Here is a 109,666-nt window from a genome sequence, read left to right as displayed (position 1 = left end):
TCTGTATTTTTTCAAAAAAATTGAAATGGTCGTGGAGCAGTGGTTGATAATTCGAGACATATCAACTGTACATGGCCTAATTTACCAAGGACTCCCTTAGTTTCATATAAGTAGGCTACTAGTAAAATACCCTACGATGCGGGAGCAGTAAAGAAAAAAAAGCAAAAACATGATTGTTTTTGCCATAATTATTGCTTGAGGTTGATCAAATGATGGAAAAGTTATAAAATTTTTGGATAATTTTATAACTATCAAAAAACTTAGATTTTTTCAAAAAATCGGGCATGGTGGTTGCTGTGGGCAACCTGAGTCGATGATGGAGCCCTGATTTCTTAACAAAAGAAAGAAAGAAATGGAAGAAAGAAAATTAGAAAGGATTATATATTTTCTTCCTCAATCTTTAAGTAGTAAAATTCGATCAATGCGTCTAAAAATGACTCCTCGTGCCTGTTGTTGTTGGGAGAAAAATCCACGCACAAACATAATAAAACACCCTAACCAAGAAGTGATCAAATAATTGGATAGAGAAGCTTATTTGTTGTAATAAATGAATTACGAAATAAGTACACAATGGTAAAGAATTTAGAGAAGTCAAACATAAATGAAAGTAGACTTTTTAAGCGAAGGGAAAAACAGAAAATCCAAATTGAATCTTATGATCTTTGCTGCCATAATCTCTTCCAGTCAATCCATATCAACGTGATAAATAGACTAAACAATAAAACAAAACGATTTAACCTTAGGAAGACGAGCTTTCTCACTGTTCTGTGGAAAAGAACAATGCCAAACAAAAATACTGCTCCTCATAGGTAGGAAGAGGGGAGAGGATCGAAAAGGTTAAGAAGAGGAGAAAGACTTTAATTTGTTAAGACGCAACGTTCTTCCCTATTTACAGCAAAACATATTTTTAATGGCAACGAATCGTGTTGCTAAGAAATCCGAGATCAAATACACCAGAGTTTGGTGGGGAATGAATACCTACCCATAGGTCGAATAGACTGCTTGAGATGCTCGACTTTTCTTGATATTTAGAACAAATCGCCGGTACCTGCCATTTGTTTTCTCCGTCGCCGGCTCTTTTTTTCTAAGCCACGCAACAAACCATCCCATTCTGCCTTCTTGACGTGGCATCCTTGAAAACAAATTTCAATTGAAAACAAATTACTAAAAAGAGTTCAATTAGTTTGAAATTATAAAATTATTATATTTAATAAAATTTGTAGTTCTTCGTGACACGGCATACTTGATTTTTCTATAAAAAAATTATAATTTTTGAGGTGGTCGAGCTTCCTCTCTCTTATCCATTTAATAGGCGCAGAAATGTGAGGCTTTTCTTGCTTTGTTTTAGTTTGGCCAAGCAAAGAGTCAATTTGCTTCCTCTTTGGACCAATCAAATAGCCAAAGTGGGCTATGTTGGTTTGAGCCCAGTTCAACTTGGGCAATCAACCAAACAAAGCAGATATTAAGGTTTCATATATGATTTAGCAACTTATAAGAATCATTCAATACAAGTGAGCCTTTAATCCGTGTTTTTCAAAGATGTCAATTCAAAATAAGTAATAAAAATATAATAATTACTCATGTAAAAGATACTTAATATCTAATTATTTGTTAATCTGCTATTTTGTATTAGTTTGGATACAATTAACATTTTACATTAAGTTCTTCTACATAGTCATACTTGTGTTCTATATATAACTAGTACTATTTTTTGTGCATATTTAAACTTGCTTTGTTGATTCGTCTCAAAACAAAATTTTGTATACTCACAAATAACATCCAATAATGAAGCATAAAAATACAAAATCAAAAACTAACATAAAATTTTAACGTGTACAAGTTTAATGTAAAATATGATTAAATTGATAACCAATAATGAGGTAAATAGTTACTATCATTTACGGCTCCGCTGCTTGCTTCGTTACTCCGTCTTTAGTGGCAGCCATGGCTTGGTGCGATACACGACCGTCAGGTGATTTACCATGTGGAGGCTTGGCGCTGAGCGAGTTTCGCGAGCGTAACTGACGGCTTAACAGGGTAAAAGGGCTTAGTTTTTATCTCACTCTTTTAAGTGATATTACAAAGTTACACGCATCATTGTATTTGTAGCGGGTTAGAATATATGGGAGTAAAAATATCATGTGTCTCATTTTTGTTCATTTGTGTAAAGAAAACTTAAACAGGCCAACTTAAAAGGCAATGAATAAAAGAATATATATATATAAAAAAAGAATATAAAAAAGTGGGCTTTCCTCCGGTTTTTCCCACTCTTCCCCGCTTTCCAGATCTCTCTTTTTCCTCCGATGAGTACCCAACTAGAGAGAGAAAAGGGGGAGATGAAGGAAAACCCTAGCTAAACCTCGCATCCGAGGCTCAGATTCCGGCGGTATCCCGACGAATCCACCGCCAATCGCGGAGCGATCTCCGAGAAAAGCAGACATTTTCTCCGGCTGCGGCGGGCGCTCCGATCTGGACCGTCCGTGGCGGCCCGCCCCAACCCTCGCGGGAAATCGAGCTCTCCTGCGCGGCGGCGGGTGGAGAGGGCCGATCGCGACCGTGCCCGGCGATCGGAAGGAAAATTTTGGTTATTCCAGGCCAGGGGATTGATCGATTGATCGATCGGGATAAAGATGTATAAGAATCAGTTGCAGGAGCTGGCGCAGCGGAGCTGCTTCAATCTGCCGTCGTACACTTGCATAAGGGAGGGGCCGGACCATGCTCCGAGGTTCAAGGCCACCGTCAACTTTAACGGCGAGGTCTTTGAGAGCCCGAGCTTCTGCACGACGTTGAGGCAGGCGGAGCACTCCGCGGCCGAGGTCGCCCTCCACGCCCTCGCCAACCGGGGCCCCTCCCACTCCCTCGCCGCCCGGATCCTGGTATGTTCCTCGTCAACATCAAAATCTAGGTTCTCTTCATTTCTAAGTAAAAAAGGAAACGGAAAGATCGCTTTTTTTTTTCTTCTTTTTTCTTTCCCCTCCTAGGATTGGAATCGGCTCCGCGTGACACAAAAGTTGTAGAAAACGAGCAATGCATTCAGAAATAAACATATAATATTTGGGGGGAAAAATATTTTTCCTTTTTTCCTCCCGATTCTTTGTAATAACTCTTTAAGTCAAGTTGAAGAAGAGATTTTCTTCCCCAATTTTATGTCATAAAAATAGATATGGGTTGAACAACTGACGCGTCCTTTCTTCTCTTAGAATCCCAATCAGCCGGGTTTTTTTTTTGTTGGTTGGTAAAGTTTAGCCAGCCGCTTCTGTTGAGAAATTTCTTTCCCCAATTCTTTCCCTCTTCCAGTAGAAAGTTTTAGCTTTTACGGAAATTCTTGTTTTTGCTTAAACTTTTTTTTTTTCATGTGATATGAACTGAGATGGAATGAAGGACTCCTGTGTCGCTTACTTCGTCATTTCTTTTCCCTCCCTTCTGTTTAGCAAAAGAACGGTACTTTTTCTAAAGCAAATAAATTGCTCGAAGAAAAAGGGCTTCGCGAATCACGAGTTGACTCGTTCTTTTAGTGAGGGGTAACGTCTGCCGAACGGCGACGGAGAAAGAGGTTGGTTTTTAAATTTTCGAAGGTTTCCTTGCCTTTTTTTGTTTTTCCGAATTTCCTTTTTTTTTTGTTTTGTCCCTCTCGATTTTTATTTATCTGTCGGAGCCGTCGTTTTGTGTTCCACGTTCTCTCTCGCGCGCGTGGTTTTCCGTTAGGGTAGCGCTTGCGCGTCGTTAAGGTCCGTGAGCGTCGTTATCCACTGAAGCCACGAATTAGTTAAGAAAGAGAGAGTTTCTTCTTTTTTATTTTAACGGCACCAAATTTTAGAGGAAAGTGCGTGGCATTTTCGTGATTAATGCAACAAGGAGGGCATTTTCGTCACGAAGGACGGAGCCCGCCAGGCCTTTGGGGCCTGGGGGAGTCGTGCTATGATTACATTGCATGGTCGTCGACCCCCATAATAGCTTCTAGTTAAATTATTTATAAATCGCAATCCATCTCCTAATCTATGTAATAAACGAATAATTAAGTACTTTGGAGTTTAATTTATTGGCGAACGTCTTTGGGGGCATCGCCTAACTTTTTGTTCGCAGTCCAAGCACGTTCCGGTGTTCTGCATGAGCTGATCAGCTTAATGCGTGACCTCAGTAGTAGGACAACTGACATTAAAAAAAAAAAAATCCAGTCAAATCCATGAATATTTTGACTTGGTTGGGGGCTGACCTGTGGATGAAGATGGTGGGAGCACGGAGCGGGTGACTTTGAAATTTGGGAGACACACCTAACCGCACTATTGAGTCACGGTAGTGCGGCCCAAGCCGCCCAACGACTACTTAGTGGCAGATTGTCTCCAGAAACATTTTTATTTTATGGGTGAATTAGACTTTTGTATTTTTGTAGATCAGCTTCATTGTTGCTGATTTATTCGTTATTGTTTATTTATCAGCAAATTTGAAAATCCATCGTCAGGTTGGTTGGCTTTGTCCCTCTCATTCAGAATTTATCAGTCAGGATGATTAAACAAACACTAGTTGGAAGCAGGGGCGTATGGATGATAAGCAATTGATTTGTAATTGGGGCCCATACCAGATGTTGAGAGTAGAAAGTGATGACCTTAGAAGCAAGGATCACTGCATAATGGTGGTTCGACTCCTTCCTGCAACGCCCTTTTGAACTAGTTGCACCATGGGTTCTGTCGTCCAGCTGAATTACTAGGAGTGGCTTCTTGCTCCTAAGCACGACCCATCACTCAGGACCCAACATAGGATGGGTGCACCATACACATTACATATAGTTCCTCTTTAAGGGGATTGATAGAACAATCTTACTTCTCTCGTTATTCTAGCACACAAATAGCGTGTAGATGAGTAAGACTACATGATCTTTGTTAAGGCAACTATATGGTCTTTGTTTCAAACTGTTTGTGTTTTGGTGAACCTGTAATGGAAATAATTGTTTTATTCTGTCTAAGTGGATGTGCTAGCTTCTGGCCCAGTATAAAAATGAAGATAGATTACAAGGTTATGTCACATGCTACTTGATGACCTGAGTTTGTCCAGCTCTTTGATCAGTTGATGTTTGACCCAACAAGCAAAACTCTATTAAGGGCAATTGGATGCTACTTTTTGCAAGGAAATGCAAAATTAGCACTGGCTATTCTGAAACATCATTAGTCATCAGCCAACCATGCATATTCATCACTGATCCACGGAATGAACTTGCATCAAGAGTTATTCTTTTTGGCTTTTAAGGTCCTAAGCTCTATGTGCATATGCATCTTTTTACCTTTTCAAGTTTTCATATACATAAAAGGAGAAATATATTTCTTTATAATATCTTATAATGGTTACCCGATTGACCAAAAAATGTGCATAACATGATCCGTTCCAATATGCTATAGCTGAATTCTGAAGAAGTCTTTTTGCAAACCATGTCTAGAGTGTCTCCATATTTCTACTGTACATGGGTTTTGTGTTGGGTTTGCATTGCAGAAAGTTGCTTACATTAGTACACTGTTATCAACTCTTAATGCTTAAGTTCTTAGCCTGGATAGCTTCACTTTGATGCCTCTCTTGAGCAGGATGAGACGGGGGTTTACAAGAACCTTCTACAGGAAATTGCTCAAAGAGTTGGAGCTCCACTGCCATCATACACAACCGTGCGCTCCGGCCTTGGACACCTACCTGTCTTCACGTGCACAGTGGAGCTTGCTGGGATCATATTCACAGGGGAGCCAGCTAAGAACAAGAAGCAGGCAGAGAAGAATGCTGCTATGGCAGCATGGTCTTCACTAAAACAATGTGAGTCTCATGCTTATACAGTTATACTAGCTTTTACATATTATCTCTTATATTACAAGCTAATATGTAGCAGTAATTGAGGTTCACTGCTTTAACTGACCACCATGTTATGTTTATCCCTGTTTGAAAACTTTTTTCCTACTGATTCTGATGATCGTTTTATGTTTAGTCCCTAGATTGCCACATACTTAAGCACGGCTGTGTAAAAAACCAGATATAACTGTGTACAGAAACAGGTCTACTTGTTTTCAGAGCACTGGCCTAGCAGCGCACAGGGACTAAATGCAGAATGCTTACTCTGTATGGGCTAAACATCAAACGGTCATCAAAGAAAGTATCAGATGTTAAGATTCTCTAAGGTTTCTTGTCTATGGATATGTCCTGAAAGCATGCACAAGCATAGCTGTAGATAAGCTAGTTTCTCGTGTAGAGTGCATTCAGAAAACTGAAAGTTACACCAAACTAGGAAATACATAGGTAAACATGATGGACGAATGTGGGAAGAACTTGATGGCCAACTGGAATCAGCTTCTATCCTGAAGGGAAATATATGTATATATAAACGTGCATATGTGCTTACATAGGTGTTTGTGTACATATACATACATACATAAATAGATATATATTATCTTTATATGTGTGTATATGTCCATTATATGTATTTGAATAATAATCAGCATTTGCTAGTTAAACAAAATTTTCTAGTACTTGGACACATACACATACAGAACTTTTTTTTTTTGTCTTTTTTTTTGGGGGAGAATGAAGGCCCTGAACTAAATTGAAATAGGATTTTTTTTTTCCTGAAGCCTTGGTGCAAATTTTTTCACAGGTTTTAGGTGTCCAATTTGGTGCCTGAGGGGTGCACTTACTGTAGAACCATGATATAATCCTTTTTGAATAGTGATCCTTTTAGCCATGATTTTTGATTTTGAAATGGTAAGTCTTTTGTTGCTAGAATATATTATATATTGGTTTCAGTGGCATGCCCATGGTTTAAAAACTCGTTGATGTAATTAAGGTCAACAGTCACATCATCTTATTGAAGTATGATATAAGATTTCTCGTCCATTTTGGTGATAGAGGGAAATATTTAGTCACCTAGTCGCCCTTTGCCATCATAAATTGGCTTCAGAAAGCATATTGGGGAATGTTCCCTAGGAAATGTGTCGATAATGTACTTCTGTAGCTAGAGCACTTGTATCTGTAACTTGTTCTGAAGTTAGATTCTGTTCAGTGCTTATAATATCATCTTCTGGTATGCTAGTGGCAAAGCAATCAGCAAGCTCATCAAGCGAACCTGAGAACAACGACGAGCAGGAGCAGATCATAATTGCCCGGGCTCTCTTGAACTATCGCCTGAAGGAAAAGATGGCAATGGCCAACAACCCCAATGCGACACCATTCCCAAAGAAGTTTCCTATACAGCCAGATAGAAAGCCATCATTTCAGCCTTCTCCATCCACCGGGTCGAAGATCTTACCTCTGATCCGACCGAAATCTTCTCCAAGAATCCGCCCAACCTCCCCAGCAACGACTGATGGTGGTCCTCCATCTCCCTTCCTGCAACCAGAAAACCGCAGCACCCGGCCTCAGAAGTTCCCTGCAGCTGGAGCAGCTCCATATGTACCAGTTCGGCACTATAGAATGCCTTGCCATGGCATGGCGCCTCCGGTAACAATAAGGACGGCGGTGCCGGTCTTTTCAGCTCCGCCCCTTCCACCACCACCAGCACACCCACCACGAGCAGATCATCGGCATCAGCTTCCTCCACTTATGGGCCCACCGATTCGTATGGCTTCACCTGTTCGTGTCAGACCGGCCGTGCCAGCCTTTGCTGCTCCACCCCCAGCCCCAGCTAAAACTCCAGCGGTCCCAGTTCAGGTAAAGGAACCCCCAGCCCCAGCTAATACTCCAGCGATCTCAGTTCAGGTAAAGCAACCTCCGGCTCCAGCTAGTACTCCGGTTATCACAGTTCAGGCAAAGGAACCACCACCAGTTATGGCAGCCTCCCCTCCAGCTAAACCTCCAGTGGAGAAAGAGGAAAATGTTGATGGTGGTGCTGCGAAGGATCTGGAAGAGTCTACCGTGATAGAGCGCTTGAAGCAGCTCGAGATCTGACGGTGCTGAAACGCTGAGTCCTGAGAAAGTTGGATCTCTGTCATGCATTTGGTTCTGTCTTGCATCTTGTTTAATTTTGTTTTCCTGTGATGCTGGTAGGATTTTGAAAAGGCTACATTGTAATAGAATCTTAGCTTTATAGAAGCAAAATTTCAGCAGTCGGCCGTTCAGCTTATTTGAAGGTCGCATCAGTTTTTAGATTTCAAGCTTCAAAGCCGTCAATTTTAGCAAATGACGAGTTAAGTTTGCTCTTCGCTACTATGGGAACATCCTGTATAGTTGCTTCATCTCAATAAACAGCTAGCAGTTGAAATCAGTATAACTCTTTGTGACCTTTCTCTTTATCATTTTATTCCGAGAGCTGAGCCTCCATCTCGTCGCGAAAAAGCAGCGCTCCCGTTTCAACCCCTGAATGGCAAGTCCCCAGCTCCACGAGCACCGGGTCGGCCTCCTGCCTTGGGGCCTAGGTGGGTTCCGGGCAGGCAGATATATTTATGTACATAGACGTACGTTAGCAGTAAAAAAATCAAGCAAATTCATATTTTATATGCTTGCTGTTACGTAAAGTTATTTTGTTAGACTTTCCTTTTTCTTGGATAGGAGGGCCTTTTAGTTACTACATATGGGCTCGTGGGCTCCCCGTGCGTTCACGAGCATGAAGACAAATCCCGAGGCTTACACGATATTCAATTCATAGCTGGAAAGTAAGAAAGGCACAAAATTAGTAAGTTAGAATTGATTAAGTGGTGTAGTTTAATGGTCTAAAAATAATTAGGCTTAGAAAAAGTCAAAAACTGAAGCCATTTATCGAGCACAAGAGTCCAGATCCGAGTCCTGCTTTCCACAGTGACTCTGATAAGCACAGATGATTGCTGCAGTTGAAAGCGTTGCTTTTCGTTCCTAGATATGGCAACCACACTAATATCGAGAAACTGGCAATAATAGGAAGGTCATATCCACTAGTTTTTCCGGTTCGTACGAATAATAGGACTGTTGAACAGCACCAACAGCACTTGATACATTTAAAACCGTACGAACAATTTCACATCAACGGAGGGGGAATACACCAAGACTACTCAACTCTCTTTAAGATATGACGACCGAATCACATACTTCATGAGAAGAATGAGAAGTTCCCTCGTGTTAACAGCAAGTGTGCCCATCATACGGACGGCCAAAGGTCCTGAACATAATGAGAACAGGACAGCCGGATTACTCAAAAATTGAGCACATTCTGGATCTAATAGAGCATCACTGCTTTCATTTTATTCAATGACAAGCAAGACATTTCCATTACTCATCCTTCAGTACAGAGCCCATCCGCAAAATGGCTCAGGCAAAAGAACCTGTTCTAATTTAAATAAAAATAGCATTAACATGGATCTTTATACTTACAAAACTGGATCTGCCGCTCCAAACGCAGAATAGATAACATTGCTTAAATAAAAGACCAGTTCATAAAACAGAAAGCCAGACAGTGGACGTTGCTGTCTTCACCAGGGACTTTCCAGGCAATAGCTTGCTCATAGGAAACATGGCGGCCCATCCCAGACAAGCAAACACCAGCCGGTAGGTAAGCATAACCCTGAAATATTATATTATTTCTTTTCAAAAAAGTGAGGCTGGCATTTTTACAGATGGAACCCCTCACATAAGGACTTTATTGGCCACTCAGAATAAGGAGATGATATGATAGAAAATGATTTAAAACATTAACCAGAGACTGGCGAAGCAAGAAAGTGGCAATATAATCGTTCAGGGATTTGACTGGCGGAAATACCAACAAGCTTGGGTGGTCTCAACCTTGGGCAAGGGAGAGGGATTTGAATCCACTAAGAATCAGCCCTCAATATCGGATATAAGGTTAAAAGGTGGGGATTAGCCCATACGAAAGGAGTCACTAAGGGGCGAGCAATAGGTTTAGTGTAGTTGTCAAATCCAATCCAACTTGTACTGAGAGAGAGCGAGAGAGAGAGAGAGAGAAAAAGAAAAGGTTTCAGGTAAAAAAAAAATAGTCCCGCTGGGTACCAATCTCTCCAAGCAAAAGCTAAAAGCATTTGGATCTGGCAATCATGCCACATCCTGGTACATTCAACTCTAGTCATCTTAAAATTGCTCGACAAAACTGAACAACTTGATCACAACCAATGATCAGATATACCATAATGGGACCAATGGCATTCATATTGCCTCCATAATACCACCACCTACGAACACGTCAAACTATCAACAGCCAAGCCTGCCCATCAGGACTGCCTCGGCTATAGACAGCAACTCTAGAGTCACGAAGACCCCATAAAAGACCTCTCAACCTGCAGGCTAACAAACATCAGTCCATTTCCAATTTTCCTGCCATACCAGTTGGCATCCTCAACTCTCATACAAAAGAAAAATGCCGCCAAAGCTGTCACAGCTTAAGTACTCAGCCCTTGTCAAACGGATTCTAGCAGGAGTATTAAACTAAACTCATAATGATGAGTCCCTCTCATAACATTTTCTGTTTGTCTTCCAAGTGTATCACAGTAAATTTTCATTTTCCATCTTTGAACACAACAGTGAATATCAGAACTCTCCACTCATTACGTTCCACTGCATATTGAGATCACATCACTAAAACTCTCCACTCATAGCTCCTCTTCTGACCTGTTACAACAGACAGGCCACTAGCATCATTCTCACCCCCAAACTGCTTCCTCCATCACATTATTAGGACCACAACAGCCCACTAAATCCTTCTTATACTCTAATCTTACCAATGATCATGACCTTAAAACTCGACTGTATCAACAGACCTGACATTTTTGAATCTTCTAAGACAGCTCCATTGAGTCCTTTTTTGGCATTTGATTCCTCATCCTGACCACCTCTCACGACACAGCTTTTCATTTCTGGATCATATCTTGGAACTTGCAATTTTAAATTTCAAAGAATTACTGAGGGAAACCTAAAACTCTACTGGGCTACGTCTCCATTTTTCCCCTTTTGTGAATATAGACATCACATAACTTCCAACTAAGGTGTGAAATATTAACATGCATGTGAGATATACTGGTTTTTCCACGAATACATAGGATCCTATATCAAAACTTATTAATGAAATTGGAAAAAGAATGAGCCTTAAAGACCTGCTCACTACTTAAATTGAACCCCAGTGGAACCAGTTTAGAGTGATCACTGATAGGCAGATAGTGCATGAGAATGACAAGTTGAAGACATGCATACCTGTTCCATCAACTTTGCAAACTCGGAGCATAGAGCTTTCCGCCCAGATTCATCAAAAATCTTATCGAGACTGATGTCTTGCAGGGCAACCAGTGTTGTTTCTAACATATCAAGCCCTGCCTGGTTCGCAAAGGTGAAAATTGGTTGCATCTGTAAAATAAAGTCATCAATTCAGAATCTCAAAACATGTCCAGGAAAGCAGTGTTTACAATCTGTTAAGAAACCATCCAAGGCAGAAATATGCTAGCTCCCTTTGGCTCTGCTCTGGTGTGTTATACCAAGATCATGTTGCACACCAATTAAACAGATCATTTATCAAAATTGTTGATTACTCACTATGAAAAATATAATAGAACAACCTATACAACATTTACTTCCTGGAGGGTGTTTGGATGCCCTGACATGCTAACCTTGAACAGAATGCTAGAACATCATATCCAAAAATGCACTTTGTATATAGACGATGGTAGTCTGTAGCTTATCCGAGAATATGTTTGGCAGTTCTTGCACAAACTATAAGCCCATAGCCTTGATGCCCAGATTTACAAATTTTCATCTATGAGATTGGATACCCAATGTTATCCTCATAATATGCCAGAAAATTCCCTCTTGTGCTACAAATATAACATGCCAAAATCCAATCATAAATTGGCCTCACTGGCTATGAAGAGTGCTTTCAGTACTTCACTCAGAGTGGAATGTCCAATATTAACCTTGCATGTATTATCTTCTTTTTATTTTTTCCTTCTGAGGGAAAGAAGTAGGCATAGCCCAAGACCCCCCAAAAAATAAATACAGGATTAAAAAATTAGTTAATAAATGAAGTACAAAACAGCAGTTACTCCAACTAACTACAGAAAAAACAAGGACTCAAAATCATATACGGTGATCAATTTACGAAAGGGACTCTTTGGTATCCTAATCCAATGAAGACATATGGAATCTCCAATCTGCAGCATTCTGTTTTCCTATTATTGACCATACCTAGAACTGCAGTATTATCATTCCAGAATTAAAACCGAAGCCTCAACATGCCATCCATGTGTAGCATAACAGACCCAAATAGCCCCCTGATTTCTAGCCGCATGTCAGCAGTTAATGTCTTCAACAGAATCATAGGATAAACAAAATATCGGCACAATAAACCTAAGCATTTTATTTTTTGCCACACTAAGGAATTTCACTCCTCACCATACCTTGAAAGAGCAGCACAAAATGGCATCTTGATGATGCCACAGCATTTTCAGCAAGGATTCTCCAGTTTCACCATCATACCTCAGCAACTCCATCCCCAAGTAGTAACTACAAACATTGAAGATAAATTTAACTAGTCAATAAGATCGCAGAATAAATTCCACTGTAAGATGCAAGAGACTGGCATGGCATCTCTTTGTTGTTCTTAATGTCTTACAATATGTTATAGAGTGGCACATAGAGTCTTTTATATCAACATGGTGCTCCCATACATATTGTAGAACATGGATGAGAAAATTCCAAATCATGAAATCTACAAATCATTCATGATCTAAATTAAAAGAGTCTCTTTTCTTTTTGAGTAAAAGGATAATTAAAGGAGAGTCAGATGAACTTGCCTGTAGCTCTGACAAATCCACCGAGCAACGGTGACAGCTTCTGGAGAACCTGGTAGTAGCCTCTGCCCCACATGCAAACCAGGTCGGGAAGGAGATAATGCCAAGGAGACCCTTTGTACTGATGAGACAATGCTTCGAACATACTGCCTGGCCATTGCAGCAACACTGTCTTGAAGGTTCACTTCATAGGGAAATTGAAAGGCAATTGTCAACACTGATCGCAAGTTGTGATCAATTGTGGGCGTGTCACCAGCACAGCGATTTGTGGCAGAGCCTACTTCAAGGCTAGATGCTAGATCTAATGTACGACTAGAAGACAAACCTTCCTGCATTTACAGGGAATATATGATGTCGGTGTGGAGAAAATGTTGAACCAGTTTTCTTCAGATCCTAAGTGCCACAGTATATGAACTGTAGAATTACTCTTGCAAACACAAACAAATTAAGAGGACACTACAAAGAAAGAATCTAGGATAAAAAGCTGAAAATTGAGTAGCTATGTTCAAGCTATGATTTGATTCAGGCTAGTCATGCACTTTAGCTCCAAAGTTATGAAAGACAATTTCAGCTACTTAGGGCCCATTTGGTGTACTGCAGGTTCAGATGCAGGACGGGCCAGGGCATTTCATTGAAGGCCCACAACTGGCCCACAGCTTGCAGGTTAAACTGCAAGCCTCTTGCAGGTCAGGCTTGATTTGCACATCCATTAGCATGGCATAAAGGCTAGAAGCTGGTGAACTGATTGGAAATACATTTATCTTAAATATTTGGGGTAAGGCTTCATGGTTGTCGTAAATCTGTAATCAGTACACACTCTCAGCAATAGATGAATGGACAAGTAAATGAGAAAAGGAGTACAAATCTGATATGTATGCTCAACTGATTTCGTATCCAATGGTATCACACGGAAACCAGAAGGTAAAAGTGGAGCATCATCTGGGAAAAGTTCATCAATCAGTGCAAAAACAAGTTGAAAGCAAGCTCCCACAGCATTTTCATCGATTCCACTACAAAGCTGCAAATACAAACAACCAAAGAATTATTAAATTGTCAGTCTGGATATTAAGCTAGTAAAACTTCCACAGGTTAAATAATTATCATGCCAATACAGCTTTAAAGATTGATTCTAACAGCAATAGATCAGGAGCGGATACATCATTTCATAGCGGTGCAACCAATAAAAAATAGACGTAATAGCTTACAATCTGGAGAAGTTATAAACCACTATAAACCCCTGTAGTGTTTAGGATGTTCTGCTTTTAAAATGGTCAGTGCATGATTAGGTAACTAAATTAGTTTTAATATAATATGCTTCAACACTTCTGGTTCAGCTTTAAGGCGTTACAATATGTTTTGGTAAGTGGGTTTAACAAAGTTGCATTGTTATTTCTTGTTCCCAATATTTAAGTATTATCATCATAAAATTGGTTCACAAAGAGAGGGACAAGCTGACAGGCATGAATTCGGCAGGATCAGTGATGTTTCCATGCATCGGTTGTCCAGGACAATAAATTCATAAAAAGCTATAGAACAATACGGAACAATGATAATTTTGATGGAGAAAAGCTACAGAAACATGCCAAAATTAAAAGACAGAAGAACACAGAAAAAAAAAAGGAAGCCGATCTTGTGAAATAGATTGTAACTCTGCCAAAATTTTATCAGATTTTTTTACTTACATACTAGCAATGCTTTGACCCAACCAAAAACGAATAGCAAGTAATAACCCTTTATATGACATGCTGAAGTCATAACCTTCAGGACTGATGTGCAGTTGTATTTTTTTTGGTCATACCTTAACCAAATAATCCAAAAACTCCACTTATAATTTATATTCACCAACAAATAATACCGTTGAATTTTATCCTATTTAAATGTGTAGATATTAATAGGGAAGAAGAATATCTTAGAATGTTTAGATCAATAAAAAAAAGGTACCTGTAGGAGATGAACATCCCTGGATAAAATAGCCTCATCTTGAGCAACAGCCTGGCCTTCAAGACGAACTACTTCAAGAAACTGCATGTATTATTCGACTTAGAGAAATGATCGTGCCAAAGTTAAAGATAAACCTTCTAGATGGCCAAGGTTATAGGTTTGACAGTCATGCAAATCTTTATACCACTCAGCATATATTAAAGATGTCCCAAACACATGGACAAAATAAGGAAAAAGAATTTTTACAGCTATGATAAAGAAAATCAAGCAAACTCTCAATGCAATAAATACATGTAAACAATCCATTATCACATATTATTTGATCATAAATGCTTAGTTCTTTCCATGGTATGCTGATAGAAGACATACCTCCTCATTCTCCACTGTGTGAGCCAGAGGCATGATAATTTGGCTCCCAGAAAATCTAAGAGGCCTCAATCCAGGAAAGGAACATGAGCCAGTTTTCAATGATGCTGCAGAATATGCATCTATATTGTAATCAGCCCATTCGGAACGGTGCTCCCTCAGAAACCGAACCAGCAAAGCTGGAGGGACATTCTAGAATGACCAGAAAATATATTAGCTTTTGTAACATCTAGTTAAAAAACGACAGAAATTCCAATATGTGCTGCTGTTACTAATTTTTAGAACCTCCAATATTGATTAGCAGGCCAAGTTTACCTTGCCAAATTCATTTATAGGTAACCAATTAGGTGATCATTAAACTGGAATCATTTGGAAGCAAATGAATGCCAATAAGATCTCAAAAATAGGTTTAAATTAATCACCCAGCTAAACTATTTTCTGAACTAATAAACAGATTTTCAAAATAGGTTTTGTAGTGTCTGAATCTATAGTTCCTTTTCAGACAAGTACTTGATCCTGTAGACCAAATAGCTAATAGAAGTTTCTACTTTTAACACTTAGATACTTTGGTTTTCAGGGGGAAGGTTGGGGGGAAGCATAGCCTTAAACTTACATTTTGATGACTATATAATAAAATATGAAAATGCTGCTCAGATATCAAAAAGCATCCCCAAGAAACAAATTAGAAATAGAGCAATCACCCAAAGAAAAATGAAAGGTGAGAGTTGCAACATTTAACTTTAGAGCTTACTTGCAGTAGCATTGATGCCTTAGCACAGATGACACCTCCAGACACTGAAAAAGCATTAGCAGAATTGGCCTGAGCACTGATTTTCTTTGATGTGTTAGTAGCAACTACTACATCCTCCACACCATCACCACCCATAAGTGACCAGCCATCATCAACAAAACCATTGATAGCATCATTAAAGCCTCTGGAAGAAAATGAAAGAAAAAGGGGGAGTCTGAGATATATAAGGGATGAGAGTACGATGAAGTTCATGATATTAAATTATATACTGGCATAATTTATTACGGGATAATTCACCTGCTTAATCTTTGGCTAAAAGTTCGCAGAACAGCAGGCTGTCTACCCAAAGTATAGACCACTTCGCCATTCATTTCCTGTGCTATTTGTCTTACATGACGCAGTGCCTTCAAACAACAAGACAACCAATTCGTTTTCAGTAGAGAAACAGCTAACTTAGAACTGAGGATGGGCCAAATCATTAAGGTGTTTAAATGACATCTCAATGTTACTAAGGCTCTACTTGGATGCTGAAATATGATGGGAAGTAATAGCACTCAGCTTAACTGTTAATCTATGTACACCTAATCAAACCCAGTTTTCTCATTTCTTTTCCCTTTACTTTCCCAACTGCCAAACCAGAGACCAAATCAACGTAAGGAATAAGACTATTAGCATAAATTTAAGAACTGCGAGCCCGCAGAGATGAATAGTTTTGTGACAGAAATCAATTTAGTTGGTACTGCATCTTCCAATTCTTAAAGAACAACAAAAAACGAGGGGCAAACTATTAAATAGCCAGGGCGCTGCATAACATAAAAATCTGATTACCTACCGCAGTAGTCATCTTCTGAGCCACTATCCTGGATGACTCATAAAGTGGTCGCAGTACTTCTGGAACGTTCCATGCCTGATGAAGGAACACAGAGTCAAGGATATTTTCTTTTCTTTCTTCTTTTTATTGGAAAAGCAAATGACATGTAACTATACCTCCAAATCCAAATGGTCCACTATGTGGACAATTGAGCCCCCGCCATCGCATGGCCGAATCAAATATCCACTGGGAAGCATCTCAGCTCTTACGAATTGGTGAGCAGCAGTCGCATGAGGGCCACCACCAGAACCACTCAAAGATCTCTCACAAACCTGAGATATAACATCATTAGCAAACATAAGTCTTTATAAGCGCCATAAGTATTAGACTGGATCATCAGGCCTGATGACAGGCTACAGAACATACCACAAGACTACCATCTTCTAAACCTATGGTGTACCTAAGAGTCCAAAAGTCACGTGCAGGAGCTAATGTAGTTGGAGCATAAGTCTGAACAAAACCAAAACCAAAGAGATCAAATGGAAAAAAAAAACAGAAGTGAGAGAAAAAAAAGTAACAAACTCAAGGAAGATTAACTGTAGTCCAGACCATAAAAGAAAGTATTTTCAGTTTCTGACCTGCATGTACACAAGTTCAATTGTACCTCCATTTCCAGCAGGAAACATAGTGAAGACTTCAAGGCTCCGACAATCACGGAACCATGATGGACGATCTTTGAGGATCTCTGCAATCTGCCAATGATAAGTTCAACAGTTGTGAGAGAAAAAAATTAACGATGGTATTATTTATACAGTTAAACATATTAATTTTTTCTTTTAGGTCACTTGTTCTTTTGGCCTTCTAAATCTTTTGTTTCTAAATCAATACTGGCTTTTCATCCAAGAAAATTATCAAATCCATCAAAATGAGATAAATGTATTTTTTGATTCTTGTCAATTTCTCACAGAAATAAAAGATTTTAAAAGTTCAGAAAGGATAACCTAACCTTTGTAGGCTCTAAACTCACTAGACCACACACTCGTGCTGCCACCCCATTGGTACAATGTGAAATAGCAACAATCCCAATCGAATCCGGACCAGGCTAATCACAAAATACACCAAGAGAACAAATTATTGACCACCAGATTTATACACGAGTTGAGAAGAAAAATATTTCACAGATGCTTTAATACTAAATGGATTCTCTCGGACATAGTACACCCTACCGGTCCAAACCAGACGGTATAGAGCGTACCGGTAGGGTCATGCTCTCAGGCATGTAGCTGCCAAATGTCACTTAACTGCTACATTACCTTCATCCCAGGCATCTGGACCCAATCGACAGCAGTCCCTGTAGCCTTTGAAAGGAACTCTGCCAAGGTCTCCTCAGCAATGGACAGGAGTCTGCAAAATAGCACAAAAGTGAAGAGTTCATAAAATAATGAAATCATACTTGACTTGAAAAGCATACATTGCATCTACAAGGGGAATGGAAGAAGATTATACCCAGCAGGATTACTTGCATCTCTTAGAGCATTTTGGGGAGTGGTCACAACTGATTCACAGCTTGTGTCATTAGCCAGTGACGCCTATCACAGATGAAGAAAAAACAGAATAAATTTCATCAAATCAAAAACTCCATAATATTGCATTTCTTAGTAGAAAACCAAGAAGCTATGCTTGGCAGCAGCTTGGTTGACACCTGAAACAACAATATTCTAAATGAACAAGTTGTATACAGGAATGGCGCCTCAAGCCCTTTTATGAACTTGTAAGAGCACGTGAAGCTTTATGTCATACTTTGCCACTAATTTCATTCATACCACATAGAATTAAGCAACTAACTATAAAACAGAGAAGTGTGAAACCTACATTCTGTAGCTGTTGTCGCATGTAAGCATTCTCATGAACCAGCTGTGTGACCTGCTTCTGAAGGCGCTCATTTTCCTCCATCAAAAGCTTATTCATCGCAGTCAACTTTCTATTAACAGCCTGAAGCCGAGAAGCCTCTTTTCTTTGCTTCTCACGACACCTAGGAGAAGAGAAAGGCACTAATCTTAATCATTCCAAACCTCCAAGTTGCCAGGGCAAGTTTGCAAAATTGAAAATGTAATGCAAGACGAAACTTCAAACTTCCAAAGCGGTCCATCCATACAACCCAAAGAGATTAAGGAGTGACAAATGAGCAATGAAAAAGACAGTGCAGTTGAAAATAATTTAATCAATATTCCAGAGTTTGTAAAGGGCGTCATGTCTAGCGCAAAATTAGTGCAACCATTAACTGGATTTGGCTTACACCTTATCTCCCTCACTCCTACTGCTTTTCTTTTCCTTTTTCGAAGATTTTATTACGAGTTTCATCACAAGCTTATGTTAAAAAAATTTGGGATGGCTTCATTATGAAATGAACTGAAAAACGAATTTTTTTTATAAAAAAAACTAGAAAGCAAAGTAGCATAAAAATAAAATCATTCAAACACTCCAACCTTGACGGTTTGAAGAAACTACTACCAAGATTCACGAATCTAGAGACAATATGATTAACCACGTCCACCCTCCTTACCATTCCACCAAGCTCTTACCTTCGGTTCTGGAACCAGACCTTAATCTGTTTCGGCTCAATGTTGGCCAAGATCGGGCACTCACGGATCAGCTGCTGACGGCGCACCGAGCTCGGCTTCGGGCACTCACCGTAGACCCTCTCAAGCGCCTCCACCTGCTCTGCCGTGTATCTCACGTACTTCCCCGTGTCCATGGGCTCCTTCTCCAAACCACCACCCCCGCCGCTTCTCACCGCCATTGTCGTGGCCATCTCTTTAAGATGGCTCTCGAGACCAAAAGCAAATAGAGGAACCAGAGACGGGTATTCCCCTTCTTCAAATCCCTCTTTTCCTTCCAATATCAGTCAAATTCTCTAGGAAACCTTGCCGTGATTGCGAGAATGAGGATAAGGGTAAGGATAAAACAAGAACTTATTACGGGCGTTTGGTTGCTGGACTTAGGGCTTATGGAAGCATCCTTATATAAGTTAAAAATCCAGGGAAGGGCACTTTTCCTAACAGAAAACGCCGCTTTTTTTTCCCCAAAAAATCAAAGAAAAATAGAACCAAATTCTAAAAAAAAAACCCTCAAATATTTACAAATCCTTCAAGAACTGCCTCCGATTTGCTTCAAACCAGCCTCCAGATACTTCGTGAACGATCAAAGATCACGCGATACAGTGGGACTTGAACCCCTGAATCCAAGAAACAGGCATGCAACCCAATCTCGCTCCCAACTTGAAAAGTGCCACCTTGAGACCTCGCGAACTAGCTCGGACCACGCACGCAAGCAGTCAAAGCCTAATCTACTTCGATCTGAAGGCAACCCCACCCGTTTTCATCAGCCGATTCAAACCTCCTCCCTTCTGAGTCGCCACAAATCACCACCGAAGAACATCCAAGAACCTTGCTTCGGAACTCGGAACGGGAAGGACGAGATCACCGCTACGTCGCACACGCTGCTCTCTTGGCGGAAAGAGAGCCTTCTCTCCCGCATCAGAGGCTTCGCCGAGGCTCGCGTTCGACGCCGGCCGAAACCCTAGCCATCACCGGAGACCGAATCGGAACGAGCAGACACGAAGGGGAAGAGAAAACAATCAGGGATTGAAGAGGAGAAAGAAAGCGAGGAAGAGACAGACGGGGAGAGAGAGAAAGGAGAACTGACAAGGTAATAAAGGAGAGGAAGAGCTGAAGCTCGTCCTGGAGACTCACAAACAGTAAGAGATAGAAAGAGGAAAGGAGAGTAATAGAGAGAGACAGGGGAGTCGAGCATATCGAGGAAGCTTATTTATAGAGCGAGATTACGAGAATGCCCTTCTGAGTTCCGAGTGGGATGTAACGGGCGGGTTGTTTGCGAGAGGGAGAAAGTAGCCTACAGCAGTTTTAAGCAACGGCCGATTTAATGGCTTCCTCCGTTCCTCATAGTCTCTCGTTTGCAAAATACAGATAAATATAAAAACAACAAATTTAAAATAAATAAGAATTCTTGATCAATATTTTTTATTACTTGATATTTTAGTATAGAAATTGGAAATGGCATAACTAATAAAATTGCTTAAAACTTGGTTACTGTTGTTTAGATTTTGGTGTAGCCTTCATCTTAATTAAAAAAAAGTAAGTTAAATTTTGCATATGTTATTTCTAAATGCTAAGTACAAAAGAATGATAAATAAAAATTAAAATAATAAATATTAAAATGTTCTATATTTTATGCTAAAAAATGTTTAAGATATATCATTGTCTCTTTAAAAATTTTGTATTTGGTTATATATTTTTTCTCCTCCCTTCAAACGAGCTGGCAAACCTCTAGTTGATTTTCATAAAAATATTTTCAAATTTATAGCATGATTAAAATTTTAGCAGACTTTCAAATTTGTTGTTATATGATAATTATTCATACTTGTTTACTCATATGTCCTCCAAAATTTTATATATTGCATTTGGAGTTATATTCTTATTTATTCTTGTTTTTATCTTAGAAAATCATATAAGTACCTTGTGGGGAGTTAATTGTGCCCATGAATCCTCATTCCTAATGAAATCGAAATGATCCATAAATTAATTAGAAAATCTTTTTAATTTGTGAAAATTTTTTGCTTGAAGAAAAATAGATTTTTTGGAGCCATATTAAATATTTAACACTATCTTGCTAAAACATTGATCCTTGTTTGCTAATTATATAATTTCTAAATATAGTGAAATCTATACACAAAAATGTTGTAATACTATGAGTGAATACTAGATAACGTAAATAAGAATTCAACTTTGCAATCAAAGATGGGCAATGCATATTAAAAATTACTAAAAATTCAAAATAAATTGGGGATGAGAAAGATAAAATGCATGGATTAGAAAGGAGTATTAATATTTTTATTTATTTTTTAAAAAAAATAAAATTTGTTTGAAATATAAAATCAAGCCAATACAGTTTTTGATCTAGTGCATATTTCAATATCGTGCATATTTCCTCTTTCAAAAATGAAAGGAAGAAAACATGATCTCATCCATCTTTTCTACCCATGATGGCTATCCAATATCCCAGCAACGTGTCCTAATAGTTATCTATACATATTTGCTTGGCTTGAAAATATTTGAAATTCAAAACAATTGTTATTAAATTTTTTAATAGGCAACAGTGAAAACTCAATGACTAATGATCATTAACTCGAAAAGGGCTATCAATTAGTATGGAAATCTACATATGGAAAATACTAATTTTATTTAGATAAACAAAAAATAGCAATTAGGATAATTTAATAGATAAATAATATTTCCTTATTTTAATTTATTTTTAATTAACATGTACTGAAACTGGAAGTCTTCCATCGCCATGCGGAGGTTACGTCCACGGAGACGGATAAAAGTATCCAGCTAAAACTAAGAAGGAGGAATCAAAACTAAGGGCTCGTTTGGTTTGCGGAAAGCATTTTTTTTTAGAAATATGATTAATGAAAAATAGATTTATGGAAAGACGATACCTAAGAAAGTACTTTTGCTATGTTTAGTTGATCATAGGAAGGTGACACAAGGCTTATATTTGGTTGATCATCCAATTTTTTGAAAAAGTTATGTGTAATTTCTATTATACTTTAATAAAAATTCAGTTTTTAATATTTTGGATTAAATAAGAATTATTGATTTAATACAGAAAGGCCTTTTTGAAAAGAAATAAAAATGTTTCGATTCTCGACTTACGGAAAAGTAATTTTCTATGTTTCTCCTGTAAATTTTTTTTTTATAAAATATAAAAATCATATTTTTACGAATATACAATTTTTTTCATCCTTTTATTTTAAATTTCAACTAAATAAGAGCCATCCCTTTTTTTTTCGTTGATTTTTTTTTTCCGAGAACCAAGCCCAAATGGGCTAACTCAGGTGATGGGTCTCGCATTTATCGCACTCTAAGTCTCTAACTGTAGAGTCCTGGGGCCCAGGCCGAGGTTGAGGAGGGCGTGGCACGTGGAAAAAGGTAGAGCGGCCAAAAGTGTGAAGGGAAGAATTTAATGGAAGTGGCCTAACGGGAGCCGTCCGAAGCATTTCGGAGAAAACGACAGCACCAGACCTCAGCTCCGTTCATTCAATCTAACTTAGTTTAATTAAATGCCCCCTCAATCCCGAATTTATTCCGGATGATACCCTTTTCTTTCAGTACCACATCTTCTAATTTCTTCTTTTTTTTATCTTGAAATGACATATCTTGTGCTCGGAAAGTTGAACATAACTGACGTTGTGAACTGCCTAATGGATGCTATTTTTGTCGTCCGTTCAACGCAAAATTGCCCAAAATTGCACGGCAGCTGTAAAGGTAATTAATTTAACTTTAAACCAAGAAAGTCTTGTGCCGTTACATTAACTAATAAACAACTATGACTATAGTTTGCATATCCAAACCAAATAATACGAAATATATAATATTATATTAATTTAATACCGACAGCATACTAATACTTATTATGTCGAAAAAAATTATATTATATTATATTAATATAATGTTATTATAGTATCGATACGGAATTTGAAGACAACGCAGTTGGGCTGTGATAGTAGTTGGTACTATGATGGTTTATCGACGGATAAGCACAGTCAAGCGTCAAAATCCAGCTCAATAGGTAAAACCCATTGTGCAAGAGTGACCAAGTTTGGCGAAGCTGAGTGAGACCTGGATGTCCTCGAAATTTCTTCCGGTCCTAGCTTAGGGTTCAATCAGGTGGGAAAAAATTTAAGTGGTTGGATCCGTATTGTTCCGAACCGGGTTTGCATGGCTTTGATTGGGATGGCATCCATGTACGGTCCAACCCGGTGAAGGATATGTAAGTTGTCCTGCTACCAAATATAGATTTGTAAGGCGACCAGGATGAGTTATTACATGGCAATTCTACTGTTAATTACATTCTCTTTCCATTTTTCATGGTCTGCTTTTTATGAAGTAACAAAACAATCTTAATTCCGTGCCACGAAGCCTTCTTCCCCATGGATTGCCTAGATCTTCTAAAATAAAATTCGATAATCCAAAGATCCCTCAATCACTGTCATTTTATGTCTAATCACGGTGTACTTCGCATTCTGCATCAAGTTCATTGCAGATGATTAGATCTGCTTTTGCTTAAAAAATGTCTATATATTTTCATACGTAATCATACATGCTTCGTGCAGAGATATAGGCATACACATGAGCTACTGATTAAGCGTCAAATGCTCTTTGTACCGGAAAAAAAAAAAAGAATAAAAAGCATATAGACGCAGAGACATAATGACGCTCAACTGAGGGGGCAAATCCTTAGCTAATTGCTTTATAAAAGACGGACTAGAAAGATGAACCAACCTATCCACCAGTATGTACGGTGTTAGTAAACAAAAAGAGCACCAAGCTTCTTTTGGACCACGACATCGAAAAGCACACAAAACGATGCTTAAATCCTAAATTCTAAACTCTAAACTCTAAATCCTAAAATCTTAAACTCTAAATCCTAAACTCTAAACAAGAAATAGAAATCCAGAACTTCAGAGCTTCATGGACCACTAAAGAGTTTTGTGTCACGTAGTAGTAGTAGTAATAATAATAATAATAAACAGAGTCCTCTTTGGTTGGTCCAATGACGATTATAAGGAATCCGAAGTGGTATATAAGATAATTTGACCTAGCAAGTAATAGTTAGCACGTACTAATTGAACTTCTATAAACCAGTACAGTGCCACGTGGTTGGATATCTCAACTGCCGCAATGCGCGCGGATCAGCAGGATAGAGCTCCGATAGTATGGCAGCTGCATGCAGTTATGTTCTCTTTTTTTTTCTTTCTTTTTTTGCGCTACACCGGATGATCTATACAATACGTGTATGGATGCATACAATAAAGTCGGAAAACAAAATATCACGGAGCTTCCGATCCTCTGCCCATAGAATACTGTTGCTGAAAATTAGACCCAGAGGCGACCACTGGCCGAGGAGGAGGAGCTCCGACGAGAGTGACGGGTGGCGGTACGTCATCGGGCTGCGTCCTCCGGAGAATCTGCAAGAAGTCGGTGGTCGGGGTTTCCGGCGCCAGCCCTCCGATGCTTAAGTCAGAGGGGGGCTTAATTTAGAGAAGGAGATGAACTGTATATCGGAGTCAAAGTCTCCAGATCAAGAAGAAGAATCCCCCTTTAAAGAGGAAGAACTTCTCATTTTATAAAAGGGATACAGGATTACCTGTGATGTGACCGGACGAATTAAATGAGTTACCATCATGATTGAGTGTGGTCATCTGAATTAATGCATTGCCGTGGAGGACGGGACTGGAGCCAATGAGTTGTTGTAGGTGACCGGACGTAGTTGAGTGAGTCGATGAGTTGCCATGGATGGCCTGAGATTTTGAGTAACCCGGAGATCCGTGGAGACCATGCGCATTAATTGTTGACAGTTGTAGCATGGTATGGTCCCTGGTTGATGTGTCGTGGCGTGGCCGGCAAGTAAAGCATGGTACGGTAAGACTGTTGCAGGGCGTGGCCGCAGCATGTGGACGACGAGCTCGGCCTTCTGAGCTCGGTCTGCATGAGCTCGGCTCGGCCTGCGTGAGCTCGGCTTGGCCTGCATGAGCTCGGTCTTCTGAGCTCGGCTTGCATGAGCTCGGCTCGGCCTGCATGAGCTCGGTTCTCTGAGCTCGGCTTGCATGAGCTCGGTCTTCTGAGCTCTGCCTGCATGAACTCGACTCGGCCTGCATGAGCTCGGTCTTCATGAGCTTGGCTCGGCCTGCATGAGCTCGGTCTTCTGTGCTCGGCCTGCATGAGGTCAAGCTTGCTGTCGAATTTGGGTGCTTTAATTGTACTTGTGGGGTGTTCCATTTTTTCCCCCAACACTGCTACTGGCATGGTTAGTCATATACGTGGCCACCTAATCCGCAGCCCCATTGGCTTATCTAAACACATGCTTCACCTGGACCACCCCTCCGTCCTTCATCATCATCCAAATATCGCGGATCAAGGGATGGTCGGCAGCACAGACCCTCTAACCCCCTGGATCCAACTAATGACCGTAGCCGAGTCATCCTCCAAAATGACTGAACTAGCTGAGAGCACACGCTGAGCGTGTCGAAGATCTGCCCAGGCAGCTCTCAGCTTCACTCCAGAAACCGTGCAGTCAAATAACTGACAGCCTCCTGCCGCCACAATCCTGGAGTTCGGGTCCTTAATGACGAAACCCACTCCACCGTTAGTGCTACCATCCAGCACTGACCCATCAAAATTGACCTTGAAGAAGCTTGGGATGGGGGCTTCCAGGTGAAAAACACCGTACGAGAAGCTGCCGAGGCAGAATGGGAACCCCAGATATCCTGAGCTATCAAAAGTCCTAAAGAAGGAAACACGACTAATGTCTGCCGCCTGCATGCGCTCGGGCGCTCTCCGCCACGAGCCTTGGCAACATGCTCTGCTCGCCAAAGGTTCGAGCATTCCTTATGAGCCATATCTGGTATGCTGTGCAGGTCGCTCTAGCCGCCTCTTGGCGTATCAATGGGTTACCCGACCACCAACGGATGGTCCGTAAGAACTGGTCCCCCTGAGACCAACCCTCCCATAGCAGCCCCGCCGCACGCCACACCGCCCTCACCTATGTGCACTGAAACAGTGCATGGTCTACCGACTCAACGGCTCTGCATGCCCCGCACTCAGGGGGGCATTCTCAAACCCCGTCCGCTAAGTACTGCTCTCGTCAGAAGCCGATCCCATACGACCTTCCATAAGAACAGTGCGACCCTCGAGTGGAGGCCTAGGCGCCAGACCCAGGCACACTCCGGACCTGGCTCATGCTCTGGCCGGAGCACTCAGAAGAGCTCCCCCACCCTCACTCCGGTCCTACACGACGTGCTCCACACACGGATATCCGGACCCGCATACCCCGGAATCGGAAGGGACCGGACCCTCTCGGCTAGGTGTGCCCCAAACATGTGACCCAACCTAGCCTCATCCCAAGCAGCCCCGCTCGGGATGAGGAGGTCGCAGACCTGCAGTCCCTCCACTGCCTCAATGTCAACCATAGTCGGCCAGAGTCTCAAGGGTAGGGCACCCACCCATGGGTCGCCAACCACATCAATACTCTGCCCATCGCCTATCAACCATCTAGTATTCTCCTCGACTATGGAAAGATATCTTGCGATCTCTCGCCACATGAATGAGCAGCGATGCCCACTGCGAATCGCCCATGCAGTACCCGTCCGGCCATATCTGGCAGCCATGGTCTGACTCCAGAAACCCTGTGACTCCAACATGAATCAAGCTGCATGTCGGACAACCAGTGCCTCGCGCGGCTTACGACCCCCACAGAAAACACTAGTACAAACGTAAAGACTTTTACTTGCAGATTCATCACATGTTCTTATTGATCTTGCTTCAAAGACACTTGTTCGGCTCATTGCATTGTCCCTCCACTCTCTCTCTGTGCGTGGGGGGATGAGTGCAGCGGAGGGATGAAGACAGAAACATAAAAAGAGAGAAGACATTTAGAAAGAAACCGTTCGAGCATCTACATCAACCACGAGGGAGGGATGAAGAGGGAAGTCGGAGAACCACGCACGAGGACTTTGAAGAGAATCAGAAAAGGCCGCGTTAGCAATGAAAGCGGTCTCTTACCTGATTTCCTTATGGAAGCACAGTAAAATAATGGCAGTCGTTGAGGGATCATGAGACGAGAAATAACTCTCTGCATTAAGCCTCATATCGCGCTTTTCAAAAGCTAGCCAACGGATAACCGTGGTTCAATATCCTTCTCGAGCCAACGCACTTGTTTCACCAAAGTGAAGAAGCACAGCGCCATCATCTTTAGCCTGTGTTAATTTGGTTTCTTCTTCATGAATGCCTGTGCGAAAATGGAGTACAATGCAAATCACTGTAGCCTGTAGAGTGTGAGATCTCTATTGCTGCGATACCAACGCCCCAGTTTCGGCTGCAAAGTGTTCAACTCTCGCTTGCGTATTTCAAACGGGTCCGCCGAGGTTGCTTAACCACGGGAAAGATGGGAAAAGAAAAGAAAAAAAGTTCAGGGCGTGCAGCTTCCCCCATCCGTCTTTTTCTCTGACGTGCGGGATTCCGGACTCTTTTTTTTTTAACTATATAACACGGCGCAACCCTTACCATCATCGTACTCTGAGCACTACTCTCAAAGCTTGTTTCTGTTACCGTCGGCCCTAATGGTGATTGGCGAACAAGTTAATGCTTTCACAGTTCCCTGTTTTCAGACAAAAAAAAGGTTAGGGAAAAGAGGAGAGAGGGTATTATTGCAACTTCACTTAAAAGCTTTCTTTTTAGCAGGATTTCGGGAGATAGCTGCCAGGATAATAGGCTCCAGCTACGGAAAAAAAGAAAAAAAAACGTAAAAGGATACAGGGAAGCGTAGAAAGTACCAGTGGCTTTCTTTTTTCTGAGAAAGGGAAGTACTTGCGCTGGTATCAAAGCACTAGAAGGCGTGAAGAAGAAGGGAAGAAAGGAAGGAGCAGGGCATGCCAAATAAAAAGGTGAGAGGGGCCGCCTGCATTGGTGCCCCAGCGGTTGCTGTGCAACGCCTCGCGTTGCCTGGTCGGCCGAACGTAAAGAGGTTTTCTTTTCTTTGCTCTGTCTCCCAAGCTGAGTTATCGGCTGAATTTATTCCGAAACTTGACTCATGCTCGAGGGCCCGCGAAAAAAAAGTAGCTCAAAACCTCCACGTGTCTTCAACTTTTCCAAAAATTTTTTATAAAAAATTAAAAAATAAAAGACTACACAAAAGTTCTGGCCCATATCCATAGTCCATCCGGATAAAACTTTTAGAGTGGTGAGCCGCAAAGGAAGCAACACAATCTATGGCACCGTTTACCTTTCTATAGACGTACATGGTCTGGTGAGAGCCCCACTCCTCCAATAATCTACGAATATTGTAAGGCAGCGACCGGTTCTCGAATGTATATTTTGACTCTAAATCCATTCAATCATCGTGGCCGGATTCCTTTCGAGAAGGAGGCGGTCCGCGTCCAATGTCCACCTCGTATAGGAGATATCCTTACAGGCAGCTCTAAGCTTGGCGTACATCACTGATAAGTCAAAGATCTGCCGACCTTCTGCTACTACTAGTTTGGCGTTATAGTCTCTGGTGACGAATTTCATATCTCCGCATCTTTCGTTCTTGGCCACACTCACACCGGACCAGCTTATTTGTTGGGTGCACCGTGCACGGTGCACTGCTTAAAGGAGTTGTTTGCTGCTGTTCTTGGCTTATTCACGGGCGGGTGAACAGAAGCTCCAATTAATTTAAAGTAAGGGATAAAGAAATAATTGGGAAGCTGCAGCGCCGAAAGGCCCATCATGTCCTAGGCACAAGCATAAACCAAAAGGGGAGCCATGTCCCAATCCCTGCCTCTACAAATAAAACCTTTTCCCAGCACAGTATGATATATCCTTTTTATTTTTTTTAATTTAAAGTATTCATAGAGTTACAGTATGATCGGAGATCGTATTCTCTATACTTGAATTGTATCCACGAGCTTTTACATTATAAACACCTTGCATAATATTGATTAATGCTAGAGAGTAATGCTAAGCATACAGCGAAGCATGTGAATTCTTAGCTTAGTTAGCAAAGGTATGCAAGATGAGTATGGCTTAATTACTAGCTTGATTGAAAAACACAGTCTGGTCTCTTAATTCAACCTATAGGCACGCCAGGTCTAAGTTGGCCTTTTACTTTTCTTTTCTTTTTATCTTTAGATGGTAGAGGAGGGAGAGGAGCAAATTCGAGCCGGTACGTAGTTTATTCTAAATCATTTATATAGACCCAGCATGCTCATTTTCAAGCAAATATACAATCCTCTCAATTTCAAATAGTTTGAACTTTGAATTCTCTAGCGAGCATAAGATTTTTCTTTTTAAATATCTTTTCGAGTTGGTTTAATAATCGATCCTTGATGTTAGCTAGATGCATGGATGCAAGCATTAGAAGGCTAACCACATCTATCAAGTGCAGCACTACTTAATTCTCTTATATTGGCTCGAACTACATCTGACTCCATGAGCACAAAGACATGCTATATAGGTTGCAACCCGATTATCATCGACAAATGTCATTATTTGAAGAACCAAAGCATATCAGTATATTTGATTAGGGCCAAAAATTATCCAGATCTTATTTATTATCACTGGATCTCAATCTCAAGTTCCCATACACAAACATTTTTATACATACCTACATACACAAATAAAATACAACAATAAATAATTCTCATAAATAATAAAATAAATAAAGTTAACGCTTAATTAAATGTGGCCAAGGGTGAAAGATCATGTTCTGGGGTTGCAGGCTTCTACTGAGAAAGATTGCAAGCAGGCCAAAGTCTCTGTGCCCAGTGTATCCTGAGAATTGTACATGGGGTGGGTTTATCATTGGCCAGGGCTGTTCAATGATGCATCTGCCTTTTGTATTCCGCGGGCCTTTTTGTGGCCCCTAAGCGTATAATATACTCTTCCGTGAATATATTTCCCTTCTTTTACAGAGAAAACGTCCAGAGTCTGATCAAAGGGGAGCCGCTCTTTAACAGGTTGCAGTGGGCCACGCAAATATTGATCACTTTGCTTGGTCTCGAAAAGTTGTAACAGGATCTTTTTTTTTTGCTAAAGGTTGTAACAGGATCTTAAGAGGTTAATCGTTTTAAGAAGGGATGGCGATCGACCGATCCGTTATGCCTACTGCGGCACCGTTTGAATCACTCCGAGCTCGTCAAAAGCGAAGGATCTCGTCTCTTTGGTGGAAAACGGATCATCCACTTCTAGTCGACATCCGGAGCCTATTGGATGAGTGTGATGCTTTTCAGGTTGTGCATGTCTGCCGAAAGACGAACAGAACTGCGGATTCGGTCGCCTCCTTTGCTGCGGCACACCACTTTATTGAGATTCTCTGGACCCATCATGTATCTGTTCTCCCACCTACAGGGTATATCCTTTCTCTAGACTCTTATGGCAGTGCTCATACAAGATTAGTGTGAGTTGCTAATGAAAACTTGGGTTGGTTGCATAAATCTGCTAAGAAAACTTGAGTTTGATCCATGTTGCCAATAACTTAGTATGCTTCTTATCTAGTTGTCTCCTTCGATCGTGCTACCGAGAGGATATGGGCTTATTTTTATGAGCAACTCGGCGGATTCCAAAGGAATAGCTTCTTTTTAATTAATTCTCTTAAATATAGCTAAAATGGCGTCGGATTTGAGCTCCAAATCCCTCTCAAGAGGGGAGGTGCTGACTAGTTGGCCTAAAGCCCCCTTGAAGCATTGTACTATCTTTCAAGATTGATTGCAAAGTTTTATTAAACAAATTTATCAAACTAAAATTCCTTCCCTCATTTTTTTTCCGCACAAAATGCAAAATCAGAAACTATGAATTTGTTGGAAGCGTTGTCGTTTTTGTTCGTGTTTTTGTTTCCTTACAACTAGGTTAAATTTAGCAAGGGCATTAATTAGAAAATCATATTTGTACAAAAGTTTTGCTATTTTTATGATTTTATTTTTACTTTTTTTTAGAAGCTATAATTCTTTGCTATCGGGATCTCCACTGCTCTTACAAATGATTTTAAAGGACAAAAGGATTATACTATATTTATCTATTCAAGCCACTTCAAACTAAAAAACAAAAGCAGTCCCAAAAAGGTGCTATATTTGGAGGCCTCTAACTTGCAAACTATAGCCTTTTATTTTCATGAAACAAATATATATAAATTTATGAGAAAGATTTTTTTCGCCATTCGAAAAGAGCAGATATGGCTACCGATTTAAAAATAATAAAATTATGGAGCTTGTTAACTAACCAAAATATTTCCAACCATTTTTACTTTATAAAATCGATAAAAAATATCTAATTGCATCTGGCAATTTATAACTTTTGTACAATGTACTAGACCGCAAAATATCATGATTCTTTCGCAGTTTAAACATATTACTAATGTTATTTTTTTTTTTAACAGAAAAAAGACAGCCTTGTTTTTGATATTTTCTAAATGAATTAATCCATTTGTATTCAGCTATATAATTTATCTTTTTTTGGATGACAAGGGGTAATCTTATTTTATACTCATCCTGCCACTTAAGGGCTCACTCCAGAGTCCCAGCCATCCCACTCTCTCTCTCCCTCTCTCTTACGCAAAAATTGCAAGAGGATGATACCATCCAAATGAGTACTCCATGATTGAAAATAGAAAATATAAGTTTTTGCTATCCATTTGCATTGATGTCACCTCCAACCTTTCATCCACCAATGACAACTTATATGAATTAATAAAAGACAATTAAATCAAATCAAACGGTAAAGTTTCCAATTTTCTCTCCCCATCTACTCTCGTGATAGGCTAACCTCGTTCTTCCACTTCATATTCCTCTTCCATGGTTCCATTCCATCAATACCATTTATCTTTTTTTTGTGTGTGCGCGCAAAAACAAACAACGCAGCGGATGGGGGGTTCCCATCTCCCTCTCTCTCTCTCTCTCTCGTTTCTTCCCCAACCCATTGCCTGATTTCCCATGGAAGCAAGGATGCTCTCTTTTCTCTCTCCACGCGTGCACTAATTGGGGCCCCACCTGCAATCCAATCCATTCGCCCAACTGCATGGGCCCTCCATGCCTCCGGTTGCGTGAGTTGGCGGGTTGCAAGAGAGGGCCATGACGATGCTAACCTCTCAGATAAAAACACGGCCCAAAAGCCATCCACGGAGGCGCGGGTCCACAACAAACAAAGACCCAAGGCGATACCCTCCCAGACGGCGGAACTTTCCGCGAGTCACGGTCTCGGACCTCGATCGTTCAACACACTTCCATTCCAGAATGCACGTCTCTCTCTCTCTCTCTCTCTCTCTTTCTCTTTCTCGCACCTTTGATTGCTTTACACACTTCCCATCTCGCAGCTAGATTCTATGTTTTGTTCCAAGCACCTACCGCTTAAGAATATCCAAGCTACATTCTGTAGTGGATTGATTTTACAGGCGAAGCATGTGTTTAGAAAGACTAACGGGGCTGCGGATTAGGTAGCTACTCATGTGACCAACTATGAGAAAAATGGAGTAATTCAGTGTACTCGGAGAGTTATTATTTTTTGACTTTTTTAAATGTATTTGTATATGAAAAAACACCGAGGATCACAAGGCGGCGTCCCGAAACTTGCGCATTAAGCAACGGCGGGACCATGCAAATCGACAACACTGTCTTGCACTCTCATGGTGTTTGGGTGCGGGGTTTGCGTCTTCTTAGCAAATCATAATAGAGAGCTCGGTGTCATCTGAGAAGGCGATTGGCACAGCTAATTAAGCTGTACGTACCTTAGACCGGAAATGGAAGCAATGCGTTGTTGTGGGTCTCGTTGCCTAAACTGCATGGTCCAGTGCGCATGAGACAACTAAATCATGCTACGAAACGATGATGAAATGAACTCAAATATATTTGAGGGCCATTCTACATGGGACCACCGAATGGTGCACCAAGACGAAATGAGTAGGTCTCATGCATGGCCACCGAATTCGACGCTTGAACGGCGATAAGACTAATTTAGTACGGTGACTTGAAGGGCAGATTTCCTTGGCACGCTGCTCTCGGATGAAGCCTCGCGTTCCATCTCCCTCATATTCGCAGGAGCAAGAAGTCGCCATGGTGGTGGTTGGCTCTTGAGCAGTCGTTCTGGGGACAACGAGAGGAGACTAGGACAAGGTTTCTAATTGATCGCAGCCGTGGCCTCTGTCGGGGTTCCGGAACTAACTACCCGATTAAAACATCCCACCAAATGAGATAAAGCTAACGATCTTAGCATCTCTTGTCGGCGCATGCATGTGGGTCATAAGTTGGGTGACGATTACGTCTATGGCCACGTCCTGTTTCCATCTTAGAATTTTTAACCTACTTTAGCTGGTTTTGGGGGAAAGATCGCGGAAACGGAATCAGAAGAAAAAAAAGGTGTGAAACGAGCTTTTGAGGTGCACGTGGATGAGACAAGGAATTGCATGGTGGATCCCAGGAGGAAGCTGTAGTTACTCGAAAAGTTGGTTCTGTTCGAGTTTTACTTTTCTTTTTAAAAAAAAATTCTTATCTTCTAACCTTTAGTAATTTTAAATATTTTAAAATACTTGAAATGCAATTATGACTCTTCGAAAGAAAATATTACGGTGTTTTAAAAATATTAGGTATCTTCTAAACTATTGCATCTCATCGGTATTTGGATATAGCCTATAGATAAACACTTCCGAGATTAATCAACTGAAGGAGTCGATCGGGTTAATGTTGGCACTAGTATGGCGCATCTAAAGCAAAAAAAAGATATGTAAGGAACTGCAGTAAAAATAGCAGAAGGGTCGGCCCCTGAAGAGTTAGGGTCGATCCCTGAAGAGCTGGGGTTGATCTCTGAAATAAGACAAAGAAGCAACTTTCTGGAAAGCCTGAGAGAGTGGACTTGAGCTAAGCAGGGGTCGACTTGTGTTATTAATGGGTCGAGTCATGGATTACAGGAGTCGACCCCAGGTCGGGCCGATGATACAGAGAGAGAGTGGGAGTCGACCCCAGGCTTGCGACAGATTTAAGTAGGGACAGAAATTGGTCTCCTACTTGTTTAAGGCTTAGGTATTTTGAGTCTTAAGGCGGCTAAATATTTTTTGGGCTAAGTTTAGGCTCAAGGAAGAGAGAGCATGCAAGTCATGGATGTACATGGGCTTGTATTGAGTGCTTTCTCATATGGTTTAGCCTAGGAGAGTTTTTGAGTTTGGGTCATATTTGATATTTGACCACATATATATATACTCTTGTAATTTGTGTATGAGTGGAATGAAATCATTGAAAACTCTTTCTCCCTGAAACCCTAATCTCGTTTCTCTCTCCCTCTCACACCATCATGCCTAAGGAAAGTTAGGGCACGCCACCATTGTTGAAGAAGAGCCAAATTCCGCTTAGCTCTTGTCCTCCTTCACTATTAAATCAAGGTCCAACGCCTCTTGCAGTATAGGGGACGCCCTAGGTGCTATGGTTTGATGTGCACGTATCCCACAGTTAAACCTCTCTAATGATTGTGCTCGTTAGAAGAGGATCGAATTGAGCCGAATTATTGTACTTTGGGGATGGAATCACCACAAATCCGCATGTAGGGGTGAATCATATTCTTAGGTTAGTGTATATCACACATCTCGATTCAGACAAGTTCTTTTCAATCTTTTGAATTTATTTTAGTCAAATTATTTTTTATAAAATAATAATATGGCAATTTTTAGGCAATAGTTTTCCAATAGTCTAAGAATGTGATCTTGGTTGTACTAGAAATTGCTATTTGATCATTTATCAAATTTAGTTCCATTGTATAGGACTAAATTTGGTTTTAATTATATAGAATTAGAAAGCTATAAAAGTTTTTTTTTTCTCTCCTTACAAAAATTAGTCCTTTTAAGAAAGTTATATTGCTATGAAATTGTGCAAACAGATTTCTGTAACTTTAAAAACCGTATAGAAAATTTTCTGCATCTTTGAAAATAGTGCAGACATTTTCTGCATAATAAAAATCTATGTAAAAAATTATTACAACTTTAAACTCTGTGCAGTTTTTCTACAATTTTAAATTCTATGCAATTTATTTTCTACAATCTTTAATTTATGTGTAGACTTTTCTGCATCTTTAAGATTCATGCAGAAAACTCCTGCACTTTAAAAGCAGTATAAAAATTATTACCGCTTTAAAAACTGTGCATATATATGTCAGCTATTTTCAAATTATATATTGCTACTTTGAACAATGTGCAGAAATTACAAAATTATATCACTTGTTATATTTTTTAATGTGGTTATTTAATTTGATTGATATTATTGCTCTTTATTGTATTTATTCCAAAACCTAGAATCTAGCATAAAACCTTATGAATTGAAAGAATACTAACAAAAAAAAGAACCGACATACCCGGATTCGTCATAAATTTATAGGATAACTCAAAAAGAATAATGTTATTTTCTTGAAATTTGTCATGTCTAAAAAAAACTTGGCAGATTATTTAATCAAAGGTTTATCTAGGAGTGGAGTCCTAGATTCATCAAAGATGATGGGGCTTGAGCACACTATTTGGTCACCGATAGTGGATACCCGACCTCTATGATTGAAGATCCCATGAAGGAGGTTCAATGTGGTAGAAAAGAAGCCGAAGGAGTGATCGTGTCAGAATACATTTTTCAGAGTATATCTCCTCCCATCTCTATGATGAGTGCTTTTATCAGTGACAAAAATATATATTAGAAAGGTTGAGTTGTACTCTTAATAAGTCCAAGATAGGAATTCTGCATGATATGATGTCACAAATATCCTTAGAGGACTTACCAATGTGAAAAGTGTCGTATAGGCGGCGACTAGGAGTTTGGGCTAACCCTAATAAACTTCTTATAAAAAATTAAGGTACTTAGCGCAAGGCCTTTAAATGGCGCTAACCACATAAAGATCCAATTGATCTTTACTGTGTGTGTGATAAGTAGAAATCTAAGTTAAAGGACCTAGTTCAAGGTCTAATCCACTATGATTCCCTCAGATAGATACTATCAACATTAAGTGGGGTTTAAATCCATAGGACACCTCACCCATTGCGCAGTATAAGTTGCCTAGATATTCTACTATATAATTTTCAAAAAAAATTAAGTCTTTTGTGAGGGATTGTTGGAGTCTTAATTAAACAAAGATTTACATTTTTTTTTAATCCCTAACCTTTAGTTATTTTAAATGTTTTAAAATACTCTTTTGTGAGACGTCTCTTTCAGAAGAATTGCGACTCTTTGGAAGAGAACGTCGACTTTCGATAAGATACGGTGTTTTCGAAACACTACCTATCTTCAGAACCATCGCATCTCTTTGGTCTTCGAGTAGAGTCTATAAATAGACTCCTCCAGGATTAATCCTAATCGAATCCAATCTCTCTTTCATTGATACTTTATCTTCCAAGAGTTTCTTCCACAGACATAGTTCTTTTAGTTTCCCACTTTCCACTTTCTATATTCTTTTATTTTTCAGGGGCAATTGAAAGAGTCGATTGGGTTAAGCCTCTCGAATGATCGTGCTCGTTAGAGAAGGATTAGACTAAGCCGGATTGTTGTACCTTGGAGATGAGATCGCTACAAACCTGCATGTAGAGGGCGAATCATATTCTTAGGTCAGTGTATATCACACATCTCGATCCAGGCAAGCTCTTTTCAATCTTCTGAATTTATTTTAGTAAATTATTTTTTTATAAAATAATAATATAACAATTTCTAGGCAATAGTTTTCCAATAGATTCTTGTGATCTTCCCCAAGTTTTCTAGTTGTTTGCTATAAAAGAGGCATGGTAGAGGTTTAAGCAAATTAAGGTAGAGGTATTTTAGTGATAAAAAGAGCCAAACAAGATGAAGAAACTTCAAGAATTGAAATGCCTTATCTTCGTAACTTCAATTCTTGATATACTTGAAGGTCTTGAAGGTGATCGGGGAGAGCAACTGCTTGGCCCCACTGGATTGACAACAATATTGATTTCCTTTCGGGCTCGTTTGGTTCGCGAGAAAAGAAGGAGAAAAAGTGTGGTAAACAAGAAAATAATGGATGCCTCTTGTCTGGTTGGAGTTTTCAAAGGAGAGAGATTGAAAAGTTATATTCTCATAGGAATATGATTCTCACATTTCATGAGAAAGTCTTTTCCATGAGAAACATAAAAAAGTTATTTTTCCATGAACCGAAAATCACTCTATTTTTATTTTTTCTTAAAAAATCCTTCAGCATTAAAGAGGCATTAAAGACCTAATTTTTATTAAGGGTATAATAAGAATTATACATAACTTTTTCCGAAAAGTGAATGGTCAACCAAACATAAGCACTTTATAAATTTGTCACTTTTCTATGGTCAACCAAATATGCTAAGAGTATTTTTTCAGGCATTCCCTTCCTAAGAATCTGCTTCTCCGGAATCATATTCCTAGAAGAAAAAATGCTTTCCGCGAACCAAACGAGCCCTTCGTTCCTTCAGCATTTTCATTACATCTGGCATCAAGCCATTATATCACCTTTCCACTGCTCATTCAGCTTGTTTTAGATTCATTCAGTTAAAATATTAGGTTTTAGCTTCAGTTTTCCATGCCAGTTGAAAAAAATGTTTTCCATAATCAAATAGCACCGGTAATTTGTTTCACTGTTGATCCCATGCTGCCATTGCCAAATTGTTAGAATCATTCGATTATGTAACTGTCTGAATCACCGAGGTGATCTCCGACAGAATCACCGAGGTGATCTCCGACAGAATCACCGAGGTGATCTCCGACAGAGTCACCTTATCGAGATTTGAACTAGAAAACATCTTCCCATTATGATGAGCTGAAGGTCGATAACAATTTTAGCATTTTAATAACAAGTCCACAACTTTGACAATTCACCGCAGCAAGCCATGAACAATTACATTCTCACCAGTGCCCACTGGACTTTCTAACCTGGAATCACAGCAAAGCTATACAATTGTCATCGCACGCAATCTGCAAGTAAAATTATATCCACAGGATCGCTGGTAAAAACAATCACCAGCAGGTGGAATTAAATGATTTCTCAATCCTGAAGAGCCTCAATATTTTATGAGACATATTCTCAGAAGATGAACAGGGATGGTGGAGAACTGCATGCTCATGCTGCAAGACGTTGTGACAGTACCGGTTTCAAGTCCATTAACAAGTGATTTCAGAGCTGGGAACTAATAACAAAATAAAAAAAAGCCGGTAATTGAAAACCATTGTCCACCAGATCCAAATGATTTTGAAAATCAGAGCACTTAGCAACTTGGAATAATTTTCTTTCTACTGTATTAATATTCAATATCCTCAACCCGAGTTACTGTCTATACATATGACAGGTCACAGGGTCTTCTTTAGTGATTTACAAACACACAAAAAAGATAATATGGATCAAACTGCTAGGTGCAATTAATAAAAAGAAAAATGTCTCTTTTCTTCTCATCGAGATGCTAGTGACCAAAAATTCAATAGAAAACTTGGGAAGACAGCAAACCAGCATAGGTAGGCCATTGCCGTGGCAGTCTCAAAGCTTGTGCAGTGGTTCCCAGCACATTTGTTGATATCATTACTGATAAAAACTGTGATGCCAGCAGATGCACAGGCTGCTGTAAATGTCAGTGTGGAAGTGATCTGCATCAGAAGACAGGATCAATGAATGGAATAAGGGCAACAAAGCACGACAGTTTCAATGAAGACATGATTTTCCCAACAAAGCTAAGGACAACTTCATTCTGAGACAGCATATCTCATGATCACATTTTCAAATGAAGAAGTAATAATCTTATCGTACTACCAACAAGGAATTATATAAGCGTCGCTATACCAATCTATCTTTATCCATGTAGGACAATCTTCTTTATCTTCTTTTATCATAATGCAGTATGGGTTATGACCATATCCTCAAATGAACAACCATATTTTCAAATGAAAATAGTGGTAATATTGCTGGATCACCAAAAGAGAATTTGATAAGGATCGTGACTACGGGTAATAATTTATAATTTAAAGATCTTCCACATTCTGTACCTTAAAAAAGATCTTCTATACTAGTGCAAGCGTCTACATGTACGCCCGCATGCATGGATGGATGCAAGCATGCATGCTCAGATACACATGTTGGTGGTAAATGAAAAAGTGGTGAATCAGTCAAGCACGACCAATCAATTTAATGTTCAATTTCCTTCTATTTCTTGACTTCATTATAAAGATTTAAAGAGATAAACTGATGTCCCAAAATGGACTCACCTTGGTACTAACAGGGAGCTGGCTATTTTAAATAAGGACGAGTTTGACTGAGAAAAAGAGTAGCAAGGAAGGGGGAAAAATTCATATGACTGGTCTTTTCCTCTCGATATGTTCCCACTTCTCTTTCCTGCACTGTCTTTCCCACTTTCTTTTCTTTCCTTTACTACTATACTCTTTCCTCTATTTTCTTTTCTATTTAACGCCGTAATTATTGAAGCTGAAAACCCTGATCTGAATACAGACCCAACCAATATCTGGAAATATGCCATAGATACTCCCAAAAAGGTCAAACTATTAGAAACCTCAGAAATTCTTAAACCCTTTTTTTTTAATGTCATACAGCAGAATTGTCCTATTCTGTCCAAAACAGAATCCAACACAGCAGGCCATCAAGCAATTATCAATCATCTCCCGATTCTCTTCTCTATACCCTAGCACACCACCACATTTATCTATCGCGAAGGACTACCAATTTGACTCCAACAAGGGTGTCTTGTCAGGTGCATTTGAAATATCGAAGGTTTCCGCCCATATTATGCAGCATATAGGATTCAACGTTTTGCTTGACCAACTTTCTTTAGTTTTGAGCCTTTTTCTTATGTGCATGCACATGTGTGCATTGTACAGAGTTTATCAGACATCAACTAGGCTTAGAGTAACTGGGTAAGTTTGTTCCTATATGCATGACCATGCAAACAGAGACCAATATCCAGATCTAAGCATAGATTTAAGATAATTTGAGACAAAATACCTTAAGCAGCATGAAGGATATATAAAGATGAAATCAATTCATTAATAGTACTCAACACTATATATATATATATATATATATATATATATATATATAATTTCTTAATCTCCTATCATGTATTAAGTATACTCAAGAATCTTTTTACCCCATCACCGATGGTGAACAAGAAAAGCACGGAGGAGTTCCGCAAGCAACGTTTGACTAGAAGAGCATATAAATCCACAAAAGCTAATAAAAGACTCCACGAGCATTGCAAGATGACTGCTGCCACAAAGTAGCTGCACCAAATAATATAGGTTAATTCAGAAGTACATAAAATTCATTTATGATCATCTTCCTATTAAAAATTGCAATTGCTAGCAGATCTGCACATAGTGAGAGTCTTATACAACAAGAGATGCTAAAGAAATTTTAATATCCCAGAAAATGACAGATAAAAGTTAGGATGAAGACAAAAGAGTAAAAGAACTAGTAACTTTTTGAATGTTTGAAACATGAATCAAAAACTTAGAATGAGAAAAATGATTCATCAAACCAAGTTAGCCTACCATGGAGCTTCCAATGCATGTTAAATAATGCCAAAGAAATTCTGGGGGTCATAAGCAAAAGAAGATAATTTGAAATAAACTGAATTACCCAGACTTTTTGGTATGTAGTCTACTCTCTACCTACATAAAGCCACTCAATTTTTTTTTGTTTTTTATAGCTATATTTCTCAAAAGAGAAGGTATCTAGTAATGGCACCTCCAATGGGAAAATGAGACTCCTAAATCAACTTGAATACTAACTAAAATATCACTCAACTTAGCTCTTGAATCCTACAAAATGCACCATTCCTACACATTTTCGTGATGTATTGAGACTCTGCTAGTAGTATCTATTCACAGGGCTGTCTAACAATAGCTACCTAACCAAATAAAAATTCTATAAGCTGCACAGAACCTTCCTTCTTTTTTTTTGATTTCTTAAGGCTAATCCTATAAGATGGATGGCTGGCAGCACTAGTAAACAATGTTAGTAGTCATCATTTTTATTTGTTTCTAAGACCAAAGTGGAATAATCTGCCGCCTCCACAAATGCATTTAATTATCTCATGGCCCCTGCATGGGCGACAAACCAGTGTGCCCATGCCTGGTTTTAAATTTAATTAAACTAAAAAGTACTTAAGAGAAAAAAGGAACCTGGAAAAAGGTCTAAAAAAATATTTCCCCGCTAAGTCATTTTGAACTTAACTATTAGAATGAGTTTGAAGGAAAATCATGGACACATCGATTCTTTTTGCTGTTGAAGAGCATCCATCTAGTAATATTTCAACTGGCAAAAGAAAAGGAAAGAAAGAATAAAACAAACTAGATATAGTTTGTACTATCCCGATAATCATATTATTGAAGATATGCATGCTCTATGCAACCATGGAGGTTCTCTGCATGGGTACAAAATTATATTTTAATACACTTATGCATTGTACAAATCAAGATTCGCCATTCATCCATACAAACCAGTACAAACCAAGGTACGTTTTCTTGGTGCCCGACTCTATATCGGTGCTATCCTACTGCTATTTCGGAATGCTTGGTACGGGGGCGGTTCGGCATACCGAGTGTCGGTACACTCCCTATACCGCAAATCAGTACGGTACGCTTTGTACTGTCTAGTTCAGTACGATATAACATACCTTGGTACCAACCATACCATACCATATAGGTAAGGTACTGTATGGTAACAAGATTCAGTTCGGTATATGAATCAAATCGGTCTATACTAGTCCGAGCCAAGTGGAACTACCTTATACCACCTGGCATCATCTGAAACCAAGGTATGCATTGTACTTTCTGACTTGTACGCTCAGTTTCGAGCAGTACAATAATAAAAGTGAGAACAAAGGGATTGAGTGCTATCGCAGCACGGTGTGCATACCGTACCATATTGGTCGTATTATACCGAACTAGTAATGTACCGGTGTGTTGTCCAATACCGAGATTGCAGATATTGGTATAAACATATATTGCTAAATGTTTTCATTATTATGCACCCTTCCAAGTTGAGGTGTATATTATCGGATTTTTTTTGTTGGTTTCATGAGATTAAGCTAGGAACTATAGTAAAAGTCCCTTTAAATGGTAACATATTGGGCAAAAAACCTTGAGATAAGAAATTTTAACTGGCAGTCTCATGTTTAGAACAGAATTCTCCAAAATCAGTAGAGTTTTCTAACAAATGGATAGGGTTCTTTGGGTAATATGACAAGAATTCTTTTCTAAAAGAGTATCTAGTGGGGTATCCTGGCTTTGACTTCCTAATTCCTTAGTTTCTTCAGTATTGATTTAGAGAAAGATGTCTGTGTTGTTCATAGTGGAATGGGAGTGACTAGTAACCTAAGATTAGGATAATGTGCCAGAAGATACTGAAAGCATGTTGACTTGTATGGATCAAATAGCAATGCAAAATATTAGAGTCGCAGATTTTTGGAAGGCGGAAGCAAACATGGAAGAAGTCTAGGTTTTTAACTATCGAAGTTCTTTACTGATTCTTTTAGCCAACCACATTTTTACTGGGAGAATGTCTAGATAATGGTGTCTTTATTGATCTCGTAATTCAAGGGGATTGATTTCTAGTTTCATGAAAGGTCTCTGGTCATTTTTTGCACCTCCAAAGATGAGTGAGATGTGTTAGTTGAAGGGTGATCTCCGATGCATCCTCTTATATGGGTTAGTAAAAAAGATGGTCTTGTTTGGTTCCACTTCAGAAGATGTAACAATTCTTTGAAGTACAGAGGATTGTTCAGAAAGGGAGAAAAAGAAATTGAAAGATGTTCTTCCATGGAACCAATGCTGATGAACATCCTTAGATTGCTGATGTCCTAGAAATGATCCAGTGTTTCTCCATAGAACCCTCTTTTGCGGTCCATGCTATACAATACTTGTTATCTTGATACCTAAACTAGCTTTCGGATGCCAACGCCAACTCTCTTATTTGGAGCTTTCCCGTTCTTGGTTCGGATTTTCTCCCTCGTCCCTAATAGTGCAAATTGGTGGAATCAATTTAAATACAGCTTCAGAATTGCCCCTTTTTTTAATGCCAATCTGGACATACATATCAAAACAATCTCGACTTGGCAGTTGCAAGTCTAAATATCTCCAATAATGATTACAAATTAGAAGGTTCTGACTGAGTCCATTATCATACGTACAGATGAGGAAATCAAACTTTAAAAAGCAGAGCTGAATCCAAAGAAAGTTAGCATGCTCAAAAAAAAAAAAGAGAGAGAGAAAATAATAGAAAAGGAAAGAGAAAAAAACAGAAAAAAGGCATTTGGAGGAAGAAAGGGCAAGGGATACCAGAAGGCGGTGACGGAGGCGAAATCGGCGGTGGTGAGCATGAGACAGAGGGCGGCGGCGGCGAAGGAGGACTGGGAAAGGCGGAGGGCGAGGCCACCGGGGGTCCCTGGCGAGCCTTGGACGTCCTTCATCCGCACCCTCAGGGGGTTCCCCGCAGCCTCTGCCTCCACCGGGTGCACCGCCGGGCGGCTCCCGTTCATCTCCTCTTCTTCCTCCGGCAGAGACTTCGGATCGATCATAGATCCACGCCCATCAAATGAAATCAAGAATTATTTCGTGGACTAATGGATCCAATTCGCTCTCAGAGCTCTTAAGTTCAAGTAAAGAGCCGAGCAAGGAAAGAGCCGAGCAAGGAAAGGGGAGAGCAACTACGGCCGGGCCCTTTCATGAACAAGAAACAGATTTTTTTGATCGCCTGATTGAGATCAACGACGTCAATTGAAGCGGGTCCCACTAAAAACGGGCGTATTAGAGGGGTTCGGGTCGTACCTTGGGTACGAAAGACTAATTGATCTTCTTTCGCGATGTGGACCGTTGGATAGTGCTACACACAGCTCTCAAAGCATGAGTCGACCGCTGCACAGCTTTGAAAGCACCCATTACGAAATCTAACGGTGGATGCGCCCGAAAGAATGTAAATCATTCCTTCGCGCCAACGATACAACCCGCGTCATATTGAAGTTGTCATGTCATCATTTGAGCATGACTCCTCCGGCAGAGTGATGTACAGCATATGATAAACTAAGATCAAAAGGCGAACTATTATCAAACATAACTACCTTACACCATATACATGATGCATTTTATTTAATCCACGTCCATCTCTTGATGACATGATACTCTGAGGTAAAAATAGCACACCATAGAAAATCCTAGATCAAGTTTTTTAAATGTTGAGAGGCTATTTTATGCTTAGGGTTCGAGTTGTATCTTTCATGATAACAATAAAAAAAATTAATTTTCTATCTTGATGTCGATTATTAAATTATATTCTGTATTGATCTCAAAGCACTTAACTTCTTAATTTATCTACATACACAGATCTTAAAGTAGCTTTGTGCAGTTCAATAGTGATTTATGTAAAGGAAAGAGAATTCTTTTTTCACATGAAAGATAACAACTTTACCCTATGCTTGGAGTGGGAATAATTTTAGAGCACAAATCCTCTTTGTGGTGCATGCACGACATCGCAAAATGCTGTTTAGTCGTGGATGGCCACTGTCAAGAGATGGACAGACATCGACCAAAGGTGGTTCGCATGTGCCATGGGATACACAATGTATGTTTTTTGATGGTCATCCATCTTTTGACAGTAGCCATCTAGGGATGCACAACACTTTATGATGCACGGGTCACACTGTAGAAGATCGTATTAAAGCCCCATCTCTTCCTCAACTCCTTGCAACGACGTCCACCACTCCATCGATGCTCTAGCAAAGCTAGCAAAACCAACAACACCTTTGCATGGGTACCTCTCTCTCTCTCTCTCCTCCCCACGATCCTTCTTTTCCTTCATGATTGAGTCTCCTCCCTTTCTGTCTTTCTATAAAGGCGTGTCTGGTTTGCGACCGGAATCCGAATCAGAATGAATCAGAATAACTATATCTCTGATGTGTTTTGTTTGTAACCGGAATTAGAATGCAATTTGAATACTAAGGACGAGTAAGGATTGTATTTTGGATGATTAAGATAATTCTCGTTCCTCTATGGAATCGGAATATAAATGAAACTTTTTCAAACAAATAGCTGAAATAGAGGTTACTCATTCATATTCCAAAGTCTAATTATTTCCAACCAAATATGTTCTAAATTCCTCTCAAATTCTTGGCATCTCCTTTTCTTCTGTTTTGAGAAATAAATACAGAGGAATGGAGGGAGCAGCGTGCTTGACTCGGACTCAAACTTCGATTGTGACAATCAATCCGCCAATATCATTTTCATAAAAACAAATTTGTGGATATTGTGTACAAATTTATTTATTTATCTATTCTTTATTTTTTGGTACATCGGCGGCTCATATGTAACGGATCTGAATGTGACCAACAAAATAGCAAAATATTACACTGGTACCGGCCCGTGGTCTGCCTAAGTGAAGCCTTTCGAGTGGTGAGCTGCATAGGAGGCCACCTAGTCTGCATCATCATTGCCTTCCGGTAGACGTATGCAAATTTGTTTAGTGGGAAAGCCTTCTGAATTAATTTTGTAATTTTTTGGTGGATATTGGTTGGTAAGAAATTTTTCATATTTATTGACGCAGCCTTCTGAATTAAATTCGGTAATTTGTATATTAGTATTGGTTTGCAAAAATTTTCTTCCATTGAATGTCCTATAGATTTTGGTGTTACTTATTTTTATCTTATTTTTTATTATTGTTTTAGTAGTGTGAGGTAAATGTCCGAAGGTTAAGATTTTATGTGATGCGGACAAGTCTTGCCGTAATGGTTGTAACTATTTTACACGCAACCGCTTCAGTGCTATTTTTTTTTCCAACGGACGGCTCGCACGTTCCTCCAACTAAATTTAGGGTTTTGATAGGGTTTTCCTTCTCCTCCTCCTCCTCCTCCTCCCCTCCCCTCCCTCGGCTTCCGCTGCTTCTAGGGTTTCACCTCCTTCCTCTCTCTTCCTTCTTCTCTCTACATCCTCAGATGGCCCGTGGCTCTCCGCCTCCCTAAGGTTCTCGGAACCAAGAACTGGCCGACCTGAGGCTCCTTTTTTCCGCCAACCTCGTCGCTCTTCCGCTGTTAGTGCAAACCATTTACGACCCGTTTTTCCTTTCTTTCAATTTTATTATCTTTTAGCTGCTTCTAATTTAAAGCGGGCACTACCAGCTTCTCCCAAGCATCTCTTTCCTGGAATCTTCATGGCAGTTTTTTTACTATTCCCTTCAAAGTTAATATTTCCAATCGATTTGTTCCTTTTAATATTCATATCTTATCATTTGTTGCATATGGTCGCTAATTTGTGGATTTGTTGATTGGATAGTCTACATGGATTAGTGGTCTGTGGTTTTTCTCCATTTTTTTGAAACTTTTTGCATAATGTCAGTGGCTAATTCGCCAAAATCTCCCTTTTTTTCTTGGCAGTGTTTCAGTCATTACCATCAAGACGCGTGCTTCTTGCTAGTTAAAGAGCAAGGTATGGGCTTTATCCCTCCTTTCTTGTTTTAGCCATATTCCTTTTCAGTTTAGGTGTAATATCAAGATCTTTCATTTCAAAGATTATTATTACTGGCACTTGAATGCTTAATGGGCAACGCTATTGTCCAGGCCTTGACATATGGAAGTACTAAGGGTTTTTTTAGCGTGCAGGGGTAGTCGAAAGGAATTGAAGGATTCTTGAAAATGAGAGATTTGCAGCTGCCACTGAACCAAACCCAGAGAGTAAGGCTGCAAGCAGCTCTCCAGCAGCTTCAGGACCTTGCTTCTCAAGCTTCTGCTTCTTCCTTGGTCACCGTTGCGGACACAATCCCTGTCAACAATGAAGATGGTATTCTCAAGTAAGATAAGAAGCAACAGTTTTCTTTTTCCTCCTTACACCCCATGGTAAATTTTCTTCCTTTTTCTAATTGCATGTTCAACATCTCGAGTTTTAAACAAAAATTCTTTTAATTAGAGTTTCTAATTTCATTCTATATGCATCTCTTGCTCTCTTTCTGTCTGTTATGATTTGTTTGGACATTTTGTGGTTCTTTTTATTATTCTTTTATACCATCTAATGGAAACTGAGCAGAGAATATTTTCCCTCTTGTTAGGTTTCTCGCATATGATCATTCTCTATATTGTTTGTTTTCTTTTCTGGTGTCTTTGTGTGATTATTTGTTATATCATTTTCTCTTTGCCCTGTACTTTCTGTCTTAATTCATTCTTGCAATGAACTGACACAAAATATGGATATTTTCCTATTAAATTAATATCTTTATTATGGGAAACCTGAATGGTATTTTCTTTCAATATCTTTAAACTTTTTTCCTGACTATAGTGATTTCCTTTATACTTCCACCTTGGTAATGTTTTCAGATTCATACTATTTTTTCTTAACATATTGACTTGTAATCTCATCCTTTCTTCATCTCCATGATGTGGGCAGGGGACATGGGACGTCGGAACTTGATGGTCAAGTGGTTGCCACTTTGTGTGGTGTGGTTGAGCGAGTAAACAAACTGGTTTATGTACGCTCTCTAAGAGCCAGGTACAAATACATCCACACCCTTCGAAATCAGCTTCAAATTTATTATTTCTAGGTTTTCTAAAATTGGGTTTTAGGTTTTAAAATATGGAATGATGCACCAATCTCTGTGGTCAGCATGTTTGAGAAAGGGATGAAATTTTTCTTCTTGAATGCTCCCTATGCCTGAAGCTGATTTCTTATGTGAATCTAATAATACACGCCGAACCATTTCATAGAGCTTCAAGATGCAATGACTTTGAGAGTTTCAACTCAAAATTCTCTCAACATCTTTGCTGAGATACACCCATTTTCATTTTGTCGACTAAATTAATTTCTTTCTCCTAATTTGTGGTCAGACATGGTGTTCAAATTTCCCTTTCAACCAAATACTTTCAAGAATTCTAGTTCTATCCTAACTTTCATTTTGAGTCATATACTTTGGGAACTATTTGAACCATCTTTCCCTTTCCCTCTACAAAAAATATACACTATTTTAACTCTGAACCTTGAAATTTAATTAAGCAAAATTTTCATGAGACTGATGCCTGTGTTTGCAGGTACAAGCCAGAGGTTGGAGATATTATTGTTGGTCGTGTCATTGAGGTCTGCCTTTTATGCTATTTCTAGTTCCCTCCTCTCTTAATAAATTGAAACCATGTGCTATTGATTTTTGTGTTATTGGTGGTAATTGATGCAAATTCATCATGTTTTTCTGTTAATGCTTTGATGGTCTGTTTCACTTTTTGCTTTTTTGAAGATTGCTCCTAAACGTTGGAGATTGGAGATTAATTTCAGTCAAGATGCAGTATTGATGCTTTCATCTATGAATCTGCCAGATGGTATCCAGGTAAGATTGACATCTTATTTTCTTTTTCAAACTGTTCTTGTCTTGGAATTAAAAAGACAAAGCTTTTCTAAGAACGCCAATAGACACAAATTGGAATATAGATCCTTTATGACAAGAAACTTGGAAACTATTAGCTAAAAGTTTGATTGCATTTTGACATGTCTGAGAAATCAACAACTAAATGATAAAGAAAGTTCTTTCATCATGCTGAACTTTTAGTATTCCATTTTAGTTTGTCTATGTCACTGGAGCTCTTGAATTGTTTAATAGCATGACCTAGGAAAAATTCCAAATACATATTTTGAATACTGAAGCTGGAGGTTGTGGAAAATACTAATAAAGAAAAAAACATGCAGATTATAATTGTTAGATAAAAAGGAAGATTAAAATAAAGTTGAGCATCATATTTTGAGTTTATTCTTTAAAAGATCATCGAAGGTTGAGCTATTTCATAGCTTTTAGCCCGTGGTTAGAAAAATCAGGCGTCCAGGCAGTTCAAATGCATAGCCATGAAAACGAAACACACCTCTGAACCTGTAACAAAGCTTATATAATTAAAACATAAATTGTTATCTGACGCGGAGACTTATGCTTCAGTGTTGCTATTATTATTATCTTATCTTTTGGAGAAAAGGGGTAGAATCAAGGAAGTGAGAGAATTTTAAGAATACTTTAGGAATGTGAGAATACATTTCAATATAATGCCCTGATGATTAAGGGAATTTTAGCTCTTTGGGCTAAGTTGATGGAGCTAACAATTTCCATACTTGCGAAGTCTTGCTCATGATCAAACTATGTTTGCTCATTGGTAATGTCTCGCAGACTTCAAGGTAAGCAAATTGTATCTCCGATGTCATTGCATTAAAGAGATCATCAGTTATTCCAATTTTTATTTTACCTTATGCTATTGCTTTCGATGGTTTCTTTCCAAGTCACTTAATATTTTCTATTACTTTGTGAGGTTAATTAGTCTTGTTGGTTACTCTGGAATTATTTCAGTCTCTTATGATTGCCCCGAGCTGATTTTATTGTATATTCTTGTGCAACTTTTAGAGGCGGAGAACTGCTGTTGATGAACTCAACATGCGCAGTATCTTTGAAGAAAATGATGTAGTTTGCGTAAGTATTGATGTCCTTCGCTTTCTATACAAATTTTGCAAATTTGTTTCTTTTAATCTATCATACTGCATATGTATACAAAATTGTTCCATATGCTGGAAGAGAAGAAGCACACTTAACTAGATCTGAAAAAAGATGATATTTTTCATTGGTTTAAGATGGTATTCTTAGTGTTAATGTTGCTGTAAGACTAGCATTTTATTGTGCTTCTGCTTTGTTTAGTAATTGATACAAATCATTTTTCCTGTTGGGATACTAATGTCTTAAACAGAGTTTACTAGGATTGACTTTTATATGATTCCATAATTTAATTTTAATGCAAATGCACTCCAAATTTGACACAAGGCGTTGCAATAATTGAGTCATAATGGTTCTTCAGAGTCATGCTGCTTTGATTATAGAGCAATATCAAATACACTCAACTATCCCAAAACACTCTAGTAGCACTATTCCATGCGTCCCATCCTGCTATAATTATATATTTCTTCATCTTGATAGGTCCATGATAACAAAATGATCATATTAAGAATTTTTATGCCCATTAATTTTGACTAAGATCTCATTTTCCATTGTATTTCTATGAAATTTACATACCGTATACTTCCTTTCATTTATACAGAATTTAGTATGTTCTATTCTTTGAAGGATTTATTGCGATAGCAAATGTCGCATTCCATTCGATTCTAACATTATCTATCAAAATTATACACACCATAGCACCTTCTTTTGCATGGCGACAAAGCCTTGCAATATTACAAACATAAGGTTGAGCTTTATGGGTCATAAAACTAAAACTGTGGGAGTGAACTAACCTGATCTCATCGTTTAGTAGGTTACTATGTCTACATTCTGGTCCTGGATGTGAACGAGTTCATACCTATAGTGCTAGATCCTAAGCAAACCACAAAAACTGCAACCATATGCAGGGTCATATTACAGACATTTCATTGCAGGAATATCATTGGACTGCTAGTCAGGATATTTTGTTAGGATTTCCTATGAGCTACTGATGTCGCTTATAATCAGTATAATCAGGGTAGTTGATTATCTGCTTTTTCTTTTCCTTGTTCATACATAACTCTCAGGCTGAAGTTCGTGGATTCCAGCATGATGGAAGTCTGCACCTTCAGGCAAGAAGCCAAAAGTATGGAAAGGTATCTTCTCCTTTTATGTTCCTGTTTTCCTTTTTCAAGCTCAAAACTTTTCCACAGTATAAATTCTGAATATGGTCTAACTCTTTTGAGAAATAAAGCCACAACATTAAAAGAATGGCGCATTCTTATTTAATCTGCGCAGAATGACTTACTAGGTTCACATGTATTATGGGAAACATGGTAACAATACACATATTAAACAGGGATGGGATATTGTTTATATTATATACAATTTTCTTTGATGGAGGAACATTTGTTGTAATTTTTTCCTTGATATAAATTTATGGAGGATTCATTGAGCTTGTCCTGTATAGTTATGGGGTGGCTGTTAATTATATCTTTAATTATATTTCTCTTAATTAGGATGGGGATTTTCAGTTGTGCTAAGTTTTAGGTGGTGTTTCAAACATTTATGCTTCACTCAATCAGTAACACAAGGAATGCTTCATGAAGTTGCTTTCTAATGTATCTATGTAAGCTCCCAAAGCATATACTTTTCCTAGAGAAAATTTGTTCTTAACGGAGCATTTCATGTCCGTTTAAGAATGCAATATGATTTTTCATATTATTTGTTTGGACAAAGAAGGATTTGATGAAGAATGTGGAGTGAGAGATCACTAAAATGGAACAGAAATGATTTAGTAATCAGAAGTCTTGAAAAAACCAGTGTGCAATGCCACACTTTCCTGTTGCTCCTTTTTAATGGACAGACAACGTGCCAAATAGTGTAGCAATAGGAAACTGCCATATTGACTGAAAACCGAAGGGGGCTAGGTGTCTAGGTAAGTAACTTAAACTTCACTGTTTTCTTAAGCTTCAAATAGGGATTAAGACTCGCACAAATATGTACAGAAAGTTTATAGCAATATAATCAAATTACTGGACTATTTTAACAAAACCTAATTTTTTCTTAAATTCAAATTTGCACCTGTGCTATATAACAATAATGAAAAGAAAAAGGGTGTGGCACTTCACTATATCTGTTTCAACTAATAATTGAGCACTAGAATTAAGTACCAATTCTTTCACTAGAGTGTTCTTAGATAGGATGCTCCAATAAGCCAGGCCAAATGCCAAAACTTCTTGGGGATATGTGAAGGATACTTCATTTTTGGGGAACCAATAATTTTTGTGCTTTGTCCCGTCCACGTGTCTAGAAGTGTCATCAGTCCAAACATCCTAAAAACTGAAGCTTCTTACATAACAAACATTGAATTCCATTAGGAGTATTGGTGGTTAAACAAGTAAATTATTAGTTACAACATGCTTGCAGCAAGAGCCAGCACTAAACTCATAGATTTTTGTAGTAGTAATAAATGAAATCGCCACCACTCAGGATTCCTTGCCAGATGTCTTGTCTGCATATATAGTACTAATTAGCGAGAAGGGTATAATTTTAGATGGCAAGGAGAGAGCTTTAGCGGATAACAGCCTGAATATCATTTGAATGATAACATCCATGTTTTTCGATAACGGATTCCATTATATTTTTTCAAAGCTTACATCACTATTATCATCCCATAAGGAGGATCAAATCTTCATAGATAAACCTTTTGGCTATATCCATGACCAAACAAGATAACAGCTTAAATTAATTGCAATTTCAGTGGAGGCAAAAATGTAAGGGCTCTAGTCAAAACTTAGACAAGAGGACCTGCTCTGTTACTTGGATTGGTTAGGTAGGGCTCGTGGATGGAGAGAGGGGCTTCCTGGGGGTTATATTTGCTGTTGCATTTCTTGGGAATTTAAGGGGGAACTTTGTAAGACAGCAATGGGGTTTGCAATATTTATGGCCAGAATAATCAGCAAGAAGGTCCAAGAAAATAAGATGAATGTGGTGAAAATGAGAATGATTTGTGTGTGATGGAACTAGGGATGATTAAAAAAAGGGTCAGGAATTAGTATATAGGGAGGTGCATGTCAAGAAAGATTTCGAGAAGGCTCTGACTTGGAGAGTGAGAAAGTATGCTCAAACCTGTCAAAGGGATAGAAAGCAGAGGGGAAGATGTAATCTAACATGGATCAAAGTTGTGAGATTGGGTTTGGAAAAGCTCATAATTGGTGAAGGATTTATAAAGCCAAGCTCAAATAGGTGGTACCAGGCGTGATATCTATGTTTAGGTTTTGTATGCATATCTCTATTTTTTTTTCTCTCCATGATGAGGGGTATGACTTAACAATTCAGTGGATTTTTCTGCTACATCACTTGTGCTTCAGGTGTTGAAAATCATGCTTAAGGGAACTGCATTTGCCTGGGATCAAAAAAATTCACAGTTCCCACCTGCTTGACCTGAGCTTGAGATAACTGCAGTTTCTAACTGTGGTGGAGAGGTTGATTACTTTATGGAAGCATGATCAAGACGGTTGTGCTAAAGACAAGTACATAATAATTGTGCATACCAAGACTATCATTTCCAATGCATCTTGGTTTATTTTCAAGTCTTCTGCTTCTAGCATTGAAAACTATGCACTTCCTTTATTATTGGCAATCTCTGGAAATACTAGCATCATTATGGATACATGACATTTACTATCTGTCTTTGGATGCATGAAGCTCTTGCACCATGTTTAGACCACATTGTAGTGAGTTTGCTGAAAAATTATTAATTTTACCTTAAGTTTGAGTAATCCATGATATTTCTAGTAATTGTTTCTTTATCAGTTCTTTTTTCTTTTGGTTGAGAACTCTATGTGCTGGTGATGGAACTTTCTTTGGAAGTAAAATCTAAAATCCAATGATTTGGTGATCACATTTGTTGCAGCTTGAGAGGGGTCAATTGCTTACGGTCCCAGCATACCTGGTGAAACGGCGTAAGCAACACTTCCACCGTTTAGAGCAATACTGTGTCGACTTGATTCTCGGATGCAATGGCTTCATCTGGGTGGGCGAGCACTTAGAAACCGGAGAAAATGACATGCTTGAAGACCGAGAAAAGAGACCAGAAATTAGCAAAACCAATATGATCCATGAAGAGCAAGAGAGAACTTTCACTCCACTGGAAGTAAGGCGGCACATATGTCGGATTGCCAATGCTGTCCGTTTGCTTTCTGCGCTGGGCTTCATTCTTACAGTCGAATCAATCATAGACACAGTTGAAGCAAGTGCCTCTTCAAATATCGAGATAAAAGACATGCTAGGACCAGAATTTTATGTCCAGACTGTGGAGAGAGAAGTCCAACGCAGAATATTGCTGTCAAGGAAAAAGGGCTAAAATGAGTGCAGGTTGAGACTAATGCACTACGTTTCATCTGTTGTCCTGATTGCTCCTGTAGAAAGGAAAAATACTCCTTTAATTTGAAGCTTTCTGCTTTATATGGAGTTCTATAGGTGAGAAGCGCTCGATGAATTAGAGAGAACTGGATAATTTTCTTTTCACTATGGGAAATAGCATTCCCATATGCATACTGGGGAAGGCGGGAGGCTGATGTTGTGTAGCATTAAATTCAAGCTGAAAACTAGCAAGGCTGACAGGTTAAGTGATCAAATCAGCTCAAGCGAACAGATGGATTTATTCTCAGAACTGTTGCTGGATTCATTTTCGATGTACCATTTCTTTCTCAGCTATGAGCCACTGTCTATCAGCTAACACATGCGTTTAATTCTTATCAAAAGAAAAGAGAGCGCATTTGACGTTGGGATCTTTTTCAGCTCTGTTATTTTATTGCAACAATAACCCCAGTGGCGCTGGTGGACGTTTGTCCCAGGCTTGGTGGGTGCTGAGGCATTGTGTCACATTAACCTGCCATGCGGCTCTCTTACTTTCAAAAGTTTAAGCCTTCTATGTTCACCTGCTGATATAAAAGGACGTCCCCGATGCTCCCACCATTATAGAATGATCAGATATATGCAGAAATCAAGAAGGTTAAACATGCATCATTTTTTCTAACAAAGAAATCAGGACTTCATCATTTCTAACCCCAGCTAAACATGCATCACTTCTATTTTTCAAGAAGGTTAAAAGCCAAGCCGGGGCCACCAGTGAATCGAGAGAGAGAGAGAGAGAGAGAGAGAGAGAGTAGGGGGGCCCAAGAAAGGGAGAAAAACGAGTTCCCGCCAGAGGAACAAGTTCGTCATGATTCAATGCGATTCGGCCGCTGCAAGAGGCGGAGATGCCGTCGTCGGGGTGCGTCATCATTTCTTTCTCTCTCTCTCATCCTCGCCCATATCGCATACTTCTTCATTTCCCTGTCACAAAGAAAAGAAGAAAAAATCGAAGCCCGTTCATTCAAATTGCATGGGGTATCAATTAGATTAGATCGGTCGGATTAGTCAACTGGAATTTCAAGATTTCATTTTGTTTCTTTTTTTCTCGTTCTTGATTTTTCTTCCTGTTTGACATCGGCTAGAAAATGGAATTGCTGGTGGTTGGATCGTTTTTATTTTTATCTATTTTCCTTTCCTCGAAATGATTTCTTTTCCAGTCGGCTATCGATTAGATTGCTCGAGTTCCTTTTCTTTTCTTGTTTTTTTTTGTGGTTGAGATAAGCTGGAATTCTTGGATCTTTTGTCAGCATTCGCTGGATTACTTGAATGTCTGCTTTCTTGTGATTGGGCTGAAGATAATTATGCTGCCAAGGGTTGAAGGAAATCATGTATTTAGACTTCTATTATCTGTGGCCCGAGTTAGTTCGTCAGATTTATGCTGTCGTGTTTTATTGGATATTCTTCTGTTTGGAGTAGTGAGGGTGATCGAGAGCTCGGGTTTTGGGGGGTTGCTGCCTTTAGGTAAACCTGCCCTTTTCTGCCCTTCAATTTTTGATTTTCCATTGGCCCTTTTTTCAGGCTTCCAAAGCTGATCTTTATGCTCATGCGATCGACCGATGGGAGTGAGTAGACTTGTAAGATCGAGAGGAGTCATGATATGGAACGCTCCCTCTTACTTAGTTGAAACCAAAGTATGGTGTCTGCTGGGTCCTGGGAGCTTAATGTCAGAGAGAGATCCCCTCTTACTCTTGGAAATTAGAAAATAAAACCATCAGAGCAGAGGAGACTTGCCATCCGAGCATCGGAGAGTCGGAAAAAGGGTAAGCCCTCCACCTTCCAATTCCTGTCTCTCCTTTAATTCTATTTTCTTCACAGTTTCTTTTTCTTTAAATCCTCCTTGCCATGTTCACTGAAAATTCTCTGACCTCTGTTTTGCTGCTACCTTTCTACACGAAATGCTCTTTTTTTCCCACTTTTTGAGGATCTAATAATTTTTATTATTTTTAATTCAAGGGCTTGTTCACTAATATTTTTATCAGAACAATGAATGACATGGAAATATAGAGTTGTCAATAGGCTGGGCTCTGGTTGTACTTTCGCAAAAGGATGATTGATCATCTTCTGCGATGATTGATTGCATCCTACACAGCTTTCAAAGCACTTGAACTCCGTCTATCGGCCTACATAGATCTCGAAGTAAATATTGCACAATCCAATGCTGGAATCATGCGGAGAAAGATGAATCCAAAGACATGAATCCTTTTCCTAATGGGCTGCCCACTACAGATTAATGGACTGACTAATTTGCTGACTGATTCAAGGAGTTATGTTCCTCCTCATGTCAACAAATTTGATTGTTTAGGGGGGATCTACTGACCTGACGAAGCTGACGTAATTCTATCCATCCATAGCTGTCTGTACCACTACCTCTATCCAGCAGATCCAGCGCCAACCGATCTATATCTAGCTTTGGCCGGCCGGGCCAGATGATTCACTCTAAACAGGGTGCAAGAGAGAACAGCTTACGGGTGGAGCATATTCTGCAAAATATGGTCTATTTGATCTTGGCTGTCCAACCAGTGAGAAATTTGTTAGATACATTATGAATGCATATAAATGATAATATATATATATATATATATATATATATATATATATATATATATATATATATATATATATTATCATTTTTATATATATTGGGTTGCTGGGGTTCTTTCAAGCTAAATTTGTTCTGCAAGTTGACGATATACTAATTTATAGGCTTTTGTCGAACAAAAATTTAATTAGGAAAAAAATAATATACAAAATTGGGTTGAGCTGGGCTAGTGTTGACTTGAATAGCGCAGAATGATATTTACCTTAACAAGGTTTTTGAGTATAGCAATATGACTAGTTATGTTTTATGGTACAAAATATTGAGCATTAAAAAAATACCATGCGCACAAGATAGAATATAATCCAAATAAGAAAGTTGAGGTGAACATGTGATAATACAACAAAAGAGAATAAGAAATGAAATGGAAATAGTATTAATTATGGACAAATTGAGAGGAATGATTTAAATAATTTTAATATATATAATGTAGATTGAAAGATGTAAGTAAAAATGATTTGATACATATAGAAAGAGGGTAGAAATAAACTGAAAATCACATAGAATGTAGTAATAAGAAGACCTCGACATCTCAGCATCTCCCAGAAATATTAACCCTAAATCAAGCTAAGAGAAGGAAAAGGATTTATATATCCGACGCCAACTAGTTTGCGACTAAGAATTAAAGCTGTAGTGCCAACCCAAGCTCAGTTTGTTGGCCCAGAAAACTAAAAAGCATGGTCTGCATCCAACCTGTTTTTAAGAGGCTTAGGCTAAATTTAACATCCTTGCCCATGGTTGACTCTTCTACAGCTTCGCTATGAGCAACATCATATAGTCAAAGATGCTTTGATGGGGTGAAGATGATTGTTTCTCAGCAATATGCCAACTAATCTGATGTGACATTACCATGTTTTACCCTCTATACCCTCCAGGCCTCTATAGTTAAAACACAAGCATTTTGTATTGCTTGCACTAAGGTTCACCCATGTAACCAAAAAACTCAGGTAACAAGGCTTCATTCCCATCTGAACATTATCTTGTTTTGTACAAGAAGCAATCATGTAGCAAACACATGTTATTGAGCCTTCTCACAAGAATAAGGGGAAACAAATTCTCGCAGCTTGCCATATCAGGGTGTAGAGACAAAATGGCATCGTTCTGGTAAGGTCTTACTGTTGCACAAACTTGTGAAGGGCCGATGCGTCCAGAGCTGCAAACTCTTTCACGGCAGCCAGAACAGCAAGCCCCAACTTCACAGCATCCTCATTGCTTGGAGCCTATAAAAACATGTTTAGATGGTGAGCATTCTCAAGAGTGATAGTCCATCATTGGTAAGTCCGGAAAAAGTAAGAGCTTGCCTCAATGTTCAGGGGCAGAACTGGATCATGAAGTGAAAGCCTCAGCAGGAACCAGCCACCATGGCCCGAGACCCTAACCTGTATAAGCATCATGAACAGATTAAATTTTTCTTTCACATATGTATGTTTAGAACCTGATGAATGTAAAGCAATCTTGAGCTGGTTGAATTTGCAGCTGAATGTTTTCATGATCAACTCAAGATTGCTAACGAAGAATGCCATAACATTGCTGAATGAGGCTGCGGAAGCTAAAGGTTGGCTGTTCTTGCAGATCATCGAGCATGAATCAATCCCCAAAAAGCATCAACATGAAACTCCTAAATTTCCCATCTTAACATCCAGCAAGAATTGCTAATCTCATTTAAGGGCCGCTATTAGAGCTATCTACAATGTGAATGCTTGTGAATGGTCCATAAGTCCCAAATTGTTAGAACATTCTCTGTGTTTCCGAACCAGAAGGAAACCATAAATTTGAAAGATGCAACACATCAGGGTTCTAAACAAATGCTTACATGTTATGCTTAAAGTTTGGTAATAATTCTGACCAGAAAAAAGCTTGGTAATAATTTAACGAGGTTCTTAAGATCATCACCATGAGAAATGAATATATAAACACAAGGGATTACTACAAAACTAACTTATGCAACCCATGTGAACGGCAAGTGGTCTATGTTCATGTGACCAAGAGAACAAGGCAGTTATGATGGTTCTAGGCATCGACTAACTCTTAATTTACTACAGATAATAGCATCCGGTATTTCTTAAAAGCAGAAACTAAAAGATACGACATACGCCTTCATAGTTGATGGGTGCTTTTTTCAGCTTCGGATCTGAGCTAGTTGTGTTCTCCAAATGTTTTAGCACTGCTTCTCCATAATCACGGAAAGATCTGGAACAAGCACCAAAACAAGAAACTTCAGATTGTTCACTCTATTCTCAAGATAAAACACATTAGGGGCTATAGAATTATAGACTGAACTATTTGTTATATTTTCAAAAGCATGTTTAGCAAAACAGTACTAAGGTCTTTTAGTTTGAAAAGTCCACGCCTTTCAAACATTATGCTGCTACACTCGAAGGATAAGATTTTGATAAATCGAAATTGCAAATATTTAATTACTAAGCATTATATTATCCTTGTTCAGCTTCTTCAGCAAAGAGATTAAGTGTCAATGTTCAGAAAAAGCACTGGCATTCTTCTAAATTCTAGCAAGAGAGACCGGAATAAAAAGAAACATACCAAAAGCACTAGTAAGAATCTTGGGGTCCAATGGAAAAACGGACTTCCAGAATACAAGGTTTCAGCCATTTCCTATCAAGGAAAGGAGGAAGAAAAATGCATCAGAAATTACTGTCTGACGTACCCTCCTTTCAGGTCTGCATGGTTCTGATCAATCTTCAATCTTAGTTCCACTGCCACAGCAGCTTCCTCCAGGCCCTCTATCAAGTCAGTCAGAACTTTGCTACCACTACCTGAACCAGAATTTCTGGCAGAGGCAAGTTTGTTTAAGAGTTTGACCTGCAGAAAATGGTAAATCTTACAAAAGAGAAGGGAAACTGGCCATTCCGTTTGTTTCGAAAATCGTCGAACTCGATTTTGATGAACCTCGTTTTGAGGAATTCGTGGAATAATGAATTAAGGAAGAAAAAATATGACTATACCGGCTACAAATTCGTTGTATGATGATTGGGTTCCATGCAGGAGGAGACATCTAGAAATCATTCAAATAATTGATACAAGAAATGTAGAACGGACATGATAGATTATGCTTATACATGGCGGGAGTGCACGTCTATGAGGAAATAATAGTAGAAACAGTTACTGGAAAATGAAGTCTAATTGGCTGGCCTTATTTCATGGATATTGCTCATTTTAATAGATTAATTATGAAGCAACAAGTTGAAATAATTTTTTATGACCAGTTCTCAGTCTGATGCCAACCCGTCTGTGAGAGGATACTAGCCAACAAAGTTCTGGCAAAAGAAGGGCCTGAAAATAATAACCAGGCCCTATTGATGGGAAGGAGACATGCAGCTTAAGCTCAAAAACCAGCAAGCAAATCAAGCAGAATTTAATGAAGAGATGTCAATATGTGGATGTATAGGTACCATATATCAAGTAATCACAAGGCATAGTTAAAAATTCCCCAGTAAATAGTGAGATACCCACCATGAGGTATGCTCCATCATCAAGCCAGTGATTCTCCTTCAAAGCTCCATGACCACTAGTTTCAATGGCCAAATGTGACTCTTCACCAATAGAATTCTGCCATTGTTTTACAATTAGTTAGATCATTCTGCTGTTGTAGTGATGGTTTAATGGGCTTCGATTCTTTTAGGGGAAAAAAACAAATGACAGTCAAATTTCAAAGTGAAATGAATTGGGTGCTGACACAAGAAAACATAATAAGGAAAGTTGTTTAATGTGATCTGAATCGTCATTGAAGTACAATCATTTCAATAATCCTCTATTCCACTTTATGAGATATAAATTTAGTTCAACAATGGTGAAAAGAAAACAAAAGGAGCTCATGATCTTGACAATATCGTATACCTTTCTCATTGAAAAACTATATATTGGGATGCTAATAAGTGCATGCATGCATGTAAAGTAGCTTTTACCAAGGTAAGGTAGACCAGGGAATTTAAGGCCCAACTTGCTTGGCCTGATGTTGGGAAGGCCCAGAAATAGGTTTTGGGGTTAAGTCATTTTGCTGCGCTCAAACTTTGTGATCTGACAGAATTTTGATCCAGATCCAAGCAGACTAAAAACTACAGTGGTCGGAGTTGGCCTGTTATTTAACATCATAAACAATCATAAACATAAAATACTATTATGTTAATATATTATATACTTATTACATATAAAATATATAGGTCTATAACACAAATTTCTCACCCCTTTCTCATCTTCTCCCCCTTCTCACTCCAGTCCTCCCCCCCCATCCGCTGACCTCCCTAACCTCACCATCCCCTCGTCTCCATGCCCGCTCCACTATCTCTAACCTCCTTTGAAGATCTATGAACGTTGTCATGTGACAAATTAGCTATATTGTCCTCCAAAAGGTTTTAAATTATCAGCACCAGACCTCATATACTTTTTTTCATTGGAATGTTACAGTATCGATATGGTACCAGTACCGATGATATGGAATAAAACTAAAAACACTAAAAGAATATAAATTTGTTGATACCAGTTGGTAGTCAGCATTGTACCTCTGATACCATCTGTACGGACTGGTATGGCTGGTTTATTGGTGCTTGGACTTTTTTGGTGCCCTAGCACCCCTACAAGTGTGTTTTGCATCAAAATGATATGGTACCCACAGTACTGTCTCACCTTACCACTTTCCCCATCCATCATCACCTTCGATACCTAACCATTCTCACTTGGTCATCAACACTGTCACACCCATGCCATCCATTCAAGAACTTCTCCCATTCTTTTTTCTACAACAACCTTGGTAGGGAGATTGATCATGCCCTAGATGTTTTTAGATTATGCTGGGCCATTACCAAGCTTGGGGTCAAATCAATCTCAAGCTAGTATATTTAGGCCCGAAGCTGGGTTAGGCTTGGCTTGGGCTACAGTATAGGATTGGCTCAAACCAGTCAATGCCTAGGTTTAGTCTAGACAAGGTTTTAGCTTTATAATCTAGGGTCTACAGGTCTAAGGGCCCTATGGTCAAAAGACTCAAAACCCATTGAATAATAAAGATGATTTTATATTTGCCTCGTTAGGACTAAACTAGTCTAATAGCAAGTATATGAAACATAATTTATCGATTTATCTTGAAATATGTACCATAATTCTTTATCCAAGACATCCTTCCCTAACTTATTTTACACGTTCTACTTATGTGTTAAAAACATTCAGTTAATCCTTTTAAGCACAAGGCCAAACCTGAGTTTGCTTAATTTTTTTAAAGACCAAATTGGTCTAGACCAAACATATGAAACAAGTCAACTTAATTTTTCAAAGATCAGATTGGTCTAGACCAAATTTATGAAACAACCACTTAAACATGTAAGTGGTTGCTCAAATAGCTATGCACTATCAACATGTCAAGCCAGTGTTTTCTTAATTGACTTGACCATTTAAGCATCACTTGATATGTACAAGTGATGGGTTAGTTTGCTTAACTACAAATCAATGTTTTGTAACCTAGAATAGAAACCTACCTGTTTTGTATTATGGATAGATGTGGTAATGAATCGAGTCTAGTTGCCTCGCTATGAGACCTTGGTCCACACTCAACATCAACTCAAGATCCTTCAACTTAAGGTTGCCCATATGTTGAACCCAAAATGAAACCGAGCCAACACTTGACACTCTCAATGCCTCAATTCCAAGGTGCACAAAACAAGTGGCATTAAAAAGAGATCAACCACTCTTGGGGGCTCGTCTGTGGCAAATCACTCTGGGAGAGTTCTCTGGATTGGTGAGAGAGAGCTGCCTAGAGCGTTCCAAGACTTGTTACTTTTTGACTCTTTTTGGAGGTATTCACACTAGACTTGTATGAGTTATCCGTTGTAGCAAAAAAAAAAAAGAAGAAAAGAGATCAACCACTATCAAAGTCTTTACCCCAAGATCATGACTTGACCAAGTGTTCTAAAATGTGGTGCATACTACTGCAGCGATTGCATATGCATGCGGTTCCTTGACCCCATTGTATTTTCTAATATACAATACTATATGCAGTTATACTACATATGGACCAAAAGGTTGTCCACTTAGATTTGCACATTGCATATGTGACCAGCTGAGTAACATATAATTGCATATCTGAGCTCACCTAGCATTTCAAAGCTACAAATACAGTTCACTCTTATGTGGGCCCATATAGGTGAAGTGGGTTCAAGCTGATGGTTAGGTTTGATATGGGCTCTAGGTGGCTAATATGGTTGTGTGGGTACTAATAGAGCTAAAATGTTGATTATGTTATAGGTATTACTACTAGATATTAGAAATTAAATAACAAACATTAATTCTTAGTTGTCTTTGTTATTAATATTGTCATTATCCATCTATCAAAAAAAATATTATCATTATTGCTCTCTTATTGAGTATTTTCAACTAGTTCAAAAATTACGCAGTCCCTTGGCCGCCTGAATACCACAACCGCTTTTAAAACATTGACTTGACCTAACTAAGCCTAGCCCAACCCAAGGAAAACTCTATCCTCATGAGCCAAGATAAGTCAAAGCTCTAAACCGTATTGAGCCCGTTAAAGCCCGATCAAAACAATTGACTTATAGTCCAACCTACCATAAAGAGAAAAAAGAACAAAAAATCTTGACCCAAGTCCAATTTAAACACAGTTAGGTGGGTTGGATTGGATAATGGATCCATGTTTACCACCCAAAGTCATGTGTCCATTGTTCAACCTTGGGTTCAACCATTAAACCATGACATCATTAATAAAAATTACACATGCTCCAACCAATAAAATATCACAAAAAAATAATTCTCCCTTTGGTGGACAAAGTCTTCCTCTTTAGCAAAAAGGAGAAATTTCATTAGCTACGATAAGGGGGGTTGGCTCCTTAGTTGCTGGAAATGGAAGCAAGTGCAAAGGTGGATTTGGATGTGGAAATTGGTCTCCAACTCTTTCTTTCTTGGCTTGAGAATTTGAAGGTCCAATTTACACATCGAATATGGTAATGACAAGAGATTGTTCTATATAGATTAATGTCTTGTTTGGATGGTAGGCAGAGGACAGAGAAGAAAAGAAGGGAAGAGAGAGGAGAGACTGAGAAGGTGGGTTTGGAGAAATCAGGGATACCAACTGACAGAAATGAGGGATGTTACTCTCTCCTCACTCTCTTCCCTCCTCTCCAATTCTCTCAGTCCGAATCTAAACAGTGCTAAGGTTTGAAGTCAAGTAACCTGTAATATAGAACTTTCTCACAACACTACCACTATATAAACTTCACACGACACTAGCAGCATGAGCAAACATATATTTTGCGTGTGAAGTAAGAAAACGGTTGTTCCCCGTACTTCTTTATCATGAACTTTGAGTTATTTGTCTCATTAGTGTCAAAACAAGGCTATGCAACAAGGAATACAGAACCGTCCGGTTTGAGGCATACCGAGCCATGCCGGCGGCAGATCAGGACGGTTCCGGCATTCAAAACAGCAAACCGATAGGTGGGGGGAGAGGGTGAAGGAAAGAAAGGAAGGGGGGGGGGGGGGGGGAGGAAAAGAGAGGGAGAAGGAGGAAGGGCCACCAGAGGCCTCTAGAGGGTGTCGAAGGAGCCCCGAAGAGCCGGAGCATCGGTTCCGCCCTTCAGACCTCTGTTTCGTTTGGGGCCCCTTTTTTTATTTTGAAAATTTTAAGTGAAGTCGCCCATTGCCGACTTCACTTAAAATTTGGGCCTATTTTTTTTATTTTGAAAATTTTAAGTTAAGTCAGCAAACCCTAAAGCCGACTTCACTTAAAATTTTTAAAATAAAAAAATAGGCCCCAACGGGCCTGTTTCGTTCGAAACCGGGGTCTGAAGGGGCCCCTGCTCCAGCCCTTCGGGGCCCCTCAAACGGCCCTTGCTCACTCTCCCTCTCCCCCCCCCTCTTTCTCTTCCTCTCTCGTTCTCCTCCCGTTCTCTTGCCCTCTCTGCTATGTCGATACGGGCCCGACATGAGCATATCGAACCGTGCCGCCAGCTGACCGGTACGGGCTCCGGTACCGGCACAACAGACCTTGCTATGCAATGTTAGTTTATATGACAATTTACTTCAATCAATCTACACAAATATATAGGACAATTTATGAAACTATATATTTTTAAGTTTATTAAAAAACCAAGCTCATAGGTTTATAACATAACCTGCGCTAATATAAAGCAACTAACATTGATCTATGTCGAAAGAATTGGATAACACAGTGTATTTTAGCATGTTTGTTGCAGAACCTTTTCAAGGCTAGCATATCCTTCTGCATCAATGTGTGCCAAATTGCCAATTGTTGTCCCATAATGGCAAAATACTCCTACATTGCGGACCCCGCAAACAGGAGCAAGCATAATTCATGATACTATAATCCTATCAAGATTAGAGTAGGATAATTGCTACTAACATTTTAGAAACTTGCCAAAACAAACATATGGCCATACGTTCACTATATGTTTAAGGTTTATTAAATAAAGTTTGTGCTAGGAGAAGAAATGTGGTTAGTGGTTACATCAAAAAAAGGGACCAAGCCTTGCACCAAAACAAACATATGGCACACTTTTTTTTTTTTAAAAAAAAACATGAATAATGCTTAACAAGTTAAAGTCTTACCAAGCGAACTGCTTCATCAATGACATTTTTGTACCCTCTTTTGAACCGGTGATGCTTTCCTCCTGTACGATAACAAAAGAAATCAGTACATTACCATATTCACTATCTGAAGTCCTTATATAACACTGATTACTTACCAAGTTTCTTTTCAATAAATGCAGTCAAGCCATCTGAAGTTGCGCTGTCAGTAACAATACTAGTTCCTGGATGCTACTTGCAAGATGACAAGTACAGAGAAGTAAATGCCTACTGTCATAAACATTATTCAGCATATGAAATGCACAAGAGAAAAGGTTTCTAATTCTCGATATATCAGTTATCACAGTGACTGGCCAAGACTGGATGAATTGGGACCTTGGTTTATCTCTGCCAATATGGGAAGTGGGAAATTTTGGAGGGAACCGAGATTTTCCCAGAGAGCCAATATTTTTGGGCCGAGATATCGAAATCTCGTTCGATATGATAAAAATCCAGGATTAGGAACAACATCTAAACACTGATTTCGAGATTTATTTATTAGGAAAGTCTATTTAAGCAAAATAGTAACTGAAAAATATTGGCCAATACGGACATATTGTCTCAGCCGATATCTCAGGTTTTATCGGTTCAGCCAAGATAATAGGACCAAGATTTATACATAGATCGAATTGGGAGGTGCCCAATACCGATACAAACTAATATCTTGGATGAGATAAAATGTTTGAGAGAGAGAGACCTACTTCTTCAAGTACCAAAGCCGACATTAAAGCAATAAGTCGATTACGGTTGAACTCACGACCAGTGGAATCTACTGCAGCAGATCTGTAGGAACTATTTTATTAATGACCAAGTTTGCATTATGACAAACAGCAAGATCAAGATATGCATCACCACCTGTCAACGTCCGTATCAAATATGATACCTAAATCCGCCTTATTCTCCTGGACTGCCTGGGTTATTGCTTTCATTGCAGCTTTATCCTCAGGGTTGGGAATATGGTTTGGAAACATACCTAATACCCCAAAAAATAAAATGATACATTCAAACCATTGCACCATGAGAAACAGTATATTCAGACAAATGCAGTCAACTGTTTACCATCTGGCTCCAAAAACTGACTGCCAGTAGTAACTGCGCCCAAAGGTTCAAGTACCTTTCCCTGATAAAACATTAACATGAGCATACAAAACTAGCAATGTACAATCACATGCCTAAGTTGCCCATGAATGAGCTGATGATAGTTTGAAGCCATCAATGGGACTGTTTGATACTATGGCACAGAACATATAAACATACCATTGAGAATTAAGAACACACAGGTGAGAATGAAGTGACTATATGCTCCTAAAAATGTATAATATGCATCTGTCCATATATCAGATATAGTTTGAGGCGAGACTGCATAATATGTTAACACATTTTGGTTCATTTTGACTAAGGAAACTGCCATCTGGTTAGTTTCTTGAGCAGTAATTTAGTATCATGATTGTAGTAATGGTTAGACGTAACTTAGATGCATTTTGTTTTGTGGTGATAGCACCAATGTTGGATGAAAAGAAGCTGCATTACATTGGATGCCACACATACCACATTTGTTCATTGCATTAGTATCTCACATGTATGATAAATTGGAATCACTAATTAAGAAATCTTCGACAAAGAGTCATTTGATTGAACAGATTTATTTACACTTTTCTGTATGTGTTAAATATGATAAGAGAGTATACACAACAAAGAAAGCTGATTAGACCAGTCATATAACTTGATTCACAGCATTATTCCTCACATTACCATGGATTTACAGGTGGAAGAAAAAAATGAATTCAAGTATCATTAAGTGATTGACTAGTGGACATGCAAAGGAAGCAATGTGTAACTTCGTGTTATAAGTTGCTAGTGTTTGGCACGTGCCTTGCACATGCTTTAATCAGGAGCTGCAATAGTAACTCTACACAGAAGCATCTGGAATATAGTTATAGAAAATAATTTATAAAAGAAAACATGGGAAGGTCTCAAATTCCAACAAGCATGCTGGAGTCTGAGCTTTCCTTCTATATATAGAAAGATTATTATCAACCTGATATTTCTTTTTTCCTTTTTTTCTTCCTTGCACAAGAGATGTGTATGGCAACTGGTGATAGAGCTAAAGATACCTATCAAGAAGACAGAGAAATTGAAGAGTACATGAATATCTTAGATACAATGTGAGACTACCAACTTCATCCTCTGCATGTAGCAGGTTATTACTTAAACCTGGTGGTATGATGACACAAATTTAGAGCTTTGCATAGGGACTGTATACTTGCATTAAAATAACAGTTCCAAGCATTGAATCAAATTTGATGATAATTAATAATTGTCAAATGAGTCTAACTCTGTAGATGCTTTTTAACACTGCCTTCAATTTTTTCATCCGTCTCATATGCCATCAAACATTATTTGCAGTAGTAATGATGTCTCCAAATAAAGTGGGTATGTACGTCCTGGCAGATTTTTTAACCTTTGCAAGGCTATTCTTGATGTAAGACTACCCCCAACTTTCAATCCAACTATCTTAAAAGATAACACCTTTTGCTTTTGCTGTAGCAGCAGACAGTTTGTACAGGTTTCAACTGCCTATGTCAGAGGACTATAACACCCCTAAAGCTAATTATAAGTGCATGTTTACAACAAATACATTTTCCTCTTGGTATTATTCTGAAGAATGATTTGTTGGATTTCTTACAACTCATTCCACACAAAAGATTCTTTGCCATCTTCCCTAATGCATTCCTGTCCTGAGTAGTGGTCTCATTGCCCACAAACTTAACTTCATTCTTGCATTCTAATGACCTAATTAAGCCTACAACGTAGAAGAATTATTAACAATGAAAAGGCAAAATTAGGTAGATTCATGATATGACAAACCTACAAATGACCTAAAAGTTTCAGTGTCGATGATAGTAATATGGATTCTTGACTTGAAATGACTGTCCTGAAAACTTGAGGTCATTCCTGAGTATGTCAACTCATGAATCTGCTCTTCCTCATTCTGCCAATGATTTTTTCTGCATCACAAGCTATTTTCAACCAAAAGATGAAAAGCAGTAGTTAATATTGAGGCTAATGAGCTTGTTACTTAGGTCAAAAATGCTTTGGATATATGAGACTGGTGTAGAATGATGTTGAAGAAAGCACTCTATCAAATGCAACAAAGGCAAAATATATCCATCATATATAGAGCTAGTCATCAATTTTGGGGATGCTACAAAGGCCTACAAGTCACTCTCATAGGCACTAGAAACCTTGTAAAGGTTGCGAGCTGCCAATCGCAGAAACAAAAGGTGTTTCTTCAGAAAGTTGCTTTGGAGCATAAAGGTAGCCTTACAAATTCTGACGTACCACTATGCAAGGGTTTGAAAAGCTATTGCACATATGTACTTATACACCACTAACCATTCAGTTGTATGTATGAAAAACATCAACCCACTTTATGAAGATATCACATACTTTTGCATAGAATGTATCACAAAATATGAGATAATCTTTCCAAGAAAAATGATGGTAGTCTTAGAGGGTCCACGAAGTTAATATCACTGAGTTTTTCAGAGAATCAAGTCGATAAATTCAATATTTATGTCTCACTAGACACTATGGTGATAATGACCGGAGATAGCATGAGGGAAAAATAGCATATGTGATGTATATCTTGTGTTATTTAACTTTTATGTTATTTAGCACTTTCAATTCATAAGGGCACTAAAAGTTTCTGTAATAATACTAGGCAATGCAAGCAACACTAATATAATAACAACGATTTTGAGTGATAAATTTACCATGAATAGAGAACTTTGGGAATCTGCATATCAACTAAAAGTTAAGATTTATGTATGTACCCCTTCAAAATTGAAAACCACGCATGTAACCTCCAAAAAAAGGAAATATGCAGCAATATCCTTCTAGTTTAAGAAACATTTGCCAGTGTCAAAATTCAAGAACTGAATTGTTTACCAGAATACCCTTTCCATCATTGTCTTCCAACTTCAAAATCCATCTTCTCTAGGGATGCCCCTGCATCCCTCTAGTTTGGGGCTATAGAGTTATTCCACGTTATGTTTTTCACATTGACAAAATCTTTTGCTCCCATCCAAGGTTTCCTATGATTAGATCGTTACATCATCATGTGTAATAACTTAATATCTTGTCCATCTGACTTTTTTTCTTTTTGGTGGATCTACTTTCATTATCAAACATCTATGATTGGTGAAAAGTTTTGCTCATTGGAAATATTTTACTCAAAATCACTCTATTTTTGTGTTGTTGATAAAAGAAATTAATACAATAGCTCAATAATTTCTTGTCATTCATCATCAAACCATATCTCAAAATACTTCTAGTGATAGCGAGTTTTCGCTGTCATCATTTTGAACTTCTTATAGCTAGAATCCTATTGTTATTCTCATGGATTTTGTCTGGATGCATGTTTTCTTTGGATTCATTACATCTTCAGTGCTACATTTCCATAACTACAGGAAGAAGAAGAACTTACCGCAAAAAATCCACCTGCTCCATTCCCTGCATCCACAATTATATGAATTCCCTCCAGTGGCTTCTCTGAAATTAACGATTTAAAAAGATCAGTAAATCAGTGGCAAATGCTAAGAGGAGATTTTTTCCATATGAGTTTGACTGTGGGTAACAAGTCCTTAATATGTGATCCAACACATGTAGAGAAGCTCCCCCTCTAACGAAAAATCGATATTTTATGAGAATGGGAGTAAAAAGAAATTAGCCTACAATAGCTGTAATAGATTATCATCTCTGCCCCCCCCCCCCCCCCCCCCCCCCCCTGACGGGAAAAAAAAACCATAATTCCAAATTCCAAATTGTTGTCTGAGAATCAAACAAACAAAGCAATTTTTATGAGAAGCATACCTATGTTCCCTGCAGCTTTACGAACTGCAGCTACAAGATCAGAAGTGTAAACTGCCATATAATCCACCTTTCTAACAGCTGCATTTGTGGCTTGTTCTGATTTCTTCAGACTTTCATCTGTGAACTTCTCATATATATATGCAGCACGCTCCAAGATGTCTTTAATGTCAGCTTTTCCAAGTCCACCAGCATTAGTAAAAAACTTAAAGCCATTGCGATTATAGGGAAGATGGCTGGCTGCACACAAGAAAATCATCTCCATAAACCTGAGTAAGCTGATTGACGTTGCATAGCAAGATCTCAGGGAATAAGTTAATTATCAAATAATAAAATATTATGAAATGAGATGACGAAAATCCTTGAGATGGCATCATTTTGAAAAAAGGTTAGAGACTTTTAAATGGATTTCAATTAAACAGGTTTCGAAGAGGAGAAAGACAAGAAAACTAGATAGAAATGATAAAAAAATGATTTGATGAAACTCAGAGATAATGAAATGCCCTTGATGGGACTAGGTGGAGAAGCAAAACATAAAAAAAAACACACAAATAATGCTTCTTAACAATGATTATGACAAGGTTCTCGACAAAATCCAAAAAAAAAAAAATCTAATAGCTGCGCCTGGAATGCAGGTAGATAAACTTATTTCAGCTGGTCTTCAGCAATATAATTCCTGAAAATACCCATGTGACAAGTTGTAAGATACTTATGTGCAGCTATGTGTCACAAACCTAATTTATTCAAGTTCTGAATCTGTGCGGCACTCTCTATCATGCCCCTTAATGCACGAGTCAGCTATACCCAGTTTGCACTTTCTAAGCCTTGACAAGATGCAATGTTGTCAGAAACTAAGGTTCAACCTATGGAGAATACGACATCACATAAATCCAAAAGATAGTCAATGACTAAAGCTCTCTATAAGCAAACCACCCATGCTTGATACACAACATGGACTATATTATATTGTCAGATGTCAGAGACAGCCCATGGTCTCTTGAATTAGTCAAATGAAATCCGGTTTCAGTTTAATAATTTTGGTGGCTTCAGTAGTTTTTTGGCAATTCAGCTAAAACACAAAAAGAAAAGAGAAAGAAAAAAAAGAAAGCATTAGAAGAGGATAATTTAACATGTTAAGAAAACAAAGTATAATATATCAGGCAAGGTCCGCCGTACCGGTACCGGTCGGCGTGCCGGTGGCCAGCCGGACCGGTACGGTACCGGTCCGATCCGGTACTTACCGGCCGGTACAGCGAGCCAGAAATTTGAATTTTTTTTTAAAATGTTGTCTCGCGCCTCGTGCTGTGGTTCCAAAAAAAAAAATTCGTACCGGTGCGAACCGGCCGGTACCAAGCGGTCCGTACCGGCCGGTTCGGCTAAATAAACGGAAAAATACCGGTTTTCATGTGGTTCTGGTACCGGTCTAGGACCGGACCGATACGGCATTCCATGATATCAGGGTTTCAAAAAATGGCTGCAGTAAGTAGACGATCAAGGGACTGCATAGCACATATCCAGTATGTCAGCAACACATGCAGTTACTAATTTTGAACCATTTAAATATATATATACAAGTACAAATAAAAACAACAATGGTAATATTTTAGTGGATGGATAATAGCAATATTAATAACAATAACAACTAATAATTAGTGCTTGTAAATTAGTATATAATATTCAATAGCGATTATTATGCCATAATCAACATTTTAGTACTATTGATACCTGTATAGCCATATTGGGCTCACCCTAACAGTCAGTTTGAACATGCTTCACCTTTGTGAGCCCACATAAGAATGGGATGCATATGTAGCTCCAGAATACTAAGTGGGTTCACATATTGCAGCGGCAATATCAAGGAAGCAGTATGGAAGAGTTTTATTCGAGAGAAGGTAAAAGTTTCTATTTGGTTATCAATCAACAATAGATTACTGACAGCTGATAACTTGAAGAAGAGGAAATGGAACTGTAATGCTGTTTGTGTTGTCGTGGACAAGATGAGGAGAAGATAGATCATCTCTTTCTGAACTGCCCCCTATAGCTGGTATTGGAGGCATTTTTGGCACTCCTTGAAAAAGCTCTCTCAGAAGCCATCAGCTATTCAGCTTGTTCAGATTTATGGGGACATGGGAGATTAAAGAAGATAAAAAAACCATAGTGAAATGTTTCAGATATGCAGATAGCAGCAGTATGCCAGAATGTTTGGTTAGAATGCAAACATAGAATATTCTGAGGCTGCTCTACTTCAACCCTCAAACTTATCCGGAAGATAAAAAACACTATGGAATCCTGGTGTGTGTTGATCCCTGAGAAGAAGCTAAAGGCTGTGTCTCACTTCTTCAAGTTGCTTAGAGTAAGGGGAGGGGTAAGGGGTATATGAGAGTTGTACTGCATTGCTGATGGGAGGAGATACTGTCTTTGTAGTGGTGTAATCCTTTCTTTTCCTCTTCTTGTGCCTACCTTCTTAATATCATCTAATAAAATCCTTTAGGCAATCAGTGCCTATTGTTATCACAAAAATAATATAATAATAACTAAATAAATTCTAACATTATTCTGATTTTCCCATTACTATCATGGGCTCAATGTTGTTTTACCACTTTCTGCCATACGGCTGCAATATCTAGATTCATAACAAGCTCGAACAACAGAAAAACAGAAAGCATTTGTTCATGTCAATTATGTCAGAATACATGATACCAATCAGTGACTTTACATTGTGTAGGTCTTCTTTTTAACATTAGAAGATACCTGTTATCATTATGGATCCATCAACTGGACAAAGGATACTTTCATTTTCTGTAAGTGTGCTGCTGAACATTGCTGGCGTAGATGCCAATCTGCATACAGAATTGACACATATCAGCATAGCCTGTGCCTCATATTTATTCTCTATTATATGTTTCAAGAAACCTAGAGAGAAGACATCAATGTTTTTTAAATGACAAATCAAGTAATAGATCATACATTTTCTTAAGAATCATACTTGATATCTTGGCTTTTCAGGAATTCAGACAGTGAAAGCAGCAGTTGACAATGAATAGTTGACAATGAATAATTGTATTCTATTATGGCTATATGTATGCCATCTAAATGGGAACAGATAATGGAAAGGAAGGATAATATTTCAACTTACCCATACTGAATAACATCAACTCCAGCACTACAAATTCCACGAGAAACTGCATCCTGGAAGTTGACCATTAAATTTCAGTAATCAAATAATTAGCTCAGAATTGATGTGGATTGAGAAGATTAAAATGTTAAATACAATATTAATTTCTTAGCATTGAATAAGTTGAACAATTAAGAGCATCATGCCGACAGGAGCATAAGCTACTTCATCATTATGAACAATTCTTTTCTTACAGTTCATTCTTAATGCCATATAAATGAAATTGAGAAGAACCATATATGCAGCATATGAACTCTGAATTTCCAGTGACTTAATTGTCTGTAACAAATGGATTATGTGCAGAAAACTAACCCAAAAGAAGAGGGTTGAGAAAGATAAATGGCAGGGCAAACAAGGAAGACACACAGATTTAACTAAGAAATGTGTAACAATTAGCAATGCTTCTCCAAAATAGTCAGTGAGTTAAGCCATTGGTGGGATAGCTTGCATGTCTTAGTCTAATTGTAATTATTGTATGTTCAGGATCAAATCTTTTGAACCTAAATATTCAAGTCGAAATTATCTTCTAGAACTGACAACATGCTCAATAGGCATTTTTTTTTAAAAGAAAGACAATAACCTGTAATTTCTGAGCAGATATTCGTGAATCATGTCCAATGGAGACTCTTAGGCGTTTTGATTCAGCTGGTTTCTTTTTAACCAATAACCAATCAGCAAAAGCAGCAGCTATAGCTTCTGCAACAGGTTCAGTAAGACTGACAGGTTCCCCGACAACACCAGCAACAGCAACACCTCGAATATCACTGGAAAAAAAGAATAACAAAAAGATGATCTTAGCTAAACGCCAAAAAGAGATAAAAATAGACTGACAGAAATGGCCATCTATCTGATCAACTGCTAGTAGAAAATGCAACTTATATACAGGTGAAAGAATAGACTATCTGCGGCTGCATCATGTAAGCCTTCCATGACAGACTCAGTGTCAGGCCTGTTTGGTTGCTTAGGAAGTAAAAGAAGTTAGTAAGAAGGGAATCTTACTTCCTATTATTTCTTGAGAACAAAAAGGAGTAAGAATAAGGTGAAAGTAAAGGGCCAAAATTTACTCCAATAGTTCTAAGATGTCGCCTGGAAAACTTGAGAGAAACTTCAAAAGACAATAAAACAGGTCAGGCTAACTCTCCTATATACTGATCACCTTCTCTAAATATTGTGCAGATTTCTTGGTTCAATAAAGCGTCTTTAGCAGAAAATAATTTACCAGATATACTACCATTTATGCAATGCGGATACATGAAGAAACAATCTGAATTAAGAAGAAACCACTTTATCATCTCAACCTATTCCTAGTGTTCAATATCGACACTTAAGTTGAGATAAACTAAACTGTACAAATATTTTACATATTGATCTAAAGATGTAATAATCTAGAGAACACAATAGTATTTCAAAAAAGTCTCAAGATGACGTAATTTCAATACATGAAACAATATATATTGACAACAATGAAAAATCTACACCTCAAAAATATATCCTTTAAAATGGAAACCATCTTTTGGAAACAGTACTAACTTATCTACAACACTACAGAACTTTAACTTGCCTAGCTCACATCATTTGATGTTTGCACAGAGTTACCACCTTTTCATAGTTCAGCACATTTTGGATAACAGATAAAGCTAACTATCCTGCATCCACCCTGCAGGAGTCCAGATCCCCCTTCTGTCTATCTGACAGAAATAGATAAGAAAACAATTTGGATACTGTTTCTAGGACCTTGTCATTGTCAGATTCAACAGGTATAACTTAAAGGAAGACAGTTTTCCTAAGAGTTACAATATTCAGCTTAGTTGTATGGTTGGTACCTCGTACCTTGCAGGACATGACACTACAATATAATGATGTCAAAAGAGCTAAAAGTTGTACCTTCCATTTTGAAGCTTGAGAAAGTCAACTTTCTCAGAGGACGAAATAGCACTTGTAAATTGAGCAGCTGCAAGAAAATTTATTAAAAGAAAAAACATGATACAATTAAGTCAAGCATAAGAAACAGGAAATAAACAACGACCAACAAAAGATAAATGCTTTTTCACAAAAATTTGTGCTACCGGAGACCTAGCTCAACAACAATTCTCCATATGAATGAAAGAAAATAAAACATATGTTTAAATACAACTAAATGCAAAATAGATCATGAAAGAACACTATTTTGCAGTTGGGAACCTATAGTTACACTTAAGGTCAACCTGAATGTTGAGAGCCTAGAACAGACCATTGCAATAGATACTTGCTCGGTTCCCAAGATCGGTCCTGTGTGCTGCTAAGGTATGCGACCACATGGCTGATTTGTTAGGCCATGCCAATCTCCACGCCTGCAAGGGATGTGTGCTGTGGATGCTAAGAGAACAAGAATCGCTGGGAAATCTGGGGTTTAATTGCCTACTCCGTTGACAATGCTGTGCCAGAAATACATTTTGAGCACAATTCCCTGATACTGCTGCACGAAATTTGAAAATTTATTAGACCCATATGTTATGTCAATCAAACATGTAACATCAAATGAGTGGTTTTTGTTGATAGATTAGACATTAAAGTTTTTTCAGCTGAATCTTTTTGATAACTACAGTTATTTTGTTATTAAAACTTTGCTAATAACAGATAGGAATGGCAATAGAAATAAATTTGGTGAATTAATATGTAGAAGGTAATGACTCCCATAATAAAGACTAAAACAATACCAACACTCCTTTACCTGTTAATAATGTTACATACCATCATAGAAGGCAATGCCTTAGTCTATGATCCAACATCACTAAAGGGTAGCAGGATAAAAGAAAGATCTGTTAATTTCCAACAATTTCTTACAACGAGTCCAAAAAGTCAGCAGCCAAAATCTCTTTTTTATGTCTAGGCCCTCCTAGGAACCCTTTTTGGATAAACTTCTTTTCATGTAAAGGCTTCTGCTAAAGGCTTAGAAGTTAGAATAAAAACTAAACTTCCTAAGGCTCTCCCATTTAAAAGTTGACTGGGTAAATCCGGCTAGCTGACATTACCTCCCACAATAAAAGCCACAAAAGGTTACCTCTAAAAAACAAAAGCTATATGATGATTTGAATAAAAATTTATCAGAGGGATGCTCTATATACTCTTCCAACGAACAAAATAATAAAAATCTGACTAACCAAGTAATTAGTTCGTCTATTGCTGTAAGATTTAAAAAAGGCCTCAAATTTATTACTCCTTGCTTAGAGATAAAAGGCTTGGTCCGAACTCTTAATTCTCATAATGGAGCAGAAGTTCGCATTCTAATCACTATATTGAATTTACCACAAGATCAAAGCTCAAATATGGACTCCACTTAGAAAACATAACCATAGAATTTTTTTATGTCTGCCAGCAATACCATAAAAGCCTCTGTCATTGTAGGTCTGCTAAAATATCATTTACGCAAAAAATATACTAAATTTTCCCGTGACATAACAACTCGAATTATAACTCCAGTGGAATCCATAGCAACAGAACAACCGCTTTCTTAACTGATCAAAAGCATAAAAACCACGAAAATCAGGAACAATATCCATCCTATATATCATCCACATGCAAAGAAATTTCATTAAACAATCCAATGAACGGAAATTTTGATGATCCTTTTATAGCATGAAGCCTTTGCATCGCTGTAAAAGTCGACAAGGTAGCCATAAGAAACCATAAATGAACAGGTTCTTGTACAGAATGAGGAATTTCTATGGTTTCGAATTAGTTTAAGCAGCCAATATCCAGAATTTCCGGGATTTTCGCACGGCCAAATCAAAATAACTACTACAATATCCCTCATTACAGAATCTTGATACAAAAGAATAAAAATTCGTAAATCCAACAAGAAATAGGGTCCAAATATCCTAGTTGCATCAAGGAAGGACGATCGAGCATCAGAGAGGTGGCTCGGGCAGCCAAGATTGGAAAATCTAAGATGTTAAGCACAAACGGCACAGAGTTACCCTACAAGATGATCCCTTTACAGAGTTTTGCTGAACAAGAATTTCGAAATCCCTGAAACGATCCATAGAAATCGAGTTTTAAGGATTCGCGATTATCGAAAGAGAGTGGAGGAAACGAGAGAGAAACCTGCCATCATATCCAATCGGAAGCGAAGGAATCGACTGGACGGCACTTCCTCGGACGAAGGAGAGGAAGGGAAGGGAACGGCTGACGAAAATAAATAGAGGAGCCGAATATTTTGTAGTTTGTCGGGAGGGTGCCGCTCGTGAGGGTCCAATGTGAGGGTTTATATCTTGAGCATCCGTATAAGTGCGGAACACGTGGGTAAATATTACCCGTAGGATCGCTGAGTCCTTCTCAGAAAAGCGCATGCTCGGTTTCGCGCAAGCAGCAGCGAACTCGGATGCTGGTGACTCGAACGAAATAAATAATTTTTTTTTGCACGTTCTAAAATTTTAAATTTATATAAATATTTTTTTAAAAAATTATTTATTTTTATATTCATAAAATGCTATTTTTTTATCTTTTTTAATAAAAACTATATTTATTTTAATTAAAAATAAAATAAAAATTTGAAATTATTTTTATTTTTTTATCGGAATTGTCTTATAAATATTTTTTTGCACATCTACCAATATTTTAGTCATGTTAATTTGAAATCATTAATTTTTAATATAAAAACAAGAATAAATAATAAAATAGCAAAATAAGTATTTTATTAGGATATATATATATATATATATATATATATATATCAATTTGAAAGAATATTCATACCATCGAGGTGGTAGCATAGTTGGAACGGGGCTTTGTTTTCAACGGAGTGACTCACGTTCGAAATGCGTAGACGTTGATTAATGCTGGGGTAACGTACTCACACGTAGGTTCGCCCATGCTGGTAGAGAGGGTATGAGAAACTTTCTACCTGCATCAGATATTCTCTAATGGAAGGAGAGCCCAGTGGAGGCTGCTACGCGGGTGGGGTTAATTTTCCTCCCCTCCTCCCTTTTTCTTGTCTAGCAAAAAAAAAAAACATTTATACAAAATTTGATATTTAGGATGGTATTTATGAAAAAAAGCTTAATAAATAATCCTCCTCAGATTTTTGTAGTAGTCACGGCGATTGAAGCGCAGGAACTGGTTTAAAATTTATACGGCACCGTTAGTGCTGGTTAGATTATTCATAGTGTACGAGGTGTTATCCTGGATATTGGAGCTTCCAAAACTTTCTAATGACAAACTAGCTAGCAGCTAACTGGACAATTGCCTGTCTTGCTTAACGCGGTCTGCAACCTTCAAATGAGATGGATGTAGTCCACGGAACGTTCATGGGCTCATGGCTAATTTAATCGCGAATGCAAACCTATATGCTTGTCACCATATGATATATTTATGAAAATGTTCAATAACTTAGCAAATTGTGCTGCTTCCTATGCAACCTAGTATGGTCACATGATGGGATATATCGTGGATAGCTAACCATATATGCCAATGTCCTTGGTTGGTGTGACGTACTCAAAATTATTACTTGACATGCATCCATGAAAGAGTATTGCAATAATTTTTTTAATAAAAAAATCGATAAAACACTGTCCCACCCATTTTAGGAGACCATGGTTCTCTGATATCTAAAAAGAGAGGCATGTGTATCAGAGCTCATTATATCAGAAATAATATGTCACTGTGCACGTTTTGAGCTATAGAAGTTTGACAGCACTGGCAAACTGGATTTTGGAGAGAGAGAGAGAGAGAGAGAGAGAGAGAGAGAATATGAGTTGGAGTGCTGTTGGCAACAAGATTGAAGGATGAGTTGTATGTTGGTTTTAAACATGTGTTTGATATTAAAATCATATAGAAGTTCTTACTTATTTTAATTCCAATCTCCTTAGTAAATTAGTTAAATTGACTCGAGCACAAATTTAATGAGCAATAAAAGTAGCACCTTACTATTACTCATAGGTTAATTATGCCAATTCAGTGATTCTCTTGACAAGACTTGTTTAAAAATCTGGATACTTGCAAAAAAACCCTCGTGAGCTGAAATACAGGGTATTCTCAACTCAAAAGTAATGTTTTGCTAAACGATATCACGTATACCTCCTATAAAAGTATTAACGGGGTGATGATCGGTGCTGGGTATCCAACAAATTTTAATATACTAGATCATCATTAAAATCTATTGCTTATATAATAAATATTAAAATATCCGGCTATCATTAAAATTTACTACTTAATTTGAAAGAAAATATAATTATTCAAACATTCTATTTGTTATATTATTATATTATATTTTAAAAAGTAAATAAGAAAGGAAGAAAAAATCGTATCTGTGCATTATCCATCATGCGAACTCCTGTTTCTGTCCAAATACTTCATCATTGGCATAATATAATATCTTACTTTCAACCATATCCCATAAATATAATTTATTATATTACTATATTAAAAGAAGAAAAGAAAAAAGATTAGTAATAATCTCACATGATAATATTGTAAATCAGAAAAGGCCGTTGGCATGCGACGCCAGCCTCGAACGATCCCTGGTTCTAATTGCCCTGGGACCACGGTCCACACCGAGAGCGATAGGGGCTAGGGCTAGGGTTTGGAAGGGGCCGATAGAAAGAGAGGAGAAGAAGAACGGGGAAGCGAAGGGCGAAGGTCAGCGAAGATGATCGAGGTGGTGCTGAACGATCGGCTGGGGAAGAAGGTGCGGGTGAAGTGCAACGAGGATGACACGATCGGCGATCTCAAGAAGCTGGTGGCGGCGCAGACGGGGACGAGGGCCGACAAGATCCGCATCCAGAAGTGGTACACCATGTACAAGGACCACATCACCCTCCGCGATTACGAGATCCACGACGGCATGGGCCTCGAGCTCTACTACAACTAATCTAAGGTCATCTTGCACGATTCCTCATCTCATCTCTCATCTCCGTGGTTATCTATTTTTTCTCTGAATTTCTGATGATCTATTGTGGGTGGATGACTGGATTTTTGAGAACTGGGGCTTGAGTATCGGAAGGCTGGTTTATTGAATTAAATTGGCAATCCTTCTAGATTGTTTTCGGCTTTTTTTTTCCTCAAGAATCTGCTCTTATCTCGTGCAATCGCATGCTTGGTTGATGGATAGACTGGCTTCGACAGGTGACCAGAAAATTGGGTTCGTGAATTATTTAGCACTTCTTTTAGGGTTTTTTTTTTTTTTCATCTGGTTGTTTTGAGGTTGTTTTAGATATTACTTGGTTCTGGTTTTTATCTTCTGGACGGGTGCGCTTATCTGGATGATGACAACTTGACTGGGTTTGTGAAGCGGCTTGAATATGGTGTGAGGAAAAAAGAGTAGGAATTTGGGATCTTTGAAATTAAACAAGCAAAATCCTGAAGTATGATGAATTGTTGTTTCAAGTAATCCCAATCGTGATTTTGTTCTAAAACAAAATCAGGGTGCTCCAAGGTGTATCTAGCAAAGATGAAGAGAGTAATACATAGATGTCCATGCTAAGAGAGATGCAAGGAGCATAGTAATTGGAAGAGTGCTATATAGTTTGATTTGCCTAATTAGTGATAGTTTGAGGGGGGTAAATTATCATTGAAGAAAGTGTAAGGGTTTACATTATCGATCATGTTAGAGATTTCAACAACTAATGGAAGAAAAATGGATTTTTTACTTACAAATTTCTAATTATTAGTATCATTATTTTTCTAACAATTTATTTGTATATTTTGGGATCTTGTCCCTTGTAGTTTCATTACATTATTTGAATGGTGAAACTAAAATGTTTTCGTGCTAATTTAATGCACTTAACTGATATTGATTTGGTTTTGGCATGTCGTATTCTGTTAAGTGGAGAAGCCATGAACATTAAAAGATTAATTCACCTGGTTGTTTTCTTAGGCTTCAATAAACTACAAGATTGTCGAATCTTGAAACGTTATTGACTTCATACGGTCTAAAGGATTAATTGAGAGGTTTGGGATGATTTTGCAAGTTGTATGCTGGTCTGCCGCTTGAACTCAATAGTTTTGTCATCGAGTGATTATACTGCGATTGGAATTGTGGTCGGTTTGGTAGCTTGCGGATGCTAGATTAGCCTTATTTTTGTTGCTTTGCTGCTGCCTGCTTCTAAGTTCTTGTGGGTAATTTTTGGCCAAATAGCCTTTTGTTTTGATCTCCTTAACTAGAAACAAAGAAGAAGATTTTATTTTTTTGTGATAGGAGCTTTTGGATTTGAATGACCTTTACCACCTTATAGCTGGTCTTGTTCACATATGAGCCTTGCAATGGTTAATTTGGAATTTATTGCCATTTTTATATGCTTAATTTGTTGTCTTGCATTACTTAGTAGTAATTTTATGTTTTAACAATTTTCCTACCATTGACTTTGGCAATCCCTTCTCCAATTGCATGTGGTTATAGCTATCGCCTTTCCATCAAAAGGAATAAAAAGATTTGACTATGAAAATTGAACTGTTTCAATTCCATCTTCATGCTACCGGTGCTTTCTGTATATAACCTCAATCATTTCTGATATTCCTAATGGTAATCTAGAAAACCATCTATTTTAGGCACCATTTTAGTGTAGGGTAGTGGCTAACAATCCCATCTCTAACTTATGTATGACCAGCAACTCAAGCCCATATTTGCTAGAATGTACTTGAGGAGATTCCGGAGGATCACCCATTGAATGACATGCAACTAGGTGTCCTTTTAGTCTGTGTAAATGTATTGTAAATGAAAGTTATCAGCAAATACATTTCCAAACAGTGGCATGCCATAGTTAACCGTTGATCTTTGGCCCAAATAATTGTGTATAATACGATATCCTGTAGAATCAATACGGCAAATCTTGAGAGCATAGGACGAAATATGGTTGGTATATGATAGTAAGTCATAATCATCATCATCTAACCTTTTTCCAATTGTTTGGGTTCGACTTAAATTAATCAGGGATCCAAAGGGCAGGTTGAGGCCACACAAAATGGAACCCCCAACGTCTTGCTTAGGGGCCAAGAGGCGGTACCATCCGAACTAAGCTTTGGTGGTAATAAGTAGTTCTATGTTTCGCATGCATGTAAAAGGATATCCATAAAGCATGATATGTTATCAAAATAACATAGTTTATACTTCATTCTGTTCAAAACCTTTTTTAAAGATATATGATCCTTAGAGGGTGCCATCTGGAAGAGTTGGTAAAGTCTTGCATTGGTGTAGATGACATGGTTTGACACCATCTTCACCCCAATTTTAGGCTGGCGTCTACCTTTCCTAGTTCTAAATTTTCATACATATGTATATACATACATATATATACAATTATATGTATACATACACATCATAAATGTTATATATATATATATATATATATATATATATATATATATATAAAGTATGCATATATGTACATATGATCCTTAAGATTAGTATCCAACATTTCTTCTAGCCATATATGTTGAAGACTGATACTGCTCGCATTTCATATGCAAATTTGTATCCTAGATTTTGTTACATAATTTACGGTCCTTTTTTATTTGTAGCTTGTGCACTTTCTCCAAAGACTTTTGTTTTTCTAATTATTGTTTGAAAGCCCGAAATCTTCTCCTTAGTAGATTTCATACCTGGTCTTAATTAATCAAGTGGGTTAGTTTTGTTGCTCCAATGGAATTTACCCATCAATCGTATCAAATGTTTTGACAACTTATGTAGGTCTACAAAAGCTCGAAAGGAAATGCTCTCTTAATTTTAAGGACTACCTAACATTGTAATTTTTATGCCTATATTGCTTTGTGATTAATTTTTAGCAAACACCGGGAAGGGCATCATTTCCTTTGAACTTGAATAAAGTATATTATGCTCGATTGGTTTGGATGTATGTGCATGTATTGATTATATAAAAAGGCGGCGGTTATAATGCTCCCGCCTTAGCAACTTTTCAAGTTGCTCCTAGAGGTGTGCACGATTCGGGGTGGGTCGGTTTAGAGTTATTTTTGGATCCGAACTGATTGAAATCGATTTTCTAAAATCGAAACAAAACTGAACCGACCTATTAAAAAAAGGGGTTCAAATCGATCTGAAAAATTTAGTTCGGTTTATTAGGTTGATGTTTAATGGGTTGGGTTACATGGACTGGGCTAAGTCCACTCATAAATATTTTAGTTTATATAATATTGATGTTCGATAGGTTGGATTAAAGAGACTGGACTAAGTTTAAATATATAAAAAAAATTAAAAATTGATATACACACATATGGGTCGGGTTAGGTCGGTTTAAATCAAGGTCGGAGGAACTGGTACCGGACACCGTACCGATTCTCCGGCAGCTCGAGTCGGTACGGGCCATGCTGAGCCTATGCTGACGAGGGCACGATACCGTGGGAAATCCCAAAAGAGAGAGAGAGAGAGAGAGGGGGGGAGAGAGGGTGACGAATGCTGGCGAAACAGAGGTCCGACCGTGGCTAAAAAATTTTGAAATGGGCCCGAACCGGGCGGTTCCGCCGACGTTGGTGTAAATATATATACTTACATATACATATGGGTTGGGTCGGGTTGGTTTGGTTTGAATGTATATATATATATTTATATATATATATAATATATATAATATATATATAATATATATATATACATATGGGTTGGTTTGGGTCGGGTTAGGTCGAGTCGGTTTGAATGTACATACCTATATATATATATACATATGAGTTGGGTTAGGTCAGGCTGGTCGGGTCGGTTTGAATAAATTTTTTGAAAACTCAAATCAAAACCGAACCAAATTTTTTCGATGCATGACTTTCTCAAATCGACACCAATCAGTTATTTTTTTTTAAAAAAAAATGATACAAATCGAACCGAAGAGACCGGTTTGGGTCGGGTTCGTGGTTTGGCCGGCTTTTTGCACACCCCTAGTTGCTCCTACTGGCAAATGGTAAATCTACCCTTGTCTTATGCTCTATATAACTTTGCATGCATGGATTATTCTTGTCATTTGCTCTATGCCATTGGTGCACATTTTTCAATTTTTATTGCTGCAATGATCGATTCACTTTTCGTGCATTCTTGACATGGGGCAGATGACACAAATATCCTTGTGCATGTATGGTTGTCTAGTGCAATAACTAGGCATAGATGTGAATGTATATAATTATATATATATATGGGCCGGTTCGGGTCGGGTTGGGTCGATTTGAATGTACACACCTTTATATACATATGGGATGGGTCGGGTCGGGTCGGATCGGATTGGATCGGCTTAAATTGGTTTTCTGAAAATTCAAAACGAAACCGAACCAAATTTTTTCGATTCAAGACTCTTAAATAGACACCAAATCGAATTTAAAAAAGAGAGGACATAAACCGAACTGAAGAGACGGGTTCAGGTTAGGTTCATGGTTTGGCCGGTTCTTTGCACTCCCCTAGTTGCTCCTACTGGCAAATGGCAAATCTACCCTTGTCTTATGCATGGAGTATTCTTGTCATTTGCTCTATGCCATCAGTGCACATTTTTCAATTTTTATTGCTGCAATGATTGTTTCACTTTTAGTGCATTCTTGACACGGGCAGATGACACAAATATCCCTATGCATATATGGTTGTCTAGTGCAATAAACTAGGTATAGATTGGTTATTAACCAGTAGGAGCAACTTGCACAATTGCTTTGATTGGAGCATCATAACTGCGGCCTATATAAAAATTTACAAATTAAGTTAAGTGATGCATGCTTCTTAATGAACTACTACGAAAAAAGATGGATTCCATATGAAACATGTAGATCATCTATAACATGATTTGCCAAAATTGACATAATTAATCCTTAAAGGAAGCATATCAATTGATCTATCAAAAAATAAATCCATATTTACCCAAATTACCATAACCATAACCATCAAACCTCATTCCCATGATAGCTACTCGTAATGTTATCGTAGGTTCTATATAATCCTCTCTCTTAACTTCCATCCATGTCACCTTTTATCTTCTCCTCTTCCAGACTATTCCTATAGAGATTTAAATACCTCTCTTTACCAAAGCTAGAACTTCATTTTTCACATGTCCATACCATTTTGATGGTTCTCTATTACTTTGTCTTCAATTGGGGTAATTCTTTCAGCTTCTATAATATTCCTCATTTGTCAAAAAAATCCTCATTTTATCTTTTTTAGTTTGATCACTTGTTTATCTTGAAATTCTTATTTTTGTTACACCCTTTGCTATATATCATCGTAACCTGAATTGACTTCTATATTTTTTTTTTGAAAGTTGCCAGCATATGCATTGACTATATAACAACCCAAAAGCTTCTCTCCACTTCAACAATCCAGCTGTAATTTTATGTATTCCCTCATTTCTCTCTCTCTCTCTCTCTCTCTCTCTCTCATATACTAGTTCCTTGATCACAAATCAATCAAAACTCTTTCTATTGTCATTTGCAGCCGTATATACTTTTTTATGCTTGGCTGAGTCTAACCTAAAATCCTTCATTTGGTTAGGGGAGGTGGAAGTTAGTGTCTCTTGTTTGGATGGTTAAATGAGGAGAGGAGTAATGGAGAGAAGAGGTTGCCCTCCTAACCTGCCTTTTATCTCTCTGAGCCGTATTTGGGTTGAGAGAATCCTAAGAGAAGGGAGAAAGTAAGAATTCCCATTTTGTTAGGGAGAAGAGAAGAGCTAGTCAGTTTCGCTTGGTTAATTAGGATTAAGGAGAGAAAGAAGGGCATAGAAAATTGGAATCCCTTGTTGGAATATGCAAGTCAGGAGAGTAGAGAAGAGAAATCGAGAGAAGTTGTTTCTTTTCAGACCTTTTAATCTCTCTGAATGCGGAGAGATCTGGAGAAGAGAAGCTCCCTTCTTTTTTCCCCCTCTCATGTGTAGAGTTCTTTTCTCTTCCTTTCTCATCTCTTCTTCTAGGTCCAAAGTTCTCTTCTCTTTCTTTCTCTTCTCTCTCTTTCTTTTTCTCTTCTCTCATTTTCCTTCCTCTCTTTTCTCCAATGTTTGAAGTTCACTTGCTTTCTCTTTTATCCTCTTGTTCCTATATCATCCCCAGATAGTAAATACTATGATGCATCCTCTTGGTCATCAGGAATAAGTGTATATATATGACTAGCATAAAGATTTGAGCTTAATCTTGACCCTCAATATAAGCACCCTGTGTTTGGAAAAGCACATGTTGTAACTACTACTAATGCTTTCCACTTTTCCAACATGAATGTCCTTGATAATTTAAATGTCATAATTCTGCGAATTCAGGTGGTTGACATACTCTAGCAAACATTGCATGTACTAATAATATTGGAGTTTGCACCCTTCATATGCAATTATCTAATCACTTCACTAGCTGTTCTATGAAGAGATTTGAAATCCTTTTACTTTGTTGCATTATGCAACCTCAAAAATTGAAAGAAATATGTTAGAGTCACACAATTGACTTTGTAGGAACCTAATCCAGGATCAACCTTATGCCTGAAACCAGGTATTCTCATCCATAGCACACATCAAGCTTTTTTTCAGGTTACAGTGTCCAACTTATACAGCATACTTCATCTAGTACGTTCTGATGTATTTACAGGTTCTCAAGAAATTGTTCTCTTTAAGGAACTGTCTTTTCATGAAAGCAAATTATTTGCTGAAATAATGGATCTCAGTTTTGACTTTTAGTCTGCCCACAGCTTAACAATGACACTTTAGTTATTTATTTATAGGCCTGTTGTCCTCTAATGTTAAGAGTTCCATCATCCTAAGTTGGCATATTAGAGAAATGAGTGCTCAATTAATATATTAAGAAGGAACTTCTTTGTGATCATGTTTGTTAAACAAATTGATGACATCTCCAGAACATGAAATACTTTTTGCAAGTATTTGCTAGCATTAAAATGAGAAAATGCTATTCAGTTTGCTAAGGAGAATGTAGGTTTATAACATTATCAAAATCTTGCAATTTTTTTTAATAGCAAGCTCTACCAAAAAGGGAGTCCCAGGACACTATTTTTGTGCTGCTTCACTTTCCTTGCAATTGTCAATAGTCTAAAACTGAAAGATGAATTACCAACTAATGTGTCAAAATTGTTTGCTGGAAGATCTGATATGCATCATCATGTATGGTAAATGATTGCCAGGAAACCATTGTGAACATTATATGTTACAAATGTTGTTATCTCATCTGAAAATAAAAAAAATTACCAATTCTAATTTCTAAATGTTCTTGCAAAGGAGAGTTATATACAATAACGTGTGTGTGTCAATACAATATTGTTCTTGCAAAGGAGACTTATATAGACACAGAAACACACGCCCACAAAGGATTTAAATACCAGAGTTGGTTCCAATATCCATCCATTGACCAGTACAACATGTAGCGTGGTACATGCCATAAAAACAGGGCGTTGGCTGGCACCTGTCTGATCAAATGAGGGGGAAAAGAAGAAACTAAAAAAAGGGTGCACCGAACCATATGGGCCAGTACATGTTCAGCACAAGTGGTTTGCTGCTGGTCACCTAGTAAACAGTGCTGGGGTTATGGGGTCCTTAGTTGGTACTGCTTGGACTGGCCAGGAGTGGTTAACAGGGCGAGAAAGCTGTGTCCAAGGATGGAAGCTGAGAACAAAAACTGCTTGGAGCAGCCCCTCTCATAACATCTAGGTGTTCACTTAATCACTTCTGGTCTTCATGAGGAATTGTGGAATGAAATGCCACCCCCCCCCCCCCCCCCCCCCCCAAGTTCATCTTGCATTCTCACCTTATTTTTGACATGCCTATAGTTCCAGCCATACTGTCCCAAGTGTCTCCAGAGTTGTCATGTCCCGAACTAGCTGGGCGTAAGTTTTGATCATGTCCTCTTTCCAGGAAGATGAAAGGACATCAAAATTTGAACGCTGTCTGGAGATTTTGAAGCTACAGTTCCTTCCAGATCCTCCTAACAAACCTGCACTTAAGAGATAAGCAAGCAGCCATCACCTCTTGCAATCCATGGATGCATTTTGGATGGACTTGAATGTTTCTTTTTGAAAGATTTATCCTTGTTCTGCACCTTGATTCTTCGCAACAATTATGCAATAAAAATTTTGATGATCCTGAGAGCAGTCTTAGCCTTCCAAATAGTTCCAATTGCTTCTCTTACCACCTTCTAGAGCTTAAGGGTTGATGAACATTGAATTTTCTATCATTGAAATCCAGTTGCAAGCATGTTATGATTTCCTTGGAATTTTTGGGTAGCAGAGATTGGCCATGAAATAGCCTGTGTTTGAGCTTTGAGTTCCTAATTAAGTGTTGGATTACACTTGTTGAGAGCAGGGAAAGTAGAAAAGTTTTAAGGAGTGGCCTCTGTCCTGAAGTATTATCTCAGTGAACGCATTCTTATCTGCTAAAGACAAAACCAGTTTGTGGCAGCTCTTGCAGGTACTGACGGATACCTCATTCTGGGTTCAGAACTCCCCCCCTGGAGTTTCTTTGCTGGCTCGAGTTGGATGCCCTTTGTGTCTTGTTTTCCTGTTCTTAATTCCTTGTGGGGCTTGCCCCATTTGTGCTACCCAAAGAGAGAACAAAATCAGTTGGGCATTAATTAATGGGAACCAGTCAGGCTTGATCTAGTGGTTCTGTACCATCCTCATGGAGGATTCAGGATGTCAGATTGAGTGCTTTCATCAACAGCTACTCAAATAAAAACCATGTCTGAGTAGGTCACAGAAAGAGGACTGAATGGCAGAGTGCCTCCATTCACAAACTCCCTCTTGGGGTGTGATGATTAAATCTTTCTCAGGATTTCGAGGTTTAGATAATTTGCTCAGCACAGTATGATTTGATGGTTCAGCATATTTTAGATATGTATTTTTGAGATGGTGTTCTGATGAGTTTGAAAATAACCAAGTGGAGCAGCTGGCATTGATGTTGATTTGAATGGTCTAAAGAAGTGTGAGCCGTGGATTGAACATCTAAAAAATCTCCTTGGGCTAGGGAAAGTTGCGTGGCTTGCATCAGTGAAATACCAAGAAAAAAAATTCTGTAGAAAGGGAATTAATTCACCGACCAAGGGGCAGTTAGGAGATTGTTGTGATGATTGCCAATAATCGAGACTAGCGATCTTGGCCCTGTTAGGATATCTCCCTGCTACTTACAAGATGCCAAAGCTTTGAATGTTCACGTTGCTGCTTGTTTTGATTGAATTATCAGCTGTCAATATATAAACAAGGCATTACTATGTCTGCTGCCGGTTGATGGTGTGGTATTGCACTACACATGTAAAATTGTTGCGTATGGTTGGTCTTATTAATTCTTGATCTCCTGCTTGCCATAAGATTCTTATGTCAGGAATCCATAGTGTTCTGTGATCACGACTGCAATAGTGGATGCTCTTTGTCATCATTTGTGCTCTTCTTTCTGCATTAGCTTGAATCTGTTATCATAGAATATGGTCGGTCAGCCTTGGGGCAAGGCCAGCGGCATGATATAGGGCTTGCTGTTGGGAAGCTTCTAATTTCTGGTTTTTAAATTTCTTACTACTTTAAAAGTAAATTGTCTAAGGTTATTGATGTGGTTTCATTTGGCAGGTTGGCTGGTTGATCAAAATGCATGCAGGTGTGGCCTGCGGTACAACAATTAGATATGAATAAATGTGTGTAGTTTAATAAATGACAGAGCTATGATATTAGTAACAGTGACTGATGGGAACTTCAGTGTGTAAATTCAATCTGGAAATATACTGCTGTTAAACATATGATCAATATCTAGTTTGTTTGTGGACATGGAAGTGGATGGTAGTGTTTCTGGACAGTTTTTGAGACATTTTGCTAGTTTGCTTGTGGAAAAACATGGAATAGGTTTCTTTATATATATATATATATATATAGAAGAAAATGATGCTGTCGACGTAAAGCTGCTATTTTACAGTACAAACAGTAGTAATTTTACAGCTTTACTGTCCCATTCACAATAGAATCAGAAACTATAAATTCCTTGTCGCCAGGTTGGTGTGCTGCTGCCCCTTGACGTGGCTGATGATGAGATCAACAGCTTCGAGTTGAGAAGTCGGACGAAAACTGGTGACCGGTAAACTTCCCTGCCATAATCATTATTGGGTTGAAAGAGGATATGAGTCGCTGGTTACATCAGCTTGTGCTCATGCTTTGAGGTGGCTTCTTTGCGTGATTTCCGGGCTACGTTTCTTCTAAAAGCTATCTTCTTGGTTGGAGGATGGCTCGTTTCCAGGCTACACTACTGCAGGAGCACCTCCGTGGATTAAACTTTGGAGCATTTAGATGGACCTTGCCTATCTTCACTTCGTCTGATTCAATGGTACTTAACCTCATGCAATCGAGACAATCAGGCTCTAGACCTAATTTGATCTAATTCATTTTAGTTTGTAGACTGGAGTAGAATCAGCATGGTTTGTGCATGCAATTTGTTTGAAACTGCAGTCCAGTGGATCATACTTTCCATCACTTCCTGTACTTGTGCCAAGATTTTCCAATCCCTCGTCACCGTTATTACCTTCAGCATGCAGCTTTTTAGTGTAATCTTTGCCCATTGCATTATTGGATATTATACAAGATGCACCTAGCCACGCTCTGAAAACCTGAAGGGAAAATGATGAGCACTAGCACTTGGTGCGATATAAGGCGATCCCTGCTCTATACCGCTAATTTTTCATGAATTGCATCTATCCTGTTTCTAGGATTAATAATATCCTTGTGCCATGAGGAGGGGAAGCTGGTGGAGGAAATCTTTGAGCAGAAATTGTAGGATAATACGGAAAGCTCATAGCAAAACAATATTTTTAGGTTAAGGTTGTTTCACTCTCAGTCAGCCATACGAAGTGTATATGAAAGGAAAATAACGGAGGTGGTTTACACTGAATCTATGAGCCTTTTTGGTTAAAATAAGGAAGCGGCGTTTCTATTTTTACAAAAGATTGTATTGAAATTGTTGAGCTTTTGCTTGGATGATATCATCTCTTACTACTTAAAGGGTTCGATCAATTCAGCTTTCAAGAACAGGATACGGGATAGAAAAATTATCCCCTCTAAATTTTTAGAACACCAAAAATATTAGCTAGCAGAATGCCAGTGAATCACGTCGGGAAAAAGAGGGCAATCGAGAGCTATAGAACTGCACGAGTACGACGCGTGGCCGGTCACCTCCAAAGCTCTTTTTTCGCTTGGAGGGGGTCACTACAACTGCCGTTTTATTCGCTTCTTCGAGCACTTGTCGCTTGCGCTTTGGACTTTCGCTTGGTGCACCAACCGAACAAAAGTTATATGAGGATGGGCATGAAAAAAAAAAAAATCACACTTTCGATTTTGTCATATTTTTTTTTGTGTGCATCTTAAAAAAAATTTATAAATTATAAATTTTTTCTACCAACAAAGTCATTAGTTTTATAATTAAAAAATATAAAAAATTACAGAACGTATTATATGGCAATATAATACATACCAAACAAATTAGTTATTTAGCAAGTCAATACACATATCTAGATAAATCGATATATAATTTCTAAAATATGGTGTTCACTAGTATACAATATACGGTCAGATAATGCACACTTAACAAATTAGATATGTAATAATTTAATACACACTTTCAAGTAAATTAATATACAATTTCTAAAATATCATATTTACTAATACACACTACATGGCCGGTTATAAACATTCATTTTCTGATACATACTATAAGCTTATCTAATACACACCTAGCAATGATGCAATACATACTTTCAGATAAATTGATACACAGTTTTCAGAATACGCTTTTTATCAGTACATACTATATGGTCAAACAATACATACCAAGCAATTAATCATCTCGTATTTATTTTTTTTTAAATTTACAAGATTGACTAGTAACAGAAGTTTTATTCTTATTTAACTTTAGAGTTTTCTTCTTGAGATGTGCGCTAAAAAAAATATGGCAAAACAAGAGCCAGAAAATAAAATAATTTTATTCGCAGCAAACATGCATGTAAAGAGGAGGATGGTTACTTTGCTCAAGCTTTGTTACTCATAAAACAACTACATTTATCAAGGGAAATGCAGAATTTTTTTTTTATTCTAGATTGCTCTTTATACGAACGAAAGAATACCATGAAGGCTCATCGACTAAATGAAAGAAGGAATAGCCGTTCCCATTTCGACAATTCCTTATTCCAAAGCCAGATGCGGTCATCCCTTACGATATGCTCATCCGCAACTCCAGCAAACTGAACCCAAGCTTCTGGAAGGGCCCATGTCTCGTGAAAGTTGGATCTCATCCAAAATCAGAGTTCTCTCTGTTTTTCTTATTTTTTGTCGCAATAACATAATTATCTTTGTCGGCTGGTCCTTGTTTTCACAACAGATGGCAGATGGATGCGTCAGCCAAATAATATTGGAGTTATCCTGATCATGAAGAGATTTGGTGTTGGATCATCATGCAACTTCCCCAAATAGATGATGAGATCAGTATGGATGGCTCATTTGATCCCTCGTCCCCAAGAAAAGCTGGTGTTGAATACGCCATTAGAGATTAGATAGGAAGATATCTTTGTACAGGAACGTCTTTTTTCTTTTTTCCATTTCTCTTTCTTATAAAAAGAGAGACAAGGAAGCTCTACCTTTGATAGCCATCACAAATCGAACCACATCTAACGTGATAAGAAGTTTCATCAAGTATGGCTGACACGCTTCACTCGTGCATGCAGACCTTTCTAGCACCTGTAATATTTGATCACGGGAGTAAATATTTTGTAAGGAGAGATTAATAACGAGTCCACACCATTGGAGCTTCGGCGAAAGAAAAGGTGGGTACTGACTGAGTAGCCTTATTTGCCGCTCATTATTTGAAGGGCTTCATTTGAGCGGACTACGAATCTATGCTGCAGTTTTTATATAATTTTTTGCTTTTTGATCTTTTTGGTCATATTCATGACCGTCTAATGTGGGCCGCTGTTTTAAGGGAAAAAAAAAAAGAAGAAAGAAAACAATGAGGAGGTGGGCTATTTTTGCGGGCCGGAGCGAGTCAAAGCCCCCAAAAGCGGATCGAGAGGAACCGGACAGCAGCGACGCCACATGCCTTGCCTGATCGGAGTAATTGCTGGGGATGCACAAAATACTTTCCCTTTAAAAAACTATTTCATGTCTTGTCAGCTTGAACAAAAGATTATAGTCTAATGGGTGCTGAAAACAAGGAGTCCTTCTCGCCACTCCACTTCTCGGGAGGGTGGTAAGGTTTTTTCGAGAACATTTATTATGTTGCCCACTCGATTGTTTAATCTCTAAATTCTCAGTGGTTCGGAAGATACCGAACGCTTTTATGAACCGGAAATGAGCTATATCCACCGTTGGAGCAGCTGAAATAAAAAGTCCGAACTGCTTTGAGATCTATATTAAATGCGATCCGATGATCGGTATTATGAAAGAAGATCAATAATTTTCCCATGAAAATGATACAATCCAAACCCTTATGAATCATCTGTCAATCTCAATACATTCAATGTAAGAGGATGAACCTTTAGGAATCAAAAAAAAAAAAAAAAAACAAAGTTACATGTCCAATAGGCTATTTCAAAAACCATGCTTGAGCTTATGCTTAAACTCAACATTTTGCTCTGCAAAATCCAGTACCACTAAGTAGACAATATGGCACCGGGTATGTCCATCTTTAGTTTATTCAGCTTATAAGATTCATGCTCTCCAAAAGTCATGTTTCAAGGTACTCAAGTCCACTCTTTGAAGAATTATATCCGGGTCACACCCAATCCAATGCTTCATTCCATATGGTGCTGCATTGTCTAGCATACCATGTAGGGAATTGCTCTCACTATAGTAGATTAGTATTTTACAAGCTTGTTATTGAGTTTGGTCCAATTATCTGTATCAATCTTAATCTATTTAACTTAAAAGCTTAGGCTCAAGCCATATTTTATCACACTTGAGTCCATTCTTCCGAGGACCATGTCTGAGCCTATACTTAAGCCAAACACCTGCTTTACGTTAGATAGTGTTGCATCGCTTGGCATATCGTGGCCACCAAAACTACTTATCAATCGGAATAGTACCGTTTTTTGCAATAGCTACAAATTGTGTTATATATTTTTATAACATCGAGAGTTGTCCAAGACTGTCAGCTATCAACTCTAGTCCCACTGGTGGGAGAGAAATGGTAAGCTTGAGTCCAACTAAGATTGATCTTGATATACAAGTTAGAATCCAATTCAACTTTAAAACTTAAGATATTAAGTTTTGGACTGAATCATCTATATCAATCCATCTATCTTCTATTAATTAGACTAAGTCTCACGCAGCATGATTCAATTAAATTTGAAATATCAAACTTAACAATTAATATAGAGGTCTTTTTTTTTCATTCTTTTAGGTATAAGAATAGCTAAAAAAATTACCACTTTATGTTTTATATGAAATTGCAAATACTTTCCAATATTTCGAATTGTTGCAATATCAATCCTGCATTTTGTACATTACTGCAATGTGGAGCACATTCCATCCAATTTCGATTATGGCTCGCCGGATATGCCTACATGTTAGCTTTGTAGAGGTAGTTGTCTGATGTAAACTCTCTCTCTCTCTCTCTCTCTCTCTCTCTTTGAGACAAATGAAATCTAATACGATTTCGTTGATAGAACCTTAATAGAAGCCCTCCCCTTCCCTGCTGTCGCCCCTCCTCTACCCCATCTTCATCCTCGGTAACTTAGGCACTACCGCTGGTGGCCTTCCAACACTCTCGCTACTTTATTGCCTTGCTCTCTGGTCGATAGTAGCCTCCTAGTCTTGCAAGAGATGGAATCTCACAACTTTCTATCAAGATCTTTCCTTGATGAACGATGCGGCTGCTCGTTTGACACCCACATTATCGTTTTCTGCCTCCTCCACACCCTCAACTTTGCTAGTGCAATCTGGTCCATTGTCCACACCCAGGAGTTGCTCCCGAGGAGCTCTTCTTCGCCAATTGTGCCTGAGCCTGCATCCGATTTCTCGAGGCCATTCCGTGGATAGAGGAGGAGCAAGAGGGGGTTCTCAGCTTGATCCCCTTTCTCTGTGAAGAAGGATCACGGAATCTCCCTAATAAGGTTTTACCGAAGGCGGCCACCATAGATGGGAATAGCACATTGGTGGAGATGCTCCGCGGCTTTATTGACTTGGCGATCTTGGCAGGTATTTTGGCAACTGAACTCAATTGAGTCCACGTCAAATTCTCTGCTCTTCTTCTTCCTCAAAAAAAAAAAAAAAAATCATAAAACTACCTCCACGTGGCAGATACATAGGCATTTTCGTCGAGCTATGATCGGAATTAGGTGGAGAGTATAGTGCTTATTGCAACAAGATGCAAAATGCAAGATTAATATTGTAGCAATTGAAAATGCAGATGACATTTGTAATTTCATGAGAGGCTTTTTTTTTAGCCTATAACAATTTATCATTTCTGTTTTCTTTGGCGGTATACGGCATAAGAATTTGCCCTGGCATATTTAGATATTTGTGGGTGAGGTTGCGATGATTATTTTGAAAAACTTATCCACGTATATTGGAATGCTAGGACAAGCATTTTATAGTACAATAGAAAAAGTATAAAAACCAAACCAAAGTGCGCGCAAACTTGTTTATTAGCCTACTCGGGAGTAATCTAGAATCAATCAATAATGATGCAGGTAGGCCTCCAAGACCAGCCAAGAAAGCCAAGGAGAAATTGATCAGTTCCTTTTTACCGGGGGTTGCGGTGTCTCGGTCACGGAGTTCCTTTTTACCGGGGGTTGCGGTGTCCCGGTCACCAACAAGCCGGTGCGGTCCACGAGACGGCGCAGCAACGGCTAACATGTCCCCACACGCACGTGGGGCTCCCCCTCCCCCTCCACTTCCGCATCTCATCATCTCGACACGCGCGACCGACAGCCGACCCCAGGCTGCCCCCCGCTGACCGTTCTAAATTCCTCCTCGCTCTAGAAAATTATTATCCATTTAATCCCCTCTCTCTCTCTCTCGTACTTTGGTTAGTTTAGTAATCCCAGTAAAGAGACATATGCCCACGCTTGCGCCTCGGAGGCGCGGAATTTTCTGCACCACGAGTCTACTGCACGCTTGGATGCGGTTTATATGCGCTTACTTGGGATGGTTATTGATCCTTTTGCTTTAATTATTTTTCTTCTACCTGGTGGTGAGATGAAAAACTATTATAATTTAGGAGTCTCTTGCTTTATACATTAATAAAATAAATTTAAATAATAATGTTTATCCAACCGCTATTCATAATAATTGTGGTTCTAAAATCGAGATCAACTGGGTCAATGGTGTCCCGAAATTAATTTGAGCCCTGTGGAGTTCCGAGGTGGGAGATATTCTAGGCGGGCTAAAGGAGATGGAGCTGCATTCGACACCGTTTTTAGGGCGATGGCTCGACTTGAAATAAAGTCCACTTGCTGTAAATTTTTCAGTAAAAGTTTCTCCGATGCTCAAGCTAGTCGAATTTTAGAAGAACAGAAGAGAGTGAGAGAGAGAAAATTTCTAGAGAATATAGAGGTGAAGAAGAATGACTTACTCAAGGATTTTCATTTCTCTCAATAAAAAAGACGGGCTCAATGTCCATTTCCGAAATCAATGGCAGGTGTAATAACCGCGCGGTAAAAAAAAAAAAATGGCTCTGCCTGTAATTCTTGCAGAATAACAACGGTGTATCAGCTAATAACTGCATAGCAACGACTCATCATGTTAAAGGCAATAATCGTCGTGCAGTTATGGTCCAGCTAGCAAAACTGTTGCACTGATCGTGGTCATGTGATAAATAAGCATTAAGCATCCTCCAATGGTTTCTTTGAAAGCAAGTGGCATCCTCTTTCTGGTTCATTTCGATCTATATCGAAGTTCTGCACTTCAAGCAAATTCAAGATTAATATTCTCCACATCAATAATCATTGTATAGTACAAAATGGTATTTTAAACTGAAACTTTATGCTGCGTGTGGCCGCTAAATCTGACCCAATCTCGTCGCCCGAGCAAGCTGAGTGGCTGGTAAAAATCGACGGGTCATTTGTTCGAGTTGGCAAGATCGACCCAAGCTAGCTGCCGATCTCTGAGCTAAAATAGAAGAGCTAGATAATGATGGTGAAGCTCGGACAGCGAGCTCCTGCACCGAACTCGACCTGAAATTACAAAAATATGAAAATCCACTGGTCGAAAAGTGTCTGGTGGAAACTCTCTAATGTCTAAGTCAGTCACTTTTTTCAAAAAAACAATAGAGGTTTGGAAATAGCAAAGTGGAAGCATGGTAATGGAGCCGAAAAAACTTACTTGAGGCTTTTTATGGGTGTACATTATATAGGTGAGGTGAGGATCAACACTTGCCGCGCATCACACTCGTACAAATTGCTCGCATAACGCGCACATATAAAAACTACATGCGATTGTGAACCGAGCCTTTGCCAATTGAAGCAGAGTTCGAAACTTAAACAACTCTGCAGCAAGCTTTTGTTGATTGGTTTGCTATACATCGGTAAAATTTTCTTTAATCGGATAAACAATGAATCACGGGCAAATTGTGCCATTGCTGTCTTTCACTACATATTATCGTAATAACTTACTATTTTATCGTAATGAGTCCGGATAAGAGCCAGCTGAAATGACCAACAGCTGTGTTAAAGGACAAGCTCGTTCACTTGATGGACGGAAGCCCTATGCCCCACGCTGAAATATTATATATATATTATTGGCCGACCAACGAAAGAACCAAGATGGATCCTTTGCGAGACTTGATCGATGATGCAGCTGCAAGGAGCATTTAAATTGTGTCCGGTCGAAATTAATGGACGTGGGTACGGCGAGCACCGAGATGATTGTTACCGACAAATCGACAATGCTTCGGTGGGCGACACCTACCTTTTGAATGCGACGGATGGACAGCACTTTGGCTTCTTCTGCTTCTCCTTCTTCTTTCTTTCTTTTGTCTTTTTTTTGACTTACTTGCTGAAGTAATAAAAGAACCATAATTGTACGCACACCCAAAAGGAAGGGGGACATATGAAGAGTTACGTGGAACATCGTGTCGAATAATGAATACGAAGCTGCACGTCCGGAGCCGTCGGTTGATGGAGAAATAAGAGCAATCAAAGAGTCTGGGAAGTGATATCATGAGACCAACCGGTCGTGGATCAAAAAGCAGTCATTAATGACTTGATTTCTAGAGAGAGAGACTGACATGTAGTTCGCTGAACCATCGCATCGTACATAGAATTTACACTCCAGGGAATGGGATCTTTACCTTCCGTCCAAGGTATAAATTAGATTAGGTTAGGTGCAAAACCACGAAAGATATATTAAAAAAAGATAAGCTACCGTGCCATGGGTACATCAATCTCGATATAAATTAGATTAGGTTAGGTGAAAAACCACGAAAGATTAAAAAATCTCGATTGATTTATCTTTTATGGACGAAACAGGAGCTCGCATCTTTTGCTCCTCTAAAATAAAATAAAAGCTCCAAATCCTCACGGACTCAGACAGCGGCAAAAAGATAATACCACTCGGCACAACGACGAACGCCTACGTCTGAAAACACCAAAGAATCCGACCTTAGGCAAGTGAAGCGCACGCTTTGCGTGTAAATTGAACTACTTTTATGAGAGGCCAACTTCGTTCAACTGCAAACATCTAGCCGTCCATTGTGCAATAAGATACTCGAGATCAAATCCATCAATCACTTCACTCCGGAGCAGAACTTCCTCTCGATCCTCTCGATCAGTACAATAAGATTACTCTATAGAAGTTTGCATAGGCGAAGACGGGATAAAAGAGGATCCACCGCGACCAAAATCAGCAAAAGGAGCGGCAACTGGGAAAGGCGAGACGTCAAAAGGGCAGCACGGAGCTCTTACGAATGCAGCCTTTGGAAAGGACAAGATATTAGCAAGGCACTATAGATGTGAATAGATGTCATGGGACCCAAACAGGACCAAGTGCCGGATCGGCTGACACGGCACCAGGGCAGGAGACCTACATGTTCGTCCACCACGGGATACCGGTTTACACTAGGGGGAGGAGCAAAGCTGCCACGTGGAGTTGTTGCATTGAATGATGTAGTAAATATCCCAAAAAAAAAAAAAAAAAAAAAAAAGCAGCAGCCGCCTAATTTGCATCAACAATTTTTAACTTTCTAAACCATGAACATAAGCATAAAGCCCTGTGCCCAACCATTCAGGTAAGCGTTCCTGGAAACAAAAAAAAACGTAATTGATTACATCCATTTTCTTACTAAATAGGATCAAGCGCTTATTGACCAGTCATATGAACATATGGAACAATTTCTGCGAAGGCTTCCAGTAACGCCATACGCGCATTCATGAAACAACTGCATTCCTGTCAAATAGAAAAAAAAAAAGGACTTTGAAAGGGCTAATGACATAGATGGATGCTGGGGCAATTTCCAGGAACAAAAGATAAGACGAATTCTCCCACTAATCTAATAAGATGGTAGATACCAAGTCTAGATCCAAACCCCATTTTGGGAATTGAAATAACACAAAGAACTGCCTCTGGGAACTTGACCAAGTATTCAAAAACAAAAAGGGTCCATGAAGATGGCACTTAACACTTGCTCATTCAACTGTACAATTCCATGAGAGAGCCTTCCTACCTTCCTATGTTGTCGCTGCCCGAATCCGTTAATATCGTCAGCCTCCGTGCTGTCTTGGTGAACTCGCTGCAATGGTAAAAACAATCTATCAGAAAGTTAAATGAAATTCTCAGATGCTCCAAAGCTTTCAATACAAGCCCAATTTAGTCAAACGAATGAATAAAAGAGAGACGATGTAGTGGAAAGCATCCCACAATCACATATAGCAACATAACATCCCGAAATGTAGGATATATTTCAACTATCATACGCATAGCAAACGTGATTCATCAAGTTCAGATATGCCTACGAGCTCTAGTACAGGAAGCAGACTGGCTTTCATATGAATTTGCTTCTCTTAATTTCAAGGCTTGACAGACAGAATAAGATGAATAATGTCAATTCACAACTGAATCTAATAGCAGAGATGCAGTTATCTAAAAAACATCATTTTTTCCCAATTACCTGAGGCCTAACTACAATTGAGAATGCAAGCTCACCAGAAGAGATGAAAGTAACAGGAAGAAACGAAAATGCTACGAAAGGAGGAATGCAAGCTCCTATAGGATCCTGAAAGCTCGCAAAACCAGTTACTATATATTTCTGTCAGCTAGAGAGGCTGGCTCTAGAAATTTCATATGTTTAAAACTCTGATTGTAATCCTCACCTGAAGGGTTCACCTCCAGTTTGCTTAACTGCACCTGCTGCATCTCGGTAAAGCACATGGCTCATCATTTCTGATTTATCAATCCCAAACATGTCAGCTAGCCTCCCATACAGCTCTTCGTATGAACCAAGGACAGAAAGGTCCAGGGTGCGACCTACATCCTCTGATTCCATGAATACCTTGCAATGTCCAGTCTCCAGACCAAGCTCGGATGCTCGGCGATCCCTGTACCATGGAAATCCTTCACATGACGAATTCTCTGCAAGCCCATTTTGATGAACTGAAGAGCCAGAACCATCTGACATGTTTGTGGTCTTTTCAGGATTCCCATCTGATGAACTGTTTCCAGTAACTCCAGGGGAGATTATGTCCCCAGAATTGCTCAAAGATATCTGCTGTTCAGTGAGTATTGGCTGTCCAAAGAGCACTAACTGAGGTGTCTTTCCATTGCATAGTTTCTTTGTGCTCTGAGAAGGATTGCCCACAGTTAGCAAACAAGATACATTGTCATGAATGGCAGGATTGCCAATGAGAAGTCCTGTGGAGATTCTAGAGGGTGGAGTGGCTTGATCAAGCCTTTGAAGCCCAGCATGGAACAGACCCGACTGCAGTTTGTTAAGGTGGAGATCTGATAGAGATATACCAAATTGAGCATGCCTGGCTCCCTGTATGCCTGCAGGAGTGCTGTCTGGAAAGAAGCACAACGGGCTGCTGCCGGGCCCAAGGGGGTTTCCTGGAAACACCGGAGTTGGAAATTGGCCATCAATGGGAAAATCAGAGTGCTGGGGGACGCGAAGCTTCTTCCGTGGTGGGGAGAAGGGTGTTAAATGGATAGCTGGCATGTTAGAAACCAGTTCAACAAGCCACGGGCTCACATGTTTCACATTCTGTAATAAGTCTGGTTCATCCCATGTCACCTGCAAGCAAAACCATTTCAAGGGAAGGTTACCATCTAGCAATGAACTAGAGACATAAATGAAAATGGAAAAAATACAAAGTTTCAGAGGTGTTGATGTTGCCAAGCAAGAGAGACATTTGTAGAGTGCACCAAAAAAGTAAAACATGAAAATATTTGAAAAGGTTTCGAAGAAAGCATCTCTGTCAAATACAAGCCATTAAGTTATTCATGTCTAAAATTTAAATTATCTTTTGTATAGCTGTACAGGTATCATCAGCATGTCAAATATCATATTAAAATTCAGTAAAAAATGTTGATTAAAACTAACAAGAGGGGCTTGAAAAATCTCTCATCTATTTTGCCTACATGAAACAGTTGGTATGTGATTAAGCTACATAATTCGTAAGGTTCACATATAATGGAACAATGGTATCACACACACACTTTACCTTTGCATAAAACAGATTATTAAGAGTTAGTTGCCAACAAAAGCACTCTCTTATCTTGAAATCATTACGTACAAGCAGTCACTTACAACATATGAAAGCAAATCATGCCAGGCTTCCACCAGATTGCCCTGTAAATACTTTGTTTATATCTTTTGATATACAATGTTCTCACCCAAAAGCAGGCACAAAAGCCTAAGCAAGGTCTTCAATTATAAAGTTGATACAAAACAAGATATGCTATATGAATATTCATAAGAATCCATTTTTTTGAAAATAGCAGCAGTCATATGATTAGATATTCTAATTTGGCAGGTAAGACCGTTGTTGATGCATGATTCCAGAGGAATCAATCATATCAATCAATCATTGAAGAAAGTAGGCTTTTTTTACAAAAGATAGATAGCACAAGTGGCAAGCACAATGCAAGTTCCAGAAGCAAAATCTCCAGGCAGTGTCTCATTGTAGGTGGAAAGGCAAAATTAAAGCAAAATATAGTACATCTGCATGAGAACCAACAATACACAAAAGCATACATCAGATTTCATAGATAAAACTTTAGTGCAGGTAGAAAAAAGAACATAGATGATCGTGGAAAAAGTTTCCTTTCAGCTCATGTTAGGCAAGTAAGAACACATGCAGGCTACAAAAATGATCCCCATGAATGTTCACACTAAAGCTGTTTCTCTATTGAATAGTTCATCAGTGAAAATCTATATGAAAGAAGCAAGAAATCACAAGAAAAATGAACATGGTAATGGAAGGGGAAAAAGAACTAGATTGACACCCAAAACATAAGGTTTCTTCTTTCCAAAAAAAAAGGCACCCTTGTGCATGAGGCTCCCGCCACTGCAGGGTCATACCAACAATTTTTGTTTTCGATAAAGCATGACAACAAAATTTGCTGATCCAAAACAAAATTAAAGTTAAAAAGAGATTGCGTATAATATCGAGGCCAAATAATACTCAGAAAAAGGAATTACTACATAAATAACACAAAATAATAGAAAGCACAATAAAGCCCACAGTCCATGGATGCTGCATAGAAAGCATACCTGAAGAAGTCTCCAAGGTGAATTAGGCCATCTTATCGGATCTGCAACCTGAACAGAAGATATAGTTCCCATGAACCAGCTAATCCTCGAGGAATCCTCAGTTTCAAAAGCCATCTTAAATCTCATCCCAGGACACCACTGGATCCGCATCGCTACTCTAACAGCTGCAGCTTTCACACAGAACTCAGGCGTACTGGCTCTTGGGTAGTAAATTACCTCAAAAGGCTTGCCATTAGCTGCAAGATTTGCAGCCTCGATAACGGATTCGGCCCTCACTCGACCCCTTCCCCTCATAATAGTCCCACCAGAATTCAAGATACCGCCACTTCCATTGCTTCTCATCAACTTATTTTCTTCTTCCCTCAGGAAGACAGATAAACCCCCATAGGCTGAGAAACAGTTTCCAGTGGGAGGATTCCACCCAGACGGGGACTCATGCCCCCCGCCAACCCCTCTTTTGGCCCGTCTGATCCCCACACAAAGATCCCCATTCTCTGTTCTCAGGAACACAATCGAATCCCCAGCAACAAGCTTCTTCTGGTTCACAAAAGTGCTCCACCCGGTGGTAAGCAAGTGCCGGCGAGGAGTCCCTCTGTATATATGCCTGAACTTCCAGACCTCGCCATGCACATCCTTGGCGAGAACAGTCTGGACTGGAGGGTCGGCCGAGTAGTCCAACCGTGGGAAGATGGTCTCGGCACAGTAGCGAGGAACAGAGAAGCCCCCGCCATTGTTGGCATCCGACTGGGTCAGTGTCTTGGCAAAAGAAGCAGGCTTTTCTTGCACATCAGCCCCGTTGCCACCGAGGCCCATTCCATCATCGTCGCCATAGTCCGGCTCGTCCGACCGAACTGGAATCATCCGGATCTTGGCAAAGACCTCGTCGGTCTCTGGATCTGCCATGAATTTCACAGCAGTCACCCGGCAGAGGAGGAGCGCCGGGACACGGGGGGAGCTCCCGAAGTCCACGATGCCTTGGGCGTGCTCTGCGTGGCCCTGGGGGAAGTAATACACCTTCGAGTTCACCGCCGGCATCTGAACCATCCCGCCGGCGCATGCGTGCCAGAGCTGGGAGTCCAAGCACTTGTCGGAGTCCTTCATCGATTCTTTGACGGGTTCGCTGCTGAATGTGATCATGGTCCAACTAGTTTTTCAGGCGAATGCTGCGAATGAAATAATGATTTCTTTTAGTTTTGGATATAAAATCGGGCAAGAAGTAAGATCCACTTCGCTTGACTCTATAAAAGATCAAATCCAGCAGAGAGAGAGAGAGGAAAAAAAAAACAACTCTCACCTTTTAACAAAGCAAATCCATCGTAACTTCCTTCTTTCTTTCCCAAATTCCTGATGACAACGAATAAAAGCAAATGAGAACGCAAAATGAGTTTTAAAGCATGATCTAGAAGACATCTACAACTATAAAAGTCGCCACGCCCGCCACCTCCAAACAGAGAGAGAGAGAGAGAGAGAGAGAGAGAGAGAGAGAGTTGCCGACGAAATAGAGGGAAGAAAACCCAATTTTTCAAAATAAGGGAAGAAATTAACGAATCAAACCAATCACTTACCTTTCTTCGAGTAGAAGCACTGCTACCGGAGAATGAACCAAAGAAATACCAATTAAGTTCAGAGCATACGAGAAATCTCACTCCGTGTCCAAGCTTTTTCTAGGAACTCCCTTCACGATGACCTCAAAGCCCAAACCCAGCTCGCCTTCGTCAACACTATGAAACCCTAAGCCGAATGAAAGAAACCTATACCTCCCTGACGAAACTCCAAACCTCTATCAACTCCTCAACAGAAGCCCTAATACTCCCAAACCCTAGAAACCCACTCCACAGCGCGAGGACAAGAGCGGCAGAAACTACAGGCTTCTGACTACAAAACCACAAGTCCAGAACAACGCAATACCATCTTCCAAAATCCCATTTCACCCCCCCTAAAAGAACCCGACTTTGTCAGCAAATGCTCACCATTTCGCTTCTTCCCATCTCCAACTCCAATCCCCAAACCCAAATCGCAGCAGAGACTCCATATTCGGCAGAGAATCCTCACCAAGGTAGAATGTTTCCCCTTCTGATCCCTTTCACCCTCAGATCCTAAGAACTCCAGCACAGATTCAGAGGAAATCGCATCATTCTCAGGTGGTAGCGAGATTCCCCCAAACAGCAAAATAGCAAATAGAGCAAACGAGCAAAGAGGGCCAAAGAGGGGACTCCCTTCACGCTGTTCCTCTCCCCCTCCTTCCCCTCTCTCTCACCTCTTCTCGGATCTCTTATAGCACCTCACTCTCCATCGCACCACATTTTTATTTCCTTTGCCCAGAAAATAATAATAATAATTATTATCATAAAAAGATGAAGCCGTAAAGCTCGGGGGGGCTAGCGGGTCGGATAATCGGAGCCCAACTCGAACCTGATCCGAAACGAGACCCAAAACTGTCCAAACCCGACCCGACCCATTAAAAATTAAAAAACGTTGAAATTGGCAAAAATAAATAAAAAATATTCATATGACTTTGATCTGCAGTAGTGGCGGTGCGAGAATGCGTGGAGGATCGGCTACGCGTTGCAAAACAGAGAATATGTCACGGAGGCTACACGTGTAGCCATAAACGGGCGTTTCTTTCGCGATAAATTGTACTGGGGTTAGATCGAAGGTTAAGGTGGGTTACGAAAAGAGCGGCGATCTGACCGGCCTCGTGGTTTCCCCCCGATCTTTTGGTCGGGCGACGGGATTCTCGACGCGGCGACATGGCCAATTCCTCGCGAACCCAGCACCAGATCCGTGATTCCTTCCTCTGCCTGCCCTTGCTCTTCCGCTCATTTACAGGAATGCCACTGATTTGCCGTCTCGCCGTTTGATCACGGACATGCCCCCGCCAGTAGCATGGCCTCTTTGACAGCAGAAGGCTCCCAATGAACAGTCGTTACGCGAGTCATCACAATGACGCTATGATGCTCTCATTCATTATATTTATGACGGTTTTCTAGAATTCCGTTGCATATATGGACATAAAACAGTCATCGTTTAGTGTTTTTTTCCAATGGCAGAAGTCATCGTTTAGTCACATGACACGAACACTTGCATGGAACAAAAACCATGTGTGCAGGAAGAAAATATGAAACGTCCGCTCTATTTTACCGTATTTTAGCTAATGCTCAAAATCTAAAAGTCAAGAACTCCTTCTACCAACCGAGTTGTTAATCCCTTGATTTAAAAAAAATAAAAAAAAAATCGCGCACACCATCATCTTTCTTTCTCGTTTCTAGAATGTGTTTTTTTTATATATACTACATAATTAAGTTATATACACTAAGTAAATTAATATCTAGCAAGCCAATATATACTTCTAAATAAATTGATACACAGTTTTCAAAACATGATATTTATTAGCATGCAATACACGGCTAGATGATATATATTTAGTAAATTAGTATTTAGCAATCTAAGACGCACATTCAAGCAAATTGATACACAATTTATAGAATATCATGTTCACTAGTACCCACTACATAGATATATGATACATACACGTTGACTTCTTGATATATACTGTAAGTCTTTTTAATACACATGAAGCAGTGATCCAATATACACTTACAGATCAATCGATATATAACTTTTAGAACATGCTTTTTACCATTATACACTACATGACTAAGTGATACATATTAAGCAAATTAGTTATTTAGCAAGCAAACACACATCTCTAGGTAAATCGATACGTAGTCTTCAATGCATGATATTTCCTATCTTTGTTTAATATAACAAATTATATACATATCATTTTTTAGATTCTATATACTTTTTGATGCAAAGACTTCGAAAAGAGATAGGGATTTGGAGGAAGAGAGAGCTCTGACAAGAAAGAAAGAGAATGCTATGCACAATTTCTTTTCCTTCTTTAGATTTTTATTTTTTAATCATGGAGCCGACGCCTCCGCTAGTAGGAGTCCCTAACTTCTATATTTCTTCTTTAAGATAAGATAGGTACTAGCGACGACGTGACAAAATAAGAAGTCTACCCTATATTTTCTTCTTTGGTGCTCGCTCCATATGATTTTTTGTTCCACTTGTATGTAGAGTTCTTGGCCCCTTTACAATCATATCCAAGGCTTTAGGCTGAGTAGAGAAGGGGTTAGGGTGCTATCATCTGTGATGTATATCAAAATTGTGACACGGGCTTCACATTTGTAGCCTAAAATTTGAACCAGATTTTTTTTTTTGAGTGCGGTCACGAGGAGGTTCTAAGGCTCTCCACGGCTTTTATTAAACTTTGAACCACATCATATATTTCTCAGCAATGACCAAGCTAACTTTGTCTTGATTCTATACGTGGCATGAGAAATTGAAGTCAAATAACTTTAAGGTTTTCTATCCAACATGCAGCAACTAAATTCATTGCATGCTAATATCATTGATTTTATGAGTTGATATCAAAATACTTACAAAAGTTTGACTAGTTGCTTGAGCGATCTACATAGGCAATCCAATAACAAAGGACCACTAGATATCAGTTTGCTTGTAGTTTTAAACCACCACTATAACATAATCCATTGGTGAGAAGTTAGTAGGATACTAGAATGGACTGGCCAAATAATGAGAGATTTTGATATCCAAATTTACTGTAAAAAAGAAATCAGAGAATCGCCAACAGGATTTGGTCCAGCAAGTTGGCACTTGGCACCTTCTCTACTTCAAGATTGATCAATTGCCATCATCTTTTTACAAAGAAATTTCATGCTGTTTAGAAAAATTATTGAATATAATAATTCTTTTGTTTAGGACCACCCCAAATTCCTCCTCCTTCATGACCGACTCAGACCCAATCATGAATCGCAATAGTGATGCACCTATAAATCCCACTTCAACAAACTCTCCTATTACTTCTTTGTATTAATGTGGGCCAACCAAAGGTGGTCTCATGAGTATTGCTAAGTATTGCTCGATGGAGAATTCTTCAGAGGTATGTTGGAAGCAACAGGTATACACATCCAAATTAATGATGTCTTATTTTTCTTATTTTATTTGACAAATAATCTAAAGACTAATACAACTTTGATAAGGGCTAACATCTAAAACTGACGTTTGAAGTCCCTAGATAATTAAATTCTCCCACTGTTCAAATGCTCGGTGAGCCGCACTCCAGGAAGCAAGGAAATGAGTAGCTTCATTGAATCCACTGCCCGGGAGAGGTGTTTTTTAACATGTAATAGCACTAAACGAATTCCACCAGCAAAGTCATTAATGTCGTCATCCATAAATTTGGGCTGCCTGAGGCACGAATATTTCAAGAAATATTGCATCCAAAGATTTATAAAAATTATTCTCTACTGCATACAAAATGGAATTAATGTGGTTTTCCCTTGTTGGCTTCAGAGAGGTGCTAATATCAGATATTTTCCAGCCATGCGAAACTAGAGTTAAACAATAACAGGCCTTCCTCACTACGTCACAACTTTCATAGATTAACATAAAGACTCCTCTATCTTGCTCAAAAACAAATAGACTTCTCAACAGAAGCTGTGGGTCAGGCCCTGCTTTCCTGATAGAAGACTAACAATAGATGGAGACCATTCAACTACAAGTAATTAATTTAGCTCAGACACAAATCTCCGTTGAAGGGAGGTTAGGATCAATTAAAACAAAAGCATTCAAGTCTTGTCGGGACATCAAACCCTTTAGATCTTTATCGTTTGATAATTTCTTAGAAGAGAAGGCATCACTTCCAACAAGTCCAATATTCACTATAGCCTTGATTTTTGTGGGAGTATTCCTTTGCTATGAGCACTGACAACCAATATGGATGGCTTGGAATCTCAATCATTTCTCCTACCGGACCCATTTCTGTCTTCCTCTCTTCTTCCCAATCTTCTCACACTTTTGAGAACAGCTGTGCTAACTCCACAATTGTATGCCTCCTTCCCTAACCACATGTTAGGTCTCCTCACTGCTCACCGTCTTGGTATTGCCTTTCATGAAGGCCCCTTAATAGTGACTTCTATGGCACACAGTCCTTGTTTTTATTGCGCAAGTGATAGAAGCCTCCGGGCTTAAAAGTTGGATGGATGCATGGACCCTTGTCACGGGATATGAAGTCCCAATGTCCTGAATGGATAAATCACCAAAATCTAAAGTTATGTCCTCCCTCCGTTTCCTCTCTCTCTCTCTCTCTCTCTCTCTCTCTCTTCCATTTCTTCTCTCTTTTTTCAAAAAAAAGGTAACCTCCATTCCATCGTCAAAATGGTTGGCTTCTGTCAACTCTCGTTTGGTTCGGCCGGCTGGGTCAAATTTGATGAAGATTAAAAAATGAAAGATAAACCTGACCTGATTACTATCCAGTTGGAAAAAAAAAAACAGCACCAAATCGAAGCTTGTATCTTAACCCAACTATTCCAAGCGACTTAAGGGGTATGATTGCAACGAATCATGTTCAATTTGGATCGCATTGCAGAGCTGTTTAATTATCAGAAACACAAACACCCACTTCTTTTTGATGAATGGGAGGCAAACACAAGCCAGTGACAACAAGGTTGGAAATCCCATATTTGTACAGGACATTTTATCTAAACCTAATTATTTTAGATGTATCCACCGCTTTTCCATCAAAAAAACAGTCAATCCGCAATCGAGCAGACGACATTCTTGTTGGCAGGTTAAGCTAATGAGACCTCTACATAAACTTGAAAGGCTCTTCGTTTATATGAAATGCCAACGCCACTAGGAGTTTCTCAACGATGGAGGCCTGAGATGTCCCAATTCTCTTGTTTTATGGAAGCTGCTGACTCCGTGAAA

The 109,666-nt window shown here is 38.8% G+C and overlaps 6 protein-coding genes and 1 pseudogene across 28 annotated transcripts; 3 read left to right on the top strand and 4 right to left on the bottom strand.

The window, feature by feature from the left end:
• Positions 1 to 2,191: 2,191 nt before the first annotated feature.
• DRB2 (dsRNA-binding protein 2) lies at positions 2,192 to 8,227 on the top strand. The gene is made up of 3 exons (XM_008793318.6): positions 2,192 to 2,876; positions 5,571 to 5,790; positions 7,058 to 8,227. Exons 1-3 carry the CDS (start codon positions 2,631 to 2,633, stop codon positions 7,909 to 7,911), a joined length of 1,320 nt encoding a protein of 439 aa, XP_008791540.1. The 5' UTR covers positions 2,192 to 2,630; the 3' UTR covers positions 7,912 to 8,227.
• On the bottom strand, positions 6,798 to 20,394 carry LOC103708411 (homeobox-leucine zipper protein HOX9-like). Of its 4 annotated transcripts, none has more exons than XM_088719266.2 (18): positions 19,174 to 20,391; positions 18,464 to 18,623; positions 18,098 to 18,180; positions 17,905 to 17,995; positions 17,598 to 17,693; positions 17,230 to 17,343; positions 17,018 to 17,101; positions 16,768 to 16,923; positions 16,613 to 16,687; positions 16,078 to 16,184; positions 15,781 to 15,964; positions 15,033 to 15,221; positions 14,664 to 14,744; positions 13,606 to 13,740; positions 12,726 to 13,051; positions 12,330 to 12,435; positions 11,134 to 11,283; positions 6,798 to 8,608 (listed from the first exon to the last, which is right to left on the bottom strand). In XM_088719266.2, exons 1-18 carry the CDS (start codon positions 19,401 to 19,403, stop codon positions 8,603 to 8,605), a joined length of 2,373 nt encoding a protein of 790 aa, XP_088575392.2. In that variant the 5' UTR covers positions 19,404 to 20,391; the 3' UTR covers positions 6,798 to 8,602. The 4 variants fall into 4 exon arrangements, with proteins under 4 accessions (XP_088575392.2, XP_017698637.3, XP_088575393.2 ...); XM_017843148.5 differs by lacking the exon at positions 6,798 to 8,608 and adding an exon at positions 9,147 to 9,496 and having other exon boundaries at positions 19,155 to 20,394; XM_088719267.2 differs by lacking the exon at positions 6,798 to 8,608 and adding an exon at positions 9,147 to 9,496 and having other exon boundaries at positions 12,726 to 13,034; positions 13,562 to 13,740.
• An 18,004-nt stretch (positions 20,395 to 38,398) lies between these two features.
• Positions 38,399 to 43,869, bottom strand: LOC103708412 (CASP-like protein 5A1). Its single transcript, XM_008793321.5, has 3 exons — positions 43,476 to 43,869; positions 40,283 to 40,415; positions 38,399 to 38,771 (listed from the first exon to the last, which is right to left on the bottom strand). Exons 1-3 carry the CDS (start codon positions 43,712 to 43,714, stop codon positions 38,580 to 38,582), a joined length of 564 nt encoding a protein of 187 aa, XP_008791543.2. The 5' UTR covers positions 43,715 to 43,869; the 3' UTR covers positions 38,399 to 38,579.
• A 2,061-nt stretch (positions 43,870 to 45,930) lies between these two features.
• On the top strand, positions 45,931 to 54,410 carry LOC103708413 (exosome complex component RRP4 homolog). Of its 9 annotated transcripts, none has more exons than XM_088719261.2 (10): positions 45,964 to 46,215; positions 46,304 to 46,364; positions 46,559 to 46,610; positions 46,784 to 47,017; positions 47,562 to 47,663; positions 48,200 to 48,245; positions 48,400 to 48,489; positions 49,543 to 49,608; positions 50,694 to 50,762; positions 53,525 to 54,410. In XM_088719261.2, the coding sequence occupies exons 4-10, from the start codon at positions 46,953 to 46,955 to the stop codon at positions 53,972 to 53,974; spliced, it is 888 nt and encodes a 295-aa protein (XP_088575387.1). In that variant the 5' UTR covers positions 45,964 to 46,215; positions 46,304 to 46,364; positions 46,559 to 46,610; positions 46,784 to 46,952; the 3' UTR covers positions 53,975 to 54,410. The 9 variants fall into 9 exon arrangements, with proteins under 9 accessions (XP_008791544.2, XP_008791547.1, XP_008791546.2 ...); XM_088719263.2 differs by having other exon boundaries at positions 45,983 to 46,215; positions 46,777 to 47,017; XM_008793323.6 differs by having other exon boundaries at positions 45,984 to 46,215; positions 46,784 to 46,971.
• Positions 54,411 to 57,554: 3,144 nt separating this feature from the next.
• LOC103708415 (uncharacterized) lies at positions 57,555 to 77,493 on the bottom strand. 6 transcript variants are annotated; one of them, XR_604295.4, is made up of 18 exons: positions 77,358 to 77,488; positions 75,505 to 75,729; positions 75,159 to 75,225; positions 73,855 to 74,038; positions 73,236 to 73,288; positions 72,851 to 72,939; positions 70,103 to 70,339; positions 69,717 to 69,781; positions 66,287 to 66,347; positions 66,083 to 66,200; positions 65,929 to 66,010; positions 65,347 to 65,419; positions 65,210 to 65,271; positions 60,095 to 60,190; positions 59,165 to 59,443; positions 58,717 to 58,813; positions 57,925 to 58,002; positions 57,555 to 57,843 (listed from the first exon to the last, which is right to left on the bottom strand). XR_604295.4 is itself a non-coding variant. In XM_008793327.6 (18 exons), the coding sequence occupies exons 1-18, from the start codon at positions 77,365 to 77,367 to the stop codon at positions 57,736 to 57,738; spliced, it is 1,857 nt and encodes a 618-aa protein (XP_008791549.2). In that variant the 5' UTR covers positions 77,368 to 77,493; the 3' UTR covers positions 57,555 to 57,735. The 6 variants fall into 6 exon arrangements, 4 of the variants coding, with proteins under 4 accessions (XP_008791549.2, XP_008791548.2, XP_088575384.2 ...); XR_015976833.2 differs by having other exon boundaries at positions 75,505 to 75,726; positions 77,358 to 77,486; XM_008793327.6 differs by having other exon boundaries at positions 59,289 to 59,443; positions 75,505 to 75,726; positions 77,358 to 77,493.
• A 2,249-nt stretch (positions 77,494 to 79,742) lies between these two features.
• On the top strand, positions 79,743 to 90,399 carry LOC103708417 (ubiquitin-like protein 5 pseudogene; annotated as a pseudogene). 2 transcript variants are annotated; one of them, XR_015976832.2, is made up of 3 exons: positions 79,743 to 80,127; positions 89,761 to 90,259; positions 90,385 to 90,399. The product of XR_015976832.2 is annotated as a ubiquitin-like protein 5 pseudogene, transcript variant X2 (transcript). The 2 variants fall into 2 exon arrangements; XR_015976831.1 differs by lacking the exon at positions 90,385 to 90,399 and having other exon boundaries at positions 79,752 to 80,127; positions 89,761 to 89,960.
• An 8,923-nt stretch (positions 90,400 to 99,322) lies between these two features.
• LOC103708418 (auxin response factor 18) lies at positions 99,323 to 105,196 on the bottom strand. Of its 5 annotated transcripts, none has more exons than XM_088719253.2 (6): positions 104,437 to 105,196; positions 104,166 to 104,215; positions 102,872 to 104,034; positions 100,473 to 101,389; positions 99,827 to 99,911; positions 99,323 to 99,549 (listed from the first exon to the last, which is right to left on the bottom strand). In XM_088719253.2, the coding sequence occupies exons 3-6, from the start codon at positions 104,006 to 104,008 to the stop codon at positions 99,463 to 99,465; spliced, it is 2,226 nt and encodes a 741-aa protein (XP_088575379.2). In that variant the 5' UTR covers positions 104,009 to 104,034; positions 104,166 to 104,215; positions 104,437 to 105,196; the 3' UTR covers positions 99,323 to 99,462. The 5 variants fall into 5 exon arrangements, 4 of the variants coding, with proteins under 4 accessions (XP_088575379.2, XP_008791554.2, XP_088575382.2 ...); XM_008793332.6 differs by having other exon boundaries at positions 99,827 to 99,892; XR_016400044.1 differs by having other exon boundaries at positions 99,437 to 99,549; positions 99,827 to 100,375.
• Positions 105,197 to 109,666: the final 4,470 nt, after the last annotated feature.

This window comes from Phoenix dactylifera, chromosome 3, assembly GCF_051530095.1.
Source record: "Phoenix dactylifera cultivar Ajwa chromosome 3, Ajwa_hap1_PhDact_Kaust_v1.1, whole genome shotgun sequence".
Lineage (NCBI taxonomy): Eukaryota > Viridiplantae > Streptophyta > Magnoliopsida > Arecales > Arecaceae > Phoenix > Phoenix dactylifera.
The sequence above is the reverse complement of the archived record's forward strand: the minus strand, read 5'-3'. Positions and strand labels throughout refer to the sequence as shown.

Bases quoted from the DNA above. Each gene is read 5' to 3' on its own strand.
- LOC103708413 (XM_008793322.6), top strand. From the start codon at position 46,817: ATGAGAGATTTGCAGCTGCCACTGAACCAAACCCAGAGAGTAAGGCTG. The intron at 46,972-47,561 runs GTAAGATAAGAA...TGATGTGGGCAG, and splicing joins AATGAAGATGGTATTCTCAA to GGGACATGGGACGTCGGAAC. The intron at 48,490-49,542 runs GTAAGATTGACA...TGCAACTTTTAG, and splicing joins ATCTGCCAGATGGTATCCAG to AGGCGGAGAACTGCTGTTGA.
- DRB2 (XM_008793318.6), top strand. From the start codon at position 2,631: ATGTATAAGAATCAGTTGCAGGAGCTGGCGCAGCGGAGCTGCTTCAAT. The intron at 2,877-5,570 runs GTATGTTCCTCG...TCTCTTGAGCAG, and splicing joins CCCTCGCCGCCCGGATCCTG to GATGAGACGGGGGTTTACAA. The intron at 5,791-7,057 runs GTGAGTCTCATG...CTGGTATGCTAG, and splicing joins ATGGTCTTCACTAAAACAAT to TGGCAAAGCAATCAGCAAGC.
- LOC103708415 (XM_008793326.6), bottom strand. The intron at 70,340-72,850 runs GTATCTTCTAAT...TCTTGTGTGCAG, and splicing joins TGGATCCATAATGATAACAG to CCAGCCATCTTCCCTATAAT. The intron at 65,272-65,346 runs GTAAGTAATCAG...GTTATCGTACAG, and splicing joins ATTTATTGAAAAGAAACTTG to GAGGAAAGCATCACCGGTTC.
- LOC103708411 (XM_088719267.2), bottom strand. From the start codon at position 19,403: ATGGCCACGACAATGGCGGTGAGAAGCGGCGGGGGTGGTGGTTTGGAG. The intron at 15,965-16,077 runs GTGAATTATCCC...ATTTTCTTCCAG, and splicing joins TTTAGCCAAAGATTAAGCAG to AGGCTTTAATGATGCTATCA. The intron at 11,284-12,329 runs GTATGGTGAGGA...TTTATTTTACAG, and splicing joins TTTTGTGCTGCTCTTTCAAG to ATGCAACCAATTTTCACCTT.
- LOC103708412 (XM_008793321.5), bottom strand. From the start codon at position 43,714: ATGATCGATCCGAAGTCTCTGCCGGAGGAAGAAGAGGAGATGAACGGG. The intron at 40,416-43,475 runs GTATCCCTTGCC...TATTTGGTGCAG, and splicing joins GCCTCCGTCACCGCCTTCTG to CTACTTTGTGGCAGCAGTCA. The intron at 38,772-40,282 runs GTAAAAAGATTC...CTTCTGATGCAG, and splicing joins TGTTCACCATCGGTGATGGG to ATCACTTCCACACTGACATT.
- LOC103708418 (XM_088719253.2), bottom strand. From the start codon at position 104,008: ATGATCACATTCAGCAGCGAACCCGTCAAAGAATCGATGAAGGACTCC. The intron at 101,390-102,871 runs GTATGCTTTCTA...TTTTGCTTGCAG, and splicing joins CACCTTGGAGACTTCTTCAG to GTGACATGGGATGAACCAGA. The intron at 99,912-100,472 runs GTGAGGATTACA...ACTTTCTGATAG, and splicing joins ACTGGAGGTGAACCCTTCAG to ATTGTTTTTACCATTGCAGC.